This window comes from Myotis nattereri (assembly GCF_964212035.1).
Source record: "Myotis nattereri genome assembly, chromosome: 8".
In the NCBI taxonomy this organism is placed as follows: Eukaryota; Metazoa; Chordata; class Mammalia; order Chiroptera; family Vespertilionidae; genus Myotis; species Myotis nattereri.
In genome coordinates, this window is record NC_138083.1 from 53284549 (window position 1) to 53389618 (window position 105070).

Genomic DNA, 105070 nt, shown 5'->3' on the forward strand with positions numbered 1-105070 from the left:
GGGACAGTCCTTTCAATTCTGTAGGAGAACATACACCACAGTTTTGTGTTCATTTCAATGGCAGGCTGGTGGAGGTCTTTCAGAGGCTTGTATCTGGACATGCCAGGCAGCTCACAGTATTTCCCAGCAGCACTCCTGCCAGTTTGTTATTAGTTCACCCTGTGCATGTGGAGGAGGACATTTCATGCGGTTCAGGAGTGTGGATCAGGTCTCTCGCTTTATGTTCCAGGCTGGTTTCTTACTGCGTTTGTCTCAGAATGAAGCGCTCAGTCTCAATACAATGCCAGTTCTACCTGGATTCTATGAAGCTCTGCTACCAGTACTTCTGAAATTCTGGTAAGATCTCTTTTCTTTCTTTTAGTCACTAAAATAGATTTTAGGCATCCCTATGACAAGAAATGCTTTTAATGTTCAATCCCCCCTTTAGTGATAATTATCGACTCACTTCAGAGAGTGTCTTGCTGTGAAAGAGATATGTCTACTTTACCAAACAAACCAACAGTTCTGTGAGGGCAGAGGAGGAGCGAGTCTGTGTTTTCTTTATCAGGGACACTGAGTCATGTCTATCCATCAGATGAGATGGGGAATGAAGTCAGAGGGGTGGGATCCACGAGACCTTTTTAGCATCCAAGCTCTTCTTGTAATCATCCTTTGCTGGAGGGGAGGAGAGGGTGGGGGTGGGGCGGAGGCTGCTCCTTCGAAGGCCCCTCTTCTCGCCTGCAGCTGAAAGTCTCCCCGTGGGGCAGGGGGAGGAGGCTGCAAGGTGCTGTCTGCGCCCACTCAAGGGGGTATTATGTCAGTGTGTGGCTTTTGGCACATAAGGGACCGGTTAAACATAGAAATAGTTTTTGCTCCCTGCATCATCTTCCTTGTCTTCCCTCTCAGTGCCCTGGCTCTGCCTGTTCTGTCTCTATCTTCCTTACTGGACCATTCCCTCAAATATCTGGAGAGCTCCAGTTGTCCGTGTTTAATAAGAGTAGTCATGATTGGAGGAGCGAGAGTCAAAGCTGACGGGAAGTTCTGTGTTTGCCTAGTGGTCCTCATTTAAGGTAGGAGTCGGCATTTTTCCTCTGTGAAGCACCACATAGAACTTAGGCTCTGTGGGCCATCTGGATTCTGTTGCAACTACTCCACCCCAATGTGCTGTACTAGTGTGTCCTAATTGACAGAAGCCATAGACATCCTGGGAATGAATGAATATGGTTGTATTCTGTGAAATGTTGTTTACAGAAGTGGGCAGTGGGCCAGGTGTGCCAGCCTCTGGCACAGTGCCTCATCCATGCCCTCAGCTGTACCCAGAGTCCTTGAGAGAGAGCCTCCGCTTGTCAGTTCCTTAGAGAAACCTCTCCAGTCTTCTGGGGCTATGGGGGTCTGGTTGGAGGGATGTTTGGATTTGCAATTGCTGGTACACACAGATGGAGGGAGTGGTATGGGAGTTGCTGTGAACACCAAGCCTGTGTCCAACTTTATTCTTTTAAAAAAAAATAATGAAAAGAATTATATATATATTATTGATTTCAGAGAGGAAGGGGAAGGGAGAGAGAGATAGAAACATCAATGATGAGAGAGACTCATTGATTGGCTGCCTCCTGCATGCACTCTATTGGGGATTGAGCCCGCAACCCAGGCTTGTGCCCTTGACTGAAATCGAACCTGGGACCCTTCAGTCCACAGGCTGACACTCTATCTACTGAGCCAAACCAGCTAGGGCCAGCTTTATTCTTTAACTTTCTTCCAGAGTAAATGGTGCTTCTAGATCCCGAGGGTTTTAAATACCAGCTGGCTTCCTGTTGACATCCTATGAAGCAAACTCAGTTCAGCTCTATCCCATTACTCAGCCAGGGACCACTCATCCACCTCCCAAATTGCGTTATCAGTTTATGGTTTTGATTTTCTTGTTCTCATGAGTTTATCACTTTTTTCCTTTCAAGTCATTTTGGTGGGATTTCAGGAGGATGTCAAAGCATCATGTGTGTTCAATCTGCTAGTGTAACCAGAATCCTCCTGGGAAGTCTTAAAATGTTTACAAAGATCATGGGGAGAATGAGGTCAGGAGAAGGGAAAAAATAAAGAGAAAAGAAAACAAGATGGGGAAAAAGAGATCATGGAGATCAGAAAGTAAAGCCTTTAAGTTTGGGGGGTTTTTTTTCCCCTTCAAACACGGAGCAATGAAATGTTAAAACATCTTTTACTTTAGACTTTATTATGTCAAAATAAAAAGCAGCGAGAAATAAAATAATAAATACAGTGAGACCTGAGCAGAAATACAGGGAAGTTTCTCTAATCCACTTTCTCCATGTTTCCCTGAGAAGCCAAAAAACCACCCTAAACATGAAATATGACTTCCAGAGGCCATTGCTTCTGACAACAGTGTTATTTCTGACAGTAGAGCAGTCTCTTACTCCTTCCGCGGGAAATGCTGAGGCACGAACCACATTGAGGTCAGTTGTGGAGAAATCATGGCTTTAGGATGGCCCAGGGCTCATCACTGCAGCACCTGCCAGGGGTCATTACATCCCAGCCACACAGAGGGAGCACCTGGTTTACCAGAGAGGTTCCGAGTCGGGGTTTCCTGTTGTTGCAACTAATTGTACACAGATAAAATACCACAGGACTCTCTCAGAACTAAAGAATTGATTTTTTAAAGTGCTGTTCTTTAGAGAAAATAGTGTTCCCAAAGCAAAAGCATAGCATCGCATCACCCGCCTCTGCCATCCCATCGTGCACATGCGCACACATGCAGACCCCTTCACCCCAAACTTGCTGTTTTCCCTGGGACAAGTTCTATTACTTGACTTATAGTTGAGCTAACTTACAGTTCTAGTGTATCTGAAAGCTGACTGCAGGGGGAGTTGGAGGGAGATGTTCAGGAACTGTTGGCCTTCTCAGTGTGGGGCCGGGAAGGTCTGCCATGTTTTTGCTCCTGTGTTGTTACATCCTCAATGTTCCTTGATTGTGAGGAAGGTAGTTCAGTTTGACCGTGGGGCTTCCTGGCTGTTGTCAGAAGGGCAAGAGAGAAGACAGGGACAAGCTCATTTAATCTTCAAAACCAAACTCCCGCCCTAGCCGGTTTGGCTCAGCAGATAGAGGGCTGGCCTGCAGACCAAAGATCCCAGGTCCGATTCCGGTCGAGGGCATGTACCTTGATTGCAGGCTTCTCCCTGGCCTGGGCCCTGGTAAGGACTCATGCAGAAGGCAACCAGTTGATGTGTTTCTCTCACATTGTTGTTTCTCTCTGTCTTTCACGCTCTCTAAAAGTCAATGGAAAAATATCCTCAGGTGAGGATTAACAAAAAACAAACAACAACCAAAAAACCTTCCTTCCTTCCTTCTTATTAGATGATATTACTGAAACAGAAGCGTTTACTCACTTGCTCAGGGTCACCACAGAAAGCGATGAAGCCAGGAGTTGAGCCCAGGCAGTGGAACTCGGGAGCTCAGTCATCTCCGGGGACCAACATGCAGGCTTCATGCTGTTAGAGGCAGGGGACCCCAAATCCTCAGTTTCCTGTCGTGCTGGAAATGAAAGGCACGGACAGAGAGAATGTTGATTGATTTCTGTTTCCTTATTGACTTAGGATGTTAAGCAACTTTCATGTGCTTATTGGCCCTTAATGTATCTTCAGATTCTTTACCTATTCTTTAGTTGGGTCATTTGTCTTTTTTTGTTGTAGAGTTGTAAGAATTCTTTATATATACTAGATTCTTATCAGACATATAATTTGCAAACCTTTTTTCCCATTCTGTAGGTTGTATTTTCCTTACCAAGGAAAGGAAATGTAAGCTGTCCTAAAATGTAAGCTGTCCTTTGATGCACAAATCTTTTAATTTCGATTATCTAATTTATCTGTTTTTTTCTTTCATTGCTCAAGCTTTGGTTTTCTATGTAACAATCCATTGGAATTTTGATAGGACCCATATTGAGTCTTCATATCGCACTGGTGATGTTAGCATCACAACAATATCTTAATAATGTTAAGTGGTCCAGTTCCCCCTGATTTTTACAACACTGCCCCCTCCTTTTCACTCAGATCTCAGCCTGTCTCCTTCTATTTTAATTTCTCGCATAGTACTCACCACCATGCTGTACTGTTGTTTACTCCTTGGGTTGGCTACTTCTGCTTGTCTCTGTCCACTAGAATGTAAGCTGTTGTTATGCAGGATCCTGCCCGCTTGTTCTCTGCTTTATCTCAGCATTTGGAATTGTGCCAGCACTTAGTAGATACTTGATAACTGTGTGTAATGATGAGTGAATGACCAGAATGGTATGCCAGGGAGCTGAGCAGGAACAGTGCTCTTCTGATCGAAAGTGATGGTCATGACATTTTCCTGACATGCAGACACTGCAGACCAGCCTTTTCTGTCTTCAAGCCCTAGGCTGTGCAGTTGGCTGCACCTTCACACATTCTGTGTAAGAAAGGTGGTGGGACTGATTTTCACAGTTAAGAATTCACGAGCAGTAACTATGTGTTATTACATGCTTACGTTTCTTTCCATTTTATTCTAAATTGTGCATTATCCATCAACCTATTAATACTACTAAAAGCTAAATGAAGTGAGTGTGTTTTGCTCCTTCATCTAGTCCGTAATCCCTGTGGGAAGGTGAGCTTTTTGAATCTAGAGGCTTCACCCTAAGCATGTCCATCCTCCCAGTGATGGTGCAGCACCAGCAGCCTCCCTGGACAGGGCTTCTGCCCGACCCCCATCTCCTGTTGTTCAGAGAGCAGGCACCACTCACCAGGGGCTGTCTCCTCTCACTCAGCGACTCCCAGCCTGCACAGGGTCAGAGTGTTCTGGACTTGGCCCTGAGTGCAGAAGGAGGCATGCCATGTAGCGTATGGGCAGCAACAGGACAGACATGCTGAGGGGTTGGCAGCAGGCCTGAGTGAGCACAGTGTGTCTGAGACTGAAGTTCAGGTGGGGACAAACCTAGACCCGAATCTGCTAACACAGCAGAATATCCCAACAGCATGTGTTAGCAGCAGTGAAGCCAAGGCCAGACACTGGGAGACAAAGGCTGGAGAAATGGGTGCATATTCTGAACCCGGGTTGAAGCTGTATCTAAGACCCAGGGACCTTGCAGGACAGGAAGCACTGGGTCAGTGCCCCGGCGTCCACTGGGAGAGGCAGCAGGTTGGTGAACAGCTGACTGCTGACCTCTGCTCTCGTTTCGCCTTGCTCGGGAGATAGGTTAAGTGCACAAATACACCTGGAGCCAGGAAGATGCCGAAGCCCATAGGCGCCAGCCAAGTCTGCTTGTGTGGTGGCACAGAGCTGGCCGTCCTGGAGGTGCTCACAGTGAACCTGAGAGGGCAGCGCAGTCCTCATGTGTCTACGAGGATGGTGGTGTTCCTGACCTCCGGTCCTATGGGAGTTCAGGTGTGTCTAGTGGTGTGCCTGGGAGGGCAGACCCCATCAGTCTGTCCTGGCTTGACTGTTACGCACTGGGCGGAAGTTTGGGTGGAGGCCTTGATGAAAGCTGCCCACTGCTGTCTCCCATACGCCCTCACCCAGGTCCCTCCCTCTGCTCCATCGTGTCCTCCCAGCAGCCCCTCTGTTCTGCCAACTCCTCAGGTGTCTTCTCCAGAGGATTGTTTCACCCAGGGCTGGAGTAGCGTAATTGGAGAAAACAGTTTTGTTTACTCTCTTGTTCAACGAATTGATGAGTGCAAGAAGAAAGAGTGAGATGGAGAGTATGTGTTGACACAAAGGGGTGTAGGAATAACCCACAAGAGATGAGTTCCATCATTTGCAACCTGCTCACAGGTTTCAGCATAGAGCACGTGGCAAGGATTGGTTCACGTCCTCACCGTGTCGACAGCATAGAGTGTCTCCACTCTTTATCTGCATAGCTTGGTTTTACTTGGAAAGGAGCAAATGTTTTAACCAAATAATCTTTTTAAGAGGATGTTATAAAATGATTTGGGTAGAAATGAAAATGTATGGCTTTCTCTTTCAAAAGGGTCATTTGTTGGCCTCCCGGGAGGGCAAGATATTTTTACCCGGGCTTCCGAGCGCCCTTCTCTCCTATTCTCTGAGAGTCCTTCTCTCCTGTCCTGTGTGCGCACTGTGCCGCCCATTCTCTGCGCTGGGCCTCCTGTGCTTACTGGTCAGTACTGTGAGTGGAAGGAGGCCATTGCAGACCTTCCCTCAGGAACGGAGGGCATGTCAGGAGGACTCACGGTGCACTGGTTTGACTACCACGCACAGATTGCTGTTTCCTGGTTGGATAACTGAAACATTGTCTGCAGGCTCCAGAGGAAACTGCTTGTGATACATAGATGCAAATGAAAACCAGGCTCTAACCCGGACATGGTGAGAGCTCAGGATGGGTTTGAATCTCTACACAATAGACCCTTTCACACTTCAGAGCAATTCAAATGTCACATAATTCTTAGAGCATAAAGTGTGGCTTGTTAATCCCCACAAACGTCTTAATGCTCTTTGTGCCGTGAAGGAGATGGAATTGGACAGGGCCCCGCCTGCCTCCCATGTGTGCCCTGCGGCACCAAGAGCACACTGGGGCCTCACAACCCCTGGCACAGGCCTGTCCAGAGTTGTGGGGAATAAAGGAAGGGGCCCAGCATCCTCAGGGGTTGGAAATGTTCCACCAAGCTGATAATCGGAGACAATGAGGGGTTTGGATGATTTCCTAATTAATCACTATTGCAGTGTTCCTAATGATAATATCTAAAATACTCCTACAGATCAATAAGAAAAAAGGTAACCCAGTGACTCCACCCAATAGAAAAATGGTCCAAGATCCAAACAAGTATTTACAAAAAAAGTTGAAAGGACCAATAAATGAGTAGAAAAAGTCCAACCTCACAAGTTGCTAAAGCAATGCAAAACAAAAATATGGCAACATATACTTTTTTGGGCTCCACAAGACGGCAAGGGGCTCACCTCCCCAAAATGTTAATGCTTAGTGTTGACGAAAATTTGGGAAGCAGGTTCACTTGTGTACTGCTGGTGGTGAAATAAGTAGGCATCCCTTTCTAGAGTGTGACTCTCATCTCTTAGCTCCAGCAAGATGTCTATTTACCAGGAGGACTCGTGGGTCTCTGAGGAGCCAACTCCATCACCAGGCTCCCACAGGAGAAAAACTTAGACACATCCACATGTCAGGTAGCAGGGACCCTGTGTTTCCTGATTGTGATAATTTATTAATCATGCTCCTATGGAGGAGTATGTGGAGTATTCCCAGGTTTTTGCTCCTGAGAACAGAGTGTATTAGAGAATGTATACAACATTCCCCGTGTGTCTGTGGGTACACATTTGCCATTTTTCTCTGCTGTGTTAGTTTCCTGGGGCTGCCAAGATGAAGTGCCGCAGACTGGGTGGTGTAAAACAACAGATACGGATTCCCTCACAGCCTGGAGGCCATGAGGCCAAAATCGAGGTCCCGGCAGGGCCATGCTCCAGGGCAGCTCCCTACTTGTCACTCCACTTCCAGTGGCTCCTGGGGATTTCTGATTCCATTACATAGCATTTCTTGGAGGGCACAGTTCCAGAATGGAGGACAGATGAGCAGTCGCCAGGTGTTAGGGATGGGGTGGGGAGGGTAGTGGGCTATAGAAGGGATCTTTGTGGTACTGGAGGCATTCAGTGTGCTTGGGGGACACAAAAACTATAATGCGATAAAACTGTAAACACAAATGAATGTAAGTAAAATGGAATCTAAGATCAGTACACTGGGTATTCTGGTTGTGATCCTGTGCTATCATTTTATAGAATGTTAGCATTTAGTATTAAAAAGTGAATTTATTTACCTCCATGTACGTTTATGTCTCTTTGGAAGAATTGTTTGCCATTAATACTAAGTAAGCAAGTGAATGTATAAGCAGATCTTGTTGCCCCTCCCACCTGGAAACCCAGCACCGCCTGGATCATCAACAAGCAGCTGGAATAGAGTATCGGTGCTCGCTGTGGCCCCCCTGCCCTTCTGACTTTTAATAAGGGCTCATATTCAGCCCACTGCAGGTTAGTATGTGTGGTGTTTCCCTCTGGATGAACAGGGAGAGGCCTGGCATTATCCCTCTGGTTTAGCTGCTAAGGAGGACAAGTGCCCATCTAGATAAGGACCCCCTGCCCCCAGGGTTCCCCAAAGTTCACTCAGATGCCATAGAGCCAAATATACCTACCCAATTTGGGGACAAGCCATCCCACTATGTTTATTCCCAGTGGATCATAAACAGATACAAGCTTCACATTAGTTCCAGTTTCCTTCTGGAGGTGTAGGCCATTGTAACTGCGTTCTTCTTGCCTGTCTTCCATGTGCTGCGCAGTGCTGTGCAGGGTGGATGTGCAGGGGCTGCTGGGAGTGGAGAAGCCTCACCTGAGGCCCATGTGGTTTCTGCAGTTGAGGTCAGATTCCCCCAGGGTGCTTGACCTGCCCCCCCCCCCCCACCTCCCAAATTGCCCGTGTCAGTAGAATACGTTGTAGGCATCTATCGGCCCTCTCAGTGTCCAGGGTCCCTGGGCGGTCAAAGTCCTGAGCAGGGAGGCCCCTGCAGAGGGCAGGGGGTCCTCAGGCTTATCTGATCCAAGTCTAGTGGTGACTCAGGGATATGCGGGTTTTCAGGATGGCCCAGAACAGGGTTTGTGCCTAGAGATGCAGCTTCGTCAAGCAGAGAAGGAACACACTGTCTTCTTTGTCCCAGACATTTGCACAGATTATCACATTAGTTACCTCACAAATCTAAATGTTAAACTCGATTTTACAATTGAAGGAATAGTCTTAGTGTGGGCATCTAACTTGCCCAGATCACAAAGAGCTAAGAAGTGGCAGAACCCCTGCACAGATGATGAATGACTGGTTATGAGAGTGAGTTACCTCTGCAACCCCTCAGCTGCTGCTCTCTGAGATGGTGCTGCCCCCCAGCGGCCCCGGAGCCCAGGCTGCTCCTTGAAGTGCTGGGCACCAGGGCTGGGCTCCTTTCCCAGGGCCGCTCCTCTCTGCAGCAGCGCCCTTGTTGGTCTGCCCTGTGCTTCTCTTCCTTGTGCTTGCTGTGTGAAGGGCCGCTCCGTCCCTCTTGTAGAGTAAAAGGCTTCACCTTTGGCCTGTGACTGCCAGAGGCTCAGAGCCCTGCTTTTGTTGTTACAGGGTTTATTTTGTTTTAATTTATGGGTTTGAGGTCCCGTTTTAGATGACCATAGTCAGTAGAAATAGTTATGCTATATCTATGTCATTGTAAGGTATATATACCAAGCTTTACCCGTAAAAATAGCAGCAATGAACCCCAAGCCTCTCGTTCTCACCTTCCAGTGCTTTTGACTTCTGCCTGGTCATCTGGCAGCTGGACCAGACCAGTCTAACCGATTCCTTTTTGCTGGTAGCCTCACCTCATCTTGAAGCTGTTACTTGATGCCACCCACCACCCAAGTATTAATAAGTATTTCTGATGTTTCTTCATGGCATCGATGCACCCATGACCTCGGAGGCACCTCTTGTAGGGATGCCTCTCACTTCCCCACCCAAGTTCAGCATGCTCTCAGCCTCACTTCTTTCTCCAGCTGGGCCCCATGTGGGCTTCCCAGGGTTCTGCAAAGGGCAGCCAGACAGCTCCCTGCCTCGGGGCAAAACACACTTCTCACCCTTTCACAACAGCACCAGTGTGGGCTGAGGAGGCCTGAGCGTGGGGTTCTTGGTGAAGCCCATCTGGTGGACTTGATTCCTGGTCATAGAGGTCAGTGACTGGAAAACCTGCACACGGCTCCATGTCATGAGGGGTAAGAGATGTTTATGGTAGGAAGGGCCAAGTGGAAGTTCCTAAAACTGACCCGTTCCCTGTCAGTCCCAACCAGGTAAATGTGAAGCAACACCACATTCCTGGGAGATGAGTGCCACTGCCGGAGACAGGACACAGGCGTGGGGACCTCGTCATATCCCCACTCAAGTCAGCTGTCCAGCTCCTGCAAAAATCTGGTGTATTTGGGGGAATGCTGGTGGGTGAGCAAAAACCTTGCCACATCAGTGACCCAGTCTGTCAGCCTCCTCACTCATGGAGTGAGCCACAGAGTAACAGCCTTGGTGACAGGGAAGGAGGACAGCCTCCTCTTACCCAGGCTGAGCTGGTCCCTGCCACTGCTTATACCCACCGGCAATCACAGACACATACTAAGCCCTCGATAAGGGATCCTACAAGGAATCCTGTAGTCTCAGGATGGAACCTTAGGTATACTTGATGCCCTCTTACCCTGGCAAGGACAGTGACTTGTCCTTCCTGGATTTGGACCCTATTCCAGAGTGTGACGCTCTAGGGCAGGGGTGGGCAACCCCTGGCATGCGTGCCAAACATGGCACGCCAGTAACTTTTGCTGGCACACGAAACCCTCTCTTATAATCTTCCATTTACAATTTTTTTCTTAATATCAACTTTTTTATTTTTCAGATAAATTCAGTGTAGGTGCATCTTAGATAAATACATAATTTTACATAACAAGTTATTCTTAAAGACCATAGACATGGATTGACGAGAGAGGGGAAAAGCAATTTCTATGCCTCTGCCTTAACTCTCCCTGCCTTCCTAGATCCGACCAGTGTTTTGGTTTCATCCACATACGCTTGTGAATCTTTGTTCTCAGTGATGAATTTTGTTAAGTCTCGTAATAGGAGTAGCCTGGCGGATGAAAGTAGTAGCTCGTGCATATCTCTGAAGGTCACGAAATATAAACCTGATGTAAAATCTCTGTCATCAGTGATGCAGCAGCAAAAGTCCCACTGATAATATCATATGGAGTCATAAAGTTTTCTGTTGGACTATCAGTGTACATGTATGCATTAAAAAATAAACGTATTTTTCATCATCATATACTGTGTTTTTGTCGCTTGAATGAATTTTATTATTTCTTCAAGGTTCTTCACATAAGTACACCTTAAGAGATATCAAGTAGGCGTAACATGTTCTCAAAAAGTTAGGGTTGGCACACAAAAGAATTTTGAGTCAGAGATTTTGTTGGTTTTGGCACCCACTCACAAAAAGGTTGCCCACCCCTGCTCTAGGTCTTCTGAGGCGCCCACTCTGCCCTCAGGCATGTACCACCCAGAAGTATAGGGGTGGTAATGCTTTCTTTCCATTTGCCTGAAAGATGGTTCTGAATTGTATTTCATGAGGCTCCTCAGTCAGTCCCAAGGGTCATGGTGGCCCCAACTGGAGAATGCATCCTTACATTGGTCCTCCTCCTGCTCCAGCTCCCTGAGGTCACATTTGCAAATGTACCACCTGCACACAAGCCTCTGTACTTAAAGTCAAACCAAGCTGAGACACTGCTGCTCCCAAGAGGCCTTATGGAGAAAACAAGGACTAACAGAAGGAATTCTCCTGAGTGTCTTTGATTGAGGAAAACAAATCTCTCACTATTGTTTCCAGGTCTTATTTGATTTTTCAAAGGCACATAACTAATTTTTTTGACATCTCATTTTGCCTCCAGAGGAACTGTCAGTTTCTAAAAGGATGGGTTTCTTTGGAGAGTTGAAGAGAATGAGCCTCTGAAGAAGGGATGAGAAAGAGAAGGACTGAAGGCTGAGTGGGGGGCATTCAAAAGCTGAGGAAGGGTGAACAGGGCCAGTCTGTGGAACGCCACACAGCAGCCCATGTGGCGCCACACAGCCCCGTGCCCAGGGAGTGTGCCTGTGGGCGTAACAATGGCTGACCTTTACTGAAGGCTGTGGGTGGGCTCGGCTCCTCAAAGTATTTGCTACACTGCTTAGTATTCATAACAATCTCTGGTTGAGGCACTAGGCGCCTTCTGTACACAGAGTAGAAACAAGGCAAGCTGACCCTTCTGCTCCTGAACTTTCCCAGTGCCCAGAGCTGGTGAGCCCAGCTGCTGATGGTGGGCTCTCCATTAACCTTGGACTATGGATGCGAATTGTCCTATAATGATGGCATTATTTCACTTTAGACTGAAGTTGTCATTGCAGGTTTTTCATCGTATCCAATTTGTATTCATTTCTGCTGCTGAGTGTTTAGCCCAACACCCAATATGCGGTGTGTCTGTCACCTGGCTGTCCCAGGAATCTCAGGTGGGCTCGGGATTTTCCACCGACAACTTTGTTGTTTGCTTCAGATCTCAGCTGAGGATGAAGTAAAAGCTTCCATTTCCTTCCTGTTGTGGCTAAATGTTAGACATATCCTCCTTTTGCAGTTTTTTATGTAGCCATTTCCTGTGTCTTACAGGTAAGCTTCACAAATCATTGACTCAAAAGAGTCAGAGCTGGAAAGAACATAGCAATCATGTACTTCAGGTTAGTAAACTGAGCTCAGGGAAGTTAGATGACATAACAAGGAGAACAAAAATCACTGAGAACTCTGCCTTCTGTCTTTTGTCAAGTCCCCTCTCTGTGGTGTCACTATACTGGAAGAATCTGGAATGCAATAGAAGTTACATAGTCTTTGCAAAGCATCATTTGAAATTAAACCTCAATTATTATAGGCATCATGTCCCAAACTATTGCTATTACCAAGATCTGCCTCTGGGAGCAGAGGTTATATTCAGGTGTTAGGGACTGAATGTTTGTGTCTCCCCGAGTTCATGTCTTGAAACCTAACCCCCAATGTGATGGTATTAGATGGGGGCCTTTGAGACATGATTAGGTTATGAGGGTGGAGCCCCTATGAATGGGATTAGTGTTCATTTGAAAGAGACCCCAGAGAGCACTCATAACCCTTCCACCATGTGAGGACACAGACAGAAGACATCTGCAACCCAGAGGACAGTTCTCAACAGAATCTGACCATGCTGGCACCCTGATCTTGGATTTCCAGTCTTCAGAGCTGTGAGGAATAAATTTATGTTGTTTATAAGCCACTCGGTCTGTAGTACTTTGTTACAGCAGCCTGAATAGACTAGGACAGGTATCACGAAACGTATGAAATAAACCTGCATGTAAGTGTGTTCCCAAAGCAAATGGTATTGAACAATGTTGGTGTGTGTTAAGCCTCCTGCACCATGGGTCATAATAGTCCACCTGTTTATGTCTAGTCAAAGATGCACCAATGGGAAGGGAGTTTTCATGGATGTGATTATGGTTATTTTGCTTTGAATATATGTCCACAGAAATGAATCTGCACTATTGCTATTTCACTTTAAATGGGAAATATTTAAATTTTTTGTACACATACCACAGATGGCATAGGAAATTATTTTAGGTGACACTTCAACAAATATGTTTTATTTAAATATGTGTATTTCATATATATTAAAATATATTGTGAAACACATATTTGATAACTGGTAAACAAAATGTATAAAGTTAAAACTCAGCAACAAGAAAACTATCTAATTTAAAAAATAGGCAAAGATCTGAATAGTCTTCTCATCACAAAAAATGTACAGATGGCAAATAAGCACATGAAAAGGCGCTCTGAAGCATATGTCATCAGGGAAATGTAAATTGAAACAATGAGATACCCTACACCTACTAGAACGGCTAAAATCCAGAACACAGATGATAGCAAATGCTGGTGAGGGTGTGGAGCAGCAGGACCTCTCATTCACTGCTGGTGGGAATGAAAAGGTACAGCCACTTTGCAGGGCAGTTTGCAGTTTCTTACAAAATTCAACAATCCAGCAGCCTTGCTCCTTGGTATTTACCCAAAGGAGCTGAAAACTTAGGTCCACACAAAAATCTGCACATGGATACTTATAGCAATAATTGCCAACAACCGGAAGCAACCAAAATGTACTTCAGTAAGTGATGGATAAATAAACTATGTTACATCTAGGACATGGAATATCATTTAGTGCTAAAAAATGAGCTGTCTAGCCACAAAGACATGGAGGAACCTTAAATGCATATTGTTTAGTGAAAGAAGCCAACCAGAAAAGGCTACTTATATATGACTTCAACTATATGACATTCTGGAAAAGGCAAAACTTTGGAGACAGTCAAAAGATCAGTGGTTGCCAGGGGTTAGGGGGAGGGAGGGATGAATAAGTGAAGCACAGAACAATGGTGCTGATCTCTGATACCATAATGGTGGGTATGTGACATGCATTTGTCAAATCCATAGGAGGCACACCACCAAGAGTGAACCTTGAAGTGTGGGATTTGGTTAATACTAATGTATCAATATTGGTTCATTAAATGTAACAAATGTACCATACTAATGCAAGATGTTATCAATAGGAGAAACTGTATTGAGGGGGAGGAGGGTACAAGGGAACTCTGTACCAGCTGGTCAATTTTTCTGTAAATCTAAAAAATTCTACCAATTAAAAAGAACTCACAGTTGTTACTCAATAAATAGATGTTACCTATCATTATTAGCAGCCAGTGTGTGCCAATCACTGTTTCAGCACTGGAAGTCAGGCCTGTGTAACAAATGGCAGGACTCTGGGTTGCTCCTGCCAGTGCTGGCAGCATCATGACTTGCCACCAGGTGGCGCTCCTCCCTCTCCCTCTCTTTTCTCTCTCTCGTTCTCCCCCCTCCCTCCTTCCCTCTCTCTCCTCCTGAAACACATCCTGAAGAGGGAACCAGCTGGAGTGTCATCCTCACCATGGGCCAGGCCACAGCAGCTCAGGTGCACTGACTCTGGAGTAGCCCAGAGCAGTCTTCTTAGCCTTTTGGGGTCTTGGTAGGTGGTGAACCATGGTGACTGCACCCATACACTGTATAGGAGGGTGTGGCATCCTATCCTTTCTTTTCTTTTTTTTGGTTACTCCTCAACTGAGGATATTTTCCTACTGATTTTTAGAGTGGAAGGGAGGGGGAAGACACAGACACCAGGCCCAGGGATCCGGCCTGCAACTGAGGTATGTTCCCTTTGACTGGAATCGAACCCAGAACCCTTTAATCTGTGGGCTGGCACTCTATCCACTGAGCCAAACCTGCTAGTGCCATCCTGTCCTCTCTCAAATATGGCTCACCTCACAGAGCTGATTGCAGGCATCAGTGAACTGCACAAGTGAAGCTGGGCTTGCTAGTGAATTAACAGAGCACTTTCATTTTTATTACAGCCACGTGTAACTCTCTCACTTGCAGTCCACGGGTGCAGGAAGGCCAGCCCTGAGAGTGTGCTCAAGGGCCACTGGCTTCAGCTTTCATCCACCGGACTCATCCTGGAAACAAAGCACTGAGTGTTTGCTGTTCAGGGCCCAAGCAGAAAGCCGTCTAGAATATGAAGACTGCCTGGGGACCTCACAGAGCCACCAGCCCAACTTTCTCATGTTAGTGTCGGAGACCTAGAAAGGTAAAGGGACTTTTCTGGGGCCACACAGCCTGGCACCTGCATTTCCTGTGAAATCTATGGGAGAAAATGTGTTGGAGGTTTTTAAGCTTTACAGGGCAACTGTCACCCCAAATCGTTGACTACGGAACCTGCTTGTGTAAGCTGAGTGTGTGTCTAGAAGGGTGTATGCAGTTCACAGTGCAACTTGGCAGGTGCAAAGGGGTTATTTGAGGTTAACAGGGTGGCAGAAAGACTGTTTACATAAAACCTCTTAGTTCTAACGAGGAATAGAATAGATGACGGTTTCCTGCCTCCAAATATGAGACACAATTAAGACCTTATCTGCTCAGGAGAAAAGTGATCAGACTGTTGCCCCACCCCCCACCCCACAATGAAAACAGCTTCTCTAATTTTCTGGATGCTATTAGCCAAGGCTGGAGGCTGGTGGGCCTGGAAAATGCTGAAAGGTAACATCCCCATGGAACACTGGCAGGTGTGGTGTGTTTTTGTTTAAGCGGAAGTGTACATGTAGGTTACACTGTGGGACAAAAATCTATGCCACTCAGGTTCACACTGCCCTGCACACTTTCTGAAAATGGAAATTCAAAAGATTTAGAGTGCCATGAGACAACCCAAGTCTCCATCTTCTTTCACTAAATGGGGCTGATAGCTGCAATGCGGACAAGAGTCCATGCAACTGTGTCAGAAGGGATATACTTAATCGTCCCTTCCAAGGTTTATCACCTTTTCCCAGGAAATCAGCTGTTGATGAGTCTGCGGCCACAGTGATTCCATGACTGACAAGAAGCCGCAAGCAGTAGGAGGAAAGAGCATCTCTTAAGTTGCTGGTCCAAAATGACTGCGCCCTTTCTGAGTGAGCATGTTCCATCTTCTACCACCTTCTACACTAGCAACGGAGTCGTAGTAGAAATAGATGCCTCTGCCTTAATCCTTGGTGCAGGGAATAAAGAAAAAATATAGTCATGGACTCCAGAGGACAGGAGGCTGGGATCTGGGCATAAACACGGAGAGTGGAGATGGAGCTGGTTTAGGTAAAGACCACATGGAAAAGCTCTGGGCTGCAGATCTGAAGGTCTCTGGAGAACTCTATTTTGTTGTCAATGAACTGTAAGCAAGAAAGTTACTTTCCTAATGGAATGTACTTAATGCCACACTTGAAGTGGTTAAATGGTAAATTTTATGCTGTATGGTTTCACCCCAATAAAAAGAAACAAGCAGCAGAGTTATTCTCTATTGAATGGGCTGTGGAATCTCCTTTGAAGTGCATCTTCCTTGCTGACTTACACAGCAGGAGGAATGTCAGATGTCTCCTTGAAGAGGAGGAAATGACTGGGGTGCAGAGCCCCCCCTTGGGCTGTGACAGGAAAACCAAGGCTTTGCTACTTAGTTGTGTTTCTCAAAATGCAGACCAAGCACAGGATCTTCTGTGGAACATCCATGCCAAGACTTGACACAATGTTCATAGCAGTTTCACCTCCATCAGGCAAGCACAAGGGTGAGGCAAGAGGAATATCTAAACAAATGTCAGTGGTCGCCTTTTTAAGTTTTATGAAAGAAAAGAAACAGGAGAATAAAATAGGAAGCCCTACCATAAATCTGGTTGGAATTCCAGGAGAAAGAATGCAGCTAAGGCCATATTTTAGAAGTAATTCGTGAAAATTCCTTATGAATCCCTGAAAGTATAAATGAAAAGAATCCACACACAGGCACTCCAAGATGAATCTGCAAGACACCAATGGTGGAGAGAAGGTCTCAAAAGCTTCAGTGAAGCCCTGGCCTATGTGGCTCAGTGGATAGAGTGTCAGCCTGCGGACTGAAGGGCCCAAGGTTCGATTCGGTCAAGGGCATACGCCCAGGTTGGGGGCTTGATCCCCAGTGGGGGGTGTGCAGGAGGTAGCCGATCAATGATTCTCTCTCATCATTGATGTTTCTCTCCCTCTCTGAAATCAATAAAAGTATATATTTTTTAAAAAGCTTCCATGAAAAAGGTGATCACCAAAACAATGAAGACTGATTCTTTGTCACTGATGAGAAGCCAAGCTGAAAACAGAATATTTTCAGTAGACTGAAAGAAAATAATTCAACATAGAATTATTTAATTAGAAGAAACTATCTTTAAGAATAAGAGCAATACAGAGGCATTTTCAGGTAAACAAAAATTAAGAATGTTTGCCACAGGTCATGCTTACTAAATTAAATAGTAAATATGTATGAGACAGAAAGAAAGAAGAGGTCAGAGATAGGAATGTAGAATACAAAAAGAACGGAACATCTAGGTATATCTAGACAAGTTAAATTACTACGTAAAATATCTTCTGCAGTTCAAAAGCAGGATTAAAAAGAATAGTATATAAATTAAGAGCAGGGTAAAGATATTGGTTAACATTATATTAAATATCATCTTTAAATGTCTATGTACCCTTGGGAGAATATTGTATATAATTTTCAAACTAGTGAAGGGGGAAAAGTAGAATGAGAAAAAAAATCAATCTAAAAGAAGGCAAGAAAATAGAGAAAGGTAAACTTACATGACTTGGGACAAATTGAAAGCGAAAAATAAGATAATAGATAAATATTTTTTTATACTGTATTAAAAAAACACACCCATACTATATAGATAGTATGTTTATAAAAATAAGCCAAAACACAACTTGGCATAACCCAAAAGTCCATTAACAATGGATTGAATGAATAAACTAGCATAGTCTTACAATGAAATACTATACAACAGTGAAAATAAATTAAAGCTATATGCATCAGCATCAATAAATTTCACAAGCACAGTATTGAACGAAGACTCAAGACACAGAAGAATTCACAACAACTTTAAGAAAAAGGTCAAAAATTGGACCAATTGACTAATACTGCATTTCTTTAAAGACATCTAAATAGCCGAAACCGGTTTGGCTCAGTGGATAGAGCGTCGGCCTGCGGACTGAAGGGTCCCAGGTTCGATTCCGGTTGGGGGCATGTGCCTGGGTTGCGGGCACATCCCCAGCGGGAGATGTGCAGTAGGCGGCTGATCGATGTTTCTCTCCCATCGATGTTTCTAATCTCTGTCTCTCTCTCCCTTCCTCTCTGTAAAGGATCGGTAAAATATATTTAAAAAATAAATAAATAAAGACATCTAAATAAACTGTACAACCATACAGTCAAGGGAATGATGATGCAGTACCAGGAGAGCAGGTACTTCTGGGAGAGGATGTCCTCAGGGAGGAGCAGATATGGACTTCCAGGGTGTTGACCCTGTTCTCTAGCTGTGCTCTGTGTGGTTCTGGGAAGCATATGTTTTATACCTCCTTTTTTAATGTCCAATATAGTTATCAATTTTAAAACAAAAGGAAGAGCAGCCTTCTATAGAATTCTGAGACGTCTAGGAGGGTAAGTCTAGGAAACCAACCTACATACACCCTACCAAGACTGAATCATGAAAAAATAGAAAATTTGAACAGACCAATAATGAATAGAGATTGAAAAAATAAAGGCCCTCCCACCAAAGAAAAGCCTAGGACCAGATGGTTTCACCAGTGAATACTATCAAACATTTAAAGAAGAATTAACACCAGTCTTTCTCAAAGTCTTCCAAAAAATTGAAGAGAGGGAATACTTACAAACTCATTTTGGGAGGCCTGAATTACCCTGACACCAAATCCAGATAAGGACACTAAAAGAAAACTATAGGACAATATTCTTGATGAATATATACATTTATATGTGTTTTTTTGGAAAAAAAAAATACTAACAAAATGAATTCACCAGCACCTCGAAAGGTTCATACACCATGACCAAGGGTAATTTACCCATGGAAAGCAATGCAAATCAATAAATGTGATATGCCATATTGATAGAATGAAAGATAGGGATCATACTTTCATTTACATAGATGCAGGAAAATCATTTGACAAAATTCAACATCCTTTCAAGAGAAAAACTCAAGCAATTTGATATAGAAAAATGTCTCAACATAATACAGGCCACATATGACAAACCCACAGCTAACACCATACTCAATGGTGAAATGTTCAAAGCTTTCTTGCCAACATCAGGAACAAGACAAGGGTGCCCACCCTCACCACTCCTAGTCGACACTGCACTGGAAGTCCTAGCCAGAGCAATTAGGCAGGAAAATGAAATAAAAGGCATTCATATCAGAAGGGAAGTAAAATTGTCCGCTGATGATATAGTTGCTATGTGTATGTATGGTAAAAGAAACAACAGGGATATGGTGATAGGGATACAGATATCTTTTAAGGATGAGAATCTGGTAACTGATCATGTCTACTTCTTTATTTGGGACAAGAAGTCTGGAGTTCCATTTCCTATTCACCTTTTATAACTACATAGGACTTTATTCTTTACTTTTGATTCTTTACTTTTTCCCTTCATCCACATGTACCAATTGCTTCAAATTACTTTCAGAACAAATTAGGGTGTACATTTATAAACAAATCATCATAATCCAAACTGATTTGTAAGTGGCCAAGGATTCTTAAGATCTGCCTCCAACCTATTTTCTTAGCCTTATATCCCAATCCTACTCTAATATGCATATGGAAATACTGTCATATTGTATCTAAACTTACGTAGATTTCTGCTTTGATACAACTAGTTATATAGGATTGTCAGTTAAAATTTGAGACTTGGATTTGCCTACAGTTTATGTAGCCTGAACCAAATTAAATCCTTTGAACCTCAGTCTCATCTGTAAAATGGTACTTACAGGATTGTTGCAAGGATTAGAAGTATTTTATGTAAGAACTATTTAAAAGCAGCAGTTAATAATTATGAAATCCCATTAGCCATTCACTGGCTGGCTGATGTTAGAAAAGCTCTCTGAGCTTGTTTCTTATTATGATTATCTGCCTAGTTTTTTTCAGGAATTGGATGAATACATGAAAACATAATTGAAGATATAAAGCACCTCACGTTTGAGATTTTTAGTTAATTTTAGCTTCCCCCCTTTACCTGTTGCCTCCACCTGGAAAGTCCTTTCTTACCAACCGTTTACTAAGATTGAGTTGAGATTCTTTCCTATTTTTCCAACGGTTCTTGCGTTATCTCAAGGTTCTCCGTGGATTATTTAAACCTCCATTATAATATGTTGACTAGTTTTGTGTCTTTCCTGCCTCGTGGTTCCAAGTTTTGTAACATTAGGTTTGTATTCCCTCATATCTTGCATGTGGTTGATCATTACTTATTGCCTTGAATTCCTTCTTCAGAGACTAGGTGACTCCTTGCTTGGGGCTTGAGCCAATCATCACTCCCTCCACAGCGCAGCTGCTTCACCTCCGGGCGCCTGCCGTCCCGTTTCCGTGAGAATGTTGTGGGAGTTAGAATGGTCCATAAGAAAGATCACCACATGTGGAACCATGTGGCTTTCCTGTACTCCGTGGGAGGGCGGCACACGGCGGCCTGGGTGCGTGTCCTCGGTCAGGTCCCGGCTCTGGGCTCCGGGCTCCCCAAGGCTTTCCTGACTCCGCAAGGTACCGGCACAAGGGCCCTTCCTCGGTGGGGTTTTCCCTTTTACCCCGGTCACCCACCTGGGAAGCTTTCTCAGCCCCCGCTGCCCACAGAGAACTTTCTTCCTCACAGCCCCGAAGGCTGTCCCAGCGGGGGAGTCTTCCGGCCACACGGCGGGTGTCCCAAGTGCGGCCGGCCGTCGGGGTCCGGGCTCCCAGGTGACGCCGCTCGCCCTCCGACGCACCAGGCCCGAACGCGGAGCGCGCATGCGCACGGCGCCCCTCCCCGCCCCCACCGCGCGCCGGCTCCTAACGCCCCCAACACGGCCCGCCGGGCCATGGAACCCGCCGCGGTGGGCGCGGTCCTAGCGCTGCCGTTCGCCTTCTCGGGCGCCTTCCCCCCGTGGGCCGGCGCGCGCTCGGCCGGGGCTCGGCGGCCGCCTGGGCCGCTTCGCCCGCCTCCACGCTCCGCCGGGCGCGCGCCGCGTCCCCGCGGCCTGTCCCCGCGCGTGCGCGCTCCGCCGAGCGTATGTGTGTGAGTGTGTGTGCGGCCGAGGGGTGGGCCGCCGCCGCCGCCTACGATGCCGCGGGGCCGCCCCCCGAAGCCCAAGGAGAGCAAGGCGCGCGGCGACACCGGTAAGCGGCCCCGGCCGGCCGCCGCTGTGCCGCTCCGCGCGAATATAGTCCCCGGATGCGGCGCGTGGGGCTCCAGGAACGGCCGGGCCAGGCGGGGCGGCGAGGGGTCGGGCGGGCCGGGGCCGGGAGGGCCGAGGACGCCGCTGCGCCCGACCGTCCTGCCACAGCCGCTGCCGCCCGACTGCCGGCCGCAGGCGCGGGCGGAATGATACAGCGCGGCCCTCCGCCGGCTGGGCCTACTTTCCTGGGCCGGCGGCGGCGGCGGGCCGGGGGCGAGGTGCACGCCGCCCTCCTCCTCCCTCCTCCTCCTCCCTCTTCTCTCCTCCCCCTCCCACTTCCCTCCTCCGCCCTCCTCCCCCACCCCTCTCCCTCCTCACTCCTCCCTCCACCCTGTACCCTCCACCCTCCACCTTTCTTCACCCTCCTCCTCCTTCCCCCTCCCGCCCGGCCGGCGCCCTCCACCCGCCCGTCAGCGGGGATCGCGCCCCGCCCTGCCCGCCGCCGGACTGTGGAGGCCTGTGGGTGCTGGTGCCCGCGCGGCTGGCGGGCTGGCGGGGCGGGGAGCCGGGGTGACAGCGCGGCCCTTGGTCTCCCCAGGCCACAGGGCCGCACCAGGCTCCCCGCCTCTGGGACGTGCGGTCCTGAGACCGACGCGCCAGGGCATAGGCGGAGCCCGGTTGTGGACTCTGTGCCCCTGTCCTGCAGGAGGGATGCTCAGGCTCCCGGAGCACAGGTGCAGGTGGGGGCTGACGCGCACCTTGCCCATGCTCTCCCTGAGGCCCTCAGGGAAGGGGGTGCAGTGCAGATAGGGGAGTTAGGGACACGCTGTGAAGGGCCAGGGTGCAGGCATTCCAACCAGGACTGACCCTTCATGTGGCCTCGAGCGTGGGCCACTGACCATGTGCACCGCCGTACCTGGGTCATAGTCACCCCACTTGTCATTGGTGGTGGGTGGTGGCTGTGCATTTACCTTATCTTGTTAATATGCCTCCCGCCAGAAATCGCATCAGGCGCACTATCTGGGTCACCTGGAAGAAGGCTCAGGACACAGAAGGACCCTCCTGTCCTACCATGTGGCACAGGCGGTCACCCGGTTTTCCACAGCGCCTGGCCCTGCCCACCTGGCTGTGGAGGCCTGGCAGGTCTGTGGCTTCACCGCAAATGTGTGTTTCCCCGGCCCCTATGCTTGCCACCTGGCAGTCATATGTCCCTCAGGTGCACTTCTGTAGGAGCCTTAATTGGTCTTAGCTCCTCTGTCCTGTCAGCCTCAGGGTCCCCTTAAATGTAAATCAGGGGCACACTCCCTGGTTAAAACTCTTGAATGGATTCCTCCACCCCTTGACCTTGAAATCCAGGGGCCTCAGGGGTCCTAACTGCTGTGGCCTTGCCCAGCTCTCTTCTCAAGAGTCCCTTGTGGTCAGATGCCACAGTGTTTCTGTGCCCCCGGCCTTGCTGTCCCCATGCGGAGAGACTACCTCCCCTCTCCCGCTGTAGGTCTCAGTGCTTCCTGAGCTTTCCCTCTTACTGTTGCTCTGTCTACCACGGTGGTTCTCAAAGTGTGCTTTGGGGACCCCTGGGCGTCCCACACACTTTAGGGCTCTGCAAGGAAGGCATTTTCACAGCGATACTAAGACTGGCTTTGTGACTTGCTTCCCATTTGCACTAATCATACAACAGCAATGAGGTCTTAGCAGGAATCACGGCGGTGGTGGCACCAAACTGTGAGGCTGCATTATCTTATTGTATTTCACTCACAAACAGCATGTTGCAACTGGGTGAGTTCAGAAACAGACATGGGGATCCACCTGTCATTGAGGGAGCATTAAAAAGTCTTATAAGCCTGGCTGGTATGGCTTAATGGTTGAGCATCTACCTATGAACCAGGTCAAGGTTTGATTCCTGATCAGGGCACATGGCTGGGTTTGCAGATTTGACCTCAGTAGGGGGCGTGCAGGAGGTAGCCGATTAATGATTCTCTCTCATTATTGATGTTTCTATCTCTCTCTCCCTCTCTCTTCCTCTCTGAAGTCAATTAAAACAAATTATATATATATAGACTTGTAAAAGTGAAAACTCTTCTTACTACTTTTTTGGAGAGTATATTTTTCATAAAAATATGTAAAATAGATTTATTTTTAAGTGAATAAACATTTAAAAATTGCTCGGTTTTAATTGCTAATAGAGCAAATATCAACAGATATAATCTATGTAAACTTAAGGTTTTTGAGTTCTCGGTAATATATAAGAATGTAAAGGGGTCCCAAGACCAAATCGTTTGAGGACCATTTCCTCAGTTGACTCTTCTAGTAATGTTTCTTATAATCTGATTTTTTTTGTCATCCATTATGAATTTTATTTCTAAGAAAAACCTGGAAGGTAGGTGGGGATTTTTATAGATAGGGGAACTGAAGCTCTGAGAGGGAAAGTGATTTGGAAGGTCCACCCAGCTAGTGAGTGTCAGGGTTGGGATTCGAATCTACATTTGAGTCCAAAGTGTGCATTTCACATTGCTCTGCCTTGATAAATATAAAGCCCCATGTATGGGTTCATTACTGTATTCAGCAAATATTTTAAAGCACTTTCTGTGACTTGTTGGCTCTCTTCTGGTGGCTGAGGTTATGAAGTTCAGCTGCAGAGACAAGACCTCTGCCCTGGCTTGTCAGCACAGTGTTCCATGCTGGTGGGAACAATCTGTGGCAGCAGGGAAGTAAGTCTGGGCTGCCCAGAAAAAATGATGTCGAACAGAAACCTCATGAAATGTTTAGGAGCGCACCTACTCCTAATTACTCAAAGTAGTACCGTATTACCAAAACTGTACTAACATAGTAATTATACAAAAGTTGTAGGAAATACTAAAAACCTGCAAGTAACAGGATTACTTCTATTATATTCTAAAATATATTTTTTTCCTCTGGCTCTATTTTTGTTCATCAGTTTATGTTGTTCATTATATTCCACAAATGAGTGAGACCATGTGATATTTATCTTTTTCCGACTGGCTTATTTCGCTTAGCATATGCTCTCCAGGTCCATCCATGCTATTGCAAATGGTAAGAGTTCCTTCTTTTTTACAGCAGCATAGTATTCCATTGTGTAGATGTACCATAGTTTTCTAATCCATTCATCTGTTGATGGGCTCTTAGGCTGTTTCCAAATCTTAGCTACTGTGAATTGTGCTGCTATGAACATAGGGGTGTATATATACTTTCTGGTTGGTGTTTCTGAATACTTGGGATATATTCCTAGAAGTGGGATTACTGGGTCAAATGTGAGTTCCATTGTTAATTTTTTGAGGAAATTCCAAATTGTTTTCCACAGTGGTTGCACCAATCTGCATTCCCACCAGCAGTGCAAGAAGGTTCCTTTTTCTCCACATCCTGGCTAGCACTTATTGTTTGTTGATTTGTTGATGATGGCCATTCCGACAGGTGTGAGATGGTACCTCATTGTCGTTTTGATTTGCCTCTCTTAGATGATTAGTGACTTTGAGAATGTTTTCATATGTCTCGGCCTTCTGTAAGTCTTGAAAAGTGTCTATTTAGGTCCTTTGCCCATTTTTTGATTGGAGTATTTAATCTTCCTTTAGTTAAGTTGTATGAGTTCCTTGCAAATTTTGGAGATTAAACCCTTATCAGAGATAATATTGGCAAATATGTTCTCCCATGCTGTGGGTTTCTTGTTGTTTTGTTGATGGTTTCTTTTGCTGTGCAGAAGCTTTTTATTTTGATGTAGTCTTATTTGTTTAGTTTCCATTGCCTTAGGAGCTTTATTGGCTAAGATATTGCTATGATACATGTCTGATATTTTGCTGCCTATGCATTCTTCTAAGATTTTTATGGTTTCCTGTCTTACGTTTAAGTCCTTTATTCATTTTGAGTTTATTTTTGTGAATAGTGTAAGTTGGTGGTCTAGTTTCATTTTTTTGCATGTATCTGTCCAATTTCCCAACACCATTTATTAAAGAGACTATCTTGACTCCATTGTATGTTCTTGCCTCCTTTGTCAAATATTAATTGAGCATAATGGCTTGGGTCGATTTATGAGTTCTCTGTTCTATTCCATTGGCGTATATGTTTGTTCTTGTGCCAGTACCAGGCAGTTTTAAGAACAGTGGCTTTGTAATATAGCTTGATATCTGGTATTGAGATCCCTCCTACTTTGTTCTTCTTTCTCAGGATTGATGGGGCTATTTGGGGTCTTTTTTTATTCCATATGAATTTTTGGAGAGTTTGTTCTAGGTCTGTGAAATATTCCATTTGTATCTTAATGGGGATTGCATTGAATCTATAAATTGCTTTGGGTAGTATGGACATTTTGATGATGTTAATTCTACCAATCCATGAACATGGTTTGTTCCTCCATTTGTTTATGTCTTCCTCTATTTCTTTTTTCAATGTCCTGTAGTTTTCTGAGTACAGGTCTTTTACCTCCTTAAGTGTATCCTGCTACATTGCTGAATTCATGTATTAAGTCTAGTAGTTTTTTGATGGAGTCTTTGGGGTTTTCTATATACAATATCATGTCATCTGCAAATAATGACAGTTTTACTTCTTCTTTTCCAATTTGGATGCCTTTTATTTCTTCTTCGTCTCGTTTTATCGCTATGGCTAGCATTTCCAGTACTATGTTGAACAGGAGTGGTGAAAGTGGGCATCCCTGTCTTGTCCCTGTTCTTAGGGGAAGTGGTTTTAGTTTTTGCCCATTGAGTGTGGTGTTGGCTGTAGGTGTGTCAAAAATGGCCTTTATCATGTTGAGATATGCTCCCTCTATTCCCACTTTGCTGAGAGGTTTTATCAAAAATGGGTGTTAGATTTTGTTGAATGCTTTTTCTGTGTCTATTGATATGATCATGTGATTTTTGTCTTTCAATTTGTTTATGTGATTTGATTTGCGAATATTGTACCAGCCTTGCATCCCTGAAATAAATACAGTTGATCATGGTGTATGATCTTTTTAATATATTGCTGGATGCGATTTGCTAATATTTTGTTGAGGATTTTAGCATCTATGTTCATTAGGAATATTGACCTGTAATTCTCTTTCTTTGTAGTGTCTTTATCTGGTTTTGGAATTAGGATAATGTTGGCCTCATAAAGAGTTTGGAAGTGTTCCTTCCTCTTGGATTTTCTGAAATAGTTTGAGGAGTATAGGTGTTAGTTATTCTGTGAATGTTTGGTAAAACTCCCCTGTGAAGCTCTCTGGACCTGGGATTTTGTTTGGTGGGAGTTTTTTGATTACTGCTTCTATTTCATCAGTTGTTGTTGGCCTATTCAGGTTTTTTTTCTTCCTGATTCAGTTTTGAGAGATTATATTTTTTTAGGAATTTGTCTATTTCATCCATATTGTCCAGCTTGTTGGTATATAGTTGTTCATAGTATTTTCTTACAATCCTTTGTATTTCTGTGGTGTCAGTGTTTACTCCTCCACTTTCATTTCTGATTTTATTTATTGGAGTCCTCTCTCTTTGTTTCTTGATGAGTCTGACTAATGGTATATCAATTTTGTTTATTCTCTCAAAGAACCAGCTGTTGGTTTCTTCAAGTTTTTGTGTTATTTTTTAGTCTCTATGGTATTTATTTCTGCTCTAATCTTTATTATTTTCTTCCTTCTACTTACTTTAGGTTTTTCTTGTTATTCTCTTTATAGTTCTTTAAGTTGTAGGGTTAAATAGTTCATTGCTGATTTTTCTTGTTTTTTTGAGGTATGCTTGTAGTGCTATGAACTTCCCTCTCAGGACTGCTTTTGCTGTGTCTCAGAGATTTTGGGTTGTTGTGTATTCATTTTCATTTGTTTCCAGGAAGTTTTTGATTTCTTTCTTGATTTCATTGGTAATTCATTCATTGTTTAATAGCATGCTATTTAGCCTCCATGTGTTTGAATGTTTTGGGGTGTTTTTACTGAGGTTGATTTCTAATTTCTTTCCACTGTGATCTGAGAAGATGCTTGATATGATTTAAATCTTCTTGAACTTGTGGAGACTTGTTTTGTGTCCTAACATGTGGTCTATCTTTGTAAATGATCCATGTGCACTTGAGAAGAATGTATATTCTGCTGCCTTGGGGTGAAATGTTCTACAAATGTCAATTAAATCCATCTGATTTAATTTTTATTATTTACTTATTTATTTTTAAAATATATTTTTATTGATTTCAGAGAGAAAGGGAGAGGGAGAGAGAGATAAAAACATCAATGATGAGACAGAGACATTGATCTGCTGCCTCCTACATGCCCCCCACTGGGAATCGAGCCCACAACCGGGCATGTGCCCTGACCTGGAATCGAATCATGACCTCCTGGTTCATAGGTCGACGCTCAACCAGTGAACCTCGCAGGCTCTGCCCAGTGTGTCCTTTTAGAGTCTTTGTTTCCTTGTTAAGTTTCTGTCTGGAAGATCTATCCAGTGAAGTCAGAGGGGTGTTAAAATTCCCTACTATGACTGTATTGTTGTCGATCTCTCTGTTAAAGTCCTCTAGAAGTTTTTTTTATATATTTAGGTGCTCCTATACTGGGTGCATAAATGTTTACCAGGGTTATATTCTCTTGTTAGATCAATCCCTTTAGTATTATGTAGTCACCTTTGTTGTCTCTTGTAATGGCCTTCATTTTAAAGTCTATTTTGTCAGATATGAGTATTGCTACTCCAGCTATTTTTTTTTTCCATTTGCATGGAAAATTATTTTGCATCCCTTCACTCTCACACACTGTGTGTGTCTTTTGTTTTAAGGTGGGTCTCTTGTAAACAGGATATAGTTGGGTCACGTCTTCGTATCTATTCAGCTACCCTACGCCTTTTGATTGGAGCATTTAATCCATTTACATTTAGGGTTATTATTGATAGGTACTTATTTATTGCCATTTTAATTCTGTATGGCTAGGTTTCTCTCTCTGTTTCTTCTTCTCATTACAGCAATCCCTTTAGCATTTCTTGTAATGCTGGCTTGGTGGTGATGTACTCTTTTAGCCTTTTTTTTTTTTTTTGTCTGGGAAGCTCTTTATTTGACCGTCTATTTTGAATGAAAGCCTTGCTGGATATAGTAATCTTGGTCTCAGATCCGTGCTTTTCATTACCTTGAGTACTTCATGCCATGCCCGTCTGGCCTGTAGAGTTTCTAATGAGAAATCAGGTGTCAGCCTTATGGGAACTCTTTTGTAGGTAACAGTTTTCTTTTCTCTTGCTGCCTTTAAGAATCTCTCTTTGTCTTTAATTTTTGGCATTTCAATTATGATGTGTCTAGGCATGGGCCTGTTTGGGTTCTTCTTATTTGAGGTTCTCTGTGCCTCCTGAACTTGTGTGACTTTTTCCTTTACCAGGTTAGGGAAGTTCTCTGCCATTATTTCTTCAAACACCTTCTCTATGTCTTTCTCCCTTTCTGCCTCTTCTGGCACACCTACTATCCTAATATTGTTACCTTTCATTATCCCTCCCTTAAGTTGTCCTCCTGTTTTTTAATTTTTTTTTTCTTTTTGGTTCTCTGAGTGATATTTTCAACTCTGTCTTCTAATTCACTGATTCGATCCTCAGCTTCACCTAATCTGCTGTGTATTCCTTCCAATGTGTTCTTTATTTGTGTTATGTCATTTGTTATCTCAGACTGTTCTTTTTTTCATAGTTACTATATCTTTTTTCATACTATTGAGCATTTTTAACATCATTACTCTGAACTCTGTTTCAGATAAATTTCTTATCTCTGCTTCATTTATCTCTTCTGAGAATTCTCTAGTTCCTTCATTTGGGGGTTCTTTGTCTCCTCATTTTGTTTTTCTGTTTGGATTTGTGACTGTGTATTAGGTAGATCCTCTATACCAGTGGTCGGCAAACTGCGGCTCGCGAGCTACATGCGGCTTTTTGGCCCCTAGAGTGTGTCTCTTCCTAAGCCTTAGGAGTACCCTAATTAAGTTAATAACAATGTACCTACCGATATAGTTTAAGTTTAAAAAATTTGGCTCTCAAAAGAAATTTCAATCGTACTGTTGATATTTGGCTCTGTTGACTAATGAGTTTGCTGACCACTGCCCTATATCTCTCAATCTCTAGTGCAGGACAGTGTTAAATGCTGTTTCCGACTGATTAGATCAGGCATAGACTGAAAGCCTCCAGAGACCGCCTCTGCTTATTGACTGATAGGATTCCAACTTGAATTGCCCCACAGGCAATCATCCTCGGGTGTGATGAGAGTTTTTTTGAACAGGGTGGGGCAGTTTCTTCTGCCTGGAGGCTAATTGTTATTTTTAATCTCTTAAGTGGCCTCAAGGCAAGGTGTTTTCCAGTAGGGTTTAGGGCAGTGGCTCTCAACCTTGGCTGCATATTAGAATCACCTGGGAATCTTTTTAAAATCCTGATTTCTGGGCCTCATCCTCTGGAAATTGTTTATTTGTTACTAATGTTGTGGCCCCATCCCATAACAAAGAAACAGAAAATCCGGAGGATGAGGCCCAGAAATCAGGATTTTAAAAAGAGTCCCAGGTGATTCTCATGTGCAGCCAAGGTTGAGAACCACTGGTGTAGGGGAAGTAAATGTCTAAGTGGGAAAGATGTCCTCTGCTGCATGAGGGAATGACTCAGCCCAGGAAACTTGGGGTGTCTGCCTTCTGAGCTCTATCCCCCAAGTCCCCAGTCCTGGCTTCTGCTCTCACAGCTCCAGTTCACTTCACCCTCCCTCTGCTGGAGCACAAGGTGGGTAGCTCCACTGGTAATTTTGTGTGTTGGCCCTTTAAGAGGGTGCCTGAATTTTCAGCTGTTACTCCCTGGCAAATAGCACCCTGCTGCTTTTCACAGCCAGATGTTATGTGGGTACCCTCCTCAGTTTTGGTGCTCTCTGCTGGGGGGCTCAGCTTGGGAATTAGATTCCAGAGTTCTTAGTGGCATCTACTCACAGCTGAGATATCTCTCTGGGACTTCAGTTGCTGTCTGTGAGCGCCCAGCCAGCCCTTTCGCACCTCTGCCCCTTTACCAGTCTCTATGTGGTCTCTACCTTGGTCCTTAGGTATCAGGGTTCTCTCCTGCGAATTTTCTGTTGATTATTCGGTTTTTCTGTATTTTAGTTGTAATACCAGTTTGTTCCTGGGAGCATGTCTGTGCAGCATCCACTTATTTTGCCCCCATTTTTAATCCTATTGTAGTTTTCATATGGAGTAACGTGACCTTGATGGAAACCACATTTAGGGTCTTGTATGGCTTCATCTGTTTTTTCCAGTAGAATGCTGTGAAAGTTTCCTTCCTAGCTTGTACCTTTAGTTGGCTGCCTGCTCAGTTTCTGTTTTCTGGTGGAGGGATGTTTGTCCTACTTCATGTCTAGAGAACTGCGACAGGTAGATCATGAACTAGACAGGTAACAAGCTTTGTTGCCCAGGTTGCCAGGTCAGACCATGGCAGATCTTGGTTGAATTCAGGGACTGCACCTTTCCCTTGAAGGAGAGGAGACCACTGGGAGAGGCTAAAAGGGGCGGAACTTGAACTTTTTATGAGGCAGCAGCAGATGTGGAGCCTCTGGTTTTAAGGTGACTTACTTGTTTCAGCAGCAAAAGGAGAGGAACAGTTCAGGGGAGACGGATTCTGCTTAAAAATAATAACTTACTAGCCATATCAGATATCCAATGATGAAAATATTTCTTCAAAAAGGGGCACCCTTCACGCTCAGTAATTGAACTTGTAAGATAGGCAGAAACTTAGAGCATTGAGAATTTTGAGGAAAGTTTGATTATATAATACTTAAAATGTAAAGCTTTCATGATCCAGAGCCAGAAGCAAGTTAATGTGGGTTTCAGATCATAGTCTGTGACACAAACTAGTCTGGGAAAATCACACTGAACCATAATTCTTCAACACATAGAGTCAGTTCAGCAGTTTTTTACTAGGTTATCCTGTATCAGAGTCTTTACACTGTCTCTATATTTAGATAAGATTTGCGCTGAAGGAATTAGCTGTGTTTTTCATACCACTCTTCAGCCTACTAGTAGAACTTGACTTGAAATGTCACCAAAAGGCCTCAGTGGTGGCTTTCACATTTGGCAGCACATTAGGAATCACCTGGGAACCTCGCTGGGTCGATTACATCCCAGCCTGTGAGGCGGGACCCAGCATCATTGCTTGGAAGGCTCCCAGGTCACTCCACCTTGGGAGTCAAAAAACATTTCATTATTAATTTAGTGCAGGAATTTTGAAAGCAGGTTTTAGAATAGAATGTGGATATAGTTAAGAGCAAAGAGAATAAAAATTAGGAATATTTTTTCCTTAGTAGAACCATTTCATTCATGAATGAAGTTGCAGTTTTTTAAATTACATTAATATTTCTGGAAAATGAAGTTTTGTTTTATTTGCCATTCTGCGAGAAGAATTTTTGAAACTGTTGTCAGCTCTCTCCAGTCCCTGCCCTACCTCCTGTCCTGGGGATTTCAACTCCTGCTCTAATGAAGATACTTCATCAGGCTTGAGGACTGCTGGCCAGAGTTGGAACTGCAGTCTGTTTGCTCTAAAGAGGTGTGGAATGCCTGTCAGCACAGGGGTGTTTGAGAAATACAAGGCTTTCTGGAGCTTACTTGAGTCTTTAATATAATACCTACCATACTTCCACATTTCTAAATTATAATATTTTGGGGTCAAATTTGCTATGTGACCTATTTGCTATATATTAGAGAGAATCATTGATCAGCTGCCTCCTGCATGCCCCTTATTGGAGATCAAGCCTGCAACCTGGGCATGTGCCCTACCAGGAATCGAACTGTGACCTCCTGGTTCATAGATCGTGCTCAACCACTGAGCCACACCGGCCGGACAATATGCATTATATATTGATGCTCAAATTATAAGACTTAGAGTCTACTTATTTTAAAGAATTGGAGAGATTTAGGACATCTTTATTTTATGACATCATTGACAAATGTCAATGAGTATTTCGTAGTTTTTCTTTAAAAAATATTTTTATTGATTTCATAGAAGAAGGGAGAGGGAGAGAAAGATTGAAACATGAGAGATAATCATTGATTGGCTGCCTCCTGCGCCCTGACTGGGAATCAGCCATGTCCTCCTGGTTCATAGGTCAACGTTCAACCACTGAATCACACTGGCCAGGCCATAGTTTTTCTTATTTGAAAATACCTTTAAATTTACAGCTGTTTACCCAACTGGATTTAGAGAAGCACATTGCGGATTGTCCAAAGCTTTGCAGCCCTTTATCTTCTGACACCAAAACTATCTGAGGAAACAGTTTCTGTTCTTGCTGACTTATTCTTGCTTCTCTGCAGTTTTCAGAGGTAGATTAAATTAATGAAGTAGCATTTATATTTTGACTGGAGTTTGTTTGCTGAATGATTTAGGAACCTGTGTTCCTGATGACCTCTCAGGGTGACTTAGACGTGAAATGCCCCCAGGATCTGTAGTGACTTAGAAAAAATTGGAAGCAGCAGGCAAGGGTACGACACTATGGCTTTGGTGTGTGTTTGCGGGTGAGTATCAGGTCTCCGGAGTTGAGTTTTAGGTTTCCCAAAGTCCTACTGAGAAGAATTTAGGATTCTGCAGCTCAGTCCTCTCAACATTTCTCATGTGTAACCTAAAAGCATGTCCATTTAAAAAATTCAAGATGCCATTAATGTCATCTAAAATTCTCATAAAGTTTTGACATAATTTGATTTCTAAACAATAACCAAATAATTTTACATATGTGATGAAAATAACAACTGGTATTTATTGTCTGTACTTATGCAATTTTATAGATGGAGTTTTAACATTGAATGCGGAGAACACTAATTATGCCTACCAAGTTCCAAATTTCCATAAATGTGAAATCTGTCTACTGTCTTTTCCAAAAGAGTCCCAGTTTCAACGCCACATGAGGGATCACGAGCGAAATGACAAGGTAAGTATTTTTAAAAGGAGCATCAGAAATGTGAGCGTTGAAACTGAAGGTGTTGTAAACATCCACCTGTGAATTGAAATTATTTCGTATAATTTAGATTCCTAAATTGCGGAGCATTGTATATTATATAAGTACATATTTTTAGCTGTAGTTGTATTCCTAGCCATTATGAGATCACGAGGGAAAGTGAGAGATTGTCTAGCGAGTCTGTGTATGAAAGTTCTTAAAATATGCCTTTCTCTAGTAGTTTCTGTTTCCTCTGTGAACACAGAATTGGTACATGCTGATGTGTTTTTCTCTGGCAGGGCAGTTACCCTTAAGTGGCTTCATTGTAAAATGGTGTTCGGTTATGTTAGATCGAACTTCAGCAGGGAGCATGCTCTCTTACATAGAGATTTGTATCCTTTCTTGCCGGGGTCTGTGATGAGAGTGTTAGTATCTTAATGGGACAGTTTGCCTGCTAGATGGAAAGTGACAGTTAAAACTGCAATGAAAAAGTGGTTGCGATTTTCCTTTAGGTAGGAGAACGTGAGCTAGTCAGCCTTGTAAGACCAGAGCCTACCAGCTCTCTTCTCTGGAGCCAGGGCATGACCAGCTTCGCTGTACTGTCCCCATTAGTGATAACATAATGCTGATACCAGTGCCCACGGGCGTTATTTCACTCATGGGGAAAATCTGAAAATACTGACTCAGTCCTTATTAGAGCCTTGATATTTCAGAGGGAAATTAATGCCAGTGGTTACTTTTTCTTTTTGCATGTAAGTGGCAGAATACCTTCCTTTTGGGGAACATTTTAGACTGAGATAAGCAACTCTGTTAAAATCTAGTAAAATTCTTATGATTCTTATTTTACTTGAAGTGATTCTGTTGACAGCAGTGGAGTTGGTTGGAAAAGGAGGGAAAATTGTGCCAGTGTGGAGCCCCTTCATTTTATCATCAGAGATCCCATACCCTGGCACAGGTGTAGCACTCCTGCCAGAACCTCCTGCCTGGGTGGGTGTGGTCCTTACCACCCCTGAGACATTCCCTAAGGAACTTTATGGTTGGTGTGGGATTTATTGACTTGGAAGTTTCTTGGAAAGATTGTAGATCGTGGTACTTGTTAATATTTGAATGTTGTTTACTGTGAAAAGATTGTATTTCAGAGGCTTCTTGATTGTTCTGTCCCAACAGCCACATCGCTGTGACCAGTGCCCCCAGACATTCAATGTTGAATTCAACCTGACGCTGCACAGGTGTACCCACAATGGAGAGGACCCGACCTGTCCCGTGTGCAACAAGAAATTCTCCAGAGTGGCCAGCCTCAAAGCGCACATCATGCTGCATGAGAAGGAGGAGGTAATATTCCTGCCTGCCCTTTGTTATCTGATTCTTAAAAGGCCTCTAATCTGTGGGGGGACCTTAGGTATAAACTACTTTACAAAGCCTTTCACGTAGATTTCAGGGAGTGAATATTAAATTTGCCGTGGCTGATCTCCAGTTTACTGATGAAACCTTTTATTTTCTGCCATATCAGTTGGGGTAGAGACACTTAATGTGTATTTGGAGAATCAAAATATGACTGCCTTGGCTAGAAAAGCGCCCGCCCCCTCCCTTTATTTTTTTAAACAGAAATTAGTAGAAATCTGTAGTGGCCAAAAGTAAATTTTCTGCCTGTGAAGATGGCTCCTGGATCCCCTGACCTGTGTACATCTGGGAGAATAGAAAGCATTTGTGATGACACACAACAGTTACGCACTGAGTGAGCAATCCAGAACTTATGGGATGGCTGGGTTGTGTTGTTGTTGCTGGGAGTGGGGCCTCATTTCAAGTATAAATGGCTGTTGCTTTAAAAATATTACCCCCACCCTGATTATTATTGTAGAAAATTAGGAAAATGCAAAAAAGTAAGGAAGTGAATGTGAAAGTCACCTGTAATTTTATCACCCATGGTTAATTACAGATAACTATTTGTTATATTTTTCTTCCTGAGACAGAAAAACAAATATAGTATTTAAATTACATACATAAAATTTCCATCCTAAAATTGAGTTGCTACTTTCTGTGTAGGCTTGTGTAATTTTTATATGTCCTTAATTTTTAATGTAAAATCATTTATTTATCTTTTAAATCTTACTGTATGAGTAATGCATGTGTAATTTGGGGACAGTTGAGTCTACATCACCAGAGATGCCAGTCCTCACAGGGCACTCTGCGCATGCCCAGGCTCCTCTACACTCCCTCCCATGCAACCCTGTTATTCTGTGCCTTTTTTCTTCAGTCAACTGTCATAGGTGATGTTCACAAACCCTGCTCGTTATAGATTAACAGCCACATAGTGTGGCATTGTGGACACAGTCACTGTGGATAGACCTGTAGGTTGTTTGCCACTGTGGTAGACCTGGTATAAACAGAGCCACAAGAGCAGATGCTCCCAAGGCAGGCAACTTTGTACCCAGAGTACATTGTCGTTGTCACTGCTATGGGGAAGGGGTGCGGTGCTGCAGGCATCTAGTGACCAGAGACACTCCAGAAGGCCCTTTAGTGCATAGCCCTCCTCTCCCTCCAAACACACAGAGTGATCCTGTTCCTAGAAATGGAATTGCTCAGTCAGAGCAAATGTACATTCAGAATTGGATAGATCTTGCCAGATTGTCTCCAAGGAAGTTCTATCAATTTATACTCCAGCCAATAGTGTATGAAAATACCCCTTCATAGCATTTTCAATATCTGTGTTACAAACTTGTCTTTTCCAATCTGGTAGTTTAAGATGGTATGCTTCTGTTGTTTTAATTTGTATGTCCTTAATTATGAGTAAAGTTTAGCATCTTTCCATGTTTATTAGTCATTAGTATTTTTTTCTGTCTTTTAATTTTCTTATTTTGGGGGAATAGGTGGGATTATGGATATATTGTAGCTATGTGTCAGCTGTTTATATACCTAGGAAGTTAGTTTTTTTGTCTTTTCTCGGTTTCTGACTTTTCCCCCCTGGTGTAAACTTTTAAATTGTCAAATACTTAAAGTTTTAATCTGTTCATTTACAGATGCTGGTTCTTGTGACTTGCTTAGAAATACTTAACATGTCTACAGTTTTTATTTTTTAAGTCTCACCACGTCTTTTAGAGCAGGTGTACACACAGTGCAGTGCAAACCCCATTCCAGAGACCACGAGTTCACACTGATCCAAGTCCAGCCACCACCCCAGCTTCTGTGAGCCTCCCCAGTTCCCATGTGTGTCCTTGAGCACAGCAAGGACGTGGCTCCCACGTGGCAGCACAGTCCTGTGTTCTGTCTGCAGCAGCTTCACAGTTGGGTGGCTCACCCTACTAAAGGCATGCAGGGTGGAAGGGGACTCAGGGTCATTTGATTCAGCTTGCTTTCTATTTCAGGGCCACCCTGACCCGTTCTTTCGAGCCCCAGCCCTTAATGAACTACCCTCCATTAGGGTTTGGTTAGTCTGACCACAAAGACAGCCCAAAGCAGAGCAAGAACTGAGCTGGGGAATTCAGTGATGGGTATTTGATCTTTAACCTCCTTGTAGAAAACCAAAAGATACAAAGAGCAGCCTGTCCCTTCTGTCCCCTCTGCTGGGCCTTGCCTGGAGAGGGACTACCTTGATTTTCTGGTTTGTCTTGTTTCTCTTTGGAATGATAAGCAAATGTTTGTGTACTTCTTATTTTCCTTTTCTGGTTTATTATTAATGTGAACGTTAGAATTTTGCCTACTTAAACATGAATTTTTATTTTGGCTGCATAAAATTTTTAGAATGTTTCAGGAGAGAATTGAACATGTTTGCAAAATTGAATCTTTATCATCAAAACATCACTCAGTAATGTTTTGTTCATATGGATTCAGTGCATTATTTAATTTACTAGAGGCCCGGTGCACAAAAATTTGTACACTCAGGTGTGGGGCGGGGGGGTGGGTCCCTCAGCCCAGCCTGTGCCCTCGCAGTCTGGGACTCCTCAGGAGATAACGACCTGCTGGCTTAGGCCCGCTCCCGGGTGGCAGAGGGCAGGCCCAATCCCTAGGTGCAGCCCCTGGTCGGGCTCAGAGCAGGGCTGATTGGGGAGTTGGGGCACCGCCCCCTGTCATGCACAGAGCAGGGCGGATCAGGAGGTTGCAATGCCACCCTCAGTCACGCTCAGGGTAGGGCCGATTGGGGGGTTGGGATACCGCACCCTGTCACACTCAGGACAGGGCCGATGGGGAGGTTATGGCTCTACCCCGTCACACACAGAGCAGGGCCCATGTGGGGGGCGGGGGGGTTGGGGCGCCGCACCGTGTCACACACAGAGCAGGGCCGATCAGGGGGTTGGGGCGTCTTCCCCTGTCACGAACAGAGCAGGGCGGATAGGGAGGTTGTGGCCCTACCCCCTGTCACACACAGAGCCGCAGGGCGATCAGGGGGTTTGGGCGCTGCCCCCTGTCACGCTGATCCCGGGTTTGGGAGGCCTCTCGGCTCCGCTGATCCCGGTGCTGGGAGGCATATTACCCTTTTACTATATAGGATAGAGGCCTGGTGCACGGGTGGCGGCCGGCTGGTTTGCCCTGAAGGGTGTCCTGGATCAGGGTGGGGGTCCCCACTGGGGTGCCTGGCCAGCCTGGATGAGGGGATGATAGCTGTTTGCATCTGGTCACACCCCCTTCAGGGTGGGGGTCCCCACTGGGGTGCCTGGCCAGTCTGGGTGAGGGGCTGAGGGCTGTTTTCAGGCTGGCGGGTGACTGAAGCTCCCAACCGCTCCTTTTATTCTTTTTTCTTTTTTTTATTCTGGGCCAGCTTTAGCTCTGAGGCTTGGCTCCAGCTCTTAGGCCTCGCCTGCTGAAAGCAGGTACCTGGTTTGTTTGGGTTCTATAATTGAAACACTGTTTCAACTCCAGCTCTGAGATCCCGGCTGGCTGAAAGCAGGTTTCTGGGGTTTTGTTTAGCTTCTATATTTGTAACAATGTTTGAAACTGCAAGCTCAGAGGCCGGCAAGGCAGGTGGGGAACGTTGGAGTCCTCTGTCACTGAAGCAAGCAAGCCTCATGTTCGCTTCAAGCTGCCTGGCTTCCGGCCGCCATCTTGGCTGGCAGTTAATTTGCACATCGCCCTGATTAGCCAATGGGAAGGGTAGCGGAGGTATGGCTAATTACCATGTTTCTCTTTTATTAGATAGGATTCTTAATATTGTTTGGAGGTCTTTCAGTTATATGTTGATGGGATCTGATTAGAGTGCATGCATTTTCTCCATGAAGTCAGCTTGCCACTTAGCAGTCATTGAAATTACCCCAGAACAGTCTGTGTCTAGGGTAGAACCTAGCTTCTGCTTCCAGCCTAGAGGACTTGGCATTAATTCTGACTGATAAGGGGGAAATCTGTTAGCTGCCCCTGAGGCACAACTGCCTCTCCCCAAAGATGTCCCCAGGCACATCCTGGGAGTAAGGCGGGAATTAGTGATGGAATTTCTGGTATGTGGCCTGTTTTGGTTGTGGCTCCGGCTATACTTCACCTTGTGTTCGCAAATTGCTCACAAAGCAGAGTTTTTACTCAGAAAATTCTGACAGATCTCTGAGTATAGTCATGCTGATAGCTCTTGAAATATACTAATCTGATCATTAGGTAAGATAGTAAGTAAAAAGCACAGGGATCTGAGCCAGAGCAATAAAAGAGTAAGGGTGGGAAAAGGAGGATAAAGAGTCCAGTTTTATTTCACAACTAAGACTGGAGACTTGAAATTGTTGGTGGAAAATGAATAGTTTGAGTAATTTCTTCTCCCCTGACCCTTTTGTGGTGCCATAAAAATTCAGGAGCTCAGAGATGATTTTTTAAAAAGAGGTGCAGCAAATTATGTTAGATAATTTTTTCTTTTTGATTGCTTCTTAGAAAGAATTTTATTTTCAAGAAGATACTGACAACCTAATAATTTGTTAGTTCCTTAAAGTATCCTATATAATAAAAGAGAAATATGTAAGTTGACCGTACTTCCACGATATCCACCAGCCAATCAGGAGTGAGTATGCAAATTAACCCAACAAAGATGGTGGGTTAAATTGCATACACAGGCGCCGGGCAGAGAGCAGAGTGGGAGAGCCAGTGGCTTGGGGGGATGTGGCTCCCTCGGTCGCACCCCCCAAGCCGCTGGGCTGAGAGCAGAGCAGGAGAGCCGGCGGAGAGTGGAGCGGCTTGGGGAACTTGGCTCCCCAAGCCACCAGACGGAGAGCAGAGAGGGAGAGCTGGCAGCTTGGAGGACTTGGCATAATGGGAGGCCATGGGATGGAGACAGAGCAGGAAGGGAAAACCAAGAGCATGGGAAGCACCAGGAATTCTGGGAATAGTAGCTCTGGTGGCAGCCCCAGGACCAGAAGAAGAAGCCCATAGTGCGGGGAGCACCAGGAATGCTGGGAATCGTTGTTCTGGTGGCAGACGGATCTCCTAGAACAGGGGTGGGCAAACTTTTTGGCTCGAGGGCCACATGGGTTCTTAAACTGGACTCAGAAGAAGGAGCTGCGGCCGTGTTTCCCGACGTTGCCATGTTAACACTGCTGCTGGTGAAGGAGCGGAGGGGAGAGCAAGAGAACCCTCCGCTCTTTCGGCTCCGCGGGCCGGATAGAACAGCCGAATGGGCCGGATCCGGCCCGCAAGCCGTAGTTTGCCCATGGCTGTCCTAGACACTAGCAAAGTGTGCCTGGAGCAAGTTACTGTTGCAAATGGGGATGGAGGGAAAGCAAAGGTGAGAGACATAAGTAAAATCAGTGTCTAGGAAAAATTAAAGGGAAGATATCCTAAAACAGTGGTTCTCAACCTGTGGGTCACGACCCCTTTGGGGGTCGAACGACCCTTTCACAGGGGTCACCTAAGACCATTGGAAAACACATATATAATTACATATCGTTTTTGTAATTAATCACTATGTTTTAATTATGTTCAATTTGTAACAATGAAAATACATCCTGCATATCAGATATTTACATTATGGTTCATAACAGTAGCAAAATTACAGTTATGAAGTAGCAAGGAAAATAATTTTATGGTTGGGGGTCACCACAATATGAGGAACTGTATTAAAGGGTCGCGGCATTAGGAAGGTTGAGAACCACTGTTCTAAAACTTCTAGGAAATCTCCCACCAGTGAAGCAAAGAAAAAAAAAATGCCTCTATTATTCTGTGAGCAACAAACTAAACTGGGTTGGGGGTCTCAGACAATTTGCTCGTATGATTGCAAAGACAGACAGAAACTCCCAGATTGGAGAGGGCTCCCCTGAGGGCTCCCAGATTGGAGAGGGTGCAGGTCAGGCTGAGGGACCCATCCCCCATGCACGAATATTCGTGCACCGTGCCCCTAGTTATATAGTGAAATTCATGCATGGAGGGGGGCACCATCAGCCCAGTCTGCACCCTCTCCAATCCAGGACCCCTCAGGGGATGTCTGACTGTCACTTTAGGCCCGATCCTCAGGACATCCGGCAGTCGGACATCCCTCTCACAATCCAGGACCGCTGGCTCCTAACTGCTCACCTGCCTGTCTGCCTGATCGCCCCTACTGGCCCCCTGCCAGCCTGATCACCCCTAACCACCTCTGCCTGCCGGCCTGGTCTCCCCCAACTGCCCCACCCAGCCAACCTAGTCACCCCTAACTGCCCCCCCTCCCCCCGCCAACATGATCGCCTCTTTCTGCCTCTCCTGCCAGCCTGGTTGCCCCCAACAGCCCCCCTCTGCCGGCCTGATTGCCCCTAACTCCCCCCCCCCCCCCCCGTCAGCTAGGTCACCCCTCACTAATCCCCCTGCCGGCCTGGTGACCCCACTCAGCCTGTTCAGTCGTCCGTTCGGTCATCCATTTGGTTGCAATGGCCCCTGGCTCTTTTTATATGTAGATACCAATTTAAAGTTATTTAAGTTGAAATCATTATGGATTGCTCAAAATATTTTCCCTTCATCAGCACTCTTTTCTTTTTTTGTTAATCCTCACCTGAAGACATTTTTCCATTGATTTTCAGAGAGAGTGGAATGGAGGGAGAGAGACAGAGAGAGAAACATTGATTGGTTGCCTTCTGCACCAGGGCCAGGGATTGAGCCTGCAACCGAGGTATGTGCCTTTAATTGGAATCAAACCTGGGACCCTTCCACTGAGCTAAACTGGCTAGGGCCAATCTCGTCCTTTTCTGCAAAGGATGCTCTGAGCAGTGTTGATGAGCAGCCTCATTTTAATGTGGGTTACATACATTTCTAAGACTATGTACAGTATTTAGAAAACACTGGTGGAAAAAAATAGCTGATTATTTTGTTATTTGGGAATGACAGTTTATGCCATTGCTAGATTACACTCATTTCTTTTTCATCTTTGGACAGTTCATTTTGAGAATCGTCTAAGTAAACAATTATGTTACCGATCCTTGTGAGTCAGCTCACTGAACCTTGTGCTAAATCGGCAGTTTCTACTATTAAAGTCATAGTGAGGACTTCCTCTTTCCATGCTGTTCACCTCTTACACAGTCACTCACTTCACTGCAGTTCAGGTGTTGGGTGAGAGCAGGGTACCAATGTCCCTGTTTCACAGTCATGGAGGGGTTAACCTGTCCAGGTGCATGTAGCTATCATGTTATCTAATTGAAATATGAGTTACTTAAAATTTATAGCAGCCATATTAAAAAATCATAAAAAGCATAAATACATTTTATTTTAATATATTTATGAAAATATCTCCAAAATATTATAATTCAAATATTAAAGTGCTTGAGCTCTTTTATGTTTCTTTTTTGCAGTAAGTCTTTGAAATACTTTGTGTATTTTATACTTTCTCTAAAGCCCTGTTCAGACCACCTGTTCCAGGTGCTTGGCAGGCCACGTCTGGACAGAGTGCCAGATTTTTTCTGTAATTGACTACCTATAAACCAAGTGAAAGAATGATAGATGTTTCCATCTAAAACTTTATCGGCTTCCCTTTTCTTTGGAGGTGGTCTATCAATCTATAATCTTAACTTCTCTCCTGATCCTTTTGTGCTGTTGCTATTTTGTAGAGTATTCATAGCATAGATGGACAAAATGCCTGTCACCCAAAAGCCAACTTGAAACAATTTACTTTGCTCAAGAATTATGCTATTCTCTCTTCCTTTTCCCTGTCTTTCTATCTTTTCTACCAACCAAAAAAAAAATGTTTTTTATCTTCATATTTAGACACCAGAGGCCTGGTGCCATACATGGGTGGGGTCTGGCAGGCCCGCCCAGATGTGGGCCCATCAGGGGCAGGGCAAGCCAGGGGGAGGGCTCTGGGAGGGCTCCAGGGCGTGTCCCGCCCATCTCAGTCCCGATGATTGGCCGGACCCCCCCTGAAGTGTCTCCCCCCTGGTGGTCAGTGCAAGTAATAGCGACTGGTTGACCAGTTGACTATCTGCCCCCTGGTGGTCAGTGAACGTCATAGCCAGTAGTTGAGTGGCTTTAGCATATAATTAGCATATTACACTTTGATTGGTTGAATGGCCAACCAGCTGACTGGACACTTTGCATATTAGGCATTTATTACATAGGATAATGATATATTTTTTGTGAGGTGAGAATAGTGTCTATTCCAGAGGAAAGTATAATTTGTATATCGACCGTGTACAATACTAGCTGTGCTCATGGATGGTGTTCCTTTTGCAGAACCTCATCTGCTCCGAGTGTGGGGATGAGTTCACTCTGCAGAGCCAGCTGGCCCTGCACATGGAGGAGCACCGCCAGGAGCTGGCTGGTGGCAGGGCCCACACCTGCAAGGCCTGCAGGAAGGAGTTTGAGACGGCAGCACAGCTGAAGGAGCACATGAAGAATCATTACAAAATTAGGTACAAGTCTCTACTTGGGCTTGGGGAAAATGTGTATAATGTATTAAGAATTGGCAAATTTTGCTGTGATTGGTTAAAAATATTGGCTAATCTGGTGTAGTGTCAGGATGTCTTTTATAATGTGTAGCTCATATCTACAGTAGGAAAATTGAGCTCAGAAATTAAAAATAGGTGCCAGGCTCTGCGGGTAGACAGATTTAGCCAGCATTTTAATGTTGAAACTGTAGAACAAGGTGCTAGTGTTGTTTTTACAGGTAGGTAACACTGTGTAAAGTTGATCAGCAAGGGTCATTTAGGTCCTTTTTAATGCATTGATTTATTTATACTGCTTCACTTTTTACAATTTACATGAGCCTGACATGGTGCTTAGCACACATATAGAAACATATACGTCAAGCCATGGTACTTGTATGTCTCCAATTTGCAGATGTATGTGTGTATTTAAATATAGGCATGGTTACTAATATTATGAGCTCTAAAACTAGACTATTAGGATTTAAACATGTGCCTGCACAGACCAAGTGAAAGAATCAGTCAGTGCAACCATTTCAGAAGGTGGTTGTATTGAAAAGGAAGTAAAATCACATTGATTTGGGCAGTGAGAGCCCTCCACGCCAGGCAGGTGCTGTGGCTGAGTTTGAAGGATGCAGGACCTGGGGCTGTGGGGCCTTTGGTGGAGGCCACTGTGGGTATGAGGCTTTTATCCTGGGTGCGATGGAAGCCCCCAGAGGGTTTTACACACAGAACAGCCTGCCCTGACTTTAGGTGTGGTGTGGCTGCCCTGTGGTGGGGTGGAAGCGGCAGACCACTGAATCGGCATGGCGGGAAGACAACAGGGGGAAAGGAACAGGGGGTATCTTTGGAGATGTTCTGGGGTAAAACCAGCAGCCTTTGGAGATGCACTTGAAGTCGGGGTCAGGGAGAGGGAAGCATGGGCCCTACTCCCCAGGCTTAAACTTGCACAGTGGGGGTTGCCCTTTCCAGTCACAGGGAGGAGCAGGCTAGGAATAAAGGAAGAGTTTTGCTTGCAACACACTGGAGTTGAGCCACCCTGAGCCATCCCCGGAGGTCGAGCAGAGTTAGAGGTAGGGGGGTGGTGCTCAGTGGAGGTGTCAGAGTGGTTGGAAGTAGGACTTGGGAGGTCACCATCATCAGGTGGTGTGAAATGAAGGGACAGGAAGAAGTAGCAGAGGAGCAGGTGGAGATACAGATTACAGCTGCACAGACCTTCGTGTCTGACCATCACAGTGAAGCTTGTCTGCGAGAGGCATTCCGCCTCAGACACAAACTGTTTCTCTGTCATTACATTTGGAAAAAATGAATTTTTATGATATTGGATACACAAAACTAATACATGTATGTGTGTACGTATGTGTGGGTGGGGGACATACACACTTACATGGAATTGACTTTTCACTGAAGCACATTTTCCTGACTAGCCAGTTAACCTTTCCGGAAGCATTTTACTGTCGAGCTTGTAACACAAGGGAGACAACTTCATGAGCATCCCTTTTATTATACTAGGATGTCAAGTACGAGGTCATACAATCGGAACGTCGACAGGAGTGGATTCACGTACTCATGCCCGCACTGTGGGAAGACATTTCAGAAGCCCAGCCAGCTCACTCGGCACATCAGGATACACACAGGTGTGGAACATGCTTACCTCTGGATGACTCACAATGTGGTGCACAGGAGAGAAATGTGCCCAGAGCCAGCTAGACCTAGAATTTAACTTTGGCATTTCCATAGTTTGCTGTGTAATCTGGGTGTCAATTTTGAGATTTTTGGGGTAGGCAATTGGATATCTGAATCTGCAGTCACAGGGGGACGTTCTAGCTGGAAGGATAGTTTGGGGTCCTGAGTCTGGATAACCAAAGTATTTCTGTTTTAATCCGTCAAAGGCTCTCATAATTCTGTGTCCATTCTCCCCTCTCCCTAGGTGAAAGGCCCTTTAAGTGCAGTGAATGCGGAAAAGCCTTTAACCAGAAGGGGGCGCTGCAGACCCACATGATCAAGCACACAGGCGAAAAGCCCCATGCCTGTGCCTTTTGTCCAGCTGCCTTTTCTCAGAAGGGGAACCTGCAGTCTCATGTGCAGAGAGTGCACTCGGAGGTAAGCCTGGCCTGTGGGCTGTGGGGTTCCCAGGTGTGCGGCTGCTCACGGTGCTGCGGAGGTGACTGTCAGCACAGCCCTGAGACAGGGGCCTGTGGTGGGACAGACAGTGATGCTCCAGAAACCTCCTCTAAAGATTAGTTGCTGAGTATTATTCAGTCCTGTGATGAATCTCTTCAGAAGGTGTTAGGAATAGACTGAAAGTCTTATCTAGGTAAGTTGAAGGCAGCCGCCACAATGTAATAACTGAAGCGGGCTTAATGATAGTGAGAGAATAAGTGCTTGGACTTGCCCCTCCACTTCCTGCCCTCTCTAGTCCCCTGCAGGCTGTGTTATAGTGTTGCAGCAGCTGATGTGCAGTGCTGGGACTGGTGATGATAGGTTCACCTACCATGTGACCATCCTTCCTAACTTGTGCACTTTATCCCACGAATGCTCAGAGTTATGTCTGTGTCTGTCTACCCTTCATTGCGGGCTGTGTGTAATCCTTTAGGAAATTGAGAACATACATCAGACATCTTCTTACTAAATTATAATAACTAACAACTATGTTTTTTACTGTAATATAGAAAAGACTGATATTTCATTTAATCTCATACTACGATATTGATTAAAGAACGGTCATTTATTCTAGAGCTATCTAATTTAAAGGAAAAAGTAATGTTAAAGGGTTAAATTATTTCTGTCATTTTTAATGCAACGGTCAATTATGATGTGTCATAATTCAAATGTTTTTATCTAGTAATTAAGTGTAAAAAATAATTTTTTCTCTTTTATTCTTTAAGGTCAAGAATGGCCCTACCTATAATTGTACAGAATGTAGCTGTGTATTTAAAAGTTTAGGTAGCTTAAACACTCATATCAGCAAGATGCATATGGGTGGGCCACAGAACTCCATGGGCTCTGCAGAGACTGCTCATGTTTTAACGGTAAGTTCAGTGAGCTGGCTGGTAGGATATTCTTTTACCAAAATCTATCATCTCACTCATAATCTTTAAAATTGAATATTACTTAGAATATTATTTATTACCATAGAGGTGCTATGAAGTTTTTCTACGTGGTTGTATGGTGCTACTATTTTTTAATTAGTAAAAAAAAAATCTTTTAAATTTTAGAATAGTGTTAGATAATCCTGATTTATAGACTATCACCTGACCCAATAAAAATAAGACAAATAGAATCAGCAGTTTATTGAGTTGGAATTCCTGCAACATTATTGGTGATTACCAGTGAATATTCTTTATCATTATGCTATAATTTAAAAATTAAATATCCTTTTAAGCTATATTTCTCCCTAAGGTGACAGTGATAATTTTTCCTTAGACTTTGGATTTTGGTTGGGGAACTAAATTGTATTTTTCAGTACATGTATTTAAAATTGTATGACTTCACACACACACTTATTCTTTTTATTGGAGGGATTCTATAGCTCAGTCTGTTACTTCCACGGCTCAATTGATAGTAAATGGCAAAATCTAAGCACAGTGCGGTGTCATGGCAGTAGACCTTGGACAGAAGTGTGAGTGTGGGTGTGTGCTTACAGTGAGCTTGGCTGGGAGTCTGGGGCTTCCACAGCTGCCTCCTGCCCCACATGAGTGTTTGTCTTTAAGCGTTAGGCTCACTGTTACTGTTTGTTTTGTCCTTTCTTTTCTCACAATATTCACAGCTTGGGATTGATACCTCAGCTCACTCTCCAGCAGGGAGGGTGTTGTAAGTAAGTCCTGAAACTGGAGAATAATTAGTGCCTAATAATTAAGTCTTAAAATTCTGTTTTGGACCGAGTATTTTTTAAAGAAATTTTCAGTGTGTAAATCAACCAAATACTAAGAGTTTTCACCATTTCCTTTGGCACAAGGCAAATCAAATATGTAGATGTAGTGACTAATCTGGAATGATATTCCAGATAATTTTTCAAATTATCTTGATAAATACCTGAAAATGCAGTGTAAGGCTGTGGAAACATGAACACTTCCTCCCTTTCCCTATGGGACAATGTGAGGGTCCAGCGTTGCGGCATGGGCCAGTTTCAGGACTGCCTGGGACTCCATGTTCAGCCTCTAGGGTGAGTTCTTTGTGGCTCTTGTTTTGCACCTCACTTTTCTTTTTTTAAAAAAATATGTTTTTATTGATTTTAGAGAGGGGAAAGGAGAGGCAGAGGTAGAAACATCGATGAGAGGGAAACATTAATTGGCTGCCTCCTGCATGCTCCCTACTGGGGATCAAGCCTGCAATCCTGGCATGTGCCTTGACTAGGAATTGAACCAGCAACCTCTTGGTGCATGGGACGATGCTCAACCAACTGAGCCACATGACCAAGGTTGCATTTCACTTTTCTAACCCTTGGCCTTTTTGCTCTACTTTTATGGGTTTTCCTCAGCTTCATTTTATGATTCTCTTATTGATATTTTTAGCTAGTACAATTTTTAATTTCTGGAGCTCTCCTTCATAATCAGATTGTTTCTTTTTCAAGACATGCTTTTCTGGTTTGTTGTACTTACCTTGGAAACCTAACTAGCATTTTCCTTCTAAAAGGTCTCTTCCTTCTCTAGAGTCATCTGCCTGGGTCACCTGCCAGGGCTCCCTGTTTCAGATGTAATTCTTATAACCCTGGTCCCATTTGCATTTTGGAATGAGGCAACAGCAAACCCTCATGTGAACTTTTCACAGAAGATGGAGCTGGTTCATCTCCAGGGTCCCTTTGCCTGAGGAACCAGTTCTCAAACCTGGGGTCTCTGGAGGCAGCACAGAAAGGACTTTGTGTTTAGTCTGGGGACCTAAGTGCCACAAAAGGCTTCAAGTTCTCCCTAAATCATTGTTTACTTTTATTTCTTTTAGAGCCCCCCCCCCTTTTTTTTGTCTGAAGGTAAAAGCCTCACTGCCCTCTTTCATGGGAGGAGGCCAGGGGTTAATTGTCAGTCCGAAGTAGTTTTCCCATGGTCTTTCTTTTCTTTAGTAATAGACTATAAAAATAATTTTTAGAGCAGCTTTAGGTTTACAGAAAAAGTGAGCAGGGAAGTCCGTACTCCCCCTTGTTACTAACAACTTGTGTGGGTGTGGTGCCTTTGTTAAGAGTCCAGGGCCGAATGCTGATGTGTTATCAGTAGCCAGAGTCCACTCTGTGCTGTGTGTGCTGTAGGTTTTGACAGACGTGTGATGTCCTGCATCCACCATTATGGAGCATACAGAGTCGATTCTCCTCCTCCTCCTCCACACGTATTTGTGACGAGGCATTTCAGATTCCTGAGTTTCTGAGGAATTGGATCAGCCCTCTCCTCAGATGTTCTGAGCTGTAGCTTCACAGAGCATGTATTCCTCCAGAGCTTCTCTTCTCCAGAAGAGTTTTGAATTTTTTGCCCACAGTGGATTCTTATTTCCTTTATTTTGTGACTCTTTCTATCCTTTCATTCTAATAGGTAAGAGGAGTCTGAGGTTTGTTCAGTCCCTTGAATTGCTAGTATCTGCTAATACTTAAAAAACTTTAAATGGTTGTAGTAGAAAATTCACTGAATATGATCTTTTAAGAGCCAGTATTGTGCCAAAACATAAAAATTAGTGAGTCATTATATTTAAAATTTGGGATAGAATTAGATTTTAATGCTTATAGGGAAGTTATGCTTCTTTCTTTTTTAAAATAATTGAAGTACTAATTAATATAATTGTTTATATTTTTTAATAACAGGCCACGCTGTTTCAGACTTTACCTCTTCAGCAGACGGAAGCCCAGGTCCCGTCAGCTGTGAGCCAGCAGAGCTCACAGGCGGTGACTGATGTCATCCAGCAGCTGCTGGAGCTGTCAGAGCCCGTGGAGTCTAGCCCGGTGCCCCCGCCTGGCCAGCCGCTCAGCATCACTGTGGGCATCAGCCAGGACATCCTACAGGTGAGTGCACTTCCAGCTCTTGGCTGTGTCTGTGGGAATCTTGGTGTTGCGACTGAGAGAGAAATACAGGGTGCTTGTCAGAGTAAAGGAATCTTCACTGAAAATGTGTCCTAATTGAATAAGTTATAGTGAAGTAAAATAGGCTTAATTACTTGTGGACAGTGCAGAATTCTAAATGATTTATTAATCTATACACTTTTTAGAAGTTTAAAGTTCTAATTTTTTCTCTCAGTAAATTTACTTTAAAAGAATGGGCTTCTCAGAACTTTCTTGTGTCTGTCCCTTTGACATAGAAATGTTCCACTGTTTCTTGAGGTTATGCTGTAACTATTTGGAGTAAGCTCTGTGCTGTGTCTGTGTGTGTGCCCCATGCACGTGGGGGAGGAGATGGAAGAAGAGGGGTGGGTGGAGAATGGAGTTCTTTCCTGGTTCTGACCAGCCAGCCTCATGTCCCATCTTCATTTCTAAACAGATGGCCTTGTTCCTCCTCCTCACTAGTTATGTACTTACTATAAAAGCTAACCTCTCCTCTACCCTGTGGGGACAAGTTGGCCAGATGTGTCACAACAGCGGCTATCTTAAGAGTAAACCCAGTGTAACTTAAAACTGATTTTCAAATCCTTTCAGAGACAACCAGAGTTGTCTGAGGTCACATACCGAGAAGTGAAATTAATTCACTGAAATCCCCTTTAATTGGAAAATGTCAAAGCTTGCCATACCATGTTTGGGTGGAGGTGAGATGTCAGATATTAGAAGGGACATGTCAGCCTCAAACCTTTGGTTGTGTCACTTACAGATGGCTCCTTGGAAATGCAGACTTACGTTTCTAGGTGGTAGCATTACAGTTCTGTAGGTAAAGCTGACTTGGTTGCAGGTTTGGGCCATTGGATCTCCTAACCTTCGAGTTTTTTCTGTCTCAGCAAGCCTTAGAAAACAGTGGGCTGTCTTCAATTCCAGCTGCAGCACACCCCAGCGACACCAGCCACCCCAAGAGCTCCACCGTGCAGGGTCAGGACCCGGAACTTCCCGATGTGCCCAGTGAGCCAGCTGACCCTGTAGATGCGGAGCCAGAGAAAGAACAGGAGAGCCCAGAGAAGCCGGACAAAAGGGAGAAGAAGCTGATAAAGAAGAAATCACCATTTCTACCTGGTAATTTCAGTGTGCTTTAACCTTTGGATGTTTGCATATTTTGAAGAAATGTCTTTCTTTTTCTTCTGAAGGTGATGTTTGTTGAATGTTCTGATAATGTCTACCTCATAGTATTCGTTTGATATTTAAAATTGAAAACCAGGAGGTAAATTTGTTAAACTATCTCTTTTCCATGGGCTGCCTTCTTCCCATGATTCGAGTCTCCCCCTGACTCATTCCAAGGGCTTGGCCTTAGGTGTCACTGACCCTCCTGTGCTCTAGCCCTTCTTGCCTCTGAGGCTGCGCATTCTGGTTACACTGCTATGGCCGCCTCGGCCAACTCTTCCCTTCCTTCCTCCAAGTGATGGTGCCACCATCGCTGACCTGGAAAGCGCAGCCCCTCCATTCTAAAGCCCCAGCCTTTCCCTTACACTCCTTTCTGCTTCTTGGCCTTTGAGCCTCCGTAATCTGCCCCACAGGTATGTCCTGTCTTCCTGCCCCCGCTCTCCTGACAGTAACGTGGGACTCCTGCTGTTCCTCAAGACCTCATCTCTTCTGCATGCCATGTTTCCCGGCTGCTGTACATTAGGAAGGCCTTCTTCCTTCCCTCCTCGCATTCCATACCCACACTCCTGTGGGCGGCCCTCCTCACAGAAGCTCCCTGCAGAGGGCTCCTCTCCTCCTTTCTCCGTCCTGTGGTCTCTGTTAGTGGTTGCGCCAGTGGAGTAACCTGTGTTCCTTTCTGAATCCCTGCTCCCTCAGCATGGCTCTTTGCATGGGGGCAGGGTTACTACATCTTTCTTGAGTAAATAGTTTATTTTCTTTTGGGCAGAAGCATTCCCATGAAAATATTTTCTTAGAGGCTCTAACTCTCTACCTCCCCCAGTTGTCTTGGGGGAACAAGGGCTTTCTTGCTACACAGTGTGGAGTGATGTTTTCATCTCTGTTCACTTCTGAGAGTGTATTTCCTTGTTAACAGGTGGTTGTGAAATCATCCTTTCTCAGCCCACACAGCACTGTAGCCTGCTCTCCTTTCCCCTGGATCTGCCCTTTCCCAGGGGAAAGTGGACAGTGGAATTTGAGCAGTTTTTCGTCAGGATTTTCCTAGTAGCAAGGAGGCAGGAAGGAAAAAGGGCCATTTGCACATATTTGTGTTATGACAGGACAGCCTTGCAGGTCACAAGGTGCTTGCATTTTGAATATCTATTCTCCATACACCTGTTGAATGAATGGAGATCCCTAGCGGGTGGAGCCTTTCGTCTGAGTTAGCACTGGCTGCTGTCTGTATTTATCATGCCAGAACCTCTGAAGGTGCTCTGACATGCTGCTGGCATCAGGCCCTTCTCCGGACTAAAGGCCAGACCTGCTTCCTGCAAGTCCAGGTAGAAGGCTCCTCAAACTGAGAAAGGTGGGCTTCATCCTGCTGCCTCTCTCAGCTCTCCAGGAGCTGGGATCAACTTCTCTCCTACGCTGAGCATTAAACAGATTTCAGAGTGGAGTTCTGGTCAACCTTACCTATAGTATTGTAATAGGGAGGGTTGTGCTCACAGAGTTCGTAAAGATTCTACAAGTTAATTTTTGAATAAATTAAATACATGTTTACAGTATTCAGCAAGGTTTTGCAGTTCTAGTAAATTTTAGATTTAATTTTTCATTTCTGTCTATCACTCCTTTTCCCTTTATTTTTCTATATGACACTTTTTATTTTGGCCAGTATTTTCTTTCAATTTTACTATGTAAAATAGACTTTTTGAAATAAAAAATGTGTGACATTGGTGCTTTTAAATCAGTTAATTTATGAAACCATTAAATCATAACGATTCATAAATCATTCAATATCTAGAACACACATTGATGTTGAAATAATTTAAAGAACTGTAGTTGCAATGTAGCAAAAAATTTGCTTTGTTTATTATATTTCCCCCATACTTTGTGTCCACACACAGAAAAGAAAATTAAAATTTTCAAACATTTTCTATTCAGTAGTTAAAAAAAAATACACTGTTTTTCACCGCTCTGGTCTTTATAAAGGATTTGAGTTAAAGTTTTAAATAATAAAAATTAAGGTACCAGGATAACTCTGCTGTATGTTTCAACAATGTTTTTATACCAAACAATTTGAATTAGCGTGCAAACAGCTTCTCTTGTCACATATCTGTATTTGGGGGAAATTATTCCCAATGTATAGAAAAATCCCATATACTGCAGTAAGCTGAAGGCAATGTTAAAAAGACCAGTGTGAATGACAGGGAAAAAAGTGCTTTTTTATGAAATGTTGCATTCCTGATGCTGATGTGGGCACGGGAGACTCAGTCCCTAGGGTTGGCTCTCTGGAAGAACCCTTTTAGGTAATTTTTAAGAACTTTGGCATCAGGCCCTTTCTGGAGCTATCTGCATGGAGGGCAGGTGTTCTCATTGAATGTACTGCACACATTCTGGTCATTTGAAATGGATGGTTTCCAGGGGCCCTGTACACACAGGTGAAGTGATATTGTTTATGCACCTGCCTGGCACAGGTGTACTGAGGGTGCTAGGGCACGTGTGGAGAAGCTGCGCCTCTAAACTAATCAGCAAACCCGCCTGTCCATCTTCATGTCCCTGGGTTCTACTAGCTTTGGTCTCTGCCATTGGATCTGGAATTCGACTGCCCTGAGGTGACAGTGACATTCTAGGAACCTCACACCGCATGACTGTTTGCAGGAAACTGAGTGACCCTCCCTAAAGAGCAGACCGTCCTCTGCTTCTGCTCGGCGGACAGCACTTCTGAACTGCACGAAGCAGAGCCAGGACTGTGTTGTAACCAGGTTCCTGCACCTGGTCCCTAGGACTGAGCTCCCGGAGACCGCAGCTCCACATGTGCTCTGAGGTGGGTGGGTGAACAAGACTCTGCTTTCTCTAGGCAGATAGTCATGCTGCCTCCCCCTGCTGAGGGCTGGCAAAGACTTTGTAAACAGTCCAGATATGCTGCTGGTTCCGTGGGCAGGGGGGGCAACATGGCCCACACAGGCTGCTAGAGACGCCTGCCTTCCTCACCTTGTGCTGTCAGTTTTTAGAATTTAACTTCTACATTAGTGTCCAGAAAGCTCTGCTGTGTGTGTGTGATTATACCACTACACCATGTTCCCATGAGGGCAGGCCCGTATCTGCAGTGGCCTGTGGCACACGGTGAGCACGTAGTGTGTGCTCTGCTTCTGGGGGAAGTGATGTGGTCTCAGAATGTACCTCGACTTTTGCATTTACTGGCATCTGACCTTGGGCAACCTAGTTAACCTTGAAAATGTCAGCTTTCACCTCTGGAAAGGGGGCAATGGTAGAATAAAAGGAAGAGAATTGAGGAAGTCCATGTAAAGTATGTAGAATGGTGTGACACATAGGAAGTGATTAGTGAATACAGATAGTTCAAAATTATTTTGTAGATAGATGAAACTTGCTCATGCCACACAATTCAAAAGATACAAATGGTATACTGTGAGAAGTCCCTTGGTCATCCTTGTCCTTTACCCATCCTTCCCCAAGGCAGCTGCTGTCACTGGGGTTTTTTTCTGTGTCTTTTACACAGGCCTGTGCATATTATTACATGTTTCATACTGTTGTTTTTAGCAGGATGGGTGGCATACTGTATATTATTTTGCAGTTTACTTTTTTCTACCTATCTTATTTTATAAAATGCCTGGGTCCTAGCCCATTTCATGGATAAATGATGTTCAGGTTATGTGCAGTCTTTGCTAATGCAAACATGCTGCAGTGGATATGTTTGTGGCTGTGTGGTTTCACACATGTAAATGCATCTGTAATGCACATCAGCGGAAGTGTCAGAGGTTGCACAGGCTAAGCCCTATAAAGATTGCTCTAAGGTTTTAATTTTGAAATAATGTTTGGCTTAACTGAAATGTTCCAAAAACAATACAAAGAATACTCATATGCCTTTCATCTAGATTCCTCAAGTATTAACATTTTCTTACATTTGCTTGCTCTTGACCTGGGTTTTCCCTCAATTTTCTGAGTGACCTGCAGATATAGTTAATACCCCAGTAACTCTTAACTTCTTCAGTGTGTATTTCCTATGACCAAGGACACCAGTCTTGCATACCTTTAGGGCAGTCATCAGCATCAGAGTGTGAAAGCTGATCCAGCCTGCAGACCTGATTTATTATTTGTGTTACTAATGTGCTTGATTAACAAAAGAAAAAAAATGTAAGCACTTTAGAAATTTTGGTCAATATCACCAACTTCCTTACTTGGAGTCTTTGGGATTCACATGCCCAACAACATAGGAGCACTGTCTCCTCACAGGGAAGAGATTGTTATCAGAGCTCTGGGATCCTTTTACTCCTCTCCTGGGTTAAAACCATTCTTATTGTGGCTCTAATTTCATTTCTTAGAAGGAGTAAGGTTGAGCAGCTTCTCATGTTAAAGAGCACCTGTGTTTTCCATTGGAGGGACTTGATTTTTATTTGCTGTGATTAATATACTAAGGATGATAGTATCTTGTGAGCTGTATTTATAGTACATGCCCTTTTCTGATTTGTTTGCCTTTGTGTATGTGTTTTTGTTTCTTTTTTTGTTTGTTTTGTTTGCCTTTTTGAGTTAAAAGGGCGAGTTTGTTTTTATATAGCCAATTGGAGAGAAATATTTTGTTTTCATATAGCCAAATTGGTCAATGTTTTATGACTTTTAGACTTGTGTAATAGACTTCACCACTGACATTATGGATAGCAACCTCTTTTATCGAACAGTTTCATACTTTCATATTTTAAACTCAATCTTTGACTCAACCTTATTTTGTTCCTAAGTGAGCACCCAGTGTACAAACACATTTATGTTGTGGTTTCCTCACTCAAGTGCAACGCCACCTTTCCCATCTGTTATCCTCTCAGACCTGTGTGGGTCTGCCTGGACTTTATTCTACCTCGCTAATCTGTGTTTTTATTCATGTGTTGTGGTACTGAATGGTTTTAGCGTTAATAGGGAGCCCAGTCCTTTCTTGCTGCATTTTTTTGAAAGTGTATTTTTGACTGTTATCGCATACTTTTTTTCTCATATCTACTTTAGAATCATCTGCTAAACTTCCACAGCTGTAGTTCTAAAAAAGTCCTATTGATATTTGTATGTAAGTGATTTAGCCAGGGAGATTTGATGCCTTTATAATTTTAATCTTTGTACCAAAGAATAGAGTGTGCACTTTCATTCATTCAGATCTTTTCAAGTTTTAGTTGTATCTTAAAATTTTCTCCTGGGTTTAGTTTGCAGATATGGAGAATGCTGACTTCCATGTATTAAAACATGGGCCTTTTTCTGAGATTTAGTTTTATGGGTATGTTATCATATCATTTGTAAATAATGATTTTATCTTTCCCTTATAGTTTATATAGTATGTCTCTTTATCTTACCTAATTTCATTGGCTAATATTTCTAAACACCATAAATTAATAGCAGTAATAGTGGACTTTTTCCTGACTTTAATTAGGATTGCTCTATTTTTCTATTAAGTCAAATGTATTGGGATCTGTTTTATTCATCTCCTCCTGTTTTTAGAAAGTTTTTTGGTAGTTAAGACTAGATGTTGAACTTTAGTAAAAGCCTTTTTATCTCAACAATGATTATAACATATACTTTTTCTTTTAAAATTTGATAATACATTTGAAGAGGAAGGCTGTTGCCCACCACCCAGGAAGGTTGCCATGAGGAATGCGGCTGTGGTTTTCTCCATCTTCCTAAAGTTGGTCAAAGGGCCGGATCTGGCTTCAGTTTTCCATTGTAGCCCTGGATGAGCCAAGCAAATGTGCAGGCCAGATTTGTAACTCTGCTTCATCTATTCCCACAGATAATTAGAATCTGATGACAGTCTTATCTTATGTAATTAAAGATAGGTTCTCATTTTTGTTTGGAAAACATTTGATTTTCCATGATGATTTACTAATTTTGGCTAATAGTATGTCCTCTTACCTTGTTATACCTTGCTTTTTTTATTTGTCATGAAAAGACGTTTAGATAATTATTCTACTTTCTTGAATTAATTTTTCCTATTAATTTTAAGCAGTCTTAAGTTTTAGTCTTCCTTAATACAAGCGATATGACCATAAACTAAATGTCTTTTTCTTATTTTGAAATCATTTCCCTGTTTCCTACTTTTTCTCCTCATAATTGTGTTCTTCTTATTTCCATTGTTTTACTATTTTTTTTAATGTTATTTTTCATTCATTTTCCTAACCTATGTTAATTAGTCTTGCAAAGAGCAGTGTGTTCAGGAAAATACATGTTCTCTCCCTACAGTCACTCACACAGAGGAGAGTTCCTGGTATTTACTGGTAGCACGGAGGAGGAAACACGGGATTTTCTTCTTCCTGCTGAAACTACATTCATGCAGCAGATCCTCGAATAACGTCATTTTGTTACAATGTTGATGAGGGAAAATAACTGGATTCCTGGCCAGGCCCGCAGGCTGTGCGGTTGGGTTTTCCCATGTCTGCATGGGCTTTCTCTGGATCCGGTTTCCTCCCACGTGCCAAAGCTGTAAACGTGATGTACGGTGCCTGGCGTGTCTACACTGTCCGGTCTGAGTGAGCATGGGTGTGCATGAGCGTGACCCTGTGATGGAAGGACGGCCTGTCCAGGGTGGCCCCGCCTGTGCTCTAAGCTCTCCGCCGCCTGACCCTGAACTGGAATCAGTGGGTTGGAAAAGGATTATCTTACTTGTTTTTGTTAATTTTTCTTAAATGTACGATAGTTCACATTTATTTCACTGTTTAATACTAGAATGATTTGGGTCTTAATTTGGAAGTTTGGTGATGTGTTTTTGACCAGAAAAGTGCTATAGGAATCTGACTCGTTAGCCTGGGATGCGGTTGGTTTCTTTGTAGTGATTTGGCTTTAAGTCACATAAACCTGTTAGCATTAAGTGAAGTCTTACTATACAGACAGAGTTAACATAAAGAGCTAACGTTTCCTGGTGAATTTCATTAACTTTAATTGATTTTAAGTGGGTTCTATACATTGTATGTCTATGTCACATGAATAAATCTGTTTAAAATTTAAAAATAAAGTATTCTGCTGAATTTTGTTTTTAATTTTTTTGTATACTTTACAAATCATTTGGTTCTTATAGTTCCATAAATTCTACTTATGATTTTGTTTTCTAGTAGGAATAGTTTTAAACCTGATTCAGAGTTGAATATTTAGAGTTACAAAAGAATCTTTTGATTTTGATCATGTTATATATATTTTTCATAACTACGTATTAGTTATCTTTTACAGCATAAGGACTTATCACTTCTGAATTATTTGCATTTTTATTAGTGATATTGGATAGGCTCAAATAGTACATCATTCCTTCTCAAGTTGAGTCAATTTTGGAATCACTGTTTTTAACTCACATTCACAATGGATTAAGTCTGCAGCTAACTCTCGATTTAGTCACATCACCTGTCCAGTTAGCCCTCTTGTCTCGTACTGGCTATGCTTTCCGTTCTTGGGACTGTTAGGATTTTCTGCAAGATTAAATCATATCTCCCACAAATCGCAGTAACGATGGAAATTTCCACCATTTCCATAACTGATCATGTATCTTCCGCTGTGGAGAATCGGGTTTTTTTTACAGTTGCGGGGAGCTGTTCACTCAACCCTAGAGCAGCAGTTCTAGGGGGTCCAACAACCCTTTCACAGGGGTCGCCTAAGACCATCGGAAAACAAATATATAATTACATATTGTTTTTGTGATTAATCACTATGCTTTAGTTATTAACAATTTGTAACAATGAAAATACACCCTGCATATCAGATATTTACATTACGATTCATAACAGTAGCAACATTACAGTTATGAAGTAGCAACGAAAATAATTTTATGGTTGGGTCACAACGTGAGGAACTGTATTAAAAGGGCCAGAAGGTAGCAGTGGTTCTCAACCTTCCTAATGCCACGACCCTTTAATACAGTGGTTCTCAACCTTCCTAATGCCGCAACCATTTAATACAGTTCCTCATGTTGTGGTGATGCCCCAACCATAAAGTTATTTTTGTTGCTACTTTATAACTAATGTTGCTACTGTTATGAATCGTAATGTAAATATCTGATATGCAGGATGGTCTTAGGCGACCCCTGTGAAAGGGTCGTTTGACCGCCAAAGGGGTCGCGACCCACAGGTTGAGAACCGCTGGCCCTAGGGCCATTAGGCGCCTTGATACCTGGCATCTCACAAGCTGTCTCACTGCACTGCAGGGTCCATCCGCGAGGAGAACGGGGTCCGGTGGCACGTGTGTCCCTACTGCACCAAGGAGTTCCGGAAGCCCAGTGACCTCGTGCGCCACATCCGCATTCACACGCACGAGAAGCCTTTCAAGTGCCCACAGTGCTTCCGGGCCTTTGCAGTGAAGAGCACCCTGACTGCGCACATCAAGACGCACACGGGCATCAAGGCCTTCAAGTGCCAGTACTGCCTGAAGAGCTTCTCCACATCCGGGAGCCTCAAAGTGCACATCCGCCTGCACACAGGTGCGGGGGCGGGGCCGCCGTGCGCAGATCGGCGGTGCCCAGCAGTCTGCGCAGCGCCACCGAGCGCCTTCAGGACTTCTTTTCCTTCCTTAATCCTGTTTGTGGATGGCGTCTGTAGGCTAGGCATGAGGTCCGTACTGGCGGAGAAAGCCCACGTGGCTGTGGTCCTGTGGCTGCCGGCAGCAAGAGGGGGGTCAAACGCAGGGCTCGGGAAGGGGCACATGAGAGCAGAGAGGGAGAGAGACCACCTGTGGGCAGCGGCGTTCAGGTTTAGACAGTGGGCCTTGGTAAGGAAGAGCAGCGTCCCCCTTTGCGAAGACCTGACCGCTGCAGCCGGCACCCTTCAGGCAGGGAGCTTTGTGCTGGCCTCAGGCAGGGCGGACACCCACGTCTCCTCTAATGTTCAGATATTTTGTAACCAGTAATAAGTCAGAAACACTTATATTCGGGCTCCAGTTTTACTTATAACAGCTTTATTGAGATATAATGCACAGAGCATAAAACTCACTGTGTTAAGGTGTACAGTTCAGAATTTTCACACATTTTTATCACCCCCAAAAGGAACCCTGGACGGTTAGCAGTAACTTGCCTGACCTGCCTGGGGTTCCTGGGCTAAACTGACCATGTGAATAAGTGTTTGAAAAAGCTGAAATTAGTCAATTTTGTTATATGCCCTTCTCTGGAATCTGCATTTTCACTTACCAGTAAAATTGCAAAAGAAGGAAATTTCCTTCAGAAAAGGAAAGTGATAGTACAATATGTTATTACTATCAATAGCAGCAGCGGTGTTATTATTTACAATCAATAACAGTTTGTTTTCTAAATGCTGGGTGGTCCCTAAACACTAGTTCACACAACCCCAGCAAAGCCCAGATGCAGGCATGTGACTCCAGGCCACAGATTACGGCTTGAGAGAGAACAGTTCACACACTTTAATATTCATAAAGACTTCTAGTACTTTGATTATCCGTATTTTACTTTGTCCTGAAAATAGTATATTTTTTAACTTAAATGCTTTTATTACATGCCTTAACATCTATAATATGAATTGTTTGCAAACTAGGGAAAAGAAGTGATTTATAATAGTCAGGAAACTATAAGCATGAAATGACAAATTGAATGTTTAAGTCAGTAGTAAGATTAAAATTTTATATTGGCATTAATTAAGATATATTTTCTTGAAATAATTGTATGGTTACTTTTGTTTTTATTAGGAGTCAGACCTTTTGCTTGTCCTCACTGTGACAAAAAATTCCGAACCTCAGGCCATAGGAAGACACACATAGCCTCCCACTTTAAACACTCGGAGTTGAGAAAGATGAGGCACCAGCGGAAACCCGCCAAGGTTCGTGTCGGCAAGGCCAGCGCTCCAGTCCCTGACATTCCTTTGCAAGAACCAATCCTCATAACCGACGTAGGTAAGGTTCTCTTCCCTCTGGGACCTCTGAAGGCGTATGTCATGCTATGTATGGTCACAGCCTTATGTAGTTTTAGGCTGATATTAGTGCAGTTCTTGTAAAGCTTTGCTGTGCTATGGGCTGGTATATTACACACTTAACAGTTTAGATCCTAGTTCTGTTTAAACTGTTGCTCAAATTATGTTCTTGGTTAGAAGAGAAATATGTGTAAGTGAAAGTATTAGTATGTTCCACTGAAGAAAAATTTCTTCCTGAAAGGAACTCTCAAAGCCCTAGCTGGTTTGGCTCAGTGGATAGAGTGCAGGCCTGTGGACTGAAGGGTCCCAGGTTTGATTCCGGTCAAGGGCACAAGCCCAGGTTGCAGGCTCGATCCCCAGTAGTGGGTGTGCAAGAGGCAGCCAATCAATGATTCTCTCTAATCAGTGATGTTTTTATCTCTCTCTCCCTCTCCTTCCCTCTCTGAAATCAATAAAAATATATTTTTTAAAAAGGGTAGGTGGTCATTATGTGAAGTGCACTTTGTATTTTGATGTTTTTGTCTTAGAATTTTTACCTGGTGTGTAATGGATTATTTATTTGGGCTGCTTTAATCTTTGAGCTTCTGAGGAACTATAATTCTTAGGGGATTTGATTGCTTAGAGCATAAAAACAGATCAGCACTCCCATGGTAGTTAGAATACTTTGATATCCTTGTCTGGTTTTATTAGCTCACAAAAAAAAAACAAAAAAAAAAACCCAGACCAATTTTACTGAATATGTATTTAATTTTCACCACAGTCTGTAGGTTCTCAGTGGTTTGTGTTATTCCTGAAAAGTCCAGACAGATTAAACATTTATTTAATGGCCCTAGAATTATCCTTCATGCTTGAAGGTTATCCTCATATTGCCATTTTCTTCAGGTGGCCATGAATCAAGTTAAAAACCTATGGGTTTCTTAACTTTAAGTTTATAAATCCTTAAATTGAGTGAACTAGAGTTCTGATTCTCCAGACTTTTTCCAAGGTTAAAAATGGCACATATTTTACTCGTTGGCTTCACAGATACCTGCATCTTATACCAAATTAGTGGAAGCGGAATTCAAAAAGGAAATGATTTATACAGATAGCTTCACACTGTAAAATGTCATAAATACTTATTTTCATGCTTACCTTCTTTGTTATGCGTCTGTCTCTTCTCTCAGACTCTGGGCTCTTTGGGGGCTAGTATCTAATAGATGTGACTAATAAACTTTGGGAGACATTTGATAAAAACACGTCAGAGAGGATTTTAGCATAGTTTAGTTTCAATTATTTGACTAAATTGGGAAATGAGATGTCCCAGTTCAGTCTAGTTACTTAGAACACAGTATTTTTACATTGAAACTGTCAGTTTGGAAAGTATTATAATGCATTAGAAATAACTTTTACAGCTGCATGGGAACTTAAAAACAGTCTTTCCAAAACTTCTCTCTATCTACCGATGTAAACACTGGGTCCTAGAGAGAGTTGTAGCGATACTAATGAGTATATGACCAGCTTGTGCTCAGGGCAGAGCTGGTTCCTAGGTGTTCTGGGTCTAGGCTAGGCCTGTGCTGAGTGAAACTCAAGCCTCCCACATCCATTAGCACCACCCTCGGCATAGGAGTTTGGAGAGTGCACCTGGCTTTGCACAGTCCTGTGTCATGCTGTCTAGCACCAGTAGTCTGTAGCAGCCTTTAATTTACTGCACTTTAGGGCTCTAGACATGCTGCCCGTTTCCTTCTCAATGTTCTTTTTTCTAATTTAAGAATGAAATTTTAAGTAAAACGTGCAGATTGAGGAAGTATTGGAGTTGGGTGATCATAATATTCTGACCAGTAGCTGTTTATGGATTTTCAAATTATATACATTTAGGATATGTCTATTTTTTTAAATCACCATTTTTCTCTCTGTATGATTATTTTGTGTGTGTGTTTAAGTGTAATATTTTACATAGGATAGATGTTTGAAATATCTTTTCTTTGAAGTGAGCCAGGCTTTGGTTATCTATTGTTTTAAGCCTTGATCTTCCAAGTTTATATTTGTGTTTTAATCTTATTGGTTTTAGTACATGTATCTTGCTTTTCTTTAACACATTTGTCTAACCTAGTGTATCAAATTTATTGTATGTGTTTTTAATCATATGTACTTATGTTTGCCATTTTGCAATATTTACATTCTCTTACTATTTCCAATATATGAACACACCTGTAGGACTAAGTTGTATTTTCCTCAAGCATCATAATAAGATGAAGCTGTTTCTTCTGTTACTATGGAAGGGATTATAGGACATTTTAAGGATACTTTTAGTTTATTTTTGGAATATATTAAGTGAAATTTATTCATGCCTTTCTTTGAGATTAGCAATTTCCTTTAAAAAAAAACCCAAAACCATATTAAAGGACTGATGGATAGTCTAGTAGAAATGACATATTATAACCAATACCTTAGGACTTTTATGTATGCTTAATTCACCCTTAATTTTTTTCTTCAAAAATTGAGACCTTATCATTATCCTAACTTTTTAACAGAACTTAGTGTTTGTAAAATTATTAGAGGTGAAAAACAAAGCATCTAAAAACTGAGGCCTATTATTTTACTTCCTTTAATAATTCAAAGTAGGGAACCCCCTTGCCCCTTGCAAAGGGCTTTGAATCTTCTTGTGCACCAGTCCAGAGAGTCCATGTCTGGGGGAACATGAAATCACAGTTGTACATACTAGGTTATCATCCATCATGACTGTGCATAGTTAGAGGTGATGAAAACATCCAGCAGTACTGCATGTGATGTCCTGAGCATATCGGTGCAGTGGGATTCCTTGCAGACACCTAGAGGATGAGGAGGAGGCTGTCATATGCAATGACTTGAACAGATGTTAATGAACAAGTAATTAATTACAGAGCAGCATGTGTGGTTGATCCCACTTGTGTTTGTAGGTAACAAACCCTTTTGTTCAAGTGTGCACTAAGCTGTTCATGTACGGTTTTCTCTGAGGTGTTCCTGTCAAGCTCTTTTGTTTTTCTTTGTATGATCTTCTGAATTATTTCAGAAGAGCCCAAGAATTTGCAGTTGTGGAAGGGATTGGATGTGAAGGGATTTGGCTGGTGTAGTGCAGGCCTGTGGGGAAGGAAGGGAAGATAATTGGGAGACAGAGACGGCCACCCCTCAGGGCCAGGCCTCCTTAGCTTCAAAGAATGGGTCCTTAGGAATGAGACTGAGAGCCTCAAGAGAAGCATGTGACCAGAGACATTGTACTGTGGCAAAGAAATTATGAATCAGACATTTTGTGAGGTTGTTTATGATGGAATACACTGGTTCCAGAAGCCAAAAGGGAAAGAATTAGGAGAGGAGTGGGGGCCAGGTGGGGTTTGTGCTTCAGAGGTAGGTAGCTGGAGGGGGATCCTGCACCAGTGTGGGGGTACCACAGAGAGGAGGGACACCTGTGGGTCTTGTGAGGGTGCTGAGCTTGAGGCTGGGTACGGATTGCCAGTTTGCAGTCTCCAGGTAAGACTCTGAGCAGGTTGTTTCAATGAAGGTGAGATGTCAGGGCTGACAGTGCTACTGCCTGTCTGTGTCTGAAGGAGCTACACCAGTGGTTCTCAACCTTGGCTGCACATTAGAATCACCTGGGAATCTTTTTAAAATCCTGATTTCTGGGCCTCATCCTCCGGAAATTCTGTTTCTTTGTTATGGGGTGAGACCACAACATTAGTAACAAAGAAACAGAATTTCCAGAGAATGAGGCCCAGAAATCAGGATTTTAAAAAGATTCCCAGGTGATTCTAATGTGCAGCCAAAGTTAAGAACCACTGAGCTACACCAAGGGTGGCCTAAAGCCTGCGGGAGGAGAAAGTTGGTTTTAGGGAAAGAATTGAGCTCTCATAGTGGCTGGTGGGGAGGTCAGGGACATTACCCATTAACAGTCATCTCGTGGGAGTGGGTGGTACAGCTGATGGGAGACTTTGGGCCAAGTGGGGTCATGGCAGAGGGCTGCCTGTCGTGGGGGGCGGTGAGAGCCATGGTGGGTTCACAGGTCACTCTTCTTAATGCTCTTGTAAACTGCAGTCACTCAGGTTCAAGTGTGTGTTCCTCCTGAAGTGCCTCAATAGCTCAGGGGCTTGATCAGGACCCAGTAGTTCATGGTCAGCCATGGGAAGCCTCTATCCATGTAAAACCTGAATAACTTATGTTCTTCAGTTATTAATTTTAATGAAATGTCTGTGAAAAATGCTGACTTTTTCAGAATAAAAGGTCATGTTAGTATCATTTCTGTTTTGCATTTATTGTAGGACCTAGTGTACAGTCTTTATACTACTGAGCAAATAAGGGATTTAAATTCCAATTAACCTCCATTTTGGATGACCTTATGTAAATTTCATGCCAACAAATGATCATACAGAAAGTAATTGTAGATATCTGTTAAAATTGGCTGTAGAACCAAAGGAACTAACTGACGATATAGGTATTCTTTCTGTTGAAAAACTGTGTATTTTATATTAACTTTATGAGTATTTCCCCATTGGTATTTTTTAAATAGCCAGTTCCTAACACAGTGAAAAAAGCATTTAGTTGGCATATTGGAATCTATACTTTTAACTCCTCAGAATGTTCATCTTCTGGGTAAAACAGATGCTTTTGACATTTACCTTTCTTAATAGCACTGAATTACTCCTGATTTTCTTTTGGTTTGTAGGTCTTATCCAGCCCATTCCAAGAAACCAGTTTTTTCAAAGCTATTTTAATAATAATTTTATAAATGAAGCAGATAGACCATACAAGTGTTTTTACTGTCATCGTGCATATAAAAAATCTTGCCACCTTAAGCAGCACATCAGGTAAGGTTGCACATTAGAAAATGGAATCTGGGATAATGACAGGGATCTGGTGGTCTGGTGACTGGTAGAAATATGAAAGGTGGATGGCTATGTTAGCCTTTGGAATTTCAAGTGTCACATTTGACCCTAAATATTTATTGGTAATTTATATTTTTATTCCTTAGTATCTTGACAAAATATTTTAGCCGGAAATTGCCACTGAATTTTATTTACACTATTATATTTAAGTATTTGCAATTTCTAGGACATGTTGAAGAAGTATTTGCTTTGTTTCATTAGAATTATGCTCTTTCACATTTTTTCAGGTATATCAGAGTTTAGGTTGATTTTTGGTGCTAGCAATAATGAAAGGAAAGTAGAAACTTCACCAAGGGAGAACAGAAGTCATGAGAAAAGCATAGCGCCCAGAGAAGCCTGGGGCTCCAGTTTGTCTCAAATGCACATAATTGAGGCTGCATCTCGGGTGTTTTTGCTGGTGGAGGGGAAAGCGATGTCTGCTGCTTAATGAGATCCTGTGCAAGAGTGCGGTCTGAGTTACAAAGCATTTGAAAGTGTCAGGAGTTCACTCATTCATTAACATACTTATTTGTTTTAGATCACACACAGGTGAGAAGCCGTTTAAATGCTCTCAGTGTGGAAGAGGCTTTGTTTCTGCAGGAGTGCTCAAAGCACACGTCCGAACACACACGGGACTGAAGTCATTCAAGTGTCTGATCTGTAACGGAGCTTTCACCACTGGTGGCAGCTTGCGGCGGCACATGGGCATCCACAATGACCTACGGCCCTACATGTGTCCCTATTGCCAGAAGACCTTTAAGACCTCCCTGAACTGCAAAAAGCACATGAAAACCCATCGGTAGGTACAGTTCTGACGGTCACTCCAATAGCCCTTATAATTCCTTTTCGTGCTGCAGAGTGTTCTTGAGAAATAGTTGTCTTTGACTCCTGTGTTATTACTTCTAGTTTGAGGTGTATTGGCTAAAAAACTAATGTTAGTGTCTAAGGATTTATTGAGAACCACAGGCATTTTTAATTTTAATATCTAATATAATCCTGAGGTACTTCATATTGGGCTAAATATTCTGTAACTTCTCTGTTAAAACCGATAGTAACAAGATGTAATGCTAGACTATGTCTAGTGTAATTAATTAGGTAGTGAAGATTTCAAAAAGACAACAGTGATCCACCCTATGATTCTAGGCATATCATCAGTGTATGGAATGGTTCTTAGTCTGTGTTGTTATTTAAAAGAATACACATTTTAGCCACCATATAAATCCATCATTAAAGTAGACATACATTTTTACTTGATGAGCGGGCTCTTTCATTTCTGAATGGAGTGACCCAGCCAACTCTGGCTGACCTGCTTTTCTGGTGGTATCTGGAGCTTGTTCAGTAGGTATTTCTGTGAAGCCACAGAATTCTGTTTGTAATGGAAAGCCTTGGTAAGGCAACATCCAAGGAGACTTTGAAAGTAAGAATTACCAGGCCTATCATAGCAGAATACTAACCCTTCTGCCCTTAGAACATTTACTTTTAGACAGTATTTTAACCCAGGGGTCTCTGCTTAGACATCACCTACAATACCAACCCCCATTGTTAGAGTAAGTTAGCTGTGACAAGTTACCTTGGTGTCACCCACCTGGCTACCTCAGCACACCTGACAGAATTGACCTTCTTGAGTGTCACAGGTGATTCCTTACCCCAGAAGTTTAACTGCTTCTGGAGACCATCTGGGGAATATGACATTGGTGGTGTCAGTCTAGAGCAGGGGTTGGGATGTCCAGGCCCGAGAAATCATTTGGTCTGGCCCTACCAAGGCAGCCACAGGCAGGACTCGAAATTCAATAAATCTAAGAGCTTTTTTTATAGCAACATAAATTTATATTGAGTGAATTATATTAAGCGGATGATGTTATAAATACCCAAATGGCCTTTGGCAGAAAAAAGGTTTCCCACCTCTGGTCTAGAGGAAGCTTGCTGTTACATATCCAGTTATACTTTATTGCTTTTAGGGAAGAAATTACATGCTTCCTAGGCATTCAGGACCTGGGGTTTCCTAGGTTCAGGGTGCTCAAGCCACTGTGCTCTGCTCATGGCAGCCAGAAGCCTGATACCGTCCTGCTCAGAGGTGTGGAGCGTGGGCACCATCGTGCTCCGTGCGTGGTGAAGAGTATTTCCCTCTGTCGGGAAAACAGCCTTTGTAATGCACTCTTTGTGGTGGTGGTGATAGCATGGTAAGGCCCTTAGGTGTGGACTCAATGGCCAGCAACAAAGTTCCTGGGAAATAGGTCAACATTTTGGCTGGGTCACCGCTGTTAGGTGGAATGTCACATTGGCCACTGCTTCTCAGGATTCCACAGTGACTTTAGGAGATGGGTGTGTGGCTAAGGTGGACAGTCTAAAGACTGGCAGGTCTACCCTTGCAGGGATGGCATTTATCTCAGGGAGTGTGTGCACTTCAAACCTGCCAGTGAGCAGAGCAGCTGCAGTGTTTCAGCCCTTGTGGGAAGTGTGGTGATTCCTAAAGCACTGTAACACTGAAAACAGGTCTAAAAGGTTCCTGTAGTAAGAGCCATGAAAAAATCCCAAGCCAACAAACAGAAAACTGGCAGTACCATCTCCTTGCCTAGGGGCCTGTGGAGAAGACACGATACACCATGATGTCACTGTGCAGTCACTATTATGGTCTGTGTGACAACTAGGCCCCAAGTCCTCGCTATTTTTTATTATGTTCTTGTTCCCCTTCCTCAGCAAAAGTCATTGAGAGGTGATAATTTTTTTTTTTTTTTTAATCCTCACTTGAGGATATTTTTTCCATTGATTTTTTTTAGAGAAAATGGAAAGGAGAGGAGAGGTGAAGGAATAGGAGAGGGAGAAACATGGATGTGAGAGAGACTCATCAATTGGTTGCCTTCCGCTCATGCCCTGACTGGAGCCAGGGATCAAACCTGCAAACAAGGTACGTGCCCTTGGCCCGGAATTGAACCTACAACCCTTCAGTCCCAGCGCCGATGCTCTAACCACTAAGCAACTGGTCAGGGCAAGAAGTGATGATTTTTGATATCATGAAGTGAAAAGGTTTTGTTTGGAGCTACGAATGGAATTTGAGTTGGCAGGTGCCTAAAATTCTGGAATGGAACATAGGGAGCAGCTCTTTATGGGTCTGATAATGATGTCTTAGCAGACAGGTCACTCTTGTCTGAGATCATGTGTAGCCTGTTTAGGGGGTAATTGTTTCAGTTGTTTTTTAAGTTCTTTGATTTATTCACCTGAATTTATTGCTCAATTTTCTCTTTGACAGCGAAATTGTTGACGTTGATGAAAATATACTTGATATATTTTTGTATAGTAAAATCACAGTATTAACCTGTGTAATGATTTTGCAAAATAGCAGAGTGGCCGCATGCCTCCTGGTCTGCTCTGTGAAGCATCGGGTCGTTGGCCACAAAGACGTCTGTGGCCCAGCTGTGAGACAACAGGTCGTAGGACTTGGTTCCTATCCATACACCAAAGTGTTTATAATATTAAAATCAGTCTGTAAAGGCGCTGTCTCATTTTGTACAATTCTTTTTCTGAAACTTTAACTCACTAGAATTTGTGTTGGGAGAATTTTACTTTGAAACATGTGGCAGGTTTTTAAATTTTTTATTCACTTAAAAATTCTGGGATGTTGCCCTTCACTCTCAGTTTGCTGCCTCTGTGTCCCCATACCTGTCGAAGGCACCGAGGCAGCGTGATTGATTATTCTTCAGAATCATACCAGTATTTAATTTTTACCATTGTGACTTCAAAATGAAGACATTTAAAGTAAAGATGTAACTTAATTCAGTTATTACGTAGTAGTAGTAATTTCATGATTTAATAAAGCACAGATTTCTCCTGAGCCTCTCTACCTGTCCCTGCTGCAGCATCTAACTTGCTGCTCATGGTTGGTTTTTTGAAGCTATGAGCTTGCTCAGCAGCTACAGCAGCACCAAGAAGCCGCCTCGCTGGACGGCAGTGCCGTGGACCAGCAGGGTGTGCACGTGACCACTCAGATGCAGGTGGAGGTCCAGAGCGACGAGCTGCAGCCACCTGTGGACGCCGTCACTGCAAACCCTGATGCCATGCTCGACCTGGAGCCTCAGCATGTCGTAGGTGCAGAAGACACGGGGCTGGGCCAGCAATTGGCAGAGCCGCCTCTGGAGGCAGATGAAGGTACACATGTCAGGGTTTGACTTCTAGAACCATCGTGTAGTGCCTTAGCCCTCATTCTCACTCAGGTGCCATGGTGTCTCCATCTCTGACCAGATCATAGAGTGTGGTGTGTCTGTGTGTGAGAGTTTGATGAGAGACAGGACTTTTTGATACCTGTCTTTCCTGTAACCTACCAGATCCCTTAGTATGTTGCAAAATGTTTCATTTCCAGTAAGTATCCATCTGTTAAATCATTGCTATTCTGGTACATTGCCATCCCAGGCTACTGCAGGTCTGCAAACAGTTTGTCACTGGTCTGCAAGGAACTCACGCTCCAAAACAACATGTTGCTTCCTCCATCAACAGAGTCTCACTACGAAAATGTCAGCGCAACTGTGGACAGTGAGCTTAGTGCCACTGTAGATTGTATCTGGCTCAGGCTTCTCTCTCGTACAGGCCTGTTAGCAGGCTAGTCCGCTAGCCAATTTACTGTTTTGTAGATGTCCCAAAATATATTTACTCTTTGAGCAGGATTTTGTAGTTTGTATCCTTTCTGTTTCCTGGAAGAATGCACATCCACAAAGGTTTTAAGCAGTTGCTGGCTGACTGCGTTTAGAACTTCACAGAAGACTGTCTGAATGTCCGGGTGCTGTAAAGTGCTCTGAAGCACAGGTGAAAGTGTCCAGATTGGTAGGCTGGAAATAACTTGCACTTCTTTTTGTGTTCTTGTTCCCAGACAGGTTTGTGGCTCCGCAGCTACCAGGGCACATGGACCAGTTTGAAGAGCAGGCTCCTCCGCAGCAGTCCTTCGAACCGGCTGGCTTATCACAGGGTAAGTGCTGGCTTCAAGTGGGGTTGTCATGCGTTGTCCTCACAACCTGGTGTTTCTTCTAAGGCCCTCTGATATCAGTGGTTTTAAACCAGAGAGTTTTTTGCATGACGTGTGTGTGTGTGTGTGTGTGTGTGTGCGCGCGCGCGCTCTTTTGTGGCACACTCACATTTTCTGGAAAGCGACTTTAACAACCATTTTATGTGCAGTATATAGCCAGGAAAAAGGGGCTGAGTAGAAATGGAGACTTAGGGGTACCTGGGTGTTGGCGGCGGGCTTGTGGGCCTCTGCACTGCAAGGTGTGTGCTGAGCACAGCCTCCCGCCTGTTCACAGATGATTCTAGAGAATCCTGGTAAGAACTTTCACTGAATCCAACTCAGAAATAGCAACATTCCTGTAAACATCTTTCGTTATAAAACTAACTTTTTTTGTGTGCCTTTTTTTGTGTAACTCATAATTTTTGTAGAACTCATTCTCTAATTTATTTTAGATTTTACAGTAACGGATACATACAATCAGCAGACTCAGTTTCCACCTGTGCAGCAGTTGCAGGATTCTAGTACGCTGGAGTCTCAGGCCCTGTCCACAACTTTCCATGAGCAGAACCTACTTCCGGTTCCCAGCTCCGATCCTATGAACGTGGTGAGTATTTATGGCAGGGACACTTGTCCTTATTGAGCACATCCTTTTATTCTTCAGTGTAAGTATTTAGGATTCGCCTACTTAAGAGGGCATATTAACTGTTTATAATTAAGATTATTGCGTTAGCTGTGAAAACTTACATGTTTAGTATATAGGGCTTTCTTTTTCCTTAAAACTTTAATTTTACTAAAAGATTTCCTTAGCTTGATGTGGCTTTACCTTTTCAGTTAAACGTCAGGCTGGCCAGTGGAGTGCTGTATAATAACATCTGAAGAATATTATTACTTTAGTCACAAAACCAAACGTTTTTACGTGTTCATTCTTAAACATGTTAGAATGAAAATATAATGAGTATTGACATATGAAAAATAAATATTTGAATGCATAATCTTAAAAACTTTATCTCTTAGTTAACTTGAAGACATTAGTTTTGGTTTTGATTTTTCCATTTTGGAAAATTTTCAGTAGTTATAAAAACGATTGTCCAATCAATATTCTCACTCTTTAAAAGCTTCTTCTGGTAGCCTTGCTGCCGCTGTGGGCTTGGGTTGGTGGGAGTGCTCTCCGTAGGCACATGGCTGCCCCTGTAGTATTCTGTTCTCTTTCTCCCGTGATTTTGTGATGATCCAGGAGATTTAATATTTTCAGAAAGTAGGCCTTTAAGTCACTGTCAGAGTAGAGTAGATGAAGGGTGATCTCTTATTAAGAACTCTTTTTGTGCTTGATTAAACTTTGTATTAAAATAGGTTAATGGGGAGTAAATAAAATAAGTGTTTTATAAAATCGGTGTAAGTGGTTTCTATTATTAATCTGGCCCAGTGACTGCAGTGAACTATTTGGAGTTTCTCCCTTTTAACTCCACATTTATGAATGTTCATTTTCTTGGTTGTTAGTTGTTTTGCATTTATTCATAGAATTCAGAGAGCCTGCTTTATACTTCTGTTAAATTTCAGACGGCTCCTTTGATTCAAGAGCCATCCCAAGAGGAGCTCGACCTGCCGCCGCCACGCCGCCAATTCCTGGAGGACAGTGAGGACCAGAGCCGGCGCTCCTACAGGTATACACACCTGCTCGATGGCCAACTAATACCGCCTGCAGCTGCTGCTGAGTGCAACTGCTTCACCATTCCAAGGGCTCTGCAGTTTAACTCTCTTAACACCTCTGGAGATAGGTTCCATTATCATCCCCATTTTACAAATAAAGCATCTGGGACAAAGACATTTGCTTGCTAAAATTTCTACAGCTGGTAAGTGTCAGGGCCACAGTCTGGATGCAGTAGCCTCTCCCTGGCCTGTACATTTCTGCTCAGCTGTATCTTCCTGTCACCACTATAAGCCATTACTGTGTTTGCAGACATAACTTAAATTTATGTTATGCCTTTCTGTCCAGGGCTCTCCTGTGATCTATATAAAACAACCTGCATGCCAGGTACAATATGATTATAAAGACAGTTTTTAAAAATCCATTCATTTGCTCATTCTCCCTCCTTCCATCCACCCGCTCACCATCCACCCAGCAGTGTGGGCTGAGCAACCTCAAGGAATCACATACTGCTGTGGATGCTCCGAATACCTGGTGAGAAAAACAGACAAGGTTTATGCCTCAGCTCAGGCTAGGACAGTGAATAAAATACATACGTTTTTATACAGTTAAACATGAGTATGTATGTAATAAGAAAGTGTATTGTCTTTATAGAGACTGTCTTGAGCTTCTAATATTTTAATAATATTATTTGCTTAAAATACTTTTTAAAGTTTATAATTTTTTTCAGAGCCATTTAAGAAAAGTATATGTCTCATTATTTACTCTCAAAAAAGATGGGAGTTACCTTACCACAAATGAGTAGTCTTAATTCAAGCTTTGAAAATGGGTTAGTTTTGCTGTTATTATGAAGCTTATACTTTTTGGGAGGCCAAGGAAGTCCTTTGTTTTATTTTCATAGGATTTGTTTCTTGTACAAGATCACAAGTGCTCTGAACTGGTGTTCTTATGCGTTAGAGTCTGTACTTTCAGAAGTGTGTCATCCTGAGGTCTTCATGAATTTGCAAATTCAAAAATATATCAGAGCAGGAGTTTGGAATCTGGAGTCTGTGCCCTCTTAGGGGGACACATAGATTAGCTTTGAGGGTCTGTGATGCTCTTAATGTTTCATTCACACTTTTATTTAGTCAATAAGTACTTGTTTGCTAATGTTTAATTTGGGGTTTTGCATTGGCATTTTAAGTGAGATAGTCTAATGTTTGGCCATGAACCTTCCGTGACATCGCCTGGGCAATCCTGCACGTCTAGCTTTGCACCCTTCATTCAGCCTTTATTAAGAACCTGTTAGGTGCCAAGCACTAGGGCTGGATTAGTGAGCAAAACAGGAGAAGCCCTCAGTCCTCTTGGAGTCGACATGCTAATAGATAAAAAGGAATGAAAGGAGGTGCAGCTGGTAAGTGACAGGGCCAAGGTCTGGATGCAGCAGCCAAATGAAAGAAAGTACACAGGGCCTGGAACGACACACAGGGCAGGTGCTGAGAGCCGTCTGTCCACATAGCTGACTGAGGAGTGATTGTTGCTGTCAAGGGGAGTGTGTGATTTTGGATCCATTTAGAAGGCATAACCTCCAGAATTTATGATAGGTAAAGATATGGGAGAAATAAGAGTTAGGGGTGGCCACTAGGTTGATCTGAGAACTAGACTGATGGAATTACCATCCCTGGAAGGGGAAGACCCTCAGGTGAATGGGCTTGAGTGTCAACACCAGGACTTGATTGAGTGTCATTAGGATTGATATTCAAGGAATAACCAGGGCAGTTTCTAATACCAGATTGGAATTAAGGTGCGAGGTCTGGGCTGGAAGGACACATTTTGGAGTTATCAGGGTGGAGACTAATGTTTAAAGCCACAGTGCATGTCCATCAAAAAGAGAAAGGGCTCAAATATTGCACCCTTAGATGCTGCACTTTGGATGAGCGTGGTGAGGATGGCCAGCTACTGGGTTCTCACAGGGTCAGAGGTATATCCCCCAAGACATTGAGAACATGGAGCCTAGAATGTTAATTGTGTACTTCTTTTATCATATTACTAGAGACCCCGTGCATGAAATTTGTGCACTGGGGGAAAGGGGGGGTGGAATCTCTCAGCCCAGCCTGCACCCTCTCACAGTCCAGGAGCCCTCGGGGGGGTGTCAGACATCCATGGGAGAGGCTACTGCCACCGCCGCTGCACTTGCCAGCAGTGAGCCTGACTCAGGGCTTGTGGCTGAGCGGCACTCCCCCTGTGGGAGCGCACTGACCACCAGGGGGCAGCTCCTGCATTGAGCGTCTGCCCCCGGTGGTCAGTTTGTGTCATAGTGACCAGTCATTCCCAGTCGTTCTGCTGTTAGAGTCAGTTTGCATATTACCCTTTTATTATATAGGATAGAGGCCTGGTGCATGGGTCGGGGCCGGCTGGTTTGCCCTGAAGGGTGTCCTGGATCAGGGTGGGGGTCCCGCTGGGGTGCCTGGACAGCCTGGGTGAGGCACTGATGGCTGTTTTCAGGCTGTTCAAGTCCCCTCTCCCCCCGCCCCGTGGGGACCCTCACCCCATGGAGGTTTGGCCAGTGTGGGTGAGGGGCTGATGGCTGTTTGCAGGCTGGCCACACCCCCTTTAGGGTTGGGGGTCCCCACTGGGGCGCCTGGCCAGTCTGGGTGAGTGGCTGAGGGCCATTTTCAGGCTGGCCAAGCACCCTGGCGATGGAAGCTCCCAGCCTCTCCTTTTTTTTCTTTTTTTTTTATTCTGGGATTTATTTACCTTCTATAATTGAAAATTTGTTGCCTTTAGCAGAGGCCTGCAGAAAGCTTGGCTTCCTCCATCACCAGGGGCAACCCACTCCTGCTGGCTCCAGCTCCGTGGTCACGTGGTCACGGCTGGCTGAAAGCAGGTATCTGGGGTTTGTTTACCTTCTGTAATTATAACTTTGTTGCTTTCAGTGGAGCTCAAAGCCAGCTCCTGCTCGCTCCAGTTCCATGGCCACAGCTGGCTGAAAGCAGGTATCTGGGGTTTATTTACCTTCTATAATGGAAACTTTGTTACTTTCAGTGGAGCTCAGAATTGGGCCGTGGCAGGCAAGGAACCTTGGCTTCCTCCATCACTGGAGTAAGCAAGCCTCCTGCTCGCTCCAGCTCCGTGGCTGCCAGCCGCCATCTTGGTTGGGGTAATTTGCATATAGTCGTTCTGATTGGCTGGTGGGTGTGGCTTAAGGCATAGCGAAAGTATGGTCAATTTGCATGTTTGTCTTTTATTAGTATAGGATTACTTTTTGTCCCATAGGTATGACAGATGTAGATGATAGTGAAGTTTCCTGAAGATGTGATTGCTGGGCAGACTCTCACTTCACAAGAGCCTTTTCTGTGGGTCCTGCACCTGGGAACTCAGCATGTCACATGATCACTGTTGGCTCCTGTGTTTTAGGTTGTTGGACAGTTTGGAAGAATAACTTTGTTGTCAGCATAGCAGGCAGGTGCAGTCCCTGGGGAGAGAGGAAATGGCATTTCACAGGCAGAGAGGGATCCCATTCAGTGTGGAAGAGTGGCCGGAGGTGAGGCGTGTGTGCTGGGGCCGGGTTGTGGCCGGATCATGAAAGTCCTGCCTCAGACTTGTCTCCAACAGGCCATTTCTTCTCGGCCCTGCCAGGATCGCTTTGCTGTGGTGGTTGATTTTAATGAATAGATGTGACTGTTTTGAAAAATTAGCTTTCCTCATTGGAGAACTTTTCTGAGCAAATACCACCTGGTTTAGTGCAACTCAATTCTCAATAGATTATTTTCTTCCATTGACACGTGGACCGGAATCCACCTCCATCTCTTTTGCAGAATTAACTTTCAGAAATCAGCAGTGATACTGTTGGCTTGCTTTTCTATATAGTAATTTAATAGGAATCCCATGGAACTGCACCCACATATTAGAGTGAAATTTCAAAACATGTTCACAGTCGGTCAGCCTTTAGACTCTGTTGGACACTAGAGGAAAGTGAGCTCTGGCTGTGCAGGTTCCTGGTCTTAGGCAGAGGGATTCACTGACTTCCTACTATAGACTGAAACTAGGAAATGGGAAAAGTGGGGGAATATAATGGAATGAGCTTTCTAAGTCTTTTTTTTTTTTTTAGTTTTTAATAATATATGAATAGAAATTTTGAAATGTATAATAATTTTCATTCTTAAAGCAATTTAAATATATCCCATAGCAACTGAGGGGAAGTATAATACTGTGTGTGTATGTGTGTGTGTGTGTGTGTGTGTGTGTGTGTGTGTATATATATATATATATTCAAAATAGCTCCAATAAAATCTGGTTTGTAAAGTGTTTTATGAATTGACTTTTCCATGTGTCTAACTCAGGAATTATTGACTTTTTTTTTTTTAATCTTTTTATTGATTTCAGAGGGGAAGGAAGAGGGAGAGAGAGAGAAATATCAATGATGAGAGAGAATCATTGATCGGCTGCCTCCTGCATGCCCCCCACTGGGGATTGAGCCTGCAACCCAGGCATGTGCCCTTGACCAGAATCCAACCTGGGATCCTTCAGTCCGCAGGCCGACTCTCTATCCACCAAGCCAAACTGGCTAGGGCAGGAATGATTGACTCTTAAGCAAAGGAAGCTTCCAGTGTCTCATGACTTAGTAAAGAAAACAACATATAGTAGATTTTTTTGTTCTCTAAAGAAAGACTATAGTAAAATACTATGCCTGCTAGGGAATCCCTGTAGGATTTACTGAGTATGTTTAACCCTACAAATACTTTGAGCAGAATTGTTACTGCTAATATTATATAGTGTCATGTGTTGGAGATCCCCTAGTTTCTGACCATAGTTCGATGATTGGGGTGGACCTCGTGCTTGTTTTCATCCCAGAGGTAACATCTCACTTGTGCTGTGAGTTCACAGGGCCTGTGCCTTCCTTTGTGTTACAGATGCGAGTATTGCCACAAGGGCTTTAAGAAGTCCAGCCACCTGAAGCAGCATGTGCGCTCACACACGGGGGAGAAACCTTACAAATGCAAGCTCTGTGGCCGCGGCTTCGTCTCCTCCGGGGTCCTCAAGTCCCATGAGAAGACACACACAGGTCATTGCCTGCCCTGGGATTGTATGGTTCTCTATGTGTTCATGGAGTTGTGCACCACTGCCAGTATCCACTTCTGTGACAGTTTCATCACACCCAAAACAAACTTTGTACCCCTCCTAGCCTCAGCTCAATGCAACCGCCACCTGCTTTCTGTCTCTGTAGTTTCCCTTCTGGACGTTTTATGGAACTGGAATCCTACAACCTGTGGCCTTTGTCAGTGGCTTCTCTCTCTCAGTGCATGTTCACGACTCATCCACGTAGCATGGGTATCAGGGCTTCATTCCTCTGATGCCCAGTGGTTTTCCACTGTGTGGTTAGAGCCCACATTCTGTTTCTCCACTCAGCAACACTTGAGGTGTTTACATTTGGGGCTGTGCACATCTGCATGTAGGTTTTCGTGTGGATATCAGTTTTTATTTCTCTATGTTTAGGAGTGGAATCCTTGGTCCTATGACAATGCTGTTTACATCTTTGAGTTCACCAAACTCATTCATTGGTCCTTCAGCACTGGAGAAGGGTTTCGGTTTCACTTCTCATCATAGCTCAGTGTCTGTCTTTTATTAGGACCATCCTGAGAAGTGGGAACTGGGATCTGATTGTGGCTTAGATTCACATTTCTCTAATGGTTAATGATGTTGAGCTTCTTTTCATGTGCATATTGAGAAATGTGTATTCTAATCCTATGCCATTTTAAAATTAGATTATACTCTTATTCAGATGTAAGAATTTTTTAATAGACTATCAGGTATATGATCTTCAGTTAAATCTATCTCTTTTATCTCCTTAATACATTTAAGATATTAATAACGTATCTGTTTAATATTGACATATAGTCTGTATAAGGTTTTATTTGAAAACTAGAGGCCCGGTGCATGAGTTCATGCATGGGTCAGGTCCCTCAGCCTGGCCAGCAATCAGGACCAATGGGGGCCATCTCACCTAGTCCCAATTGGGGCTGATTGGCTCTGGCTGGCCAGCGGTAGAGACTGCAGGAGGTTGGCCGGCCATGGGACATTGGCTATCGGAGAGCACTGACCACCAGGGGGCAGCTCCTGCGTTGAGCATCTGCTCCCTGGTGATCAGTGCGTGTCATATCGGCCAGTTCTGCCGTTTGGTCGATTTGCATATTAGGGTTTTATTATATAGGATAGCGGTGCACTGCTTAAAAACATACAATGAAACAAGGAAAGGTTTTGCAGGCTGGCCCATAGGTTGGTGGGTAGGCAGTGGCTTTAATGGGTGAGAGCAGGTCACTGGAGCTCTGAAGGACCTCTCAGGAGGCAGCAGAGCCGTTGCAGTAGAAGCCATGTGCCTTGATCCTGTGGGTTTAGGAAGTCGGGGTGGCCCCTCTGTGAAGAAAAGACAGGTCAGAGGGAAGTGCCCTTTTTGGCTTGCTTCCGTGTCATCAGGAGAGTGGCCTTCTTGTTCAGACTGGTGTGAGAGTGAAGCTGTGTAGAGGTGTGTAGGCTCTTCCTCGGGGCCCACTCTCTCTTGCTGTAGGATGTGAAAAAAGATGGATTTGAAAATTTCTGGAGTGGATCCCACAAACACATTGCTGGTTTAAATGTGAAAGACCAAGGGTCAGAGAGAGAAAGGCTCTTGGAGCTTTGATTTCACTGGGAGTCTCGGAAGGTGCTGTCAGTGTCCATGTTCTCAGACAGTGTCCAGCTCCTGAAAACAGGCGACCGTAGCTAATGACCATTCTTTGACTTAGTGAACATCTCTCTGTTGGCCTTGACTACTTATGATTCTAAGGTAACAAAATACGTGTTTTTCCTCATTCCCGATGTCACAGGAGTGAAGGCGTTCAGCTGCAGTGTTTGCAATGCTTCGTTCACGACCAATGGCAGCCTCACCAGGCACATGGCAACACACATGAGCTTGAAGCCTTACAAGTGTCCATTCTGTGAGCAGAGCTTCCGGACCACAGTCCACTGCAAAAAGCACATGCGGAGGCACCAGGCAGGCCCCTCTGCCACATCAGCACCTGGAGAGCCTGAGGGAGGAGGAGGTATTGTCCATTTGTTGATTTAAGGCTTATTAGCCAGATGCTAATGTAGTGATAAGTTAACGCACAAGTCACAAATAAAATTAATTTTTTTCTGATTATGAAGCAGTATATGCTCTGTGGAGCACAGATTCAGAGAGGCCCGAAGAGAAGTTCTCTCACTAGTCACCGCAGACCAGTCAATCAGCCTCCAGGATGTGTAGTCTCCCTTCCACGTGGACACATGTACAGACGGAGATCTTAATTTCCTAGCCAGTAGGGGTCTGCCACAGTGCCCCATGTAAGGTTGTGGCCCACTCAATCTTCCCTCTCCTGGTGTGTATCCTGGATGTATTTGATACTGTTAAACACAGGTCTCATCAGTTCAAGCAGCTACACGGATCCCATCATGCTTTGTTCAGTCCTCTCCTGTAGACATACTTGGAGCTTCACTCCACCTCACTGTAATAGTAAGAGCGTTCAGGGACCTGTGCTCCCCACGTTCACTGTCTCATTGAATTGACATGAGAACTATGGTTTGTGGGACTTATCTCACTTCGTACATGAGCCTGCTAAATGTTAGACAAGCTGATTTTCCCAGTAACTACAAGTAGTATGTAATTCCAACAGTATTGTTTTGTGCTTGTATTTTTTGGGCTTATCAGTTGAATTATTTTGATCAAATTCCACAAGTAAAATTACAGTGTCAAGAATGTACACATTGTATATTTTGACACAGAATGCCAGTACACAGCATTTTAGTATTTTTAACCGATGTTAGTCCATATACAGGTTGAGATATGTTAGTTTGAACACATGTCACAGGGTGTCCCCTCTGGTGTGGCAGCACTGTGTATCACACATTCATATATGTGGAACGAACCTGCGGAGACAGGGTGTGTGTTTGGCGTGTACTGAACGAGATTGTATGGTCCCTCCCCAATTGCTTACTCCCCATCTGCTCTGCTGGACTGATTGCCATGGAGCTTTTTCTTCTTGGGGGAATACGTCTTTAAATGTACTTTACCTTCCTCAGGTAGCAAACCCAACTCCACTGCAGAGCAGCTGTTCTTCTAGCTCTCCAGTAGCTGCTTCTCAGTGTGGATGTGTCTGACCTGTTATGTTTAGTCAGAGAGCTCCAACTTGTTAATCTGATAGTACCTGGTGGAATCTTTATCTCTCTTTTTTTTTTATTGTCATTGTGATTTAGTGAAATAAAAAGAAAGAAAATAGTAACTGTTTTCCTTTCAGTGAATTGAAAAAAATATAAGCCATCCATATATTATTTCTAGAACCCCCTACTTTGCAGCCAGTGACAATAATCTCTAAGTCTAACATGTGTGCTCCTGCCCATCAATCAACAAGACATCTAATGCCGTTAAGTCAGTGCTGTGAGGACCGATGTGGGGGCTTGTTACGGCTTCACCACACACTGTGTGATACTCCCCTTAGGTCTTGGTGTTTTCCTACTTTGGATCAGTGACAAAAAGACCTTACATGAAATCCCTTGTCAACAGAAGAGAAGTCACCTGTTAAATTATTATTATTTTTTTTTAACCAAACCTTGTAATAGAGATTTAATTCCTTGCTGTTGACTGATAGTAAGCCTATCTGGCCTAACAATGCTGTCTTATTTTATATCTTCTGTTTATTGTGTTATATTTCACTGCCCCTTGTTACTTAATGGCTTTTTGTTATGTTGGTTTTGTTCTGGGTTACTTTAAAATTTTTAATACAGTTATCCATATTTCTTTATCAGTGTTGATGGGGCCTCCATCTGTGACCTGCTGCCCCCAACTCTTTCCAAGTTTTTTTGAGAATGTGGAATTTGAATTCATTATATTTTCTTTTTCTGGAATTCCTACTAAAAATGGCTGTCTCCCAGGACTCTCCTTCTCTCCCTCTCCCCAACCCTTTCTTCCCTTCATTTCTCTCCCTCTCCCCAACCCTTTCTTCCCTTCATTTCCTTCCTCCCCCACCCATTTCTCCCATCTTCTCATCTTTGGTCCCTATATTCTAAGAGAAATCACCCAGTTATTTTTTAAATTCACTCATTTGGTTTTAGCCACTGTCCACTTTGCTAGCTAGTGTTTCTGTTGAACTTCTTTCAAAATTTTTAGCCATCTATGCACTAGTGACCTGCTCACAGACAGACTTATCTTCCTTCTGCACATTTTCATAGCGGATTATTCTTGTTTTTAATCAGGGTGAATATGTCCTTATAGTCATTGAGAGAATACATACACACATATATATTTAAAGACATATTTTCCTTTCAGTAATTGGGGGCTGTTTGCCTGTTTATTGACTGGGCCTTTTATGGGCTGCTGCTTTTCTTTATTTGATGATAATTAATTTCCTGTCCATGTTAACAAATGGGTGACTATATTTATGAATACCCATGGCTGGTGTGGACACTGACAGGCTCAGCTCTCTGCTGGGCTGGCAGCTGCCAGTAAGAAATGAACCTTTAGGCATAGTATCCTTCTGATGTCGCGGATCCTCCCCCAAGGCGCATCCTTCTCGGACTTCCTTTCTGGTGAATGTGCTTTAGTTTCTCAGTACAATAGTGATGGGAACAATCTCTTTGAATCTCAAATGTAGCTCCACTGAGTAGTAACTAGTAAATTAGTAATTTAACCACACATACTCGTTTAGTCTAATATATTTGTTTTGTGGAAACACATTTTTCATTGGGATTTGACCCTTTGCCTGTACTTCGTTTAGATATATGCATGGAGGAAGAGGAAGAAAATTCTGAAAGAAACGCATCTAGAAAGGTTCGTCCTGAGGTCATCACTTTTACAGAGGAGGAGACAGCGCAGTTAGCCAAAATCCAGCCCCAGGAAAGCGCCACAGTGTCAGAGCAGGTGCTGGTGCAGTCGGCTGCCGAGAAGGACCGCATCAGCGAGATGAAGGACCGGCAGGCCGAGCTGGAGGCTGAGCCCAGGTTCGCCAACTGCTGCTCCTACTGTCCCAAGAGCTTTAAGAAGCCCAGCGACCTTGTCAGGTAGGCATGGCCTTGTGGGTGGGCTTCATGCTCTGTGTCCCTCTGGCCATTGTCACTGCAGTCAGGGAGGCCGTTTCTGAGCCTGGTGCCACTAAAGGCACAATGACAGGTTTCCTGAGTCTCCACTTCAAGCTGCTGTAGATTTTGAGGCTTCCTTTTAAGCTCATGCAGAATGTAAATTAGAAATGTGTTTGCTCTGTAGATTGCTTGTACTTATTTCTATGTAATAGACTGTGGTAGTAGTGAAGTTCTAATTGGAGCTTAGTGATTCATTGAAGAGGACCTGGTGCAGCCTGTAGCGGGTACTGCCGGCCCCCACACTGCTGGTCTGCGAGAGCTCTTGTTTTCAGGACAGTGAGCCCTAATTTTATTGGCCTTTCAGGTTTCATGTTGTCTTTTGGATTTGTTTATGGTGTTTTTTTGCAGAGAGTGAAACTTAAAGGTTTTGTTTGGCTAAATGTATTTGGTACCTAGTCCACATAATTTTTATTTATATGGATAGTTACAAATTTAAAATCATGAAGTTTGCTTGAATTGTGTATCACATAAAAAGGAAAAACACTGAATTGCCCATGCTTCCTGGCTAGACATGTTCGAATCCACACGGGAGAAAAGCCATACAGATGTGATGAGTGTGGGAAGAGCTTCACTGTGAAGTCCACCCTGGATTGCCACGTGAAGACTCACACAGGTAAGAGTGGGCTGCATCGCTGGTGCCCGACAGTGGCGTCTTGTGTTTTGTTTTCTCCTTTGTATTGTGCACACATAAATACTTCCAAATTATGGGAAGCATAAAAACCAGGAACCATGATAAATAGATATAAAGGATTTTTCATTCCTGATGTGGGAAAAGTAATCTACAAAACACTAAGGAAAAGGGACGAGGTCTCCAATATCCAGTTGTCAGTTGTCTTGTATTCTCAATCAGACTTAAATGCCAAAGAGATTTGGTTTATTGAGGTTTTGTAAAAACTGGAATTTGGCATCTGACTATAGTTAAAATGTAGTAATTCTTTTTATGTGGGGGACAGATCTTATAAAAGAAAAAAATTAATGTACAATTTCCACAGCCACTTTCTCTCCTTTATCTGACTTGAGGGACTGAGGTTAATTAAGCTGTGCTGAGCCTTTGAGTTCTGATTCCGCAGTGTGTCCGAGTGGTGGGGAGGCAGGTGCCGACCTCCACCTGGCTTGGACCTTGGCCTCCGCTTCTGAGCCACTGGTCTGAGCCTCCAGGTCCTCATGTGTAAAATTAGGAGTTAAGTGACTCTCAGTAAATGTTAGGGTTGTTATTATGATTTGTAGGATGATGACTGTTGAGGTAATTTATAGTCTTAATTTTTGGTTATAAGCAGAATTAACCAAAAGAGCACAATGGAGTTTCACAAGTTTCTATGAAGCCCCATGATCCTTTTCTGATGGGTTAATATTTGGAACTAAGTAAATAGATACTTGAACCTACTGACATGCCTCTACTGTGGACAGTTTTTCTGTTTTGTTAGGTTCTGGGTGTTTGACCCTCTTGGAGGCTCTGTGAACTGCTGGGGTTCAAGGGGAGCACCCCACCTGTTCTTGCCTCACTAGGTGTAGCAGCCCGCTGACTGCTCAGGGCAGGTGTGGTGACATTCATGGTGACTGCGCACGCTGGGGTTTCCAATCCGCTCCGTGCACTTGGGAAGGAAAGCAGTGTCTCTGAAAAATGTCAGGGCCTCTCTTGTCCTGGTCTGCATCCCGGCCTGTCCGTTTCTGGGGGAGCAAGACCATGACATTTCTGCTCCTGGGACTCTCCTGGGCAACTTGATGTTCATGATAGGGCCCTCAGGTGCCTGCGAGATCTTCATGACACTCTGGACACAGTGGGCACATGGTGCTAGACCCGGGGCTCTACAAGCCCAGAGCTCACACTCCTGGGTGGCCTCTACCTGTGCTGGCTCTTGGGTGCCCCCTTTTCAAGAAAGAAAATAAAGAGCTGAGCCATCAGCATGCCCTTTGCAGAGTCAGAGGTGGTGGTGGTGAGAGCTGGGCTATTGTCGCTCTCAGGAGGAGGGACTCTGCTCCCTTTTAAACCCTAGGTAACAGGCTCCACACTCACGCCACCCACCCTGCCATGGGTGTGACGCTGACTTTTGACCCTTCACAGGTCAGAAGCTCTTCAGCTGCCACGTCTGCAGTAACGCCTTCTCTACCAAGGGGAGTCTGAAGGTCCACATGCGCTTGCACACTGGAGCCAAGCCCTTCAAGTGTCCACACTGTGAGCTGCGCTTCCGCACGTCTGGCCGGAGGAAGACTCACATGCAGTTTCATTATAAGCCTGACCCCAAGAAAGCCAGGAAGTCCACACTACGCAGTGCGCCCGAGGGGCTGCAGCCCGCCAGCCTGCTGAGCCCGGCCTCTGCTGACCCAAATTTGCTGATCATGAACAACTCGGTTCTGACTGGCCAGTTTGATCCAAACCTGCTTCAGCCAGGACTAGTGAGCCAGGCCGTCCTCCCTGGCTCTGTGTCAGGTATGGCTGCAGCTGGTGGGTGGGGACTGAGTCAGGGCCCTGAGATGTACCACATGTCTGCAGATGTGAGAAACAACTCTCCCTGTGTCCGTGACCTGGGGTGTGATCAGAGCCTAATGAAGTGCAGTTGCTATGTGAGGTGTTGGCTAGTCAGTGTACCCACTCTGAGCCTCGTTTTCTGATCTGGATGGTGATGTTCCCTCACGGGTGTTTTGTGATGATTGGATCAGACTATGTGTGTGTATGGTGTAAAGTGGGTTTTAGTCTTCCTTCACCAGATCATATTGATACATACATAAAACTTAGGTTTTCCTATTGATACCCAATCCTTCCTGTTCTTTTTCCATGCAGGTGGCAGTGACTGGACAGTGTCTCTGACGGATGGGAGCCTGGCCGCCCTGGAAGGCATCCAGTTACAGCTGGCGGCTAACTTGGTTGGGCCTAATGTTCAAATTTCTGGAATCGACACCTCTGGCATTAACAACATCACATTACAGGTGTGGCACCTGCCATGGTTTTCTGTGCTTGAATGTAGTCTGAGTCACACAGCATGAAACTTCATTACAAATGCCTGTGCTGCCTTTCAGATTGACCCAGGTGTCTTGCAGCAAAGCTTACAGCCCACCAACCTGCTTGCTCAGCAACTGACGGGGGAGCCGGGCTCGACCTCACACAACAGCTCCCTTCAGACACCGGACAGCACGGTCCCAGCCAGTGTGGTCATCCAGCCCATCTCAGGCCTGTCCTTACAGCCCACGGCGACCTCTGCCAACCTGACCATCAGCTCGATGTCGGAGCAGGACTCTGTGCTCACCACCAGCACTAGTGGTAAGAGCCACTCCTATGGGCTTGGGCTCTGGACGGTCAGATTTGTGCTCATCATCATGAATTTGAGCTTAAGACGCTCATTTCTTCTCTTTTCAAAACTCACTAAACAAACATCCTATGCCTTAACTGATGTTTATTCAATATATGCATGTAGATTGCAACATTCACGTAATTTTGCCCCATTGGCTTCCTATTTCATAAGGCTTTCTTATCTTTATAGGTGAAGAAATTAGAGATGACTGCTTTTTTTTTCAAATCTTTCTCATTTTGAAGTAACATTTTCACTAAAGTATTTTTAATATAAGAAGAGAATATTGCATTTTAAGCCCAGCTTTGCTTTGTTCTGTAATGATAACCAGGGACTCAAGACCTCACTCAAGTGATGCCATCACCAGGCCTGGTGTCCACCTCCAGTGGCCCCCATGAGATCACCCTGACCATCAACAACTCCAGTCTCAGCCAGGTCTTAGCACAGGCTGCTGGGCCCACCACGTCATCCTCAGGGTCCCCACAGGAAATCACTCTGACCATCTCTGGTTAGTCATTCATGTTAAGCATATTTTTACCTGAAATCTAAGTCTGTCTTATTTATATTCTTTCTGTACACTCAGCTTTGCATAAAGCCAGTGCCCAATATGTGTTTGTAATTCAGGTAAGAAATTCAGGCTTAGTGACAATGTTCCTGCTCAAATTTGATAACAGAAAACAATTGATAGTTCCGTCATTTCCAGTTTAAGTGATTTTTTCTCACATATTTTTTTGTTTAGCAAAGAGCAGAAAACTGTTGCATCACAAGTCTCATTCGTGTGCTCCATTAAGCGAAAGGAATATAATCCACATAAACTGTGCATTGTCAAAGATTATAGGGAGCTTACTCACCTACTCTTTTCAGATTCTACTCGGATTATGTATACAAGTGTGACCTATGGCAAACATTGAGAGGTAAATAAACAAGTGAGAATACCATTTGACAGTGAAGGTCACTTGAAACTGGCAGAAGGACCTTATGAGTCTGTCACCAAGCCCATGTATTCTGCCTCAGACTGCAGTATTCTTGTCAGGTGTTTCTCCTGCGTGTCATTCATGCCCCCAGCATGTTTGACCTGTTAGCTCGGAGCACATGTTATGGGTGGCTCTCCCCACAGGTACCCTTGGCTGTGCACAAATATTACTTCAGTTAAATTTTACAGTCTGTTAGCCATTCATAAGTCATTTGAAGCAAACTTGACACACACTGGGTAAAAGGAGAGGCTGGTCCTCATCTCCCTGAGTTACATATGCAGTGAAGATTCTGTAACTCATGTTTTCAGGCCAGTTGTTAATGAAAAGCTGTGTGAAACAGAACCAAAAAGTGAATCCTAGCTCTTCTGAAAACGGGTCCGCTCTGCCCATGGCAGTTGTACTGTTTCATTTGCCCGTACTCAGCCCGCCGTGTGCGGCTTCCTGTCCTGTTGTCTGTTACAATCCTGGAGGGTGCTGGTAATGACAGAGCAGAGTGCAGCATCCTTTTGTCTTCTGATGATTTTCCCTCCAGTTCTGTATCGTTGGCTTGCTTATGCCTAACTTGACAGCAGAATTTTTTAAAAGCAACTTGTCTTTGTCCAATATTTCCCAAGAATTCTTTTTGGTACTCACTGAAATGTCAGCAGGTTTAACTCTCATGTTCACCTGCTCCCATACTATTTGGTTCTATTACATGTGACATTAGCTGAGGGGCTGGCATGAGCAGGTGTGGGACCCTGCTGGGAACACATGGCGGGTGCGCTAGAGTGCTTGTGAGCCTCCCAGTGGCAGTGAGCCCCTCCTGTCAGAGGTCCAAGGTGCTGCAGCTCAGCTGGCCACCTGGGAGCCAGCTAAGGGAGATGCTGGTATCATTTTGTAGTATCTCTTTGATCCTTTTTAACACATTTTGCTACACCTGGTGGTCCATCACATTGGGAAATATTTTCAATTCAGTTTAAGTTTTATTCAACAAAGTGTGTAATTTAAGTGCTTAAATGCTGAGTTAAAGCAAAACTTTTAAGAAACATTTGAAAAATACAGCTTAAAAAGTGTGAACAAATACTTTCATTTAGGGAAATGTATTTCATAGTCTTATTTTCACTTTTTTCTATAAAAATGGTATTATACGTTCATCACACTTGCCAGAGTGTCAGTCACCATGTTACTTTCAGATATTACAGTATTAATTTTCATTTAGGTCAAGACCTTATTCAGCACAGTTCTGGTGGAAGCAGTGAGCTAAACGGGACAATAAGATTGTCCGGGGCTACGGTCAGTAATCAGTCTGCAGGTGCCACCCTGACAATCAGCAATGACCAGCTTCTCACACAGAGTGCAGCATTGACCGCTTCAGGTATGAAACTGACGGTAACATTGTGGGATCTGAAGGTCAGTGGAAAGGAGTGAGCCATCCGTTAGCACAACATCTCAACCCCTCGTCCTGTCACATGCAGTGTCATTCCACAGTGGTTGATGGTGATAGAGGTCTCTGTAGAGTTATCAACCAATTGATAATTCTATCTCTTCAGGAACAGCAGTAAGTAATGGTATTCAGATACCTAGGGCATTATGTATTCATGCACATGGGCACTTTGATGGCTCCATGAAGCTGCCCCTTCCCCCCTGGGCTGTGAGGTCCTGGCTCGTCATCCTCTGGGCCCTGCAGTGTGAATTTTTCTGCCCAGCTACAGTAGGATAACACAATTGAAAGACATCCTTCTAAGGCAGTGGTTCTCAACCTTCTGGCCCTTTAATACAGTTCCTCATGTTGTGACCCAACCATAAAATTATTTTCGTTGCTACTTCATAACTGTAATGTTGCTTCTGTTATGAATCATAATGTAAATATCTGATATGCAGGATGGTCTTAGGCAACCCCTGTGAAAGGGTCGTTCGACCGCCAGAGGGGTCGCAACCCACAAGTTGAGAACCGCTGTTCTAAGGTGTTGAGGTGTAGACTTTTATACAAATAAATGAGCACAATTAAAAGGAAATGAGCTCCTATAAAATCACAGCTTCATAAGTAACTGTTAGCAGTTTAGGATGCCATACCTTTCTCATGTTCTTTACCTTGTAGAGGTTTTATCAATGTCTTAGCCCTCTTATTTTCTAGCTCTCTAGTTCATTTTTTGAGAAAAAGTTTGATCTACAGGTACTTGTACCCACAGCTAGATTTTTTTCATGCTTCATTGAAATGCTTTCTTATCCAGTAATTCATTTATTCAGCAAGAGATTGTGTTGTGTCCTGGGTGTAAGCATTGTACTAAGTCTGAGAACATGATACTGAGCAAGACACACATGGTCCCCTGGAATTTTGGGTCCTAGAAACTAATAGAGCACAGACAGTTATTAAAGAATTCATGTAATTACTAAACGATATATACAGGAGTAGAATGGTGCTAGTAAGCAGGTTAAAGGGGATTTGACTCAGTCCGGGTGACTTCTCTGGACACTGGGCTGAGCAGGAGTGGCACTATGGGCCCATGGGGAACACTTCTCCCAAGAGAGTGACATTGTGTTACAGGCCAGATAATCTCTGCTGAGCTGAGGCAAGATGCCATGGTGGCCCCTCGAGACCTTAGAGGAACTTTCTGTCCATCCTCTCATTTGCTGAAGGGTAAACTGAGGCCTGAGTGATTAGGAATGGTCTAAACAGCATATTGGCAGATCCGGCACCCCAGCGTCTGACCAGTGATGGTTCCCACTAGGTTTTGGGCTTGAGTCTGCTCCAGGCTCTGTTCCTCCTGCGTCTGCTCACTTGTTCAGTTTGGGGCTCTGGAATCTGTCACAGAACTTACTTCTTACTCATTTGAAATGAGAGGTGGTTTGTTTATTTTTCAACTAAGGGGAATTTTGTTTTACATTTTAATTGGCTACAAATTAGGACTTTCGGGTTATAATTTGGTCTGTAATAGGTAGTACATCTGAAGTATATCATATACTTTTAAGTTACAGAGCAGACTTTTTTTGAAAGTCATCCTTGTGTCTTTGTTGTTAAGAATGAGAGGTGTTTTCTGATCACATCCAGAATCCTGTCCCTGGGCTGTGAGATTATCCTCTTCCCCCCTCTGTGTGGGTCGTGTTGGACCAGCAGAGTGGAAAGAGGGTTAGCAGACTCTGGAGCAGCCGTGGGCAAACTACGGCCCGCAGGCCGGATCCGGCCCATTTGAAATGAATAAAACTAAAAAAAAAAAAAAAGATCGTACCCTTTTATGTAATGATGTTTACTTTGAATTTATATTAGTTCACACAAACACTCCATCCATGCTTTTGTTCCGGCCCTCTGGTCCAGTTTAAGAACCCATTGTGGCCCTCGAGTCAAAAAGTTTGCCCACCCCTGCTCTGGAGTGTCAGGAAACCAGGCTCCCCAGCCTGCTGCACTGGGGCTGGGACTGGCCGGGGTGATGTGACCTATGTCTCTAGTGAGCCCTCAGCACACTGATGTGCAGACAGGGAGAGTGCCTGATGTCTTCACTGACATGGTTTTTATGCTACTTGGTGATCCTGGAGTTTTGATCAGGTGGAGAGAGCGGGTAGAATGAGGACACATGAAGAACTCTGAGGCTGTCTCGGCTCCAGTCTTGAAACTCCTGCCATCTGGTTAATCAGCATGAAAGGTCTCCCTTCTACATCGGCCTCCTTGGACACATGGTGATGGTACCTCTCGAAGGTGAAGGTCTTGGCATCCATCTTTGAATAGTCCTGAGTTAGGAAGAGACTTCAAATAACTACTCCATTCTTGGTGTTAAGCGCATCTTTAGAGAGGTTTGCATATTCCATTAGTACTGATTCCATAAGTAGCTGATCCCATCTGCACAGTATTGGTCAAGAGATTGTCTAATTATTGGGCAGTATTTACCTTAGAGTCAAAGTCACTTCCAGGATTCAGGCCACGCCAGTGAGCCTAGGCATTACAGTGACCTTGTTTCAGATTAATCATGCCATTTCTAAGATAAACTGCTAGGGAGCGAATGGCAGACTCAGGCAGCGTTTCTGTCCAGTTTTATCTGGATGGCCTGTGTTCAGGACAAGCAGATGTGAGGTGGTAACAGTGTGAACGTGAGCAGAGAAGTCACCCGGACTGAGTCAAATCCCCTTTGACCTGCTCACTGGCACCATTCTATCTCCTGTATATATCGTTTATGTAATTACATGAATTCTTTAATAACTGTCTGTGCTCTATTAGTTTCTGCATGGGCCCTGATGGTTGCTCAGGGATTGGTGGACTCCTCTCTGTGGCTGGTCTCTGGTCCTCCTGGGTCAGGGTCCTGGAAGTTCTTGCTGGAGTTTCCTTCTGTTGTGGTAGCTGTGATGGAGACTGTAAGGTCAGGTTTTTGTTCTCCTTTCACTGTTCTTTCCCTCTGTTATACTAAAACAGAGTATGTTTATGTACAAAGACATTTAGGAACTGTAGAAAGCTTGCCGTAAAACTGGAATCAAAGATTCTATGGTTTCTGTGATGCCATTTCAGAAGCTTAGACGGTGCAGGTGCTGGAGACGACAGGCTTGCTCCTTTGTGAAGACTGTCCTTCCCACTCCCCCAGATTTTCCACTGATCTGCTTGCCTGGCCTTTCTTGTAGAACTTAGCACTGCAGCCAGCAGCCTTTCTTCCACGGCTCCCGCATCCCCGTCCGCCCTCTGTGCTCAGAACCTGGTCATGTCTTCGTCAGGAGTGGGAGGCGAGGCCAGCGTCACCCTCACTCTGGCTGACACTCAGGGCTTGCTCTCAGGAGGACTGGACACGGTCACACTCAACATAGCTTCTCAGGTAGGTGCACACCTGTCCCATCATCATGTAGTTATGCACTCTATCAAGGAGTGATTGGGAAACTTCATTAATTAGTTCTTCTCAAATATGTGTTCTGAACATTTTCTTTTGAAATTGAAGGTCTTTTTCTGATTTAAAAAAAAAAAAAGGAATATATTAAGTGCAAAAAGGGGAAAACAAGAAAATTCAGACAATACAAAAAAGTATTCCTTAAAAAAATCTACTTTCCAAAGGGAACCACTGTTAACATTTTAGTGTATATTCCCTTCCACACCTTCCTGTGCACATATACTGACACGTATTTTAAAGTTTTCAGGAAAGAGTTCCTGTGTATTTTGTGCCATGTAAACTTTCCATCTGCCTGCATTCTGAAGGTCGTCCCCATCCATGGTTCCAGCCCAGGCTTTAGTGGCTGCACAGCATTTAGTTTTACAGATGAGTTTACTGAGGGGCATATGCTGCATCGAGGACTCCATAAGTAGTTATTTATGTGCTCAGACGAGTCCCTGCTGGGGGAATGCAATCTCGGAGTGTCTGTGTCACATAATGCATTGAGTGAAGACGCAGAAAAACTTGGGTAGCTTTAATTAGAAAATCATAAGTAATTAATTTATTCATCATAACAAAAGTAAGAGGTCAGTGAGCAGTTCTTTGCATTCGCTAGGTGACAGTTTTAGCCTGTCCCTTGGATGCAGCTGGAGCCAGAGCCCCCCCTCGGCCAGCGCGAGCACTTGGGAATCATGTGCCCTTGGGGAGTGAGATTATTGTAATTTCTACCTTATGTAAACCAAATACAGCAAAGGAATAAATTGATTCAAGTGACCGTGCAAACCAGAAACAAACAACTTTCATGTGCTACTTCAGTGGATTCCAACTGACCATTGGGTTTATTTTATTGGACATTGCTTATTGAATCAAGGCATTTGCATCAAGAATACTTAATATTAGCAGTTGAAACAGCAATAATACACTAGTAAGTTACATTCTGTTTAAGTTTTTAATTAAACTTTTTATTTTGAGATAATTGTAGATTCACAGGCAATTGTAAGAAATAATTTAGAGAGATCCTGTGTACCCTTTATCCAGTGGATGCTAGGGATGGCATCTTGCAGATCTGTGGATGGTGTCACCTAGGCGTTGCCATCCACAAGGTCAGGCACAGACCTTGTCCACCTGCAAGGACCTCACCCCTCCTCCCGGATGACTGCTAATCCGTTCTTCTATAGCTTTGTCATTTCAAATCAAGAAGGAATTGTCATTTCCCCTTGATTAGCCCACATGTGCTAAGAGTCTCCAATATCATCGCTTTGGGTTGGGAATGTTAATTTATGAGCCAGCACTAGTTCTTAGGTGTATCTGAATTTCTGGCCAGCAGTTGAGTTTACCTTTGATTATTAAAATAGGAGATATGAATTTATTAATTTTGATTGACACCATTTTTCCACATTGGTATTGTGCTAAGAGTGGGCCAAAAGCCCGCAACAGATACGTAGCAGATGGGTAACCTTCCCTTGTAAGGGAGTCATAACACAAAGCTTTGCTAGTACAGATAGCACCGTTTCAATCTATCCCATGTTTGGGTAATACAATTTAATACATGGATATACCTAAAATACCATCATTTCACCTTTTTTAAAGGCATATGGGAAGTAAAGAATCCAAGTCAGCCCTAGCCAGTTTGGCTCAGTGGATAGAGCATTGGCCTATGGACTGAAGGGTCCTCGCTTCGACTCCAGTCAAGAGCACATGCCCAGGTTGTGGGCTCGATCCCCAGTAGGGGGCGTGCAAGAGGCAGTCAATTGATGATTCCCTCTCATCATTGATGTTACTATCTCACTCTCCCTTCCTCTCTGAAATCAATAAAAACATTAAAAAAAAAAAAAAAAAGAATCCACATATGTGAAACTTTAGACAATAATAAAAAAAAGAATCTAAGTCAATTTAAGAAGCTCTGCTTGTCTGGAGCTGTGCCCCACCGGCCTGTGTCCTACCCATTGCCCTGCTCTGTCTGCCTCACAAGCATCTTTCCTGGAGGAAGTGGACCCAGGGTTCTGTATGGGTGGAGTTTTTTTAAAGCCATCTCATCCCTGAGGGGAGGAGCCATCTCAGCCCTCCCCTCCTCCATTCTTTAGCTTCCCTGTGGGAACCCAGATTGTTTTGTTCTCCTGGAGACAATGAAAAACAGCCTCACCTTCAGCTGCAGGGGACCTGACATTTGCCCAAGTGTCCTAGTGACCCCTTACCCTTCAGCATTAGGCACTGATGTTGATCTTCAAGTTAGTATGCTTCAAATGAGAGTCTGGATTCTGCATAAGGTATGTTCAGAAGTAGCTTTGATTTTAGCAGTTCCAGTTCTGTATTAACTTGTTTATATAGATTCAGCATTTGTAGTACACATTCAGGTCATTTAAGCTGAGCTTCCCCTCTGCACCCCCATCCCGCTGACCATATCTATTATTGCCTTGTCTCCGGTTCCCAGTCAGTGGAGAAGGGTGTGCTGGAGTGGTCTTAAGACTCATAGTAGTTCTTTGTAATACAGCAAAGTGGTATGTGTATTTTTAACAAGGAAACATTCTTTATATGTAGTTTATAACAACTTAATGGTCTTTAACGTGCTTACAAATTTGTGTGACCATCACCATATCTACTTTTAGGACATTTTGTGACTTTGTGCCATTGGCAGTTAGCCATCACTCCCATGTCCCCCTGGACCCCAAGCTCACCCCATGCTGTGCTGTGTCCTCCAGCCTCTGGCAACCATTGATATACTTCCTGTCCCTACAGATTTGCCTGTTTGGATATTTTCCATAAATGGAATCATATAATGTGTAGTCTTTTGTGACTGGCCTCTTTCACTTAGTGACTGCCTTCAACATTCATCCATGTTGTAGCCTGTGTCATACTTCATTCCTTTTTATTGCCAAATATTTCATTATATAGATATCACATTTTGTTTACCCAGTTCCTAGATATTATGGGCTGTTTCCCCTTTGTGACTACCGTGAGTAGTGCTGCTATGAGCATTCATGTACAAGGTTATAAGTGGACATAGGTTTTCATTTGGGGGATAGATACCTCCAAACTAAATTGCTGATTCATATGGTGATTCTGTGGTTACCTTCTGAAGACCTGTCAACTTGTTTTCCAAAATGACTGCACCATAACAGATCTTCTACATTATTACTGGATATGATAATGTTATGATGTCTACTGTAGTGATTATCCTTGTTCGGCAGGGTCAGCAGTTCCCAGCCTTGCTCACCGATCCCTCCCTCTCAGGCCACGGAGGAGCAGGCTCACCACAGGTCATCTTGGTGAGCCATACCCCACAGCCAGGGTCCACTGCTTGTGAAGAGATCGCCTACCAGGTACAGGGCACACTGTCACTCACAACCATTCATGCTTTTTAAAAGCACAGACTCAGACGAGATGGGGAATGAGGAGGTGGGTCTCCAGCAAATCCTGAGTGTGAATGGTATGAGCTGTGGAGGGTCCAGGGACAGCATGTGCTGAAAGGCTGAAACTAGATATTGTTCCTTCCATGATTTATTGCACCACAAAGTGAGAGGTAGCAAACAATAATGTGTATGGATCTAGTTAGAAATTTATTAACATCTTCTACTTGCCTGCTGATCAGACCTCACATGCCATTTACTCCCATTTAGTTTTTTTATAGGTTTTCTTGAAAGACCTTTGCTGGTCTTCTAGAGACTTGTTATATTTTCTCTCATATACACAGTCATATGTGTGTGCGTGACCTATTTGTCATTGACTAGTCTCATTTCTTAAAATGCATGTTGTCCCATATTCATTGAATGATAGTTCTAAATATAAAAGCATCTAAACACTCTTTCCTTAAAGCTTTTCAGAGTTACAAATACAGTAACAATCTCTGAATGGAAGAAGCATTAACTTTATGCTTCAATTTTAGCAAATGAGTGTCAAGATAATGACTCACTGTTTTTTTAGTGGGGCCAGGACTTTTCCCATAAAGAAGGTAGACATGACCAGCATAGGGAATTTCCCTCATCTTGCTGAGTTTCTATTTGTAAAATGGTTGCACATTGGTCTCGGGGTCCTCAAGACCACACTTCAGTGATGCACTAAGAGCACCCAGGACTCAGAGACATCCGTGGTTGTCATGGTGCAGGGAGCGGCACAGCGAGCGCTCCCCTCCCACAGTGCGGTGTTGGGTTCAGAAGCAATAAATATTGAGTGTGTTGGTGGATCTGAGTGCCATGCACTTGGGCTCTGTCACCGCATGCTTCGCGTGCACCACCCGTAAACCATGGTGTGTATTTGCACTTACAGAGCAGCCTGAAGCACCGCTTACTCTAGTGGTTCTCAAACGTTTTTTGACTCACAAGAAATAATGCCTTACTCCAGTGATGGCAAACCTGTGACACGCGAACTCATCTTTTTGGATGATTTTTCTTTGTCAAATGGCATTTGAATATATAAAATAAATATCAAAAATATAAATCTTGGTTTTACTATGGTTGCAAATATCAAAAAATTTCTATATGTGACACAGCACCAGAGTTAAGTTAGGGTTTTTCAAAATGCTGACACGCCGAGCTCAAAAGGTTTGCCATCACTGCCTTATTCGGTGTCCTGAATACACACGAGTTTTTGTTGTCTCTTCTTTTACACATACAGGCTCATGTAGACATGTGCACACCTGACACAGTGTCACAAAATTGCTCCTGCAGCACATTGGCATTCTCTCTGCTCTCCTGACTGACCTTTGCTCTTTCTTTTCTTCTTTCATTCCATTCTCTTTTATTGAGTGCTGATCAATATTAGAGCACCCTGCAGACACTGTGTGTTGTTTTCTTTAAAGTGTATCTGTGTTTGTCTTTTCTAGTATTATGAAGAATACTAGGCTGGAAATAGAAAATTCCATCAGTTTTCTTTAGAATTGTTTGTAGTTTTCATTCACTAAGTCATCATAAATTTGTATCTGCAAAACGAAACTCCTGTTTATAAGAGCTAAGCAGGGAAGGCCTCCTGCTTCATTCATTTATTTTGTTAGTTATTTTTAGAGTATTGATGGCATCCTATTAGAATGAATAGAAAGCCTTCTAAAGGGTGTGATCCAAAGTTTGGGGGAAATCCTTGAATCCAATCAAAAGCTGAGAATTATTTGTGGTGCCATTTGCTAAAAGACATCTCCAGCCATAGCAATAGTACTTGTTAGCAATATCATTTTTGTGTGTCGAAGCTAACCCTCGCACTAACAGCATTTACTGGGTCCTTGCTGTGTGCCAGGGATGGTCTCTCATTTAACTGTCACTGAACCCCGACAGGCAGGTACTGTGATTAGTTATGTTTCTCAGATGAGGAAGCGGCCCTGAGTGGGAAGGACAGCCATGTGGAAGCGGACAGGCAGCTGGCAGTCACTCTCAGGTGACCCCTTCTGTTCTGTGAACCCATTCAGTCAGGACTCTGAGTGGGTGCCATCCTGGTCTAACAGCGCCAGGCCCCACTGACCATGTCCACAAGGACACGCTAGGAACTCTGGCTGGTGCCTATGAAGTGTGTCTGTTGTCTTCTGTTGGTTTGCCAACTGCACCATTGAGTAAAGTCCTGGATTTCTGATCCATCTCAGGTAACTGACGTCTCTGCCCATCTGGCCCCGGGCAGCCAGCCCGAGAAGGAGAGCCGGCAGCACCCTTGTGTGGAGTGTGGCCGCAGCTTCGCATCGTCCGCGCTGCTGCTGCACCACAGCAAGGATGCGCACGGCCGGGAGCGCATCCACGTATGCCCCGTGTGCAGCAAGGCCTTCAAGCGGGCCACCCACCTCAAGGTACAGTGCCCTCAGCTGCCACTGCAGCCCCTCCCCCGATGCCCAGCCCACTCACGCTCAATGAAGGGCACCATCCTTGAGTCACAAACGTTACTACAAATTTCAGTGACAACTTGTGCAATTTTTTTGAGGAAAACATCAGTTGAGGTAAGGGTGTTTACCGGGGTGTTTTAGTCCTAAGACAGTGGTTCTCAACCTTGGCTGCACATTAGAATCACCTGGGAATCTTTTTTAAATCCTGATTTCTGGGCCTCATCTTCTGGAAATTCTGTTTCTTTGTTATGGGTTGGGGCCACAACATTAGTAAAAAGAAACAATTTCCGGAGGATGAGGCCCAGAAATCAGGATTTTAAAAAAATTCCCAGGTAATTCTAATGTGCAGCCAAGGTTGAGAACCACTGTCCTAAGAGGCTTGGTGGCTGCACGAGCCAATTGCATGTTCGTATGTTAGTCATAGTCAGTGTCAAATGCAAATCAGAAGAACATGGAGAGACTGTTTGTCATGCCTCAGAGTGGCCAATACTGAAAAAGCCGTGAGCACCTGTGGCAGGTGTGGGGAGACTGAAATCCCGTCAGTGCTGGTGAGACTGGGCTCGGTACACCTTCTGTAGCGGAACGGGGAGGCCCTAACCAAAGGTCTCTGCACCTGCTTGCGAATCGGCACAAAATATGCCCAAGGTCATTCGTTGCGGCATTGTTTGTAGCCACATGTAACTGGATAGGACCTGCGTGCCCGAAGGTGGGGCAGTTCCTGTGACCACGGACATTCCTTCATTGCTGTGTTGTCTTTAACAGGAGCACATGCAGACACACCAAGCTGGCCCTTCTCTAAGCTCGCAGAAACCCAGAGTGTTTAAATGCGACACCTGTGAGAAGGCCTTTGCCAAACCAAGCCAGCTGGAGCGCCACAGCCGCATCCACACAGGTGAGGAGCCGCGGGGCTGCGGGGTCCTGGCACAGGGACCTCTGACCAGACCTGGAGGAACCAGGACTTAGCATGGAATACTTGTTCACCATAGCACACATGTGTATAATACAAGGACCATGTATGCTGTTTGTCCTAATTTTTATCACGTTAGTGTGGTAACTAGCCGTTAAGTGAAAGGTTTTGCTGCTCAGACTGTGAGCATAAAGCACAGTGTCAGGCCATACTACCTTGTGGTCCCACAGGGCTTCCTTCCTGTCTCTCCTCACATTTCTCTACTGGCTTTTTCTGTCTCCACTAAGTCAGTCAGTCTCAGAAAAACACACAATAAGGGAGCAAACTCTCCCTGCCTCTCACCCCTCTCTCCTCCTCACACAGAGACCCCTTCCTATGTCTCAGGCTCTGTCCTCCGCCTCCGCCTGGCCTGGGCTCCCCAGGTCTGAGCATCTTCTGCTCAGGGTGGGGCCTAGGGCCTCCTGGGACCTGTCCACCTTCTTGGTCCACATGCAGGCACCCAGCAGAAGTCGCACTGAGAAGCTTTTCCTTTCACTTTCCAGTGTCTGAATTAACATGAAAGCAGTTACATGTTTTTTAAAGTATTTCATAAGTCCTACTTTTAATCAAGTGGTAGGACAGTCTCATGTCCTGAAGGTCTTTTTGTTTTCCTGCCCCAGTGGGTTGGAAACACTGTGCCCCTCATTTATGAAGTCTTCAGGACTGTCAGCAGCCTCTGGCAGTCTCTCATGTGTCACCATGGAACGGACTTGCTGGCGGGAGCAGGAAGGACACCATGGTGACCCCTGTGAATCAGCCCTTGTCTGCCAGTCATTTCCATGTGTGTACCCAGCTCCTGCATGTGCCCGTCGTGTGGGTGTGCCCGTGGTGTGCATGTGCCTTTCTCCTGCATGTGCTCCTCGAGGGCAGCTCAGGCCCTGACTTGGTTGCTCTGCCCTCAGGGGAGCGGCCCTTCCACTGCACGCTGTGCGAGAAGGCCTTCAACCAGAAGAGCGCGCTGCAGGTGCACATGAAGAAGCACACAGGCGAGCGGCCCTACAAGTGTGACTACTGCGTCATGGGCTTCACCCAGAAGAGCAACATGAAGCTCCACATGAAGCGGGCACACAGCTACACTGGTGAGGCCCCTGTGCACACTGCGCCTTCTGTAGGGGGGCCGGTGACTGCGTCCTGCCCATGGGCCCTGGGGAAGCGTTCCCCAGATGCAGTGCAAGGCCGTGTTCAGTGCAGGATGCTAAGTGTGGGTCCAGCCGGGCCGCTCCGTGCCCAGTGCTGTCTTGTGCCTGCTCTCATAGGGCAGAGGCAGGCCATCCTGTCCACAGACGGGCCTCTGTCCATGTTGACACACTAACACTGGGCATATTGAGGCTGTGGCCCCTGCTGTGTCCCACAAACCTGGGCCTGCACCAGACTTTGTGAAGAAGGGGTGATGGTCAGTGGCTGGATGGGCTGCAGGGGCCCAGTGGCCATGCAGGGCTGAGCTGCTCGTGTTGTATGTATGTGCTGAATAGAGCCTTTGGTGTCTGACAGATGGGCCTCAGGTTTACTTAGGTGTTACAGTGGTGTGGCCTGTGCGTGAAGCTGACGGGCCTGCATGGTGACTGGCGACCAGAGGAAGAAGACACCGTTGTGGGGTTTTGAGGGAGAGAAAGTTCATTTTAATGGGTACACTCCAGGCCCTGCTTTACTTCCTATCAGGAAAAGAGGCGAGTTGTGAATGTTAGTGTCTGCCCCACCTCACTGATACCGCAGGAATAGCACCCTCACGGGCGGTTTTGTCCATGGCCACTGCCATTTTCACAGTTAGTACCGACATCACTCCTGAATCATTCAAACTGCGCTCAAATGGCTCTCCTCATTGGGGTGGAAAGCCCTCCATTTACCAGTAGAAAGTCCTTGTCTCTATTCCAGCTGTCCTTTAACTGAGTAATTTGTGCTGCTAGAGTCTGACCCGCCTGTGCTCTGTCTGCCCTGCAGGAGCCTTGCAGGAACCCGCGGGCCCCCAGGAGCAGGGCACCGAGGAGCTGAGCCAGACCCTACATCTGGAGGAGGTGGTGCCTGAGGCCCCTGGCGAGTGGCAGGCACTGGCCAATGTCTTCTGAGCAGCCCATGGCACCCTGGGACATCTCTGAGGTTCTGTGCTGTGCAGAACGAAGCACTTGGAATTTCTGTTTTGAAGCTTCAAGTGTTAAACATGTTACCACAGTAGGTTTTTAGCTATAAAATTATCTAAAGAATCATTGTCTTTCAGAGACTTAGGAAAAAATCCGGGGAAATGTAACCGCATTGTTCTCATTTGTCTACAAAATCACTGAACTCAGGTACGCGACAGGCAGTTTCACCCTCTGCTCCGTGGCCAGTGCGTCTAGTTACACACAAGTTAACTGGATCTTACTATCATTGTTGTGTGATTTCTTTGTATTACAAAGACAAGTTAACATGGAAAAGGTCATATTTTCCTTCATGCTTTATGTTCTAAGAAGCATAGCTTATAAAACAAATGTCAGGTAGGTGCACAAAGTCCAAAAAAAATGTTAGACCACACAGGGAAGTTCCTTTTCTTTTCTCTGTGCATTTTGAAGGTAGAAGAAACTGACTCTTTTTAGTCTGTAAGTTAATAGAACGAATACCTTGAGAAATGGCTGGACCAGTTCTCTGCATTAAAATATCTAATCATTAGTTATCAGAAGGCAGCCTCTGAGCGTAAACCTGGGGAGCAGAGTAAACCCGACACACGGACAAGGACGACTCAGTCCGCAAGTGACGCTGCCCTGCCTCACCAGCGACAAGCAGGTCCACGGGCCAGATCGTTGCAGGAAGTACAAGCCCTCCGTTGCCAACAGAAAGTGAGAAAGGAGCTTGGCCCTGCTCACCGAGACATTAGGTCTATCTGTAATCGAAGGGCAAGAGCCCACCTGAGCCCGTGTTTTCCTACTCATGCATCAGCAGGTGTGTTTTTATTTCAGGGAATTCTTGTCTCATCAATGGTGCCACATTCAACATGTCCCACACCAAGCCCCCCGTGCCGGGGCGGCGTGTCCTTCCTGCAGCATTCCAAAGATGGAAAGTTCTCTCTCCATGTGAATTTCCCCTTTGAAGTTATTTATATGTTCTATATATAAGTGCATATGTACATACAGATATATGGGCCTCTGTGTGGCTGAACAGTATATTTTGTAAATATAAGCACTCGTCCCCATTACAGAGAGAGCATCAGCGCTTTTACCTCCCTCTGAGCACTTCAGACCAGTATTGTGTTCATTTTATTAATAAATGGGTCTCTTTTTCATTGTAACACAGAGCTGGGCTGTTTTTATTTTTCTGAAAAATAACTGCCTTTATGTTCTCTCATTTCTTCTCTGGTTTCAGAGGGCAGTTTATTATACTGTAAATAGTGTACGGACTTTGTATATTAAAAGAGGAACTCGTTTCAGGTTCCTGAAAAAAAGAGACATTTCACTCTTATTTTTTTGAAAGGGCATCTTTTGATTTTTTTTGATTTTGTTCACTTTTGGATATGTATATAAGTAACATGGTGATATAAAAACTTTTGTTATGTGAAAATATTTAAGTCAGAAAACTGTTAAATAATACTTTTTTTTCAAACTGTGTTGTGTATTGTATATTTTTTTAAGGGGAAAAAGCCTTATTTGACTTATTCTTGTGATGCTGGACTTATTATATATCTTGAGGTTTTCCTTGAATGTTGGTGTGTGTACCTGGCTGTAGTCAGTGTATTCAGAATAATGTAATTTTGCCAGAGTTTTAAAGGTTTTGCTTCTAATGCACTTTCTTTTATAATTTTGTATTAAAATATTTTAGAAATGTTCATTAATTTTGGTAAACAAAAATCCCAAGTTGCAGTTATTGGAATTTAAAAAATTTTGTTCTTGCTAGTTTATTTATTTTGTTTTTAGCATTAAATGTCATCTCAGGACAATCTCTAAGAGGGATTTATTTAATTCTTAATTGTACTCAAGCACAGCCCTGAACTCTGTACCACGAGAATCTAAAACTACTACTACTTTGGTTAAAGAAAAAGAAAAAACCCTATCAACAATTCGTTTTGTGAGTGTTCTCAGTTTATTAGCAAGCAAACACAAGATATTAGTGTATTACTTTGATTCACTTTCTAATTATAAAAGCTGCTTCTTTGCAAAACATTCCTTGAAAAGATAAGATTTTGTAAAGACAGTTTACGGAACCCTGGGCGGAGTGCAGGCTGCTCTTTATGACTTAGTGGCCGATGAAGTCTTCTGAGGAGAGATTTCCAGCCTTGCACAGCCAGGACCATGAGGATAGATAACAGCATCTTCAGAGAGATCTCATCTTAGCAGATCTCTTTTGGCAGAACAATAAATAAAACATGAAGTTAGGAAGTGGGACCCATTTTTCCCTTTAGAATATTTAATATAAGGAAGTTTGGCACATGAATTCATTCCAAGTTCAGATAGTTTTTAACAGAAAGGAACTTTGACACTTTCCTTTCCCTCTGTGAACCCAGACAGTGAATGCTCACCGGTGCCAGGTGGCCGGGTCTGCCCGAGAGCTGGGTGCGTTGCTGTGACGCCAGGTCTCGGGAGGAACCCTGTGTGCATGGAATCCCAGTCATTAGGTTATTCCCATAGAATGTCAGTGGCTTAGGACGAAAGCATCCTTTCAGAAATGGAAACTCCAGTGCCCTTGCCCACACAGTGTGCACTGGTCCACACGTGGTGCCCTTGCGGCTGGCCTTTTGCCTCAGTTACACCCATTGGTACTTGCACGCGTGTGAAAGGAGACCCCGCCCACCTGGATGTTGCCTGTGGCCCATCAGGTCAGTGGGAGGCTCATCGGCTGCCCATGTCCTCTGGCCATGTGTCCCTGAGGGGACGGAGAACACCTGTCCTCACAAGGAGTACCAGTGGTCCTCCCCATGGCGAAATTCCAGTGCCAGCCAATTGCAGCATTTAACTAGGGAAACTTTCATTAGGATATTTTGTACTCTGCCCATTGTCATTTTTAAGAAAATGTGAGTTTTTGTTTTACGATTATAACCATTGTTCTCTGACGTCTAACCTCTTACGTAACATTTATGTGCAAGAGATGTGCGTTTTAGTCCAGGTCTGAGGTTCTGCACAGTAAGGTGCATTTCCCTTCTTCACGTGGATTCCCTCTGCAGAAGAATATTCTAACTTATGAGGAGACGCATTTTTTAACAACAAAAAAACTGATCCGTTGGATTTACGTAAGTGAAACCTTTTTAAGAAAACATGTAAGATATATAGGACTGTTGTCTGGTTACATTTTTAGAGAGATCTCATGCCTTCTCTGCATATTCTCCCCCCACTCCCCGCCTAGAAGTTTATTTCAAAGTCCATACGCTAGCTACTCTTCCCCCTACCACCAAGAAAAAACCCAAGGGTCAGTTGTTGCTAATTTCTTTTTTCTAGACTCTCTTGTACGAAGTGAGGCAGAGATGACATTATACAGTTGATACTTGTGAACCTAGAGGTCTTCTCATTTTGCCACTTAATCTCGTGTAACGTAGGTACTTTGGAGTTTGTAGAATAGAATTTCAGAAGTGTCTGCATATACATGGGGCCTCCATGTCTTTACCTTATTCTAGTGAAAATCAACATTTTAAAATCTAATGGCATCTTCTTCGTTGTTTAAGAAGTGGGGCGGCAGACTTTTGATTACAGTTAGAAACCCTGCATATCCCTCTTAAAGAGGCAGCCTCTGCCTTGGGGAGGTTTCTAAGCAAGTGTCACGCTTGGTCATTGCTGGTCTCATCTGAATTTACGCGCTTCCTCAGTCATACCAGCGAGCCCACACTCATCCTCTCACACCCACCGCTTTATATGGGACAATATTTCAGCACTAACACTGAGCACCAAGTGGCCGCATCAGCGGCAGGAGCAGTGGGCAGTCACTGCGAGGCTTTGCCGTTTAACCATGTTTATGTGTACTGCTTTACAGCATGATGACTTCTGTGTTCAGTCAAGATTTGTAATCTATTTGACCAATTCTAAAATTGACCAATTCTAAAAGAAATTAGCAACAACTGACCCTTGGATTTTTTCTTGGTGGTAGGGGGAAGAGTAGCTAGCGTATGGACTTTGAAATAAACTTCTAGGCGGGGAGTGGGGGGAGAATATGCAGAGAAGGCATGAGATCTCTCTAAAAAAAAAAAGTGATTCACTCTTGATTCACCACTAAAGAAAATTTTTAATTTATTTTTTTCACAAAAGAAATACTTTTTTTTATCTCCAACATGTTTCATGGTCTACTTATACATTGGATGATACTGATTTAATCCAATTTTGTATTAGAAATGGATAGTTATGCCAAAGGCCACTGTGCTGGGTTTAGGAGTAATAAAAACAGTTTTGGTAATATTTTAAAACTCCTGTACATGTACTTATTTGGGCTCTGGATGAGTTATAATAGTTGCAAGATGGACATTTCTCTAGGTAGCGTTTCCCGCAGCGTCAGCACACAATGGCGCTGAATTCACAGTTCAGATGCGTGGGGTGTGGACTGTGCGGGGGTATCTCATTTTCTATCCCTGAGAGTATTTTACACTCTCGCTTATACAGTATTTGAGGGTGAGATGAAATGAAATGAATCATTATATCAGTTTATCCATTTCAAACTTTTAGAAGCTGGTGGTTTATAGAGTCATTATCTTGTTGAGATAGTAAATGAAGGACTTTTGTCCTGGTTCCCTTTGTTTCTAGCACAGAGTAGGGACTCCATACACTTTTGGAGGAAAGTTACGTGACTGGACTTTTCTCAGGCTGGTAAGAAGGCTTTGCCCCACCTCGTTGCCTGTTTGTGGGGGGATTGCTCTAATCATTTTTAAATATGGGGGTGGTGGGATGGGACTATTTCAGGTGATCAGATTATGGGAAATATACTCCCTCTACAGTGAATTGCTCAATTACCTAAAGTGCTTCTCCCAGTGAATTTTCCAGAATACTTGGCTCTCTTGTGAGATTGTTTGCATTTAAACACAAAGACGTGACTTGGCCCAGCATCTTGTGCAAATCTGAGACGTGAGGTGACTTGGAACCTCGGGTTAGCTGAGCCCTGGCACCGACCATTTATAAATTAATTATTTCTGCATAATTTCCAAATTCCTTCGTCCTAGGAGGTTTGGGTAGAGAAGTAAAAAGGAAGAGTGTTGTTCAGTATTGGCTTGGAGTCCCTCAGCCCCACGGTGGGGCTGCCTGCCCCTGAGGCAGACATGGGCTGGGGGCCCTGCCATTATCCTGCCTGGAGCTGCCCTTGCTGAATTTAACAGATGCACAGAGTTCGACAACACTGCTATTGAGACAGAAAGGAACCCATGGTTTTGTCAAAAGCAAAGCAAAATAAAAAATCATTTTAGTGGATCTTTTTGAAAGAGAATTCTTGTAACCCAACCCAACTATAAACATTCCCAAAATCACTTGTTGTCAATGTCTCTGCAAGATAAAATGTGGTAAAAAGTAATTTGTCAGAGATTCCTTACTTCACACGAGCATGGTGCTCACTGGTAAATGCAGTAAAAGATGGTTTAGCCAGGCTGGTGTGGCTCAATGGTTGAGCATTGACCTATGAAACAGGGTGTCATGGTTCCACTCCTGGTCAGGGCACATGCTCGGGTTGCGGGCTCGATCCCCAGTAGACATGTGCAGGAGGCAGCTGCTCAATGATTCTCTCTCATCGATGTTTC

The 105070-nt window shown here is 44.0% G+C and overlaps 1 protein-coding gene across 1 annotated transcript; it reads left to right on the forward strand.

The window, feature by feature from the left end:
* Positions 1-21184: 21184 nt before the first annotated feature.
* ZNF236 (zinc finger protein 236) lies at positions 21185-101400 on the forward strand. Its single transcript, XM_081097582.1, has 32 exons — positions 21185-21293; positions 33003-33145; positions 34319-34483; positions 42743-42921; positions 44446-44570; positions 44864-45036; positions 45822-45965; positions 48716-48913; positions 49834-50062; positions 58260-58532; positions 59747-59950; positions 64640-64781; positions 65377-65637; positions 68728-68981; positions 69697-69792; positions 70281-70432; positions 71386-71489; positions 76366-76517; positions 78313-78528; positions 81232-81514; positions 82102-82205; positions 83655-84020; positions 84372-84517; positions 84608-84848; positions 85208-85384; positions 87049-87204; positions 90432-90619; positions 93856-93987; positions 96231-96428; positions 97224-97353; positions 98310-98486; positions 99346-101400. Exons 1-32 carry the CDS (start codon positions 21239-21241, stop codon positions 99468-99470), a joined length of 5688 nt encoding a protein of 1895 aa, XP_080953708.1. The 5' UTR covers positions 21185-21238; the 3' UTR covers positions 99471-101400.
* Positions 101401-105070: the final 3670 nt, after the last annotated feature.

Bases quoted from the DNA above. Each gene is read 5' to 3' on its own strand.
- ZNF236 (XM_081097582.1), top strand. From the start codon at position 21,239: ATGCCGCGGGGCCGCCCCCCGAAGCCCAAGGAGAGCAAGGCGCGCGGC. The intron at 33,146-34,318 runs GTAAGTATTTTT...CTGTCCCAACAG, and splicing joins ATCACGAGCGAAATGACAAG to CCACATCGCTGTGACCAGTG. The intron at 42,922-44,445 runs GTACAAGTCTCT...TTATTATACTAG, and splicing joins AAGAATCATTACAAAATTAG to GATGTCAAGTACGAGGTCAT.